This window comes from Lutjanus erythropterus, chromosome 10, assembly GCF_056507025.1.
Source record: "Lutjanus erythropterus isolate fLutEry1 chromosome 10, fLutEry1.hap2, whole genome shotgun sequence".
NCBI classification, from domain to species: domain Eukaryota; kingdom Metazoa; phylum Chordata; class Actinopteri; order Lutjaniformes; family Lutjanidae; genus Lutjanus; species Lutjanus erythropterus.
The window spans coordinates 26,449,589-26,571,484 of record NC_139326.1 but is presented as its reverse complement, the minus strand read 5'-3'; the positions used below and the strand labels follow the sequence as shown (position 1 = coordinate 26,571,484).

The 121,896-nt window shown below is 38.7% G+C and overlaps 1 protein-coding gene across 3 annotated transcripts; it reads left to right on the top strand.

Moving 5' to 3' along the window:
* The first annotated feature begins 737 nt into the window (after window positions 1-737).
* On the top strand, window positions 738-69,098 carry stpg2 (sperm-tail PG-rich repeat containing 2). 3 transcript variants are annotated; one of them, XM_084729573.1, is made up of 15 exons: window positions 738-843; window positions 1,610-1,713; window positions 2,396-2,563; window positions 6,123-6,281; window positions 10,287-10,402; window positions 11,547-11,658; window positions 16,372-16,391; window positions 16,723-16,729; window positions 17,204-17,311; window positions 23,331-23,490; window positions 26,420-26,583; window positions 27,602-27,694; window positions 52,917-53,082; window positions 56,297-56,412; window positions 68,922-69,098. In XM_084729573.1, exons 1-15 carry the CDS (start codon window positions 738-740, stop codon window positions 69,087-69,089), a joined length of 1,767 nt encoding a protein of 588 aa, XP_084585699.1. In that variant the 3' UTR covers window positions 69,090-69,098. The 3 variants fall into 3 exon arrangements, with proteins under 3 accessions (XP_084585699.1, XP_084585697.1, XP_084585696.1); XM_084729571.1 differs by lacking the exons at window positions 16,372-16,391; window positions 16,723-16,729 and having other exon boundaries at window positions 6,114-6,281; XM_084729570.1 differs by lacking the exons at window positions 16,372-16,391; window positions 16,723-16,729 and having other exon boundaries at window positions 2,396-2,575; window positions 6,114-6,281.
* The last annotated feature ends 52,798 nt before the right edge of the window (window positions 69,099-121,896 follow it).

The window sequence follows — 121,896 nt, the reverse complement described above, 5'->3', positions numbered from 1 at the left end:
AAATCATTGTCCAGATAATTACATTATTTACATTACATTTACACTGCTATTTACATTATTTATTTCATTATTTTTTCTTATTGCTCTTTTCTGTAATACATACAAAGTTGTATACCACTATTTGTGATTTAAAGAGCAGATAGGCCTTCATATAAGAACATAGGACGGAAACAAACAAACAAACAAACAAACAAAACAAATAAATAAATAGATAAGGTGTACATTAAGCAAATGCATTAAGATAAAGGTATCAGGGTAGAACATTTAATACGATTCCACAAGCTTATTAGTCTTTTTTTGTTGTTTACTAATATGATTATAATAGAAAATGTGTTTCTATAAGAATTAAATGATCTGGAAAATTTCTATATGAATGAAAAACTTTACATATAGAATAACAAACTCTCCACATAAAACGTTAATCGCGTATTCAATCTCATCTGGATATTATAGTAACAAATATCTTCACATGTGGTTGAAAATATATATGGTTTTCTGACAGTTTTCGGTCGCGGTGCAGTGAGATATGGTATCCTAGCAACGACGCACGCAAAAATAACGCAGATCACTGACAGCAGCACCGTACGGAGAGCAGCGTAGGAATGTTTTGACCTTTGGGCTTAACAAATGTAATAAAATGACACACACTTAGATTTTGGACCGACTCTAGTAGGTGTTTCTACTGTGCACGTGAAGTTTAGTTAAGCTAACGTTGACTGAAAGGGTGAATTCTGAAAATGTACGCTCGAGCTCCAAGAGTGACCTTCACGTCAACAAGCGGTACTTCATCTACCGTTGGTCCTGGATCCTACGACGTTCCCCTGTCCACTTCTACAATATCAGGTGGGAACAAGTTTTCTAGTTAATTTGCTACATGAGTGAGTGATATGAGTGAACACCTTAGGCTGCTTGAGAAGTGCTTTACTTGAGTATTTTCATTTTCTGACACGTTCTGCTTACACTCCCTACATCTCAGAGGGAAAACTTTGCATTTATCTGTAGTTACTAGTTATTTGCAAAGTAAGATTTTTACATACAGAACAGTGAAGAGTTTATTTTGTTATATATTAAATTACTCAACAGATTATACAAGCACAATAGCCAATTAATTATTCTATACAGAATAGTAATTGGCAAATATTTTGATAAAAAAATTTAAGTCACTTTTCATGTAAAAACTTTTTTTAAGATTTGCTGCTTTTACTTTTCCTTCTTCTACGAGGAACCTTCATGTTTTGTTCATTATTGAGGCCCTTCCTTGAAGACAAAAAGGGCGTTTCCACCATAATAAAAATCTCACACACGGTCTTGTAAACAAATGTAGGTCATATAGAGGCATCAGCAACGATTTGAGCGTGTTTATAACCAGATGACACAACATTCAAACTTCATAATGTTAGCCTAAGTATGTATAGGTGGATGAAGGTTACGTAGCCTACAGATGAAGTACAAAATAATTCATCTGGCAGTGTAACTCACTACACTAGCCATTATATTATATAGGCTAAGTGTAGGTTTTTCTGTGTTCCTGCTATTTTATCTATATAGAATTTTAAAACACAATTGAAACGTGTTTATTCTACCTTTGTATTTTTTTTCCATATTGCAGATGGCTATGCTCCATTCCTGTCCTCGACCAGAAGACAGGCATTAGTCAATGAGTCCAGTGAGGGGATACCAGGACCTGGACAGTATGACTCCTCACCTGTCAAGGTACTGTGGGTCAGAGAGTTAAGTCAAGACCTGGGTGTACCTGAGAGCCATATACTGGGCTAGGTGAGGTCGAATTTCCAGACCAGGAGACTACAAAAAAGCATCATAGTTCTTATATTTATATCAAAATATTTGATGATGAAGTTGTTGCTAGTTCTTCCCTGCTTCACTCATGCTCATCAGCCTACCATAATAATATATTAAAAGTTGCCAAAAACATTGTTTCTATTCCCAGCCATGTCCTGAACAATGAATACAGATTATTACCATCCAACTAGAGATACAGGGTCCCATGATTCAGTAAGGTCAGACTGAAAAACTCTTTTATGAAGCTCAATCCCAGACCAAATGTATGCTAAAGGGCCTATGATGCAAGACAAATTGTAGACTTGTTCAACCAATCAATCAATATACTGTCACAAAAGATACTATTAAAGGAGAGGCAGAGTCAGTATCATGGTAAAATTGTTTACATAACTTCTAATTTGTCTGCGCAGCTGCTCTTGTATTGATTGTTTCCTGCTAAAACTTTTAAAACTATTAATTTAGGAAGGCAGAAGATGCAGCTTATAATATACCAGATGAGAGCGAGGGGGAAAATTTACTGAGGAAAATATACTGTAGAGGAAATCTCATTCTCTGTGTGTCTGCTTGTCTCTCTGTTGAACTCGTGTCGCTTCAGCTAAACATCCACGGCGGTCACAGCCTCCAGAACCGCTCCAAGCGTTTTGAAGAGCTTGTTTCGGACGTTCCAGGCCCAGGGGCTTACAATGTGCTGCCTGCTTCAGGAAACACACTGAGGGCCACGGTGGCTGATGCAGGACAGGCTGACAAGCTTGGCAGGAAAAGGGTAGGCATATGGGTGAAGTTATAAGGACAAACTGAATGAGCAGTCAAGCTATAGCAAAGTATTTATTGTTGATTTTCTCCTTCCAGCCTGTTATGTAGTGTAAAAGCCACAGTATGTCCTCTATCCTCCACCTGTCCTGGTTAGAGGTCACTCTTTTCCCTCTGGTCCCTACCTAACCAGTTTATTGGTTTGGGTTTTGCTAATTACACATAAACACACAGTTAATACTTTTATTTTCACATAACAATAAAAATACAAAAATCATGTAAAACTTTCCTCAGCACTGTGAACTGTGATGTGCTGGTTTTGTGCCACTAGTCAAACAAAAGAAATGAATAGCAGCACCTCTTCCAAAAGTGGAGACTGCCAATACTTACAGACAGTACCTTGCCAGTACCTTAGCTCTTAACACCAATTTATTATTATTTTTTTTTTCCAATTTATGGGAATTCAAAGTTGCTATTTTAAAACATTTGAGGGAAACAGTTTTTCCAGACTTTTGTCAAAACAGTCAGATATCTACTGTTCTTATAAAAATAACACCATCTGGTGTATTTGCTGTAATATTTAAAGGCTTATCACATCCAGTAAGGCATACTTTGAACATGGAAGATGAAACAATGGCAAGATTTGACATCTTTTGTCCTTGATAAGTCAGGTATTCCTTTCATATGCACAACAGTCATTTATAATATGCTACAGAGACTCAGTAAAAAGATCAAGATAATAATGCAGATAATGAGGATCAAAACTGTAAAGACACTGAAGGAGTCATGTGACCTGTAACCGATGTGTTTCCTACTAGCCACTAGTTGTAAATCACAGTATAAGTCGGATGAGAGCGAGAAAGGAAGTCGGCAAATGTGACTAAATGTAACATGAATAAGCCTTGAATACATGACCTTGTGCGTGAACATGATTTCTGCTGGAGCCATGCCCAGCTAGATTTTCATCCACAGAATGACAGCAACAACTCCCATGATCCCATGCTGCTTCACAATGTCATTTTGTTATTGTTTTAAGCATTAAGTGTGTAACATTTGGGAGGATCTGTCGGCAGAAATGGAATATAACATTAATATAAATATTTTCATTATTGTATAATCACCTGAAAATAAGAATTGTTGTGTTTTCATCACCTTAGAATGAGATGTTTTTATCTACATAGACTGAGAGTCCTCTTTCACAGAGTCATGATGATGTTGAACTGACATGTAGCCCAGAACGGGATACAATAAGATGCAGCCATTCACGTTTGTCACAAGTGTCGTGGCCACTGCAGTTTCTCCCACACACTTGGCAGGCGAGTAGGTTGCAATCTGCTATTTCACCACTAATGACATTTCCTACACACTGGTCCACCCGCGGCAGGACTTACATATTATACATTAAACTGTGACAGTTATCATTGTCAATATGGAAACATGAAATAGGATGATAAGCACAGGGAACATGAGTTGTTTTCTGATAGGTATTATTTTTATGCTATTGTATAATATCTTCAGTAGCTGTAACAGTGACAGAGTCCTGAGGCCTGAGGACAAGTGTGTCTACTTTACCTCTGTTCTCTGTAAAGCCCCTGAAACTTTGCTCACCGCTTTGTGTTTGGTGTCCAGAAACAATGATGAATAGCAATGATAAACCGCTGACAGCTTTATCATTGCTGTTCATCAAATTGAACAAATGGAAAAGCCTTGTAGCTTTGTAAATCCACACATGGCACAGTGAAACCTCCCTCCTGTTTACTTTGAAAGATAATGTCTCATGTGGTTTCAGAATTTAAGACAAAGCACTTACGAGGCACGCAAACAATTTTATCATTTAGCTCACTAAATACCTTGCATGATATATGAATGTTGGCCTCCAGCTTCATCTGCAGTGATACTATAATCGTGAATCATACTAAATTCAGCCTTACGGTGAACTGAGATTATATTAAGTTGCTCTCTACATTCGCCTGCTGTGTTAAATTTATGCTCAAACTATACACACACAGCTAAGCTTTAAGTTAACACTGAGCTCAGGGCTTTTATCAGATCTAGACTGATACCAATGATTAGCTCACTTTGTACAATGTATGGAGCGTTTGAAACGTTCACCTCCAGACCTGACCAATCATGAAAGAGAGAGATTATGCACACTCTCTTCTTTTTTGTATTCTAGCTGTAACTATGTGAAGAGCACACAAATATACCTTACTTTCAGAAAGACAGTAGAAAGCTTTCATGCTTTCATGCATGATGGAGATGGCCTTCATTGCCTGTTCCCTCAGCAGATAATGGGCCTCATGCACAAAAATTTTCAAATTCTTATTTTTCCTTTGTCTTACTTTTTCATTGGGCGGATTTGTGTGAATTTACATCAAATTCAGCAAATGCTCCTAATTTCAGATGTGTGTAAATCAGCCATTCCCAAACTAATCTAACTTTAATCACAATTCTAACCAACACACGGGACTAACTGTACAAATAAGATATAAGATACACTCCAGTGTTAATATGACAGCTCACCAGATACAGTGCTAACCTGTTAAACTAGGTCAGATAAATTGAGAATAACATGTAGTTTAAATTCCATGGCTATGTTTTATTAGTTTTGATTACTTTAAAAAAATATATTTTATGGTAATTTCAACCTTATAAAACTGAAACTTAATCAACTTCCCAATAATACCATTTAAGGCTATGCTTTCTGCCCCATATATGTTTGTTCATGACAATGGCATCAAAGAGTAAAAAGAAGAACTTTGGAGATTGATAAAAAAAGAAGTCTATAAATTTTACAGTGTCAGAAGTGGAAATAAGGGACCCGCTAAAGGCAAGGAATGGTACAAATAATGAGTATTATTAATGCTGAGTCACCTGAAGATCGCACTGAATCGTCACTGAAATAAAAGGAAAAGGTTCGATCCAAACAGGAAAAGAAAAAAATAATTTGTCTCTTGCCATTAACTACAGTTAATATTTTTTCCAAAGTTAAGTCCCATGGTGGTCCAATGGAAGGGATGTGACTCCGCCTTTCTATTAAGGGAACTGCTAAAGCCAAGGAATAGGAAAAATAACAAGTGCTGTTAATGCCTTGTCATCAGAGAGTCTTAAAACTAATGTCATATAAAATCCATTAGTGAAATGCTGAGGCTACAACAGGCTATAACAGCAGAGTAATTGCACATGACTCCTCTGACTGGTCTGGACCACTTGAAAATTGTGTTTGTAAAGGAAAATCAAAGTATGAAAAACTTGGTGAATTCGGCAAGTTCTCCCAAATAACTCATACAAACCACTTAGAACAAATCTGTTCATACGAGTAGTTCTTGTATGAGACCCATTGTTCCTATTCCTACACTTCAATGTCTGTCTTTCCTTCTTTCCTCCTCTTTTTTCTCTTTTGTTTCTTATCTTCTACCTCCCCTCGCTCTTTCTTGCACTCTGTCACTCTCTCAGTCTCACACAGCCCCAGGCAGTGCTCAGCTACTTTGTAAGTCAGGGCATCCTTTCCATCTCAAACCCTGACTTCTCTCCCCACTCTCCCCGTCTTTCTGTCCGCGCAGTCGCTGCAGGCTAAAAGTCTCCGGTTGGTTCGTCAGTCAGATATCCCATCCATTCCTTCCCCGGGCCAGGCCTATGGCTACGAGGAGGATGCCCTCGGTGTACTCAGCAAACAGCAGCCCCCTCCCAGGGATGCAACCCTGGGGCCAGCCTACTACAATCCATTGCTGGTGAGGACACATACACACACATACACGCAGGCACATGTTGAAGTTTGAATGTACATCCATCAGTGGGTATGAAGTGTTCATTTGTGCATGCATGTGTGCTTTCATTAGTCTGTACGAGTGTGTGTCTGAGTGTACTTACTCTGCCCGCGAGGCGAGGTCCATTAGTGTTAGGCAGATCTAATGCACCACTGAACCCCCACTCCACCCCATTCAGTTGGCCCAAAACCCATTTCCATATCTAATGAATGCAGTTCCACTTTAAAAAAGCCACAGCGCACCAATGCTCATCCATTTTACATGCCAACAAAGAGAGCCATTAGTAATTATTCTTCAAGCTATATTACAATATTCACTTAAAATAATGCACACGCCTGCTGGTCTGGCTCTCAATTAAGTCATTTTTCATCTGTTAATGACCAGAGGAAGTCAACAGCGTCCTTGAGTGTTGGCCGAGGTTGTGTCAACACACCGGAGCAGGCACAGAGGCGCGCTGTGATTTAGGGCTATCAGCAGTGCATCCATCCATGGCTCTTTTTTTCCGTCTCAACTTCTGTTGCTCTCCCTTTGAAAGTTCAACCTCCGCTTCTGTGTGTCTTCCTCCCTCTGTCTCTCCATCTGACACACTCATTTCTTTAAACTCAAACACTTCCACCCCCCCGCCTTGTGCTCCGACTGAGTTCAAAAGTGTCGAGAGGCGGAATTAAGTGGTTGTCTGAGGACATAACTTCAAAGTGGCCGGGGCAGCCTTTGAATGATAAGACATTAGAAAGGAATCAAAAGAGCATGTTATTGAGAAAAACAGAAAACATCTTAACCGGTATTATCCACTAACCCTAAACGTATGGTTCATGTCTGTATTGGTAGAACAATTACTTTACTACATTGATTGATACTAACAATTAAGTACACAAAATTATGTGCTGGGAAGGTAAGTAGCACCATGAGATATGTTGTTAGTTCAGATTGTGTGATGCCAGATTGCCAGATGGTGATGTAGAGCCCAGATTGTGTTAGTATAAAAGAGGCAGAGCACCTGAATCAGAATTAGAAAAGGAAAATTTGGAAGATTAAGATTGCAGCACTTTCTAACTGGACAATCACTGAATGTTGCATTCATGAAATTGGGGACATACAAGCAGAGCCACATCAAAATATATTGTTGATTCACCTGTTGGTCACAAAAGATGATATGTAAGTGATTTAGATAATTGCAATATAAATATCCTGGCAGTATAGATAGGTGTCAGATTTAAGAAAAAAAACCCAAAAACATATTGTGCCCAAGTCAGATGTTCGGCCATGATAAGCCACCAGTTTTATTCTACGTATAGATTCTTCAAGTCTCTGAATGCTACCGGAGGGATGAACACAGCTCTTCCTAAACATACTCTCTCATTAATGGGAATGTAATTATACCAAAAACTCAAGATACAATAAGACAAATAACCTTTGATTTACCAGCCATCTGTCAGTCACAAGGTTATACTTACTAATACATTTTGTTGCAGACTCTTTATGAATAATACTTTCATTGATCATTTCTAAATACCCTGCCCCAGAAGTCAAGTATTGGTCAGGCTCTACACAGAAAGAATATTAGGCATGAAGACTAGAATGGAAATGGGGACAATGAGCAAAATTGTCTTGTCAGTAGAGCCTGAAACCCAAACTGTACTGTCTATATGTTAGTAGAAACATTCAGTCTGCAGCATGCTGCCCACAAACGACCCTACTGCCAAAAACTTTTATTTCTGCTCGACTTTATTCTCATTTAAATAATAAATAGCCTGCCATTCCATTTTATCAAAGCTGCATGAATATGTTTATACCCACTAGCTGTGTTTTTGTTTTGCTTTTAAAAGCTCTCCTTGACATAAATAGGCAATTTGTGCCTCTGAAGTCAAAGCCAGCTGCGATACCATCGCAGGGCTTGTATGTGTCTGCATGCAATGCGGAACAGTTATGTTTTTCTTTTTAACTTTTAGCATCTGAACATCCTTGTTTCCTATCTCCTCTCCTCAAAACTAGATTGGTAGATCACAGGGGACAGAACCTCAGATCTTGTCCTTCAGTCACTGTTGAAGTTGAGATAAGGAGACAGGCACCACTTGGAGTTAGAAACTTTTTCAGACTCCCTGCCAGTCCTAACACAACCTGCCCCACTGAATAGACCCAGACAGATTGGTCAAGAAAAAGTTAGAAATGAAAGGGAAGCAGCAGATGTCTTTCATTGTCAGGATTGTGAATTGAAGTAAACTGGGACCAAACTGGTAAATGAAAACCGCTTAAGAAAAGAACATTTACTTAAACTCATTTTTTTTCAATGAAAATGATGGAATAACATTACATTTTGTTGCTCATAAACTGACAGCAAATAGTTCTGAGGCTTTTCCATTGGCATTACCTGTGCTGAGCTGCCTGGTAGGGTCAGAGATGGTCCATCTTCAGAGTGGGGCCAAAGCACGCCTGACCCACCTCTGAACAGGTTGTGGTGGGGTCTTGCAGACTGTGGCCAACCCATGATGGCCACCCTTCTTCCCCTCCAACAAGTGCATGCTGTGACAGTGAAATTATGTGTGTGTGTGCGGGAGAGCAGAGAGAAAGAAATTTTCTCTCTGTGTGTTCAGCTCACAGTACTTTTGTGGCTTCTAACTGAATCTTTGTGGTTTGATGTTTAGTTTTTTTTTCTAGTTTCCATCCCTGTTTGTACTTTCAGGTATCTTCTTTATTTTACCTTTTCATGTTTGCTTGCAGCTTTCTAGGAAACTTGTTAAGCTACTGCTGGTGAGATCCCAACATTTTCAGAACGGGGGACTTTTGGGTGTTGGTGAAGTTTAGTTTCTCTCCTGCAGCCGTGTTTATATTTTCAGGTATCTGCTTTATTGTACTGTTTCATGTTTTGCTTACAAGTTACTGCTGGTGAGAACCCAGTATTTCTGGATTTTGCTGCTTCATAATAACAACTTTAATAACAAAATAATGGGGGACTTGTTTATTTGTGGTTTTACACCTGTTCGACTTGGGCTAAGCTTGTCTTCAGTTAAAAGATGCACCCTCATGTCGGTAGACCTGTTGTAATGGAGATACAAAACTCTGCCATACTAGATGATGTGCCTAATCAAACCAACTTAAGCCAAGCCAACAAATTTGTATGGAAAAGGGGCTCTGGTCCTTTATATATCATAAATACATTAATTCATATTTCATTTTACCTCCCCCTGCTGTTTTTTGCCACACTAGTGGCATGACTCTAAAAAGGACAGTTGGTCCACTCATGATCCCCACAGGCTGATGCCTAAAGACTTAGGTGATCCCCTGACTTTTCCTCTAGTGCCACAACAAGTATCATATTCGTGGTTTGGAGAAGATATCTAAACTATTTCCATTATATTTGGCTCAGACATTCTTGCCCACCTCAGAATGGATTGTAGTAAGTCACTATATGGCTAAAAACTCTTAATCTTGTTGATTAATCACTGACATGTTTCTAAGAAGGATTTAAAACCTAGTTATTTTTTTTAAATTGCAAGCGCCCTTGCAATAAATTCTTGAGTAAATCTCGCAAAAAGTATCTTTAAAATGTGTTTGGCGACAGCTGGTCAGCTCATTTCCAGACGTAGCCTCTCTCAGTTGTTAAGCTGCAGAGTGAAGTGGTCCTATCTGAAAGGCCGGAGGCAGAGGAAGCAAGCTGTAAAACTCAGAGAGATAAGAAAGGACTGAGGGTCTCCCCTAGATCTCTGACATACTCTGGCATTTGGCTGAACTTCACATTTCATTCAGGCCCAACTTCATGAGCCCTGGCTGCAAGAGAAACCCGATAAGTGTGAATGAGTCAATTCTATTTTCTCCTTCTTTGTTCATCCATTTATCTTTGTGTTATCTCGATGTCTCTCTACCTCCTATCATCTGCTTTTTCTCACTCTCTCTCCCTGGTCAATCCTCTCTTTCATCCTCTCCTCACTCCTCTCTCTGTCTGTTTGTTCTTTCCCTCCTTTCTTTCTGCAGTCAGAGATGAGTTCTGCACAGAAGTATAAAGGAGTCCACTTTGGCAACATGACAGGGAGGAGGGATAAGGTGACATTGGAGGAGGGACCGGGCCCAGGACATTATTACCCTGAGATGTGAGTACCACATGTTTCAAATTTTGAGTTCTGTATTGTAATATGAACAACAATTACAGTAAACACTGGAAATTAAATTCTTAATTCTTAGGCCCCCTCCAACAATGCTCAAACAAAATGAATAAAAAGAAAATCATGCAAGTAAAAATGACAAGTAATATGGGAGGATAGGAATATGATATAATATATATATAAAACAAAACAAAATAAAACATAATAAAATAAAACAGATCTGAGACACACAGTTGCAATTCACAACCTCACTGTTAGATGCCACTAATTCCTACACACTGGTTCATTAAATGCTGATATTGCAGTATTATTTTATTAGCAAACAAACAGAAAACTGAATTAAATTTGATAGATAACCATCATCGTATGTATTTGGAATAAAAAAAAACTTCATGACTTTACATTTTGAAGATTGGGTAAACAGACAAAGGGGTTGTTGGCTTAGATACTCCAGGGCATCTACTTTCAGAAGTTCACTGCTCTTAAGCTCTTACAGAGATGTGTGCTGAGCAGAGAAGCTGCTTCACCAAAATAAAATATTACTTTGATCTTAGAGTACAGCCAGGGCATTATGTTTGACATTTCTCACGTAGCATTTCTATTGATGGCCACAGAGGATGGGCCTTACTAAGCACTTCTACATCAGTGGGCACACATCCAGCTCAGCTTTTCATAAAGGAATTGACTGAGTTATAGAGGGAAAGGTGTGCATGTGAGCAATCAGACTGTAAACACATTTACATGCCCACACAAATATATCTTTGATACACGTGTGATTATTGGAATCATTTAAAATTGAATAAAATGTCTTTAGTCCTGTTATAGGTGCTGACAGAGCACTTGTTTTAGTCTTTTTTTTCTTTTCTACCTTTCACTCCTCATCTAGTTTATTTCTTATATCTCTTGTCCTCTATTCCCAGTTGTTTTTACTTTGTTTATCTATTCCTGTTTACTTTTCCATTTCAAATCTCTCTTCCCCTCTCATTCAATATATTCTATGTCCCCATTCTTCTTACTTTGTTCGTTTCTATTTTGTTTTTAAACACCTCTCTCTCTCTTTATTCTTATCTCCTCTATGTGTACGTCTGTGTCTACTATTCTCAAAGACGTTGTTGTTGTCTGTGTGTCTCAGAATCCTTGAAACGCGCTATGAGAATGTGAATCTTAAAAAGGAGCAGAAAGGCAGAGCTGAGCTTATCGTCCCTCGTTACCATGAACTGGTGCCCCAGCTAGAGGAAAAGAAGGTGAGCGTGTGCTTGTGTTGGTGGGTGTTTGTGTACATGTGGTGCCATACATGTTAAGCTTAGATGAATGAGAAGTGTAAGACATAAAATCTTTAGCAGACTGGGATCAATGTCTAGTTCTGCCACTGTGGGAGCCAGTGCTTTATGTAAAATGAGCCTATACTTGCTCAGCAGTGGCCACCGTGACAGCATGGGCCAATTAAACCTGCATGATTGGATGTTTTGGGGGATTTTAGGACAGTGCAACAAGCTGTAAGGACAACATTGACATACAGGTGTTATCACCCTATTAAAGGTGATCCAGCGAACGTTTTAGCAAACTGTTTCTTATTTAAAAAGCCACAACAGGATTCATTCAAAGTCATTCTGGCCACCTGATGAATGTGCATCCAGTATTCACTCTCCTAGTTCTTTTTCACTCTCCATCAACTCCTGGCGCCTCTTTTATTAAAAAAACAAACAAACATATTATCAAGTTTTGATCTTTAGTGTGACCCATGCAGAAAAAATGCATGCATGCATTTATAAAACATTTATAAAACATTACTTTGACATGGAAATGACATTATTATGTGTTTGTCTTAGTTTGTCATTTCACTTTTAGTCCAGCGAATAATAAGTGTTGCCTGGCTTTAGTCTTTAGCTGTGATCTCATGCTCCAAAAAGTTTGCTTTTCTTTTTTGGTCCATGGCTATTTCTGACTGAACCCTAATTTGTGTGAGCATTATGTAAGGCGGGAAATTGCTGAATGTAAGTAAGATGCTGTCAGTTTTAAGTTAATTTAAATTTAAGTCTACTTGCCCAAAGTAAATCTGCACTTGCCCCTATGCAAATAATTTTAGTTATTAGTGGTTATCAAATAACGAAAAAGATTAAAGTTAATTGTTACATTTAATCCAGAGCTGAAACATCTATAAATGTCAGAAAATAGTGAAAAATGTATGTCCCAGTCCATGGTGATGTTTTGTTTTTTCAGTTTAAAACCTAAAGATATTCAGCTGAATATGATAATAAATGGAGAAAAGCAGGAAATCTCTATATTTGAGAGGTTGAAAACAGCATTTCTGCCATTTTTGCATGACACATTTCTTTAAAAATTAATTGATTATCAAAACAGTTGAATAATTTCTCTAATTCTTTCTTACCATTTGTCTGGTCAGGCAAGGAAGTTGCTAGATTTACTAGCCCGACGTGGCATTTTACATGCCCCGGGCAAGTTCATGTATAAGTTCACTACTAACTACTATGACTATGTTTCCGACTAAGTTCATGGATAAATTCTTATAAATATCTGTCTCTGTAGCTGCTACATTCATTAGTTAGTTGCTAACTTTGATTGTCTGGTGCTGAGAGGGCAGTGAACAGTAACAGTAACAGTAACTGCAGCCTGCTGCAGCTAGAAATGAAAAAGCCCTGAGGGCAAAATATTTAGCAAAAATTAATTATTAATTATGAATTACACTTTTCTTTCTAATGTTAAAAGTCTTGCTTTAATACATGTCAGTAAACATGGCAGCCATCAATGTAATTTCATGTCCATGTAATTAATTTGGATTTTTTTTTTTTTAATTTTTGCTCATAAAAATAATTTTGCTCTATTTCAGATCTTTATTTAATCAGAGTTTATATGAATATATTTTATTTTTTTAATCCAGGGGTCTTGCATTGTGAGAAAAAGAGATGTAACTCACTTACAGTAGGTCTACACCATCCCCAAACTGCAGATTTTGTTTAAGAAAAAAAAGTTCAGAGCTTTTCATGATGTTTTTTTTACCTTTCTTTTTTAATAACAATGGATTTACACTACATTTAGAGCTATCCTAACCACATTATGAATCAGCAATACTGCAGCTTGTCTGCATTCCCCGCAGTTAGTGAATCCTCAAACCCTCAGGTATCAACAATTTCTGCTAATTTTAGCATATTATATAAAGTTGCTGTGATTACACTGAAAAACTCATAATTAAATTTGGATCCTTTGACATGTTTCAGGAGTATTTTAATACTTGAGCAGACATCCTTTTTCTTTGTCAGCTAAACCGCTTGTCCTCTTTCTTTGCTGCACTTTGACTCAGATAAATTCTTAACACAATAGGATTTGAAAAGTGCAGATTCTGAATGAGTCATAATAGAGCGCCGTCATTTACAGTGAGAACAGAGTCAAGGTAAGTGCTTTGGATTTATTCTGGATTTATTCAAGTACGGTCGATTAAGGATGAAATGATTCCACCCCTCCTCCCTCTCTTTTTGTAATTCATCAGGTCACCTGTTCACCCATAGAGGGCAGTACAACATAAGCTTTAATCACAGCCTGGCAACAACATACACAGACACACACATTCACAAACACACACTGATACACTGGAGCCGGTTGAGTGGAGGGGAGTTACTCACCTGCATATGAACTTGAGTGTGCTGGCAGAGTAATGCTTTGTGATGCCTTATTTCTCCGGTCGGCGGGTTAGAGTGGGTGAGGCAGAGTCTGAAAAATGTGGGACTGGATTTGTGGAGAGAGAGGTGAACGTATCCCTTTTGTCAAGGACTCGTACCTACGCCTTTCCCTCCTCTCGTCCTCTCTTTCCTTGAACATTTTGCTCTGCTGCCTCCCTTTTAGGTTTCAGTTGATTTAATGTTGCATAGTTCATTATACTTGACATTTTATTGCATTAGTTCTCCCTTTATTTATTAATGTATGGCTGCAAAAATGACACACTATAATTTATCCCGTGACTTTGAATCAACAACTTTAGCTTCTCTGTATGCTTGCATGTGTGCACCATGCTGTATATCAGACCCCCTACCATGATGGCTGCACCTCCATCCATCATCATTAGTACCTGACACCTCAACTCACATGTACACCCACACACACATACACTGACCAGATGGGTCATTACCCACAGTGGGGACACTCAGGACAAACACCTTTACTTCCCAGAGATCAGCAGAATGTCTGCCTCTAATGGCTCGGGGCTGCTGGTGTCCCATAGAGTTTAAGTCTGTGTGTAGGATTTTCCCATTAAGTAGACATCTTGACATGGCAAGGGCAACAACTGAGCAAACCACTTTAACAAACCATTATCATGTGTATCCCTGCAATCAAAAGCTGAACAGATGGAGATGTACCAATGTAATGCCTAATCTTAGTCTGTAAATATGAAGTTCACTGTCAGTTCATCTTTAAAAATGCTGTGAATTTGATGTTAACATTATCATGGAGGATGTTGTGATGTTTGCAGCATTTGTTATTTTTAGAAAAGGGGGACGCAGTGCTGCTCCCACGGGGGGAAAAGAAAGGGGAAAAAAAGACAACTCTACACAACTGTCAAATTCTGGATCTAGGATTATCTACCTTAAAAATAAACAAATAACTGAGACATATTAGTTGTATGATGTATTCAGTTGAACGTATTATAATTAATACTGTGTTTGCATTACAATAATAAATCTATTAATGTGTTTGAAATTTATTAAATAATTCAATAAATAAATGTAATGGATTTAAATTAGGCTACCTGATTAATCGATTAGTTGACCAACAGAAAATCAATCACTTTTTTGCCAAGCAAAACTGCCAAACACTTGTTGGTTTCAGCTTTTCAAATGTGAAGATTTGAATAATTATCTTCACATACTTGTTACTTAATTCAGTAAATCACACAGTTTGAATAGATCGCTACTGTGAGCTTTTTCACTATTATCTGGTATTTCATTTGAAAAACAATAAATGAATCCAGGAAATAATCTTAAAATGAAAATCTAGGTTAAAAATTAAGTTATAGCTAAATTAAAATTACAGCTCTTTCCTTTGAAGATCCAGTGTGTAACATGTACAGGTATTTAGGCAGAATATGGCAAAAATCCAATATAATATTCATAAGCATGTTTTCATCACTGTATAAATACCTGAAAATAAGAATCGTGTTTTCGTACCTTTGAAAAAGCTGATTATATCTACAGAGGGGAGCCTGTCTTCTTCCATGGAGTCTGCCATGTTACACTGCCATGTTTCTACAGTAGCCCAGAGCAAACAAACCAAACACAGACTGTGGATACAGTCTTTTTTCACCATGTGTGGGTTTCATGGCCACCGTAGGTTCACATGCCTGAAAGGGAAGGGGGACTGGAGCTGCTTCCAATCTGCTGCAAGCTCACCACCAGATGCCACTAAATCCTACACACTGGTCCAGTAAAATTACAGTATGATAATGCTGTAATTCTACTGCATTTGTGTGGGCTTCAATAAGAGTCGTTACATTTTTGAGCAGGTAAAATTTGTGTTTAGTACAAATCGAAATCCAAACCCAGCAGTTACACATGAATACAGCCACAAAAAGTAAGTGCATATTTTGACCCTTTTTTTTTCAGTTCAATTCAGTATGCTTTTTTGGCATGAATATCTTGTGATGAATATTGCCAAAGCTTTTTTATAGCCAAAAGCAAAACTTTGAGTTTCTCCTGCAAATTTCTTATGCAGAGTACAAAGGGTGATGTATAACTTTAGGCTCTGACATTATTTGTGACATAATTTCGCTAGCTCAAAATCTTATTAACCTTTATTTGACTTCGAGCAGGTCTGGCACAGAGCTCAACATACTCACTACGATCAAATACGTGGTCTTGCTCTCTTTGTTCCAGAAACATATAACATTTAATCTTAAGAAAAGTCAGTGACAGCTTTACTATACTGTTTGTCTGTATGTGGCATTTAAGATTCTGAGGACAAGAAACTTGTCTCTGCCAAGACCACATTGTAGTGTCAGTGTTCATGAATAAAGATTGAGCTGTCCGCAGGCATGGGGAAGACATATTGTGCAGAAATTCACCACTGCTCCTTCTCAAGATTTAGTGTAACTGCTAACGATCTCCACAGAAATCCTTGCTGTTTTACTGCAGACCTAGTTAAACCACCTCTGGCCCAGCAACCTTGTGGGGTTACCACAAATACTAAAATGTACTGGCTCTGCACTGTGGACGAAATGTGGGAATGGGGAAATGTGTGTATGTCTCCTTACCTCTCCCTGACAGCGTCTCTGTGACTCTGAGATGTGGGGTTGTTGTTAGTTTGCTAGTTACAGTAATTACTGCATCGAAATGGTGCAGCAGTCTTGAGTTTGCACCTGACATGATTGTTTCCTGTGACCCTGAAAAGACCAACATGCACACGTGTCTCTCTTCCACTTTCTGTCTGGAATGAATAACACAAATTACTTAATTGCAGAGCAGAGAAAGAAAGTGTTTTTTTTCGTATGCTTATTCTGCGTATTTCACAAGCTGTGTCTTTCATGAAGCTCATATTCATGATCAGCTTTACCGCCTTGCTTCACCTGTTTTTTTTTTCAATTGACCTCAGACACAGAAAGAAATCAGAGAAACTCTTTGTCCTTTTCTTCTCTTTCCTCTCACTATCTCTTCTTCACTTCTTCCAGCCCTCTACTTGTCTTCTAATTCACACAGCTACATGAAAAGCGATATTACCAATGCATCTGACCACAGATATTACCTTGTACTTACTGTTCATTTCTTGCATTCTGCTTCCCATCAGGGAGTTCCTGGTCCGGGCCAGTACCACATCAGAAGTCAGTTTGAGAAGCCTGTGAGGTCCAGTGGTAACCTGCCGAAGTTCACTTGCCCCTTCCTTTCTCAGTCTGAGGTACAACGCAAACTGAACTTGACATAGTTCACAGTGCAGTCATTCAGTGCTTTGTGTGCAGGCCTGTGGGGGCATTTTCAGGTGAATCAGGTTGTACTGGACAGAGCAGATTCTTTCTCTTGCAACTATAGCACTGCTTTTGTCCACCAGGGTCTGTTTCAGTTTTTGTGTTTTTTTTGTTTTGTTTTTTTTTTGCACTCACCATCCTATTGTATTGATTTAGTGTCTGCATGCGTTCAGCAGGAGACTCCAGAACTACAGTGATCTCTTTCTAGGAAGTATGAGACCTGTTAATTTTTTATCTGTTATTATTTTGGTCATTCCACCTGAGATTCCACCAGATTGTGTGATATTCAGAGTTATTTGACAGAAAAAAAGATGTGAGCCAAACATGACAGTATAAGTTATATAACTGTGTAATTCCTAAAACTCTATTTAGTTCTGTGGGCACTTTAATTAATGATGTCCAGCTGATATTAACAAGCAGGAAGTGCACAGTGGTTTTGTTAGATACCAGTCATTTTGCACATCAAATAGTGACCCACTGTTGATAGCAATATTGATTACACACAGTGAATGTTTGTATTTTATTTCATTAGTTTATCATGTTTTAGTATCATTTATCATGAGACTGTATCATGCCTGAAAGGCTATGTCCCCCCCCGGTTGCAGTCATCTATAATTTACCTGTGTGAGTGAATGCTGTCCAAGGCTTTGTGTTCTATTATTAATTATGCTAAGGATTCAGCACCCAGTCTTTAAGATTTAACAGTGATTGAATGTGTTGTGTCTTATTTTTCATGAGTATAAGGTGGTCATTACTGTAAAGGGGGGACTTTTGGTACCCATAAAACTAATTTTCATTCAGACATCTTTAGTTGAGAGGTCAAGGGACCACTTTATAAATAGCCATGCCAGTTTTTCCCTCATCAAGATTTGGAGTTAGCAAGACATGGTTTGTACTCTTGTAGTTTCACATGATACTGAGCTCAGTACAGCCTCTGAAAGAGAGTAATCTCTGTCTGTGTCCCCGCGGAGTTCAAGAAAAAGCAGCAACTTGTGGTGGCTTTATAACCTCATGAAGTTATGTACGCGTAAAACTAATTCAACATCTTTAGCTTGTGCATTTGCTGTAATAACACAGATTAGACTTGATTCAGGGATGGAGATCATCATGCACAAATATTGATTTAACCCACAGAGATAAACACATTCAGATCCATAAATTTAGTGGTATTACTCTGCATAATGCACCACACAGAGAAAACAATCAGACTGTATTGAAGAGACTTTTCAGACATAATCTACGGGAGGCAAATATCTTCAATTTACAATTTCTCAAAGGAGACTGGATTTTAATATGGAATATTTAAGATTAAGTTACAGATCCAAGACACTGAGCCGAGCTTTGCTTGTTTAATTGATGTGCTGGGAGTGGAGGTTTTCTTCAGATGGGGGTGAAGACGAATTTATTAAGAGGCTCAGAGGAGCAGAGATGAAGGATGTGAAAATGTGTAGTTTTACATCTCAGGAATAGCTGAACTCCTCTGTGGCACTGCCCCCCAGATTCACTCCTGTGAAACTCTCTGACTGATGTTTTAATTATCACTCTGACACACAGGCACAATGTGGCGGTGTGTGCACTCTCTCTCTCACACACAGCGAAAAGCCAGACGTATACGTGTGCGAATTTCATCCACAGACAGATATAGACACAGACACAAGACAGGCAAGTTCGCAAGTATAGCTGACATGCATGCAAATTCACATGGTTTGCCTGAAATTACCTTAATAACATCCGAAACATTTTGCTAGTTTCCTGGTGAGAACAACTGATGCAAGATTCCGGAGTTCATTTGATATCATTGTGTGTGCGTGTGTGTATCTTAGTTAGCTCTGACCTAATTTCCCTGGCCACATGCTGAGTTGGTGCGTCGACCCTGTGATGTCGTCACCGACACCCACAGAGGAACTCAGTCTGCGAGTGTGTTTGTGTGGGTGTGTGTGTGTGTGCGCACGTGTCACAAGTCATCTCTGATGGAGAACTGAGAGCGACAGTTTTCTTAGATCTTCCTCTCCATGTGAGTCCGGTTCCATCTGACACTGTTACCCTGCGGAGGGATGGAGAGGAAACGAGGGAGCGAAAGGAAGGAGGGAGGGAGGGGAAGATAAGAGGAACAGCTGGAATCTTCCAGTCCTTGCCTCTTCTCCTCCCTTTGACTTCCCAATTTCCCAGTATCAAAGCATCAATCCAACACTTTGTGAAAACAGGCATTTTTCTCGATTCACCTTGCCCTCGCTTCCCCACTCATGCCCCCGTTTCCCTTTTTGTTCCCTCATTTCCATTTCTCCATTAGCCCCCATTCTTATACTTCTTTTATTTTTGATGCAAGACTCCTCTGTTTCCCTCATTTGTCATTCTGTTTCTCTTCCCTTTACTCGTGTTTCCATTTCTTTCTTCTTCCTTCCTCATTTGCAGATATTTTTTATCTCTACTCCACACTTTCCATTCACATGTGGTTTTATCCTTGAGTCTCTTGTGTCCCTGGAGACCATCTTTTCTCCTGGTACTTCAGTACCTTTTATATGTAACAAAAAAGAAAACAAAAAAACAAAACAAAAACAAAGTTGACTTTAATTTGTAATTTTGGAGTAAAAAAAACATTAAAAGCAATAATAAAAAAAAACATGCTGTGTTGTTTTTTTTAGTTTTTATTAAGAAATGAAACAAATTAGGGATATCATGATTCTTCAAATCCATAATTTTTTTTTAAACTTAATTCTCTGGTCATGATTCAATACAATATTTGATTTAAACATTTCAGGACTGACAGCTATGCCACTGACCAGTTTTGACTTGTAAAGTTCAATAGATTATTGGTTTTTATGCCCTGACAACTGTCATTTACATGTTCAAATTCTTCTTTTAAATTCCCAGCGTCAGCACATGGCGGCAGTCACAGAAAAGCACCTTAGGCTATAAGGTGTAATTAAGTTACTTCAGCCAGCTGTAATGTGGCAAGATAAGCATGTAATAGTAGTTACTGGAAGGCCATGTACTTTTTTTTTGCTGTCACAGAAGAGAATAAAAAAGTTCCTGTTCATGCAACGTTGCTACAACATTCTCCTGTATTCTTCACAGCAGAGTTGTGTGAAATGCTACCCACCACAGGTAAATGTTGCCAGCCGAAACACTGAGATAGCTGCTGGGTAACCGCAGCAACAATGAACGGCGAGGGTCTGACTCAGGCAGTGAAAAGTGCCACTGCAGGCTGCTGGTAGCCTACACTATGTTGTCTTTGAAGTGTTGATTTTGTTTTGTTTTTTTGTCCTTTTTTTTTTTTTTTTCAGGCACATGCAAGTCAGAGGTGGAGAGAAAAAATACTAGGAGAATCACTGAACCTGCTTTTAATTTCAATTTTTACAATTGCAAGTTAAGTTAATATTGAAATTGTGACACCCTTATTCAAAATCATAAGACACTCAATCCTTAACAACTTCTCTGTGCTCTGACCTTTTGAGAATGTGATGATGTTACCCAAGACTGTATTTAGCAAATTAACTTTTTTTGATTTGAGACTTGTCCCAGTATTACATGATCTGTTATCTCTCATGAGCTATAATGCATGTTCAAACTGAATGTTAAGTGCATTTTTGCTTCTCATTATTCACACCAGTTTGACAGCTGTATTGTTTTGTTAGTCTAGTTTATTCAGCACGGTGCACTGACTGTACAAAAGTTAAATTTATCAAGAACTCATTTTCTTTTAGTTATTTTCTGCCTGTTTTCCTCACAAGGACAGAGAAAGAATTTTGAGTCAGACTTTTTTTTTTTTCTTTGCTCGAGTTAAAACTTTTTCAGCCCGTGAGGATGCATTTTTCCCTTTTTGTACAGCCCAGGATGGAACCATGTCTTTGCATTGACTTACTTGACTGTGGAATTCTCTCCACACTTAGCCTGAACTCAGCCTGAACAGTGAAACTGAGTTTTGTTTGATTCCAGAGGGGCATGAGGGCCCTTACACTACTTCTATTGTTCCCTGTGGCCTCATTAATCCACATTAACAGACGTGTAAGATGTTCAGTCACTGAGGTGCCCACAGAGGCCTCTTGCATGGATAACTTGTCTGCTTTGGGCATGATTTTTTTTAGGCATGAAGTATTCCTTTCTATCATGTGTTTGAAAATGGAACAATAGGAATATAACAAAAAACACCTTTAAAATATAAGAGGCATCAATGGGAAGTGTCAACAAAGCGTTTTCAGTCAGTTCGAGGAAGAAAAAAATGTGCCCATGAATAAGACTTCACCAAAGCCAATCGGGCAGTGTTGGATTGACAGATGGCCACAAAGACCAGCTCTACAACTGACTTTGAATGAACACAGTTTGTTTTGGCCTTGACACAGCATGTTGTGTATCTCCCGCCCCTCTTCTTTATTCTCCTCAAATACTCATTCCATCTCTAACTCAAACACTTTCTTCTCTCAGTCCATTTTACTCTCCTCTCCCCATTTCCCCCTCCAGCTACACCTCTTAACTTGTTCTTCTTTTCCTCTCATTTTGACTAAAAGCTCAATAATTCAACTGTGCATTACTAACACAATTTTCATTACCCCGCAACTTATTTTCCATAGGCTGGATCCTGCTTAAACGGAAAGTGCAAATCAATGCTTGGCAAGTTTCCAACAAATGGGTAGTATTTATGATGATTGTTATAGTTTGAATGTCATCTGGAGAACTGACTCAGGGTGTGTGTGTGTGTGCGTGTGTGTCTGTGTGTGTGTGGGCATGCCGTTGTTAAATTGGACATGCTAGTATTTGAAGGAATCAAGCTCTTTTTATTCCTCTGTTGTGTTCGATAACAACCAGCTGAATGGTTCAGTCGTGAGAGGCTGAAGAGAAATCTAGAGTTACATTGAAATGCAGTTCACCCTCAGTTATTTTGACTGAAAAGGCAACTTATCTGCTGCGGTCCCCTGATTGCCTGTGTTGTTATAATAGCCTATCAGATAAACACATTTATACCCTGGAAGTGAAGTTGCCAAGCAGTAGTGGCGCTGAATCAGCTCTGATATCAGCGAAACAGTCCAAGAACATTATGTACCTGATTGTGTGCATCATTATTTTTGAGTTGGAGATGCTGTTTATGCCATCTCATTCTCTCTCTCCTCGTCTCACCACTTTGTTCTGTTTGTATGTGTTTTACTCTCTTTTATTCTTTCTCACATGCATTTCATACTTTTTCTATTTTTGTGATTTCTCTCAGTGTGGTGTGTTTTGATTCTCAGGTTGTCTGCATGAAATTGAAATTGTGAGGTGGCAGACTGGTGGTATGGATGGCAAAGTCAGTCTCCCTGTCTGTGGGACGGTCAGTCCATCACTTTGGTTCAGACTGAAATATGTCTTATATGTATTATCATGGTAATTTTTTTTATTGCTGCCGATCAGCCCACATGACTTGAATGGCAGTGATATAACTGAGGTTTGAAAAGTTTAGAACGATCAAACTTGAGCTAGATCTGATGTTGTCAAGCTGATCCTGATGTTGTCAAGCTGATCCCGAGAGGTCCTAAATGAATAGTTTTGATTCAGGTAAAGAAAAAACAAAAGCATTTTCACCTTTGGTTTGATCAAACCAAAATCAAATCAGATCTGTGGCTCCACTTTTCATTTGTTCACCAATTTTTCTTTGTACTGTGTAATGATCAGTAATCTCCCACAAGGCTGCTTGTGTGGTTACAGACCTTTAGTCTTGTCTACATGATGTAGGCTGTGGGTAGTTCGTGTGCATTAGGTCAGTTTCTGTTTCTGTTTGGTATCTCTGACTGTGAAGAGATACACTGCTCTGAGCAGCGCTGATCTCAGTTTCATCAATAGAAAGTGATATTAATCGCTGAATTGTCTGCAGGGGACTTAACTTCAGGTGCTTTTTTCCAATTTTCTCTCCTGACTTCATGCTCTCTTTTACTCATATTCTAACCTTCATCTTTCGCATTCCTTTTTATCTCCCTTTATTAGAGGTTTAGCGATGTGAAAGATGTGTCGCCCCCTGTTGGTGCATATAATGACCCGCGCTGTGCCCTTGAGCTGCTGAAGAAGACCACAGGAGTGAAGAAAAACCCATTTGGCATCACTGCAGTGCGCTTCAATACTAACCACGAAAACTGCTCCACACCAGGTTAGTATATGTGTGGTTTTATGTTTACCAGCACACTTTGTGTTCAGCTTGGATGCTGTTCAAAGGAACATTCCTCTTTAATATATGTAATTATATCTCACAGATGAAACCCAGTTTTCTCCTCTAAAGAGATCTAGCATTGTTCTGTTTGTGCAAAAGAAAAAAGATGTTTCATGCGTTAATAGATTTCTTACATGTAACATGAATCTAACTGTTAGAGTTAATAACAGGGACTTGTCTCTTAAAGGGTAGGTCCGTGATTATCCTCTTTTTGTTGTTTAGGTTGTAATATCATTCTGTAGCTTCTGTATTCAAATCTGAACAATCAAAATTTGGTCAAAGTATGCACTGTGTGTTTTAGCATTTAAAATAATTTCGCAAGTCCTTTCAAAAACATTTTCCCACCTGACGTGACGTAGGTTTCTGCATGATGTTGTCACTGCATATAAACCCCTGAAGGCTGAGGGAGGGGAAAGCATCAGCAATGTAACTTACGTCACTGCTTATTGATAATGACTGAATGTCATTTGAAAAAACCTGGAAAAGGATGCAGATTAAGCCACCCTTTAATATCCATATCCTGTCAGATATCATTGGCACTTGAGTGTTGCCATATAATGTTCAAGGACGCTTTTATTTGTGAGTATAAGTCTGTACCCTGTTCTCTTTCATTTCAAACAACCCACATTCTAACTTCAGAATTTTTGCTGGCATGACCATTATATTCAATTTAACAAGTATTAATTAAGAATAATTACTACTTTGCAGCTTGTATTAACATTTTGAAACGAACTGAAAGGGAATTGACTTCTTCTGTGGTTATTGTTCAGTGTGTGTGTGTGTGTGTGTGTGTGTGTGCGTGCTCATATTGTCCCAAGAGTGAACCATTATGTTGTACAGGTATGAGTCATTCCCACCGTCTGGTTTTGCATCTAGCCTCTCAAATTACAGTGTGAGAAATTATATATGGATTTTTTCATTATTATTACCTATTTTTCTTCACCTAATTTAATAGGAGCTCAGAATATTAATCAAAAATAATAAACAAATAATTGTATATGTAGCCTATTTTCTATTGGTGATTACACTGAACAGGACCCGTTTCCATCAAAAAACCCGTCAGACTTTACCAACACACACACCACACTTTAGACATGTTTTTGCGAACAGTTCATACAGATTAAATGTTAGTGTGGTGTTGTCTGTGAAGTGACCTCAGATGCAGGTCTGAAGGAGTTTTTGATGTACAGGTTGTGGAGCAGAATTGACAGGTGAGACACTATATTTCTAAAATGTCTTTGTTGTACCACATGGCTGATTTTAAAGGCCTTCCCTCATTTTTTATTTTATTAGTATCTCATTTGACATTGGACAGAAGGTTTACTTGTATTTAGGGCTGTGACAGGATGGACTTTTTTCTTACCGCCGTGACCAAGTGTGTTTCCTTGTGTTGTTGCATTTCTCTGTTCACTTGTTTTGGATTGTAGATTCTGTATACTGTATATGAATATATTTGTGTGTTGTCAAACAGATGAAAATGTTTTCTTCATTTGGTTGGGCTGTTAAATTTCTTGTGAGAGTGGGCTTTCTCAGCCATGGTATTATTAGAAATGGAGAACCATTCCTCTTTGTTTTTGAGCATTTTCTTCTCAAGCTGTTAAAGCAGGCGTTCACACATGCAGACATGGCATGGCACTGTTTAGGATATAACTAGCAGTAACACATGAGTGTCTCCATAGAACATTTAGTTTAGTGCAGGTGTAGCGCAAGTGTCATTTTCATAGTAAGCCAACACGACATGAATGCTACACACACACTTCTTAAGACTAAAGACACTAAGCCAAAGTTACACCTACGCTACATGTGTCTAATGTCTGTATCTTCACTGTAAGTCAGTATAAATTGCTCTGCATCTTTTTGGAGGTTTGGACAGAGCTAATATCTTTTAACCACTTACAGATGCTGTCTTGGACTATTGTATCTCAGGACAGTGTGAAGGCTATTTAGAAACATACTCTACACTGGGGGTCATCAAATACAGTTGTCTCAGGAGCTGGACTTTCAAATTATAAAAAATAATTATTTAGGCCTAACTAGTCATTTAGTGTTTAACATTTTCACTTTCTTACAATATTAATGTTATTTTTATTAATGTTGTCAGTGTGAGCAGACACCTAAAAACATGGGAAATACATAATTATAAATAGATACTTATAACTATTTTATTTTATAACAATTTTTTTCTGGTAGAAAATTGCTAGGAGGGTGCTTGGCAATGCTGGGATGAAGCATATGTGTGGTGAGAAAAAAAAATAATGCTGCGTGTATGTCTGACACTGTGATTGACATTAACTACGAAGCTAACTTAATAAGGTGACAAGCCCCCATCATATAATATGTGATTGGTTGCCTGCAAAAGGCAATGGTGATGACACCAGTGCCTTTCTGAAAAGTAGAACTAGACTAGAAACACTTAGGCCATACAACAAAGATAAAGTGCTCAGAAAAAACAAACAGCACCTTTTCTCAAGGTGGCTGCATGCTGCCAGAGATGTTGACACCTCATTGGGCATAATTTAAAAAAAGGCACTGAGGCTCATTTTAAAAAAAAACCAAAACATGTGGACACAGGCCCGTACTAGTAAATGCTCTCAGACTGTGACTATGTTTCCTGATTTAATGTGAGGTTACAACATTAGGAAACATTCAGTTTGCATTATCAGTTACTTATCCACAGCGTATTTTCCTGGGAATTTTGTCAGTTCATAATACTATGAATATATGAATACTGCAATATTTTCATCAGTGGCCTTTTTATGGGCTTGATGGGAAGCTTTGGTGGGCCCAATGTAGCCCACAAGACACCAGAGGATGATCATTGCTTTTGAGAAACGCACACAATGATCCCACCTTTCTGTTCTCTGTGCAGGTCCAGGGTCCTATAATATGTTTGAGCATGGATTAGCCCGAGACAGTTTTAAAAAGGCATTTTTAGAAAGAACCAGGAAGGGAGGCTTTGGCTCCACTGCTCAACGCAACTGCATATTCCACAACAAGGAATCAATAGAGGCCCCGAGTCCAGGACAGTATGAGGTAGGACAATCCATCACTATAGTCATTCATTTATCGTTCTTTATTTTTTCTGTCTGTTTTTAGAGCACTAGCATAGCCAGAAAATAGTATATGGGTGTGCATCAGAAACTGGGTATTCCACATATAATTTTGTGCATCACTCAGAGTTCTGTGTGGAGGAGGCCTTTTGTTAATAATGTCACCAGCCTCAACCCAGTGTACTTAGAAGATTTTACAAAACATTAGTAGGCATCACAGCTGTGGGAACGGTTTCAAGTGGGGGATGCTGTGGGGAAGACACAATACGTGAAAGTTTCACCCATATAAAATATCTGTATTTAATATCTGCTGCAGAATGTATAATGCATGTTTTCTTATGTGACTATGCCTCTTAAAAAGATGAACACATAATATTTGTCAAAGAAAGGGAACACACTCAAAATATAAGCTACACACACACGCAGGTACAATAGCGCAAGTAGGCACATGGCTCATATAAGAAAACCAGACTGACACAAACACTTCTGATAAAACAGCAGATGATAAAACAGACCACTGACACTTTCTTTACTTGCAACACAAGCAATGATCTGATAGCAGTAACACACAAAATATACACAAACATACAACAGTGGCATTGCCATTCTCTTGTACTGGTGAGAGTTTTGCAAATCAAGGGTTCCCATCTTGACACGAACAAGAGAGGTGCATGCAGCTCCAAATACAAAAAATCAATATGTGGCAGCAGATATTGATGTTGTGACAGGCAGCCACAAAAAAGGAATATATGGGAAACACTGAAATATGTAACAAAATGCATTAGTAATGCAATAAGTAAAAGTTTATGCTGCAGCTGACTTTTGGGTGCCAACAGCCCCTTTGGGTGGGACAGGCACACCCTGGTGCACCTGTGGCCACGTCATTGCTTTAGAAATACAGGACCTGATAATAATTGTTGTTACTTGACAGAAACCTTTCATATCATCTTTGCCATGTGTGTGTGTGTACATGTGTGTTAATGCTGTCTGTTTGTGTTCAGGCAGAAAAGACGACAGAGGAGCGCTACAAAAAGCAGCACACAGCAGTTTTCAAATCAGCCACAGAGCGTCTGGCATCATCACTACTGGCTAAAGTAAGTCTCTTTCCCACAAGTCCCTCTGGCTCTTTGGCTTCCAGTTTCCCCTGTAGTTTGCTTTGTCTCACTTCTTATCCTCACAACACGTTATTGTTGTAAAGCTGCTGAAACCTACTTAACAGAAGAGTCTAGGATGGAATAAAACAGCATTACATGCCAAGTTTTTACTTTCATAAATGGGCCATCGCAGCGGTAGTATCTGACCCACTATGCCAAGGGTCCTGTTTTCCAGCAGTTAATTTTCTTTGACTGCTTCTTTTCTTCTTTTCCTCTTCCTCCTAATGCTCATTTATGCTGAAGAAAACAGGTCACATTTTGTGATAATTAGTTTCTTGTTCCTCTCTCATGTTCTCTTCCCTTGTGTTGCGATCTTTCTCGTTCTGCTCTCACTCATTTTCCAGACTTCCTCTCAAACCGATGTTAATATAAACCTATATATATTTGCATACCTGCATAAAATCACTAATTTAAGGTTGCCCTTAAATTTTCATCTAAGGATGCCTTTGAAAAAAGCATCCGTAACTGAAAGTTACATAAAATCACCGTAAGGATTTCCCTAGGATGTTGTAAGGAAAACCCTTTGATCTCTAAGTGTTTGCCCTTAGCTATTTAAGTATTCCCTTATGTATTGTTAGAAGATAAGTAAGTAACATAAGTAACACTTTTCATCAGAAAATTGTACAAGACCGATAACAGTCCCTTAAAAGTGAAATAATTTGTGGAACATGAGACAGTGGCAGGAATTTGTGGTGATTGAACAGGAGGAGATGCATTTTTTGGGACAGGAAAAACCTACTTGATGCTATGAAGGATGTGCAACTTGTTAGAGAGTATAGATTGGACATTAACTCATGGGCTGCCCCCTGAACGTTGGAGATTTAAATCATGAGTTTGGCAACCCTCAGTATACTGAGATCCTTTATGTGGAACTGTCGTTTTTTTTTCCAGCATCAGTCAGTGTGCATTAAACAGTATGACACAGAAGATTACAAAAATGCACAGGGAGAACATTTCAATGAGGAATTATAAATAAAGGGGAATTAAAATATGTTTTTATATTAGCTTGTTCACTAATTTTAATTTTAAAAAATGACAACGTGCACCAGTGGTTGGTAAACAATTTTCAGCCTGTTTTTAGCTGTCATTGTTGCAACAGCATGGCAGGTTGTAAACTTTACGAACAAAGTCTCAAAAAAACAACAAACCACTAAAACAAAGTGCTTACTTGTGCTCGACAGGCTCAGATTGTAATTGTTAGTGTCTGATGACATTATTAAAAGGATCGCCACAGAGAAAGACCTTTTTTTTTATAGAGTAAGATATGTTTTGTTAAACCAGAAACAGCTGTTTTGTTGCTCTCTCCAAACTCACCAGACTGCCTTTGAAAAATTATTTTAACATCATCATCGTTAGCTTAATTTAAACTCGACAGAAAACAAATGAAACTCACCGAAAATCACTTACCGTGAGGGAGCGTGGAGCGTGCAGAAAAGGTGATGCTGGACCGTGGCTGCAGCGGTGCTGGGGAGAGAAACTCCACATGCCCACTGATTTATACCAGATAGATTGAAGCACACGTTTATTTTCTCTGACTGTGTGAAAATCTGATGTTTCCTCACCACAGATGATGAAGGAATGTGAAAACTTGAGTCTTACTGGGAAAATATAATCATGTAGGTTGATATAGGAATTTAATGTGGCGCACCGAACTGCAAAAAAAAAAAAAACTGAACTAATCATTGAATATTTGGACTGAAAGGTCAAATCTGATTCGACTGAAAAAAGTCTTAGAGCGGGACATGTATGCTGCTGAGATTTTTAGTTTCAGTTTTGATACAGTTGATGGAGGAAAGCATTGACCACTGACCTGTTACTGCAAAAGTTTTTGGCCAATAGGGACTAAACCCTGTAATACCCATCTACCTGTGAGCTTTGTGTGTTAACTGAAATCAAACATTTCGGCAGCGTAGTGGCAAAAATAAAAAAAGAAATGACTGGAAAGAACAAATGTCAGTGAGTAAAAAACACATCTAAATTTAGTGTGACCCATTCTTTCTTGTTGTCTTGCTATATTTTATATGATTGCATCAATTTGTAAATGGAAACTTGTTGGAAATATTGCTAAAACCCTTCCTGTCTTCATACTCTGACATTAATTAACACTCTAGCATTATGTACAGAGTTCTGAATGTTCATGTCAACAAATGAATAAGGACAATAATGGTGCTAAATTTGAAAAAGTGACAATGTTTGGATTGTGAAACTACTTGCATATAAATAATGTGCTAATGAAGAAACAGAGAAGCAGCTGGATGTGAGGGTTAGCGATTGAATCTTAGTGATTCTAGTATTGAAAAAATTTTCTTGGGGACAATTATGTAAATTTGCTTGCTAAAGTGTATGTTACAGCATTTTAATATCCAAGATACACAATTTGTATTTTCAAGTACCCTTCTGGGTACCAGCTGGTGTTTACTCTGATTAACTCCAAAGGTTAGAAGTGTTATCTAAATCTTGAGGCAAAGGTCTCCTCAACTGATCTTAATACTGCAAACTATGCTGTTCTCTAAAAAGACAGAGTTAAAAGGGTAATTCGACACTTATCACAGAGGGCAGGAAACTGTAGGTGCAGTATATTCTCATCTTGCAGCTTTCATACATATCTCTCACTCAGCTGATTTAACTAACTTCCTCACAATAACATCACAGCAAGTGTTTTCATTCACATACACTCAAGAAACTAGGATGGGTAAGAATGAAACACATTCACCGAAACCTTAGTTTAGAAACATGGCTTGACTTTGTGAATTAGTTAGTTAGTGATGGCACTGTGAGTAGACAGACAGACGGACTGGAAGACAGCACAGCTTTTCCAACCACAATATTTATAGCTCCACAGGCTAGACTTTGTACAGATGCAGGCAAACCAGATTTGTTTCTCAAATAAGATCTTTAAGACAGACTGTCCACACTGTTATTTGCAAGTTATTTGATCAGATTTGTGTGTCCAGACTCACTAACCTGTCTGCATGGGTTGCTGTGGTAATGCTGAAGGCCTCAGTGACTGCGTACACAGGTGACGCATCTTTCCAAAGTGGAAGCATGACAAATGGAGATCCATCATCTTCCCCTCCAAACAATCTCAGTGTAAGGTCGCATTGCAGAACTTCTCTGTTGCGTCAGACAAGCTCCATGACAGAGGAGGTTGGTATTATTGTAATGATCAGATTTGACTTTGTCCAGGTGTATGCAATTTACTCACAGTTTCCCCACCTCTGTATTTACCAGTACAACCAGGATTTGGGCTGGCAGTCTGAATAAGGCCTTAAAACCAGGTTACATGTTTGCATAAATAGGAAATCAGCTTTCTACAGGAAAATTTAACTGCAATAATAAGATTTCTCCTGTCCTCTAGCACAATAATGGAAGTTTCTCGTTAGTTAGTTTCTTGCTTACAAGATGATTAACACAACACAGAGTTGTGCAGGAGATTTTCTTCTCTTTGTAATTCAGTATCAAATGACCCTTTAACTGTTACATCCATGAAAAAAAAATAGTCCCTAATAAAAAATACATATCTGAAAATGATGTTTCACAAGTTAGAACACAGCTGAGCTTTGGTCTCACCAGGCCCAGTATTTATCAGACCTCACCATCAGGACACCTGGACTCCTGCTGGGTTTCATTCCTGCTGTCTAATCAGGGAGTGATTTACACCTCAGACACCAAGTGAATGCAATTAACTACCTGGTAGGACATAAAACCAGCAGGACTCTGGGTACAGAGCAGCAGGATTGAGAACTACATACTGCCCCAGCAATGAAGTGTGGAGTCTGAGAATTGTACAGGTGTTACACATTAAAATATGACCAAGTACACCTGCATGACTGGGTGAGCATACTAATTTTATATATCAGCAGTCTCTTAAATTCTCTTGTCTTCTTTTGATGTGAGGTCAGAGGTCAGGGTCACCTTAATCTGAGGAAAGGCTGGTCACTTTATTACTTGTTCCACCCTGCATCAGCATAGTCAAAATAAGTATGTCATTAAATTATCTTGATTAGGGATGCACAATTAGTCAAACATCAATATTGATCATGATTTTGGCCTCCCACGATTGAATGGACGTGATTGATAGTGATATTGACATTCAAAATGCATGCTCAGCTTGGCAGTCACTAGGAGCACATTTGTGGTGTCTCGATTAGCGTACATTTTCACAGACTCCTGTTCAGAGGCTGGTGGGGTTGGGCTGCTCAACTCTGATTAGAGAAGGATAAATAAATACAAAATCTAATGAAAGTGTTTCCCATTGTATCTTATCTTATTTTTGTTACATCAAATGCATTTTAGAACAAAGGGTAAACTCATATACATAAATATGCAAATATGTCCATGCATTTAAATACACATATCTCAATCCACCCATTCATAAATAATATATTCACATACAGACATATTTTTGCAAACAAACATACTATCATATCTGCATGTAAACACACAAGCAAAGGACGCTCTCTTTACAACCCTTTAACTGACTTGTATCAGCTATATTAAAATTAGTTTTTACTCCAGCCTTCACCCTGATCGATATATATATATGTACATGTTTAGCCATTATTGTGCCATCATAATCTTGATCATTTGCTGGGCTGAGCATGGTGTTTTTGGTTTTTGTTTTCACTCAGTTTTCTGTATGGCAGTTTGGACAAACTTTGTCAGCAATGTTTGTCTATTTGTACATCCATATTATTGTTAGTGTTACACTTTTTGTGTGTTGAGATAACGTGGATCGCTCACATTTTCTGCATATTACAAATGAACTCAGACAGTGTGATGAGAATCATTAGAAAACTGAGAATTCTGATCACCTCTGTAATAGTCTCTACCTCATATATCTGTCTGCACCATTTGCTGTTTGTCATGACAATGGCTGTGTGTAGTTTTCTGTCAGGATGCAGTATACTGTGCTGATGAATGATCTGGCTCAGATGTAGATGGCAGAAAACCTGACCGTGTTACTATACATAGTCCACGTAATGTTTGTGTTTCACATTGTCATGCACTGATACGGCGTAGCTACAATATAGATCTGGATGTCGGAGGTCTGTGAGTTCAAATGATCAGTGGTAGACTTTCATTATATGCGAGACACACAGGGTGATTAAATATTTAACAATGGCTTTAACCTGGCTCTGTTCCCAGTAGCAGCACCTCCAGCTTGGTTTTGTGTTCCCACAAACATAATTGGCCGCAATCGCAGGTGGAGAGCTGGCGAGGTCGAGGCGAAAAGAAGCGGCGGGTGGCACCATGTGTCACGGAGGTAGCACAAGTCTGTCTGCAGCCCTCCTTGGGGCAAACAGCAGGGTTAGCAATGACAAGGACTGACACAGAGTTTGGACTAGCTAAAGTGGAAGAAAATGGAAGAGAAAAAAACAAAAAATGGAAAGACAACAATAGCTTATGAAACTGTTCTTCAGAGACTCAATATTACCTCCATATTTCCCTCCCTGTCTGGCTCTTTTTTCTTTCTGGGTGGTATCTCTGAGTACTCTGTGGAGAAGATCTGAGGCCACTTGTAATGGCTCCACACAGAGTCTCCTTTATGACCAGTTAATGAAAAATCACCCGGGGACGTCTTAGCTGTAACAGTTAGCCACATGCCGCGCTGCAGCCTCGGCTGTATCCGTGGTAACGGTACCCCCACTGCGACGGATATTAAAAGTGTCTAATCAGGAAGCAATCATGATCATGAGAGGGGAGTAAGACAAGAAAGAAAAGAAAAAAGAATAAAGGCAAAAAGTATGTCTTTATTATCCGTTTCAGTCTTGGAAGTTTATGTCCTTTGTACTTTGACTTAAAAGCTTCATCTAGCAGAAGAGGTCGACATTTTGTTGGGAGAATTATTCACACTGCACGGCTTTTGAAATCAGAAATATAAAAGATGTAGTGTGTCAGTTGTCAAATGATAGAAGCTGTCTTGTTTTAAACACAGCACAGAGACCTGATATCTGACTTGCACAAGATATTTTTTACATTAATTCCTCTGTCTTTGCTATTAGCTGGTTTGATTTTTATTTCTCAGATCTTTTTTCTCTGAGTGTTTGTTTTGTTTTGTTTTGAGGCAAAGTCCAGCTTGTTTATTTATTGTATTGACACTGAATTTCAAATCCACTCTATAACAATTGGACAATTAGATTGCCAGTATATATACTGAATAACAGGCAATGACAAGGATTTGTTTAGGCTGATTTTTCCTATCTTGTGGCACTCTTTAAAGGATGCTTAAATTTCTGACAGTCTAAATCAAACACACATCAACTAGTTCAAATATTTGAAGCTATGTCAGATCTGTATTTTACAGCCACAGGTCTGGATCTGATAGGAGTTGATTACCTGTCTGTGGAGAAGAAAGACTCAGACACGTTGTTGAGAAATGACAGACCTGAAAGAACAGATGATCTTAAATGAGAGTTCTCTAATCCAACGCTCTTTTCTGGTGTTATTCCTCCTGATCCTTATCTGTCTCTCTCTTGTTCTGCTCTCTCCTCCTCCCTCCTCTCCTTCATCCTTTTTTCCTTCCTCCTTCTCTTACCCTACTTTCTGCAGTCTGTCATCTCCCTCTCCTTTCCTTCTCCTCCCTCCTCCTGGCCAAGCCTCCCTCATAATGACCTTTCTGTTGCAGAGGTCGTGGGATACCCTTAGGCAGCGCTGGGAGAGAATAAGTGTGGAATTTAATTTGGACCTATGTTTTACCCAGAGGCAATGGAATTCCGCTTTCTTCTACAGATCAGTGAAATATTGCCCTGTCCCTTGAAGCGACAGGAGAGAGGTTTGACAGGACGTTTTGTCCGTCTGTCATTCAGTTTTTGCTAATACGTTTCTGCGTCTCGTCATCTCAGTCAATTTTATTTTGTTGTCAGTGATGTTGAGATTAATAGAGGTCCTGATGGATGGTTATTGTTACAGTCAGTGAGACTGAGAGATTGTCGATGGCAGGGGTGTTGGTTCAATAATGAGGTGTTACTGATAAGTTTAATAACTTTTACCAGTAAGTGCACCATCACTGAAATGTGACTTTACAGTTTTACAGTTTAATCCAGTGAGATGCTACAGTGAAATGAGTTTATCTTGGATCATTTGGTGCACAAGATTATCCAGTTAGTTATATATAGAAATAATAAATACAAACTGTGTGCACAGAATATTAATAGATTCAACTGATACCTCAGACTCACCATGTTGCACCACAGACAGGTAAAAAAAATCCAGAGATGCGGGTTACTCCATCTATAATAGCTTCAAATTGCTATAACTGTACTTTAGGACAGTGAGAGGTTCCTGTGGTTATTACCAACACACCCATGACTGGAGCCGTGATGCTGAAGTGGGAAACAGCAGGAAGGAGAGACAGTGGGGCTGCCACTCTTGTTTGCACTGTGCCACCTTAAGAGTTGATTATGGTGGAACTTCTTTTTAAACTCGCTGCTGCAGCTCGCTGTGTGACCATGGCAACCACAAAACCCACACAGTGGTGGCGCCCTGGTGGCTCACCTGGTAGAGCGTGCGGCTCATTAACTAAGACGGACACTAACTGATAAAAATATATGTATAATAAAAATTAAAGTCCCATTATATGATTTGCTATAATAATTTATAATAATACATAGCTCAGTTGGTAGAGCTTGAGCCCTATATACTGTGGCTACCTGTCCTCTGCAGTGGCCACTGGTTCGACTCTCACTTGTGGCCCATTTGCAAAACATAATCTAAAAAAAAACACACACACAAAACATATCAAAATTTTATTTGCTGTGCCCATCTTTCTAATTCCCTGCTGGAGAAAACATAAGTTGTCACTGTTGACTTAGACTGCTGCCTGCCCTCTTCCATGATGCTGCTCTGCTCCTGAAATTCAGAGCCGACTCACAAAAATTGGCACGTTTATGAAAAGGAATAAACAAAAAATATAAAATATGGATTTACCACCACAATCTAAAAACGACTACCCCAAATGCGGCCTGCTTCGAGACCTTTCCAAATGAATGTTTTAAACCATCTAAACTTAAGCATCACTTGAAACAAAAACACACTACAGAAGCAGAAAAAAATGGTGTCTTTGTTTTTTTTATTTAAGATGTCTTGCAAAAGGGGATGTAAAGTGGATGCACTAAATCAACACTATGTCACAATACACAACATAATGGTTGAAGAGTATCCAAAGGGAAATTAGCTTAGTGGTTTACTTATACAGGGTTGCTTTCATACTTTCATACCGTATTTCCAACTGAAATTAGCTTCAAATGTTTCCATTACATGTTCTCAGTATTTTTTAAAAGACAAACATATGAGCTTAATAAGTAATACTTGTTTAAAATATCTCATATAACCCTCAGTAACATCAGAAAAAAAAAAAATTTCTGCTCTATTCTGATACAAAAGCCAAATATATGACAATATAAAGATATTTTTTCAGACAGGTCTTTTGGCTCCATGTGAGTCATTTCAAACTGATGTAACCGAGTAATAATGTCTCTGCCAGTCAAACAGATTTCAGTTTATCTGCACTAATATCTGTCGCGCTGTCACAATGAACAACACTTCATAATTCTCCTTCCTCAGAGTGTAACTGGCTTGATGGAATCAGACAGACAATATTAAAACATGGCTTTTATTACATTTACCACTGACAGTGATTGGAGGCAGGATTCATAATACACCAACGGTGTGAAAATAATAATGAAAACAAATAGAAAAAGGAGGCACCTCACTACTGTAGACATTTCCATCCTTCACTTGGCAACTCTTGCTGTTGCTCATGGAGCACTGACTTCCAGTGCCATGGCAACAAATATGAAATACTTTTTTTTTTTTTTTTACAGATAATAATTGTACACTTACTTGTACTTAGTAATTTTGAACAATTGGTACCAGGATTGACAGGTCAACCATACACCTGCTGGAATTACAGTAATTAAGTGGTAAAAATGGTGAATCTGAATTATGCATCTGTGTCAGGTGTTGGTGTATGTGAGGTAGTGCTGTAGGTACACAGAGAGTCCAGTTATTGTTATTGTGCACCTCCACAAAATGTGACTTCCGTAGGAACTATGTGGGCTATGTGGAGGCTGGACTTTTGTGTTTACCCTCCTACCTGTTTCTAGTGTCAGTTGTCTTCATAAAAGTCATATGCACCATAAAAATCACATTCAGTTGCTACTGTATTGTATTTCTGGTCCAGACAGACATCACTCCTGAGGCCTGACGCAGTCGAGGAAAACCTCATTAATGTCAATTACAAGTGGAAAAACACCACATTGCTTTCAGAAACAGATACCGTATACAATGGGCTTGAGTAAGACGGAGAAAGAGAGAAGAAATGAAACTGAATGGAAGAAACAGTGGGAGGGAATGAAGGAAAGACAAAGAGAATGAGAATGAGAGAGACTCTGTGTATAATGTGTAATTATCTATCCTATTAGCTCTGGTTGAGATAATTAGAGTGTTTGCTAAACATACATTTATCAAACTGAAGAGCAGCATCACCCCCCTGCTCTGCTGAATGAACCAAATGACAAAAATCCAGGAGGGGATATTATACTGAGGATAAACGGGGCTAAGAGAGAGGGAGGAAATAATGAGAGACAGATAGACAGAAAGACATCATGTAAACAAGGCAACACATTATAATAATCAGCAATAACAAAAGGTTAAATTGATTGTTAATAAACTTGAATTAAATTAAACTACTATTTAGAAACATTAAAATTTTTTTTCAGATTTTCAAAAAGCAATTTTCAGGTTTTATAAACAGCACTTGCAACTTTATAATAACATCCAGGTAATTTTTATGGACAACACATGGTCTCACCTAACTTGTCTAATGAAGCAGCTTGTTCAGTGACCCTACATTTCAGACTATGATGCTGTAGGTAGCCCTCTTTACAACAGCCACAATAGTGTTTACAGACAATTTACAAACTAATTTTACAAATCATTTGATTATCATTAACAAATACTTAAAAATATAATATTAATTTTCCTAAAAAACAATGTATAGATTAATATAAAGATAATCTCAATCATAAATCATCAATTGTGATCGACTGGAAGTGTGTGGTGGTGGCTGTATCTGCAGACACTCTGCCCTTTGCCTGTATTTCCTTGTTTTCTCATTATTTTGCTGTGCTCGGGATGCTTTACCAACACAAAACATCAGTATTTCCTATCTTGGTGTCTTTCTGGTGCATTTGCGAACAGCTCAGACAAATCCTACAGATTCTACCTTTAATACTGTATTCAGTATAGTATATACAATGTTTTAATGTGTGCAAGAATAAACTGTTAACTAAATTAATCAGTGAGTGTGATTATCACTTATTAGCTATGAGACAATATTTTGTTTTTAAACCAATTATTTTACATTGCACAAAAAATGATAAAATAACATAAATTATAGAATTACTAAAATTAGTAAATTTTATTGTTTGTTAACAGTGAAATTAAAGTTTAATTAATTAACAATTTAACATTGATAATGATAATAATAATGAATGATGGTTATTATAATGTTTAACCAACAATGAAAGAAAGACGGAAAGATGGAGGGACATAAGCAATGAGGAATGAGACATTTCTGAGAAAAAGATGATAAATAAATAAAAGCCTTTCGAGTCTGACAAAGGATGTGACAGCTGCATGTAAGGTAATGCCATGGGCAAGATAGTTTTGAAGTATCTGGAATAGGAAAATATGCAGTGACCCAGGGTTTGCCACTTATTGACTTTTTGTCTCTGTGTTTCATTGCATTTTTATGATATATCCATGGACAGCTAATGACATGTCATGGTGCAGCCTCTATTTATGGGAGACAAGGGAGTCGGGTGATGAAAGAAAGGAACAAAAACAGGAAAATGGAGTTATAGATTTGATATGGATTTTACTGTCAGCTGTCAGGGTAATGATGATGATGTCAGTCCCAGTGAGAATTCGAGCACAGTCACGCGCGAACACTAGTGCACATAAAGACAAAACAATTCACTCAAAATGTGCCACACACTTAGATACACATACATTGATGCAACAATACCCAGAAATGTACATACAGTATACATATATGCACGTGTCCATTTGTAATCTGCTTCTGAGTGCATACAGATAGATTGCAGTGCCACATATACAGGAGACACACACATACACAATTAAGTGACCAACTGAGGAGAACTGCTTAGTGACACTTCATCCCTGAGGCATGCATGCTCTGCTCAATATTCGCCTGAACAATTCATAAACCTGATGGATAGAGAGATTTGAAGAAGAGAGGAGGGGGAGCAGAAGACTGGTGCTGTCACATCCAGTAGCTATATTGACTAGTCTTTCTGACAAGAGCTTTATACTCCCATTTTCTTTCTTTTTGTCCTCCCTTCACTCTGCCCACTCTCTTTCATTTGCTCTCAGCTATAAACGGAATAAAAAAGGAAATGACAAGCAATGCTATTGATTTTGTGCACACAAGGCAGTCAGTTTGCTAATGTGTACATGTGATCGCGTGCCTCTCTGTCAGCTGATTTACCCATCTATCTGTCCTTGCTACCTATCTGCTTCTGTCTCACCACTTGCCTCTAAACATTAAGTTAGCAACAACATTGATACAGGCTCACTAAAGATAGACTGACCTTCAAGGTGGACCAGGTCAGCTGTTGTCATTTTAGTGACAAGCTGCTTCTCATTTGCTCAGGAGATGACCTCAGTCCCCATTACCAGTTACCCAAGGAGAGAATATTGCATCTTTTTACAGTTTTGTATGTCATGTCTTTGTTTTTTGCATCAAATTATGGAAAGTAGAACCAAAAGTATCAGTATCGAAATGCAGTATTGGTATCGATATTGGTATCAATAAAATCTCATTGTCAATAACGGAATATGTTCTGCCTGAACAGACAGAAAGTCACTTAGGGCTCCGCCCTTCATCACTGAGCCAGAGTTACAATTGGCAACTCTGTTGAATCACTATAATCTCTGGCCCCAGGGGATAAAACTCTGTGACATTGACACCATTAACATAATCAGAAGCCTCCTCACAAATGATCTGCTCTTCTCCTTCATAACTTGTGAAGCAGAAGGCGAGGCAATCAAATAAAATGTACCTTATGTTAAACGCAATGAGTGCTTGCTGACTTGTAATTAAGCCAGTACGTTCACTCCATGAGGCTTGATTTGAGAGTTAAAAAAAAGACTCATAAAAGTCAAAAAGTGATGTACAGAGAAGCCTTGCTGCAACCAGGTGTTTTCTTTGAAAAATGTCGTTCATAGAGTACATTAAATTTAAACCACTTAAGAACATTGTTCTGTACATTTGGCCCTATGTGTCTCCAGCTGGCGTCTGAGAATGAATTATGAGTACAGAAATGTTAGAAGTAAAAGCTGCAGGTCCGCTGCTTTAGCCTGATTTACTTTATGTCTCACTTTTACTTGTAGACATATTATTTACGGACTATTTTAAGCCATTGTCTGGCCTCTTAAGTGCCTCGGTCTGGGCTTCTATCTGCTTTACTTTTCAGCTAGATTGTTGTTAAATTGCTGTCCATTAAAAACATGTTTGAGTCCCTGACTGCTCAAAAAAGACTCTAATTCAAACAGTTTGCTGGATCTAAGTAAAGTCTGATTCTCAGATCATATAATGGCCTGATCAGCTAACGGAGATAGAGAAAAAGGCTGTGTGATAGATAATGATCGACAGAGAGATAAAAGGACAAGTTCTGCCAGTGACTTCCAGAGGCTGCAATGTTCATGACCCCTGCGCGATATTAAAGAATCGCACACAACAAATAACACACAAGTGATGTTTCTTCTCTGAGCTAATCTTTGTCCTGAGGGTGCACAGGAAAGGCCACTGGGTCATCAAAATCAAAGCATAGTATCCTGGGGACCCTTAGGACCATGAATATAAGCAAAAAATTATACAGCAATTTGGAAACCATCATTCCAAGAGAAATGACAGCAGTGGTTGTTGCTTATGTCCAAGTAATAAAGCCTTATGGCAGGTGTAGCAATTTCTCTTTTCCGTGGAGAGCAAAAAATGCAGTCTGCAGGGATGGATGGGTCAACAAAACATTGGACTTTAACACAGTTATGAGTATTAATCTTTCACAAGATTTTTAATTTGCCACTTGTTAATGACTGATGTTACTTCACCTGTCCTCTAATTAAGTTGTGGTGAGCTTAATTTCCTGCCTCAAGTGAGATAGATACACACTAATTGAGTTATAATCTAAGGAAAATATGATACAGACATCTTTTGATAGCACTAATACATTGTTTTAAATCTGCCTTGATTTCCAGACGCCATGGGAAGGGGGCGTAAAGTAAAAGATAAGTGATAGTAGAGACATGTAGACAGTAAAAGGAAAGCTTCAGCGACTGGAATAAATGAGGATGCACGCATGAGCAGCAGAGGAAAAGACAGAGAAAAGAGAAAGCAGAACAAGCGAGTCTTAAAATGTGTGATAGGGCACAGATGGAGAACTTGTCTGTGTAGCACTTTCAGATTTTATGATGTGTGGATGCTCTCTAAGTTATTGCTTGGAGGAAGAGATCACATACGCTCAGTGAAATTCTTTTTCTCTTTTTCCTTCTCTTCCTCTCTTGCTGTGAAGTCCTGGTTATTGTTACCTCCCTGCTGTCTTGCTGTTATAAAACAAGTCAGCTGAAAAACAGCCCTTCCTCAGAAACAGCCTGTGACTCAAAATAAGACTTTTTACAAGTGAAGGTGGATAAACACTACATGATTTCTCACACATTTGCGCTACTCCTTTGTAAGAACAATATCCACTCTATGCTTCATTAATTTGCTGTGTGCAGTGTTGCCTTTTAAAAGGTAAATGGCTGCATTTATATAGTGCTTTCAGCTATAGCATGTACAATTTGTTTCTCATTCACCAATTCACACACAGTCCATCGGGAGCGATTTGAAGTTCAGTGTTTTGCCCAAGGATGTTTCGGCATATGGACAGGAGGACCTGGGGATTGAACCCCCGCTGTGATCAGTGGAGAGTCTGCTCTAAATTCAGAGCCACAGTCACCTCCGCTAAGTCCTCATACTGTACCTGTATGTAAACAAAAAAAAAATGTTAGAAAGTTATTAGTTACTATGGAAAGGAACTGTGTTACCTTTAAGTATTTTCTTATTTCTTTTATTAATGGCCTTACCATAGCTGTATGACTGTAGCTATACTATTTTAGTGTCAGACGCCATTTTTTATCTATCATTGTAGCCATTATCAGTGATAGGAGTTATTAATATGCATGACCACCAGAGGGCAGCAGAGTTCCTACCTGTAAGCTACCTTTAAGTTTAGGCAATAAAAATACTTCAATAAGGTTAGAGAACAATCAGTGTTCTGGTTGAAATAACTATTCGGTTAAGCTTAAAAGGATAGTTCACCAAAAAAAAAAACACTCAGTCATTATCTACTCACCCTCATGCAGACTGAGGGTTGGGTCTATTTTGTTAGGCCGCAAAACACTGCTGAAGTTTCACAGGACAACAGTGTTGCAGAATCTCCCAAACACCAAAATAACATAAAATGCCTCTATTCTGCTTGTGTAGCATAATCCAAGTCTCAAAGTCCCAACAAGCTGTTTGCACACTGTCACAACACATACACCCAGTTCAGACGGTGTGCATGTACTCATGAATGTGACTCCAAGCTAAGATCTGCAGTGAATGTTGAGGCTAAAAACATGGTGTAAATAATGGTTTTTCAGTCAATTTGGCATGTTGGAGCTTTATGTGGTCACCGTTCACTTCAACTGTTTGGGAGATTTTATGACACTGTTTTCCTGTGTAGGTCCAGCAGTGTTTTGTGGACTGAAAAACCAAACCTTAATGACTGAATTTCCATTTCTGGATGAACTATCCCTTTATGGACACGGTCATTGTTCATGCTGGCTGTTGCTAGGAGACATGATGCTTATACGATGAATGTAAGAACAACCTAAGCATACACTGTTTAACCATAATATCTCTATTCAAGGCCCATTTACTAGCTTTCATTTGCTCTTGATGTAGATGAATGGTAATTGGATGTAATCGAACGTTCAGTAAAAATAGCTTTAATTTTAAGTTTTTTTCTTTTTTTGTCAAACTATGATTTCCAAAGTCAAGAAGAAACTTAAGCTTTAAACATTTTTATTAACAAAGAACTACCAATTGCTGTGCTGTTTCAGCACCACATAGAGAAAAAAAACACATCTGGGTCAGTGTGTACTGTATTTTTGTTTTGAATAAGCTACACTGATTTGCCAGGTCTTTTTTTCTCCGTCTTGGAACAAGCTTGCATATACACACAGCAGATAATGTCTCCTTTCATGTGTTGTCTGTCTGTCTGCTTTAAAACAAGTGTTGTGTTCAAGAAAACAGAGGAGCACAAACAAACTCAGATTAAGAAATATAGTCAGGTAGCAGCTTTTATACAGGCCTTGATGTAAAAAACACAATGTGGATACATTTTAGATGCACCTTTTCTGTCTAGTGTCAGAATCAGCCACATGCTCCGTCTGTTAAATTTCATTTGTATCGATCTGCTTTTGAAAATCTTCAGCAGTGTGTGAGAGATTGGATCCCATTTGTATTTATTTATCTGAGAATAATGTAATCGTCAGCAGATACCTGTGGACCTGCAGCCCTGCCGAGAATAGAGATCAGTATTTAAACAAATTAAAAACTTATTTTCCACTTTCAGATTGGATTAGTGGAAGTGAAATGTGACCAGGCCTGTTTTTTTAATTTGATACTGTCTATGTTTATTATCAGGCTTGAGGTTTATTTCTGCTGCCAAGTCTTTTATTTTATTTTTTTTTATCTTGGCAGTTTCTCTCTTCATCCGATTGTACTTATGATTTTCTGTCTTTCCTGTCATCTTGCTCCATATCTTTTTTCTCTCACTCTCTCTCTCAGATAATTAGGCTCTCTGTCTCTCTTTGTCTTTCTCTTCACCCCACTCCTCTTGTAGATAAACCAGGCACATGTGGTAAGCAGCTGTGTCCGGTGTGTGCATGTGCATGCCTACATGTACATTTCTCTGTCCAAAGTATGGGCACCAGCTGTGGCCGGCAGCTGTGTGTATAGTGCAGTGTGTGTGTGTGTGTGTGTGTGTGCACCCACCCTTATCCAGGTGTGGGCACGTACCCATTTTATGCAGCAGCTGTGTGCTTTGTGTGTGTTTGGTTACGGACAGCTGTTTTGCAGCAGGTGATGATTTTAAGAGCCAAGCAGACACTCAGCCAGGCAGACGGCCTAGGGGACAACAGGGAGAGCTAAGCCCAATAAGATATAAGGAGGGTCTGAGCTGGGCGTTAACTCAACCAGGCCTAGTGGACTTCTGCTGGGTGTCCGGTAGTTCAAGAGGGGCCCAGCTGTGGATGTCAGTGTTTAACAGGACTCTAAACCTGCCTGACTCCACAGATCACTTGCTGATGAATACTGTATATAAATCATAGGGAGACAGTTACAGTGAATCAATGCTTAACGGGGTCCTGATTTAAAGTCACTTGGGTTCAGATCCAAATTGGAATCTTATTCTTCCACACTGATGCCCCTCAAAATCCGATTAGCTGTTTAGGTCTGCACACAAATGCCACATGTTGTGAAATTATGCAAATGAGACTATTAGATTAAAGTAGATAAATAGAATGCCTGTAAGATTAAAGGTGCTGTGACGTCACCCACTGTTACAACCCATTTGAAGCCTCGAGTCTGGCGTTATGGAGGATGCCATCTTGTTTTTTTGCAAACAGAACAGTTGTAGTACTGAAAAGAGTGTGGAGTTGCTGGAGCTACTTTAAAATCTTTTTCTGAAGCGATTTTAAGTGAGAAAGAGGCAATGTGTTGAGAGAGTTTTAATTCACAGCTGATCAACACTGCCCAGTTTGATAAGAGTTTTGTGAGCCCTGTGTGTCGCACTGGACAGACTCACAGAGAATGACTTCTTAATCACACGATAGCCAGTCCCACAGCATACCCTGCTTTATCATCCATTTTACTCTTAATGGGGACCATATTTTACATGCATTTTAAATGAACATCATGCTGTATTGAAGAAGACTTGGAACTAACGATTGAGACCATAAGCTTATTAGGGGACTGTTTATGACTGAGGTTATAAAGGAAGTGAGAAGAAGCTTAATTTTTTCATGAGACTTCATACAATCTGACTTTTTTTGCGATCAGCAGAGTCGCCCTCTGCTGGCAAAATAATGCAGGTTTAAGGCATTTTATCCATTAGTGTCACTTTTCAGACCTGGAAGCTCTGACTACTTATCCTACTGTCTATGACTGTTTAGCTGTAATACAAGAAACATTGTGACCAGGCAGCAGCCACTTTGGATCTGTTTTCCATAGGAGGCTCCCTAAATTCAGATCAAACTGTCAAATGAGGTACAGCCCGGATTAACAGGAAATCTCGAATAACAACACACACACAGAGAGTGTGACTTCATTCTCTGTTCAAGATGCCACTACTCTTTTATATCTTTTCATAGGAAACAGTTGTTTTCTGACGTCTAGTGAGGCTTAATGTTGTATATTGAACCTTTAAGCAAAAACAGTGAGACAGCAAAGATACAGTTAATATGATAGATGTGAGGGAGGATGGGGTTTTTGAACTGTCGGATGAAGTGAGAAGTGAAAGAAGAGGAGAGACAGAGGAGCAGTGGGCATCAAAAGATGATGGACAGAGTAAGAAGATAGGGAGCAAGAGAAACAAAAAGAGAAGACAAGGCGATAATGAACAAATTTGGCAAGGGTGAAATGAAATAAAGGAGAAAGCAAGATATACAAGACCGCAAAACACAGCAGAAAACTGTAGCTGTCAGCAAATAGTTCAACTAACTGCTGCCTATAAAGTGCGAATAGGAAGGGAATGGGACCCATATGGTTTCCTTCTGTCATTCCATCTATATTGAAGACCTGTCTAAAACCTCATTAAGGCCTTATGACACCAGCCATACCTCCACTACTAAAATCAGACAGATGGTTATCAAGCTCTATGATGAGACACCAGCTGTGCTTATGACACAGAATGACATAGTCTAATCTGGGAGGAAAACAAGCAAACAAATGTTGTCTTCACTTTTCATTTAAATACCAGCGATATATTTCATTACATAAGATAAAATAACACGCAAACTGAAAATTAAGCATAAAAGGAGTTCAATAAAAAGAAGTGGTGCCAAAATGCAGACTTTTTTCAGTGTCATGCTTGTAATAGATTTGGTGACAATTGTCTGGTTAACTATAAAAACAATATCTGATCTTAAGAGCTTTTGTAAAGGAGGTAGTAAATGAATTCTTAAGAATTAATAAGGCAAATTAATTACAGTGATATTGGTATTGATAGAGTGCAAGGTACTCTGATTACAGCAAGCAACATTTACATGGACACCCTTTAAAAATAGCTGAAATTATAAACCAAAAATTAAATGATACTAATAAATAAAGATTTGAAAGTTTTGGAGTCAACTGATTGTGCAGTATTTGTTCACACTTTTTTATATGCTGCACCCCTGGCCTGCAGTAAGTTTTGCTGTTCAGAGAATTATTATTTATTAGACTGTAAATGGAGACACCTAACCAACCTTTTCATTATCTGTATTCCTGCAAGACTGAGGACTCTGTTTTGTGTTCAGACTGACTTTTTATAAATACACCAAGAGGAGGAAACATTAAGTTTTACAAACTCACGGGTAGCTAGTTGGTTGGACAGTTTTGGCGATTGTCATCCAGCATCATCAGGACCCATGAGAGGAAATCAAATTTCGGTGACTGACAGTACCTTTAATGCTTCTGATGTGTATATTTATTTGTATATTTATGTGTATATGTAAGGAGGTGTTTTGTACAGTAATGATTGAGGGCTTATTACTGCATGATCACTATCACACACTTTTTAATTGACTTAATGAACTGACAAAGTAAATGGGGTAGGATACAAACACAGCAGTTTTATCTAGTAATTAGGGAAAATACTAACCCTACATATATGTTACTAAATTAATTGTGTTGTCAAGCAAGGCAACTAAACTAGATGGTGGTGGGTAGGGTAGCAGTTTAAAGGAATTGAATAAAAAGAAAAAGAATATTCAACAGGCTCATGCTTCAGGCATGTTAAAACCAAAGATGAGTCCCATAAGACCAACAAAACCAAGAAGGGCAAACAAAGAACACAGGGTCAAATCCAAAGTCCAAAAATAAAACAGAAGTTCAAAACAGTGGGGACTGATACAAGAGAGCGAAGACAAATTGACACAAAAACAGAGAAACACGAGGACTAAATACACAGAAAACTAATCAGGCACAGGTGAACAAATGGTCATCAAAAAGGGCGTGAAAAGGACAAAGAAGCACAAGAAGTAAAGTCAAGTATAAGAAGTAAAGTCACATAGATAGACCAACAAAATAAAACAGGAATCAACAGGGGAAAAAACATAAACTATGATAGATTTGTATAAATATATTCATAACTTATCAATTACACAATTGCTTAATCAATAGCTTTCACGATCCTGTTATAAAATCATGTTGGTTTGTTTGCTTTCACACCACAAACAAACAACACAGAGAATGCTTGGAAGTGTACCAAGACCACTTTTTTCAAGTCTGGTTGTTTGGTCAGCAGCAGGCTTTGATTGACAGCCTTCACACCAGCCCAAAGGAACTGCAATAATTGTGCAAGGGTCACACCAGGGTCCATTTTAATGAACAAAACAGGTTAATTGTGAGAGTTTTTACATCCACTCTGTCTCAAGTGGATGTAAACACAGTTGGTTTAATTTTAAGTCATAAGTTTCGTATAGATGTGGAGCATCAAGTGCAAATGTGGTGTGTAAACCAAAATAGTGAGTTTTTTAATGATTATGTGAATATGTTGAGGATGTTTGTGAACCATACAAAGTGTAGAAATGTCACACATATACGAAAACATGCACACAGACAAGCACATGCATTGGCACACATACACACTAAGAATATATATATTATCTCTGGTACAATGATCTGAAATATGGAAATACTGTCTGAAAATAGCATTCTGCTCTGCGAGAAAGAATGAAAGGTTTTAAGAGTAATGAGAGGATGAAGAATGGTATGTGGTGATAGCACGCACACACACACACACGTACGCACACACACGTACGCACACATACACATGCGTCTCATGCGCTCTTCCTGGCCATTAGTCAAAGCTGTCACTGTACTAAGCCAAATCATTAGTATGGCGGTTGTCAGGTGCATTTGAGTGGCCATTAGTGCAAGAGAACATGGTTTGGAAGAAAGGCTATAAGAAGATAACAAGTAACATCTGACTGTGTTTGAATTTTGTTTAAACTCTTATGAGGCTGGTCTGTAACTAAGAATATGCTTTGCATTTTGTATGGGACATAGAGGGTTCTACAGCTTCTCATCCCTGCAAGATGTGCCAAAGTTCACTTTCCCAGGATTCTCCAAATGGATTGCGCTGGGGCTGTATCCAAGCTAGAATTTTGTCCATCAAATACAATTTGGCTGTTCAATATGATGATTCAACTATTTGTTTCTTTCTTTTTTCAGTTCAGCACCACACTAGTCTCCTATACCAGCCTTCAGTCTCATGTTTTAGCCAACCTCATATTTTAATGGCTTTCTTAGACATCTGTGAAGTGAAAACATCAGATTTCCAGACAGTCAGAGCAAGTAAAAGTGTGCATCCTGCTCAGTTATAAAATCCCGCCGCGCCACAGGTCATTTTTCCTGACGGGCCGCTGCTGCTGGATGGCAGTAGAGGAAATCGTACCACTTTCACCACTTTTGCACCAACTTCACTGACAGTCGTCACCAGAGCAAACAGCGCTGGAGCAGCCAGCGGACTGGAGTTGTGCAGTCCCGCGTCATGCTGTCCAGCATCATGCAGCCCTCTGTTTATATCACCCTTCTCCATTTCCATCAGTTAATTCTGTGGTTTGTGGTCATTTTAAGACTCTGCTTTTAAAGTTTACTGCCTGCATTGCTGTTGCTCCAGCATTGCTCTGTCAGCTCAAACACAAAAGTGCAGAGATTTGACTGAAAAAACGCAAGCCGACTCAAAATCTTCTCGACTCATGACTCAAATCATTGATTTTTTTTTTAGTTCAGTCCTATATACTCAACCTTTGATTTAACCACTTGAAGGTAGTGGCCAAGTTTTGTCAGAACTAGTACTTGATATTGCAAGCTGCCCAAAACACATCAGTTCCTGACAATACTAATAACCTTTGAACAATAAAAAGTACATAAATGATCTCAAAGAACTGACCAGCAATGCAGAGGCTGCTTTCCAGCAGCCAAGAAAACACTCAGTAAATATTAAAGATATAACTTTTTAAACAAACAGTTAAGCAGAATCCTTCCAGCAGAATCATTGTGCTTGGTGAAGGTAATGGCCTTGAGTTGTGTACACTCAGGTATAAACTCTTGAAGGAGAAATCTCTTACTCAGGGAAACCCACTATAATAACAGTGGGGATTGTGCAGCTGCATTGTTTTGTGTCAAGAGGGATTTTTTTTCAACCACCAACCATCAGTTTTTTATCAGTTTTAGTCCTTCAACAATGTCTTATGAAATCTGAACTGGAGAAATAAATCTATTCATCCAGTTATGCTTTTGTAAACCTTCAAGGAGAAGATCATTTTCATTTTGTTCATGAATCAGGGGTATCTTATAAGTTTTTTTTTTTTCTTTGGACAGATGAAATTTTACAGGACAAGCAATAGGCTATAAAGGTATCATAGTATAGCAGGATATCAAGAAATGTTTGAAGGTATGATTTTTTTCTTAATGTCAGAAACACAGACACACCTCTTACTTCTGAACTAACTCAGTAGATTACCATTGTTTTTTGGGCCAGCGAGTAAAGCACATCGACAAACCATTTACACATTTCAGCAGCATTTTGCTGGTGGATGGTGCTAATTTTAGTCCCTGGTCATATTGAGTATTCATAACAATGTTTTGTGCTTTGACTGGTGACTTAGATTTAAGGCTAAAGTCAACACTGTTGATGCACAGTGTGCCTCTTGACAGTATTTGTATGTAAGGCAGCGCTGCCTGTTGCAGTATCAAATTCAGCACATATTGTACACAGTCTGTGGATGGACCTCTGCTGCATTCCCTCTCATTGTACACTTTTACTTAATTCAGTATTTACCTGTTGGTTTATTTAGTATTTACCTTGACTTCATGATTGAATTCTTCCCACAGTATGCTTCATTGATTGTTCTGTTGTCTTTATTAACTAGACCTATGACTTTAAGTTTATATATAACATTTTGTGTGAATGGAAAATATTAAGTTATCAAAAAAAAAAAAAAACAATCTTGCTGCGCTTTCATTAAAAAATACTGTCAGGTCTGACAATCAGTCTTGGTGCTAGCATCACATCAATATTCAATTTCACCGCCTGCCTGCCACAAATGTGTATCTGGCATCTAGTATGCAATATGTACTCTGAGATAATTTTTCTAGACAGTCAAGGGCATTGTGATGGAATCGTTAAGAAAATGTGCATTTGTGTGTGTGTGTGTGTGTGTGTGTGTAGGAAGATAAGTATTGGGCTGTCTAAATGTTGAGGATGTGTAATTAAAGACAGCCTGAGTCCTGTCAATAGGTGATGACTGCTACTGAGAGCAGTGGTTTGGTCCGTATTCAGCTATAATTATGATCCATAGGGCCCCACCACAGGTATGTGTGTCACATTCTGTTGGACAGGTTGGAGGATGATTGCCTTGAACTGCTAGATAGATCTGTGACCGATGTGTACCTACAGATGCATGTGTTTCTCTGTGTGTGTGTGTGTTTCAAATCCTCCATGAGACACACTCCAAACCAAACCATGGGATACAGTAAAAAAGTGAAATTTTCCTCACACCATCATTCAATTCATCTTATTTTTCAGCCACAGTCGCTTTCAACATCACACAGAATCTTGTTTGTGCCCGTCTGTGTGTGTGTGTGTGTGTGTGTGTGTTCCTGTAAATTGACTGTCTCTGCGTGTGTGCAAGGTTGTATTGTCGTGCACATGTTGTGCTTGCCTCCCTTTCCTCCCACTGTGTCTATAATGAAAAGCTAAATGGCCTGGGTTAGCAATGATTAAAGATGGACGGCTACCTAGGAGGAGAAGGAGAAAACAGCGGTCGGGAAATGACAGTTTGAGGTAAATGACAGCTCTGCTATGTTTAGGATAAATGGATCGTGCAGCTATATTCAGCCTCCGCCATCAATTATTCAAAGACCCACCGACAAGACAAATCCCCCCAGTAACTCACACTCCTCTGCAGTAGTGGTAGTGCAAGTTTTCAACCAGGTGACATGATTCACCCAGTTCCCTTTTCAGATACTAAATTTTACAACTGGGATCCATTACATGTTCACATCAGCCAGGGTGCCTCAGTGAATTAGCTCCTAATTATTAGCAATTCATTAGTGACTAAGAATGTAATGGCCTTATTAGGGAGGCTATTTATCTGAAATTACCTATGATATGTTGGAAATGTCACCCGTGTTTCTATCATTGCTCCTCTTTCTATGGAGAAGCACCATAATGACAGGTGTGAGCCAACCACTCATTTCTGTGTGTGTGTGTGTGTGTGTGTGTGTGTGCCTGCATTTGCATGTAGATGATGTGACGTGCTGTATGTCCTTGTATGTCTGTACACTGATATTCATGCATGGATGTGTGTACGTGGGTAATATGGTAACAAGTCTGACAGTGTGCTCTGATAACAGATGGGTGAGAAGGTCATTTGTTGTTTGTAATGAGTGTATGTCCGTTATACAGTGGACCTGTCAGTTGTGTAATCTAATAAGGGGACACCAGAAACATGACGTGTGTGTGTAATGGCGTGTTACACGGACAGACATGTTAGAGGCAGAATAATGACTCAACCTTCTGTTTCCTTCATCATCATTAAGTTTTTGAGCTTACTTTTTTTTTTTTTTTTTTTACTGAAATGTCTCATCAGCTATTGAATTGATTGAAATGTGATACAGATATTCATGGGGTCCAGATCTCCTGACTTCTTATCTAGTGCCACCAGCAGGTCAAAGTTTGTGTTTATCTAGTAAAATTTCTGATATCAAAGCGAAAAAAGTCATGTATCATTCCATTATTCCATGCACATTACAGTCTAATATACATGGCTATCTTATCCAGGATCATGTTGTTTTAAACTGACTTTATCTAATGAACCAGAAACTTACATTGGGTTATGCTATAGATTTCAGAACACAATTTATAATTATTATGTATTTATAGCTAGCTGGTATGGGTTTAGATTAGATTTGCTGTCATTTAGGATGGAGAAACATGTTAACATTTAGAGAAGATGATAGTGACTGAGGATATTTAGGTAAACATCTGCAGCAGGAGTTATGGTACAGGGTTGGAATCAAAATTTTTTACCACCTTCCCAAAACCCACAAGGGGGAGTGCTAACAGTGCAGCCACACTGACAAGGCTGTCTGCTGACATGTCTGCAGACGTTATGATTATATGCTTAAGATCCTTTTGTGGTTCTGGTAATTCAATTATTTTGCATAACCTTGAAAACCTAATAAATATCAATAACCCATACCAACTGCTAACTCCTCACCCATCTTACTTGGCCCATAGAGGCTGCAATCAACAACTACTAGGCTAAGAAAAGGCTTGCCTAGTAGCGGTGTTGGGAAGTAACTAGTTATATGCAATTATATCACAAAATTAATGTAACTGTAATCTGTTACAGTTATAAAAAAAAAACGAAAAAAAAGTAATTTAATTACAGTTACTAATCAAAATGTTTGTGATTACAAAGGGGTTACAGCAGCAACCCTCTACAGAGTGCACTCTTCTAGTTTGTTTGCCGTGTGCAGGTATTGGCTGATGCTGATTATTTCAAATCAATCAAATCAATCTCTTTGGTCATCCTCTGAATTGTCAAAATGTTCATTGGGTCCAATACTTTGTCTGTAAGATTTATCTCAGTAGTTTCAGTTGTAGTTCTAATCAGCGAATGCTAATGCTAACTAGAATGAGGAATGTGGTGAACATTATACCTGCTAACCATGAGCGTGTCTCCTCTCCTCTCCTCTCCTCTCCTCTCCTCTCCTCTCCTCTCCTCTCCTCTCCTCTCCTCTCCTCTCCTCTCCTCTCCTCTCCTCCCTGTATAGGATTCCCCTCCACCCAACAGTTACAATGTGACTCAGACATTTGAGAAGGCTAATGGCTGTTCTTATTTACAACCCCGGAGTGAAGATGCCAAGAGACGTCAGAGCTGCTTCCTCTCTGCTGCACCGCGGGATAATTTCTTCTCACCATGTGACCCCAGTATTCCAGGTATCACAAAGACACACACACAAACTGAACAGTATCTATCTATCTATCTATCTATCTATCTATCTATCTATCTATCTATCTATCTATCTATCTATCTATCTATCTATCTATCTATCTATCTATCTATCTATCTACTTAAGTGCTGAGCACTGGGAAACTGTACAGCTCCACCCCTTCACCATCATGCAGTCAAATTAGCTCCATCTCTGTGGGCCTCTAACCTAATATTTACCTCAATTACACTCCCATTGAAAAATGTTGTTTCAAAATTGATAGATTCATGACTTACTTGGATAATTTATGACTAGCCCCATTTCACCAAGGGACTCAACCCATGTGGCACCCCAAACCGTTTAACCAAAATCCAATTTGCATATAAATAGATTTGGACTGTTTGCAATAGTGTTTCTTCTTCATACACACACACACACACACACACACACACACACGCACACACACACACACACACACTGAAGCAAATGCACAGACACAAGCGTGTGGACACTCGTGTGCATGTGCAGACTCACATTTGGACACACACGTTGATATATCGGCATAGTAACACACACATATAATCATTTTGCCCATTATTGAATTTGCATTTATGAATAGGCCTACAGTATATGGAACATTATGTTCCTCATCATGCTGGGTCCCCTGTGATCACATTTCTAATAATGGTGAGATCATTTAACTATTCAACATTTTTCAAACACACACATATGCATGCAAAGTCCCTGCTAAATGACAGTGTTTGTTGTTCATATAATACTCTGTGATATTAGCAATGGCTCAAGGTGTTTATGATGCACGCATGTTGTTTTCTTGGTATGTATTTATGTGTAACTTTGCAGTCTTACTCAATCGTCTTGGCTAGTTTTAAACAGTCTCACTGTAACATTCCCTAAACTGTGAGTGAATTGTCAAAACTGTTTCATGGGACATGACAACTCTATTGTAGCTCTGTAAAACGTAGCAACTCACCTAAAACATTTTATTCGCACTTCAAAACCCAGTTATTGTGTCAGTAAATTGGTCAATGCCACCAAAAGGAAAGGTTGTTTTGTCACTGTGTGAGCCATACTGGTCAAAATGATTAGCTGTTTTTTCACCATCACAGTCCAGCCTGGACATTTTTGTTATATACAAACCTGTTTTGTTCTTCTTTTTTGTTGACACTGACTGCTTACTATATTAGTGTACAAGTTTACAGTTTTGTCTGGTTGAGTGCTATTGTGTAGCTAATTGAGGTTTTTACATTGAGATTTTAACAGTAGGTAAACGTTTACTGAGAAACGTCAATACGGCATAACCCTGTAATCGACAGAAAGAGTATATGCACACCTGTATGTATAAAGTAAATTTTGTGTAGCAATGTGTTGCATGTATGGTAAACAGAAAGTTCACCTTTGGTCTTTCATGTAAAGTCATGTACAGTGAACAGAAAAATTGCCACAAATGACATCCACGTGATTTGTAGTTTATTGCTGTCACCTGGCAGGTCTTTTGCCAGTTTAGCATGTATGTCTGACAGATTTTGATAACTGAATGGACTAAATTGTAGACAGTTTGTTACTCTTTTGCACACGTGCCAAACAAGTGCAATTTGCTTAAATGAATGGGAAATTCAGATCTGTTGTGAACAACAAACTGATTGTAGAGGGATTTGATCTTATGGTTCTGAATAATTGTTGTTCAAGAACTGAGCCAAAGCAAGAAAAACTGTGAACATCACTCTGTGTTTGTAAGTCATAAGGTGTTTGCAGTTAGCTGTTGGGCCAAACAAGCACCTGCTGCTGTCTTAACCATAAAGCTGGTGTTCGACCAGTGATGGACTCTTTTTCTCATTTTCTTTATCATAGTTCTAAATGCACCAAATACGATCCTTTGCCCTGGGGTCCAATAAAACATTTCAAGAAAGATTGTAAAAGTTGTTTCTATATAATGTCTGAAAAGGCAGTTGGAAGTTGCAGTTTTGAATTAAAAAAGGTTTATGGAAACAATGTTGTGTAATGGATAAACCCTTGAGGCTGAACTGCTTCATTCTGAGTTTTCATTTTTCAGAACACAGAGTGAGTGTTTCTTCTTTAAACGAAAATGACTCTGTAAGAGGCTTGTTTTTATTTGCCATATGGTGACTATATGTGTGTGTCTGGCATTTTTTCAGTTTGGCAGTGCCTCTTTGTTTGTGTTTAATCATAGCAATATGTGTTTGACTGCGTACATGCATCTCAGTATACCTGCTTGTGTGTTTGTCTCATTGTATATTCAAATCATGGACACTTTTTTCTGAAGGAACTTCACAGTAAAAAAGAACTGTTAATCCCTGCAGAGTTTTGGTCTTATACAGGACCGTCTGTATTCCACGCCTTGGTGTCGGACAGCAGGGTGGTTCAGTACTCTGGTAGCCTGAGCTTTGATCATAGTGCAGACAGTTGCTAGAAAAAAAGCTAGCAGACCCTGGTGACTCAGAACAGATTCATACTATACAACACATACTGACTTTTGCTGTCCAGTATGTATGAAAAGGAGCAGAAAAGCCAGGGCAGCTTCATATAAGAGACAAAAACATAATTAAAACCTTCTGTTTACCTTGAGCAAAATGATTTATTAATGTTGATTTAAATAAACAGCACAGCCACATTATCTTTCACAGCAGCTTTGCTATAGACTTCTAAGCATTGCTGAGGGCAGAATGTGCAGAAAGTTACAGATTTCAGCTTAAACCAGAGTGATTTAACCTACCTTAACCCCCCAAAATGTAACAAATGAATAAATAGCTGTGGTGGAAATTCTATATTAGAGAAAATACAAATTTGTAGTATACATTCAGCCATTAGATATACCAGCTTATCCTTCAGCAGGTTACAGGAGGCTCGGGCCGCTGACACAAATACATGGACCTTTCACACTCACATTCACTCCTACAGGCAATTTTACCAGTTAACCTGCATTATCTGGATGCTGAGAGGATTTTAAGAAGTAATATTTTGAAAAATATACTTTGTAGGATGTGATGCTCAAACATCTGCACATACCAAATGTCATGCCAGAAAGTACATGGATTCTTAAAGTATCTTGCTGGCATCAATTTGCATGTTTGTGAGCAGAGAAAAGATGTATTTATGATGAATTATGTGTGTGTGTGTGTGTGTGTGTGTGTGTGTGTGTGTGTGTGTGTGTGTGTGTGTGTGTGTGTGTGTGTGTTCATCAGGCCCTGGCCAGTACAACATCAGCATGAAATACTCCCCTCAAATGGCTCTGATCTGCTCAAGAGAAGATCGATTCAAAGGTTCCATGAACACCAACCCTGGACCTGGTGCTTATCAGGTAAACATGCTGTTAAGTTTGTTTCTCGTGAAACATCCTTACTTCCTAACACACTCCCATTCTATATAACTCCTTGAGCAGCTCACATTGAGTAATAGTGCACTGACATTAGTGTACATACAGATGTGTGTGTCCTTGGATTCTGATCTCATACCAGCGGTTCTCAAACTGTGGGGCCACTGCTGTGGGGTATGGAGGTCCAGAGGAAAAATATGGAGGGAAACCAAACTAAATGAGTATGATTAATGTGGAAAATAAACAAGATGATGCTATCATGCTGACTTTTATCTCACTAAAATTCAGCTTGGATCCTTTTTTATTGGCTGCCTCCCCTATCACTGGTAATGACTGATAAAAAATTGTGGGGTGTGAATTTTGTTTGGCTTTTGAAGGGGGCATGCCAGAACAAGTTTGAGAACCACTGCTCTATTCCAAGATTATTACAGTAAACTAAACTGAACTAAAAACTAAACTAGGTTTGAAAAAACATTTTAAACAACTGAAACTAGACTACGGACAAAACTAACTGAAATTGTATTGTGTATTTACAAGAGATATGAGGAGGGTTTGGTGCATATGTTTTTTTGAGATTGTCAATTGCAATCACAAGGTTTTGTGTCTCTATTGTAATACCTACTCTCAACCTCTTAAATTTTGCCCCTGACAAATACCTCTAATATTCTGATAAAGAAAAACTAAAAGTAATACTACAACTATTAAAAACTAAGCTAAGAAAACCCACTCTGAAAACTAACTGAAAACTAAACAAATCAATATCGATATATCTGCTGATATCGAAATGATCCCTAAAATGTGCTTTACAAAAAATTAATATAGATACACAGCAGGTGCACGGGCTCTCGCCCAAGCGGCGCAGCTGCAGCAGAAAGAAATTATGTTCCTCTTCTATATCGAAGTCCTCGGACATTTTCTTCTTTGTTCAAAGTTTGCAAAGTCAGCTGTGGATGCGGATCAGGTCTGAAAGGCTACAGTTGACATTTAGGCTAAAAACATGATGTAAATGGCATCTTTTTGGGTCAAATTTTAATGTCACGGCTTATGGACACTTGGATTACACCACACGAGCAGTATGGAGACATTTTGTGTTTTGTTTTTTTTTTGTGTTTCATTTTTGGGTGAACTATTGCTTTAAGGATTGCTTTAATTTTTTTTATTTCTCAATTTGCTCTGTGCCAGAAAACACTCATCCCAGACAAGAATTCACAACTTGAAGCAATTCAAAAACATGTTAAAAGGCCCATTACAATGTTTATTAACCAAGAGTTTGATCCTTAAAATATATTTTTGCAGCATAATTGAACAGTAAAAATCAAACCCCCCTCAAATGTAAACTCCCTCACTGTAAATGATAAATAACTATATATTAAAAAAACACAAATACATACATATATGAATAAATGTTAATTAATTAAGAAAAAAGATCATTTATAGACCTGCAATAAAATACTGACTATAAAACTAAAAAAATAACATGAAAAAATAATCAACAATGTGTTCTGTCAAAAACAACTTTTCATATCAGACGATATAGCTGTGATAGACCGATATCGGCTGTATCGGACATATTGGTTGACCGATATCTTGGTCTGGCTCTGGACACTTTGTGCGCCTGGTGTATGCAGAGAGGCCACAAATATCTGTCTCACAATATCTGATGTTGTGATCCACAGCGAATCTATCAGATTTCTGTCTGTGACCTTGAGCTGTGCCGGAGAAATTGATTTTTTTATTGCAGTAAAAAAGTCCAAGTTTCAGTAAGTTTCTGTGGTTTTGAATTATCTCCATTGATGCAACACAAGGCTGAATGAGGCGGTTTCCTGCTCAAGGCAGCTTTTCACTTTGTGAGAGAATTACTTTTAATTGACCTGCCTGGTTAAATTAAAGTGGGAAAAGTGAGTGCATTTTCATGAAGTGTAATGTTGTTTAATGCAGCCACCTCAGACTACTGACAGAGACAAATGCACTTTATGGCTGAAGCATAATACAGTTGTAATGAAACCTAACCAGAACCTAATCTCTCTCTGCTCCATTTCAGTGTGTTTTAGTAGGAATGACATCTTTGGGTTACAGCTGCTGGTGAACGTACATACATGTGTGTGAGCGTGTTTTTGCGTGTGTGTGTGTGTGTGTGTGTGTGTGTGGGAGAGAGAGAGAGAGAGAGAAAGAGAGAGAGAGAGATGATTGAAAGAGCTAATGTTGCTTCCAGTCCCCGCTGACTTTGAGTGGTGAACATCAAAGACAAAACCACTGGGTTTGATTTAAACCTCGCTACACAGTTCATCATCATGTTCATGTCCATGGGTGTAATGTTATCACAGGGCTCTTTCTTCTCTTTCTCTCTGTCTGCCTGTCTCCTCTCCCAGTCTGTCTGCTGTCTCTGTGTGGATTTATCTCCTCGCGTCTTTCCCTCTCTTCTCCTCTGCAGTTCACTCTCTCTGTCTCCTCTCTCACTGCTTTGCCTGTTTCTGCCGTTATGTTCCTGTCATCCTGTTCTGCCACATTTCTTTTGGACATTTGGCAAAAGGTTGAATTTAGATTACAAATGGTTTGAGCATCACAACTGTGGTCAGTTGTTGTTGACAGTCAACAGATAAAATCATACCATCATACCATGATGAAGGATTTTCTTCTGATCTATTTCATTTCTATTAAGATTGTTTCAAACAATCAACATTTTTTTACTTTTACAAGTGGATGTGAGACTGCTAAAATGATGTAGTGGAAGAAACAGTAGTAAAATGTGGCAAGAAAGAGGTAGTAACATTGTACAAGACATGTTGAGGAATTGACCTTGTACAGAAAATGGTTTCACAGTCAGATTTGTCCAAAAAAGGATCAGCTGTTTTTAAGGGAGTTCACAAAGAATCCGAGCAACAAGGATTCTACTTGGTGAACAAAACTAGACTTAAAAAGCTGGGCATGTGCATAACTGGTCGACTGAATGATTAAATGTTGCTGCCCTACTGTAGCTAGTTGGAACCAAAAATACTTAAAACTAATTGTTAATATTTTATTAATTCACAACAGCTGTTAACTGTTGCATCTAAGATGTTACACATCTGCCTGCCACTAACCAGGGCAGAAGTTCACGTAAAACCAACATAGTTTGGCAGTTTTTTGATCTAGAAAATGAAAATGAGGTGGTATGAAGAAAATCTGAAAAGATAACAGATTATCACAGGAATGACTTCACAAGATATGTTTCTACTCAACTTTGTTGAAGACAAAAGTCAAAAAATGATGGTTTCAGATGGCTCTTAAATACCAACAAAATATTTTTGGACATTGTTTTAAATATTGATTAATAAATTGTGATCAGTTTTTACTGTCTTCTTATTTTTAAACTAGTCAACTAGTCTAAATTAAATTTTATGTTTAATCAGCAGAGAAATTAGTCACTAGGAAAATCCCTATAATAATGACACAAATATTACTTTTGTCAAATCGGTATTTAAAAAGATGTCAAAAATCTTACCACATAAGGAAGATGATGGGGTGGCAGAGGGCAGTTAGGGCATGAGTGTATCAGCACAGTAATGTTGAGAGATGTCAGGCTATAATGGCTATACTGTACACCTGCTTGAATTCTAATCAGATGATGTAAACACATCTTAAGTGCTGCCTGAACACTGTGCTCCATTCCACCTCATGAGGTTGCAGTACAGAGCCACAGCACACTGGACCTTTACCTTTACCACATACAAAGTTGATCTGGTTCCAGCTCTCTCTGCAAAATCCACAGTCTGTGTTGTCATTGTCTCTCGTCTAAATTTAGCACTTTTCCTCCTATTCTATGCAAATTGCATTATAAATTAGGAAGGCAAACTGTTTGATGGATGACCATGTTGGTACAGGTTTTTCTTGCTTGAATCGCTGGACATTACTTGTCAGCTGAATAAGGCAGTGACTGTGAAGCGTGAACAAAGCAGCTGATGCTAACACCATTTCACTGCTCAGCCTGACTGAATGCTATCCTCTGTTCAACTTCATCAAGTTTCAGTATGGAGCCACAGCTCACCTGATATTCACCTCAGTTTTTCTTATGACATTCGGTCTTCTCTTGCTTTCTCTTTTGCACAGCTTACAATCCTTAATGCCTACATTTTTCCATCCAGCATCTCAGCTGAATTCAGCATTTTTCCTTCTTCTTTTCTATGCAGATATAATCATTTAACTGTTTTTGGACGTCCATCTCTGTTACGGGATATGAACGTGAGAGAAATTGTGTTCTCACTGGATTTTGGAGGTTACCAATCAGTGCTGCTATAATCACAGTCTACCTGTCATCCAGTGTGTTGTCTTCATTCATTAAGATTGTGCTGTCAAGACTAAGAATTATGTGTTTGAGTGCAAAATGCTATGTGTGGGATACATGTTTAGTCTTTCTATGTCCCGGTGTGTGAGTTTGCCAGTGTGTACATACTAAACCTCAGTAACTAACGTAGGCAGAATACAGTGCATAATTTTTTCTATCTTCCTATGCAGATACATGCTTGTGGATGTTCTCTCATCACCATATGCTGTGTTTTTCCTCTCTTTATCTGCTCTTCCCTTCCCTCCCTACCTCTCACTACATCTCTCTGCTCCATTTCTCTCTGTTATACGGGGAAACTGTAGCTGCAGGAATTTTTCCACTGAAAGGAGCTCGTAAAACTGTTAAAGTATCCCATGTGATCCTCCTGTCCTGTCCTCTCCTCTTCTCTCCACTCCTCTCCTCTCTAACAGTAAAAATAAATAAATAAATACATTACTCAACTAAGGTATTAAATTAAAAGTTAAATCAAAATCCTCCATTTTGGCTCGTCAAGTGTTTGTGTGCAGCCACTTTAATGAAACCAGAGAGGAGAGTTAATGTAGGAGATAATTGGCTCAGAGTAAAAATGGTTAGCTTTGGTTTACTATGTAGCAGTATAGTAACATGATTAGATTTTCAGTACCAGCAATAATCAGACGAGCAGAGCCTGACATTATGCTTTTTCAGCCACTTGTCCTTCGGGCAAGTAACAGAAAAATATGTTGGCCTTTAGAAAAATGATAAAAATTGACAGGATTTGGGCAATTATATTAAATACTTTGACTTTGGTAAGGTTTACTTACTACGGCATATTCTTGTAGTCTTCACAGCAGCCTAAATGAAGTAGCCTAAAACCGGAGGTCTCCCAAATACATTTTGGAGCTGCCAATGAGTGATTGTGTTTTCTCTTGAGATTTAAGCAGATGTGGCCAAAAAATCACAATGACTCACAGCTGCTGACGAGCTAGCTTTGAGTTCGGCCGAACAAACAGCTCGTGTAATTGTGTAATTTCATAAAATTCTGAAGCAGTGGCAGCAATAAATGTTATAGAACAGGAACACTAGCTATTCTCAGGTGGCTGGAGGAACATTGTTGTCAGAAACAAAAGAATCGCTTGTTATTCCACTGTGCAGTGTCTTTGAGATTATAGCTTGACTAGTCAGGAAGACATCTGAACAGACACAACCCACAGATTCATGGGCAGTGGGACAATGAAAATGAAACTGTTTTCAACGTGAAAAAATTGATAAAGACACACTAAATTTTCTCATCTAATCAGACAACAAGAGTTAATTTTCTCCTGAGGCCTAGAACCATGAATATGTCCTGCTTGGCCAGGTTCACTTTGTGTGTCCTTGGTCTTTGGTCAGGCTTTATCTCCAGTTTTCTCCTGTAGTCCAGACGCATGCAAGCTAGGTGAATTGTTCATAGGTGTGAGTGGTGGTTGTATTTTTCAACGTGTCAACCCTTTGATAGACATGCTACCTGTCCAGTGTTACCAGTTTACTGTGGTAATCACTATCATGAGTAACCTGAACTTGATGGGTAAAATTGGTAGCGTGCTCCTCTAAACACAAATGCACATACACTTCACACAAACACTGCACATTTTAATGTTATGCTGTGACATTTTCAGTCTTTTTTAAGGATGTCAACAACCTACAACATTTAAACATGCTCACTGGTGTTTCAACTCATCTCACTCTCAAGTGTATTGCGCACTAAGGTGACACCTGCCACTAGAAGCACTACAGACGGTTTTGCTGTTTTTTTTTTCCCGACCTTTCTGTGACTTAATTTGGACTTTTTACATATTTATGAAGACCCTATACACACTAACAAAGAAACATATTGTGATTCATGTGTTATAGAGATTGACGCCATGCATTTTGTGAGTGAGACATCTCATGGCTCAATTTAGCTTCAGGAGGTAAAGTTCTTTTTTCTGTCAGCCGAATGCATGTCTAAGCTCGCGTCTCAGTAATTAGCTGTGTGACTGTGAATCCATACGACACCACAGGCCATACAGAGTTAAAGATGGTGTGAAGTGGTGCAGAGAGGGAGAGAGATAAGAGAGCGCTGAAGACAAGCAGGCAGAGAGAGTGGGATGATAGCGATGAGAGAGAGTTCGAGCGGGAGGGGTTAGAGAGGAAGGAGAGACGGGGACGGAGGTGAGACAGCAGCGAAAAGGTGGTGGAGGAAGAGAAGCGGAGAGATAGACAGGAGCAAATGGAGCAGCTGAAGAGGGTAGTTAAATTCAACAGCTGAAAATGTGTTCTGAGGGCCTGCAGTCTGAAGCAGACGGCCGCGTAATGGAATTATAGCCATTTAAGCATCAGTGTGTGCGTATGTGCGTCCATCCATACATGTGCCAGTAATGTCACAAAGTTATCTACTTGAGCGACATTAGGTCACAGTGAGGGCTCATTAAGTGTTTCCATTAAATGCACCATGTTCTGTACCTACTTCTGGAGAGTAGGCTTGATTACCTTCCTCACGCACGACACTGCTCTGATTGGTTGAGCTTAATTTAACAGAGAGTGGAGTGTGGCTGGAACACTGGAATATAAAATGATACAGGGAGCAGATGTCAAGCAGAAACAAATACTGTGATCTTTGCTGATATATATGCCAAAGCACATAGAGAGCCCACCCAAAACGAAGAAGCTCGGGTTTATTTGATATTCATTATGAGTCAGAACAGGAGGTGTCCTAAACACAGCTGACATTTCACCAAACCTTCCTCGGGATGTGCTTTTTATGTCTCTATGTGTGCTCCCTCCATGCGAGAGTTTTTAAACTTCTACTTTTAAAGCTTCTACGTGGGAAGCACTGCCACCTGATACCATCTCATCATATTCTCTTTTTTTTCTGATGGCGGCAGTGAGGTAATATTCCTTATGATTTAAAATGCAAAAATGTCCCCCCATTGCTGCGTTTCAACTTGTCACACCCACTCTGCACAAACTTTCTGTGTTTGTTTGCAAAAGTTATTTAATGTTGTATATTTCCTAATATTTTCATATTTTAAAGTTTTCCTCAATAATCTTTGTGCTGAGAAGATGACTTTCAGACATTGTTTACTGTAATCAGCTACCTAATAACATTGGCAATATATTTTGATGTCAATTTATGCATTCAGAACAGGTTTTACTATTTAATAGTATGTATCATTTTCATATAGTTTTACTTATATACAGGCAAATATACTTTATGTTGCCTTTTACTTGATGAGACTCAGTTTACATCCCATCTTCCACCTACAAGCAACACTTGTCTTTTAATGTTTTAATACATTTTACATTTGAATTCAACATTCAAATGTTGCACAGCTTTTTTGTATATCAATGGCTTCAGTTTAAAATGGTATTTTTGCACATTTGCAGATATTTGGCAGCAACTAATTGAAAAGAAAAAAAAAACTATCCTAAGAGTTCTCTACCAAGATTTGCTGGCATATAAACTTTATCACTTAACCCTTTTGCCAGTTGTGTGGTCAATGTCAAATGTACAGTTATATAATCATATTACTTTTTATGTTCTATGATGCTTCATACAATGAATGTTTATTCAATCACAACATTATAACTGCATTTAATTACATTTGTCTTCACTAAGTAACAAAATGCTGTTGTGTGTGCCACCGAGGCAGTTGCGCTGTCCATGGTTCTGACATGGAGTAGAGAAGATTGATAGACAGACAGACAGACAGACAACATGTCACCTAGTTTGGTTCCTGCTTTCTTTTCTTGGTTGTAAATAAAACCCATTTCCACCACATTATAACAATCCTCAGACAGAAGGTAAGTGACAGGGAAATAAAGGGACAGTCATTGAGGAGAGAGTGTACGTGAGAGAGAGATGCAAACAACAAAACAGCTGTTTCTACAAGCCTGTGATACTTTATGTAAAGTCCTCCCATGTAAAAGCAAATGTTGCCTGTGTCCCCCCTGCTGATTTTGTGATTTTGAAACTGTCTGTAGTAGTCAAATGTTTTTTGCAGTAACCCTGAAATTGGTCACGCTGCCATGCACCTCCATCTATGTGCATGCACGTAACATGTTTTAGTAGTGGTGTGCACCAGAAAATAGCTGTCTGCTGTCTTGTAATGTGTTGACCACTTCTGTGATGTGTTTTATGTGAAGCAGTGGCTGTAGCACTGCGCCCAAGACAAACTTCCCCTTAGGGACAATAAAGTTTATTCTATTCTATTCTATTATGGTAGCACTTGTTTTTCTTCCTTTCCTTGGTGTGCTTGACTGAGGGCAGGGCTTAGCTCCTACACGAACACACACACACACACACACACACACACACACACACACACAAAGTGGACAGCAGAGCAAAGAGGCCGTGGTGAAGACAGTGAATTAGATGAAGTGAAGGTAATATTTTACTCAAGTTGACCACAACTTGAGTAAAAATAAGTAGAAAACAGATTTCTCCACCTACTTTGCCTGCAGTTGTTGTTTTACACAACCACAATGCACTTGTTAAGCTAATGTTGGTTCATCCCAAAATAAGATGCAGAACATCTTCTATTTCTAATCATGAGCACAATCTTTTCCCAGCCAAGGAGCCAAGTAGCCTAAACTAAACGAAACCTTACCATATAGGTGGCAGATAAGATAACACTCTTATGAATCATTCTAATGTAATAGGTATGAGATATGAGCAGTGATATGTGCATGTGTAGCAACATAAAGGCATCTCTTTGTGAGTGGTAAATGCTCACTTTTCAGCACATACACAGAGGATTAGCCTTCTTGATTCTGCTGGCATATGCATATGAATTAATAGGATGAATATTCTGTTGTATCTGTCATGTACTGTGTGTGTGTTGTGGGAAACACTTTGCATCCAGCACTCTTCCCCTGTGCTTGTGTGCACATTTGAACGCATCTGCATACGTACTGAACAACGCCATCACCTACTCCCTGCATACATCCCCTTTACCTTCTCCCCTTCTTTGACCTAGTGAAACATCCCATAATCTCCCCGATCATTGCCATGCTGGTGATGCCGTCACTTCCAAGGGCTCTTCCCAATCTCCCCGACCTCCCGGGCAACCCTGAGGGTGACCTGGAGTTGAACCCACAACCCTTTTCCCATTAGGATCAATACTGAGATCTGAGCAGCCCCGCCGATGTGCCTAAATCCTACTGAGGCACCTTTGGCATACTGATGTGTGTGTGTGTGTGTGTGTGTGTGTGTGTGTTTGAGATGCGTGATGATAGGGGGAGGAGGGGGAAGAGCGGGAGAGAGAGAGCTTTGATAACATAAGAGGGTGGGGGGTCAAGTTGCTGTACATACAACATACGTATGCATGTTTGTCTGCATCTTTGGCTCTGTGTGTGTGTGTGTGAGAGAGAAAGAGATTGTCTTTTGTTTTTGACACTTTTTGTGAGGTGATTTTAAGGTCAGACTTTGAAGTGCATGTAGGATTTTTTTTGGTCCTGTTGGCTTTTTCTCATGTTCCCCTCAGACAGTAGACAGTTACAGCTGGTGGTGTGAAGCCAACCACAATCATCTCTTTGTCTTGACGCAGCGCGCAAAGAATTGAGCCCCATTGTTCACGTGTTGTGCTGTGGGTGATTATTGTAGTTTAATTCTCTACACGTACGTGTTGATTTTTGGGTGTGAATTATATTTCAAGTTAAAGTGCAAATGAAATAGTATCTAGCTTCTGTATCGTGATGCATTTCTGAGTGAAACAGTATAGGCGGGCAGCATAATGTTGGGTGGAATTTGATTTGAACATTGACGGATTAGGACTTGGCGATATATTGATTATATTTGTTATATTCGAGAATTAATTAATGTGTGATATAGCAGATGACCATATTGTCATATTCAAATTTTCATTGTTTCCACTGGCCGCTGCTGAGGTGTTGTTATCTAATTTCAATCAGCCATAAAGTGTGTAGATCAGCTCAGATTGCAGTGTATTAGTTACTAAAAGGCTTTGTGATGTGTTTACTGCCGCAAAAATGAAATAAAAAGTCTGTTTATGTAACATTAATACAGCATCTTCTTGTACTCTTCACATCAGTGCTGGTCCATGAAAAGCTAACTGAACTAGTTAGCAGCTGTAAGTAATTGTGAGAAAATGCGATCAATCATCTGCTTGGATTTGTAACTGTACTCACAGCTTTCAGCCCTAAAAAAAAATCTCTGGTTTTAGGCTATTTCAGTTGTCTTTAGCCAGACTTGTAACAACTAACTAGCCATATTTTCACCTCAAACCCTTCTAGACATCCATCACATAGGTTACCCACAAGCCCTCAGTGCAGTGCAGTGGGTGTGTGACATAGACCCATACAATAATACATCTATGATCTATAATTCAAGTCCATTACTTAAGCAAAAGTACTAATACCCCACATTGAAAATACTCTACTACAACTAAAAGTTCTGCATTCTAATCTTAATAAAGGTAGTACTAGGTAGTAATAGCAAAAAAAAGTAAATGTAGCTTCACTCATTCTGCAGTAAAGATTCAAGATTCAATCATTTCTGATCATCTCAGTGAAACATTGATTGGAATTTGTCTTGGTGTGCACTCAAAACAAACATACGGTGACACAATACAACAATACAAAAACACAAAGATGGTCAGTCAGTGCTTTACTTTTACTTGGTCTTGAGAAGCTACAGTGTTTATTAACAGACACACTGTAACTGTACATTTACTGCCACATTGATGACTTACTGTTAAGTTCAAGTTTTTGCTCTATTATGAGCGTCACTCACTCATTGCTTGTTGTCACTCAGTGGCTTACTCTCCCTTGCTTGCACACCGCACACAATTAAGTATTGCCCTAACCATTTCATCTCAATTTTAAGGTTGTCATGAATAAACAGTAAACAATAATTATCATTTTCTCTCTGAGTTGGCACAGTTCAGTGCCCTCTGCTTTCACTACAAATGTCCAGCAGAACCAAAAGTTGAACAGGATAGAGAAAGGAGAAGACTGACAGTAATATATCTTAGTAAAAAATGGTATGGTTCACACTACACTTAGATAACTCCTCAGTTCAGTGAGGGCACTCAGGTCAAGCTTTTCAAAAAGTTTTTGCAAGGATGCTTATTTTGGTAACTCTTCTGAGTAACCACCAGCAGCTTGACACACAAGAGATTAGGTGGAGGAAGGTGGAGGAAGTTAAATATCTGAAACAAGCCTGCAGTGTATCAGCATGGATCCACAGCTCAGAAACACTGAAAGAGGACCAGATGTTTCTATGGACCACCTATTGTGAGAGAGACGGCTGTACCTGACACAGAATCTTGTCAGTCGAAGCGGCTGTTTGATACCGTTCAATAAGATTTGACCATTAGTTCCCTTTTTTCCCAGAGGATGTTTTACCTGTAAAACTGCCAGTGTCTGTCGTCATGATGTCCTCTGTCTCTACCACCCTTCTCAGCCTCCATCACAGTTACTGTGCCTTGTGGTGGTTTTGAGACCTGGTGTGTAAAGTTTACAACCTGTCTCGCTGTTGCATTACTCTGTATAATGATGCAAAAAACGATTATTTGACTTGCCCTAGTGAGAGATCAGGACAAAAAGATTGGAGGGTGTGTGGGACATGTGACTCTGTTTTTGTTGCTTGTCCCCTTCTTGGAAGACGCTGTAAAGCTGTTTCACATGAGGCTGTTGGTTTTAGTAAGCAGGCTCATACACTGTCAAAGGATACAGTTTATGTGAAGTTATATTAGACTGTTAAATGCAGTAAAAAACAGGTGATTGGTGGCAAACGCAAAGAACTGTTGATCACTTCTGTTTTAAAGTCAAAGTACAACCATCAATCACTTCTCACGTTATCATATTGGCTTCCATTCATCTATTTATGTAGCAGTTCATTTGTTTGTTTGTTTAATTCTATATTTGTATGTCTTCCTCGTCATAGAATATGTCTAGTTCAACAACAAAGTCTGCGTACACATTTTTGCAATTGTAAATGTCTATTTTTCTTTTCATATGTACATATTTTAATCAGCCACTTACATATCTGCATGTAATAAATACTAAAAGACAACTTTATTTTGTGTCAATTGTAAGACAATCTGTGTTTGTATGTATATTTACCCCCATTGGTGTTTCTACTCATATATTTCATGCAAACACACTGTATTGCTTTTATTTTACCTCCCTCATCATCCGTCGTCTCTGTTCTGTTTCTGTGTCTCTGCAGTTGAGTCCAGGTATCATGAACACAGTAATGAAGGGCACCTTCAATGTGACGCTCGACAACCCTCTTGGTCCCTGCTGTTCCCCCTGTGTGGCCCGTGGCCCTTTAACGGCCCGCAGGACCATTAACACTGTCGCACCCAACCCCGTCATCGCCAGCAGCACTTCTTAGAGCTCTCTGTGGGTCAGAGTTTAGAGGTGAAAGGTGAGTGGCATGAAAGGTCAGTCATAAGGTCGTCACATTTCAATTCATATTCTGGGGAAAGCTGATTTTTCATGAATATTTATGGTTATATCCATTTCTGTTGAATGTATAATAGATAATGAGTGAGGTTATTTTCCGTTATTGAATTATAACTTTACAAAGTGTATTAATTAAATGAAGAGAAATGTGATGAGCTCTAGATGTTGCGATAATAATTTGAAATAAAGCTTGTGGACTAAACAAGCTGTTTTTAAACAAATTGTGATGATAACATTTATCACTGACGCACTTTTTAGCTTGTTTGATTGCTGGCATTATTTCTACTCCCTGCCACATCCTGAAAGCTTACTTAAGCAGCCTGTCCAATCTCTGTTTGTTTTGCTGTGTGTGTGTGTGTGTGTGTGCGCGTGTGTGTGTGCGCGTTTAAGCCCAAAAATCAAATATCAACACACAGTAAATCCCCAGAGCTGTTGTTTTGGTAATAGTCCTCAGTTTTTCGAGTGTTAGAAATTGCCCCCACAGTTCATTTCACACCTAATTTAAAAATTAGAGCAGCAAATAACCTGCGATTTTTCAAACCTAATATTTGTCCTTTTTTATTGTTTTAGGCAGCAGTTTGGAGGAAGAAACATTCTCTGCATTCAGTGTTGCAAAGTGAAAAAATATCTACAGTGGAGTCTGTATCTGCAGCTGATGTTTTCCTTATCCTTCACTCTCAGTAACGACAAGCTTGACACACTGATTCAGCTCTTTTGTGGATTAGTTCTCTTTGAATGAACCACTTTGTTAATCAATAACAATTAAAAAGCTATTAATATGAATATTGCCTGAGGCCTTTCAAAAGCATGTTACTCTTAAAAAAGACAACTCGTCCAAGGGGCACTTTGTAGTCAAAGAGCAGCGATCAAAAGATCCAATCTGACATAAATAAGACAAAGATTATATATAATGAGAAGGTTTTGACATATAATTTTACTGTACTGCTGATTAATGAATGAGAGGAAAGTTGGGTAAGTGGTAGCGTGGGATCACATGCTTTAAGCTTGATTTGAACTCACACTGCTTTTCTCTTGTGTCTTAACTCTCAGGACTGTCAGAAATCATGTTTTATTTAATGACAGTGAACTAGTGCATGAGACAATTAGAAAACATGCTCTTTGAATTCCTAAAGATTGGTAGCCATACATTATTGCTTAGCATGCATAAATGATGAAGCCATTCATTATGTATATTTGTGCTGACTACCAGAGAAACAGGTGTGAAAGTCATATAGAAGACTCATAACTTATGATTGACTTTTGTTGTACAATAATGTGCTTTGCTCATTAACCAAATAAGCTTCACTGTTTTGTTTCATGTACCTGCACACACACGCTGCACAACTTTCTGTACAGGAACACACAACATGTCCAAACCAGAAGAGGCAACTGCATGTGAAAGTACAACACATGCAAACACGATTTCAATGTGCGACAGCCTTGGGCACAGATCTCAGGAGGGGCAGAAGGTTCATGTCCAAACAAACTTCTAAAAACCATGAAGTTGTTATCACCGATATATTATTTTTAAATAAATTTTCTAATGGAAAATATATATTTAATAGAAACTGACTCCACTTTTGAATAATTCACACATAAATACATATAAAATATATAAATAAATAAAACTTTAATCCTTTTGTCTAATCCCTCCCATCTATTGTGATAAGTGGGCTGAACTGCATACGTTATTTTCGTCTGTCAAAAACAAGCGCTGTAGTGACGGGCTAGTGCTGTATTTTATCTCTTATATAGGCCTTTTTTTTCTACAAAAAATGTCTGCGCTGGTCACGAGGGTATATTGTTGAAAAAAATTTGAGAGCGCCTGTGATACGATATCTACAGCGGCATTATTTGGTGCGTTTGACTTGGTTTTAACTCAGCATGCAGAGGAGAGTGCGGCTGTGCGACTACAGCATGAAATATTGAGTGAACAGTGCTCTGTTGCTTTGAAACGCCTTGTATGAGAAGAGAGGCTGGAGAGTCAAGAAGAAGGGTGAGAGAAAAGGTGTGTGGAGCAGTGATGGAAGAAACTATGCCTTAAAGGAATACTACAACATTTTGGCAACGCTTATTTGCTTTCTAGCTGATAGTTAGTAGAGAAGTTCGATACAACTCATTCGTCTTTTTAAGTAAGAGTCAGCAGCCAGTTTTTAGCCTGACGACTTAGCTTAATGACTGAAAACTGGGTCTGAGTCTCTGCTGATCTCCTGGCAACCTCACAGTGACTGTTGGCGGCCAAGAAATCCGGCACATAACCCCATGTAAAACAATGACTTGTTGTTTATACACTTACATTTTTTGCATGGATTAAGTTAATTAGTGAGCTTTAGAGCTACTAGAACAGGGATTTTGTTACCTTCAGACAGAGCCAGCTAGCTTCTTCTCCCTGTTTTCAGATTTTAGGCTTAGCTAAACTAACTGGCTGCTGAATATAGCTTAATTTTATACATATCACACAGACAAATGTTAAAGTCTTGCTTTGAAATGATGAAACATTGGCCTCGCTTTATGTCTTTTTGAAATCCAACTGAGGGGGCTCACATAAAACGGCTAGGATGAAACCTAGGCCTCTACCAATATGTATTGATTATTTGTAGACGTTATTTGGAATTTATATACATTTGCAGTAAAAGTGAATGAAAATTATTTTAAAAAAATTTGAATCATACAAACTCCGAGACAAAACTTAAAATGTAGGCATGGAGCAATACCAAAAACTCACATTACAATAACGGTATGATGAAAAGTCCATGATATGCTGGTTATTACAGCACAAAAAAGAAAGAAAAATGACAACTTGAAAAAACATCCTTTTATAAATAATATATAATTAAATTTGTTTTTTCCATTTAACTTGAATTTCTTTCCTTCTTTAATAAAATAAATTAAAGTAGGCCTGAGAATGTGCAGATAATGTTTGAATTATGTAAGTACAGTTGCAAAACAAAAACAGTACAGAAGTCAGTAGCAGTCCTTTCATAAAAAAACAAAAACAAACAAATCATGGTATATGTTACTTTTTTTAAAACCATATTGCTACATTCAATATATTGTTGCATCCATATTTAAGCAAATATTTAGATAAAATAGGCCATTTTAAAATGAAAAGTGTGGGATACTGCAAACAGCAGTTCTTAATGGAACGAGACCATCCCTGAGAAGATTGGCTATTTCAATTTTGTTATTCTTAATGCCTACCACCAGTCAACTTGTCCTTGAAATCACATGAAACGAGTCTATGTTTACATTTTCCCTAAATTTATAGTGAGTAGTTGGTTTGCCTTTTTTTCCTTATATTTTGTGATTATGGTGTAAACACTATAACTTTTGTCCACAGGGGCCTTCAAAATCAACAAAAAATGAAAGTCAAAGCATGCAAACTTTAAAATAACTCAAACAGGAAGGGAAGGAGATGTTGCTCCAAGAGAGTATATATGAAAACTTGACCTTGTACATGTGGTACCAGAGAGGCAGAGATTCCCGGCCAGTAGAAGGGGATGCAGGCGGTTCAAAGTGTCAGATAAACCAGTTTTACTGGCCGTTACCACTGGAGAGTGTAAGATTTATGCTCCTCTTCTCTGCTGATCACTCACCATAAATCAGCCATTCGTGGCTGTGTGTGAATGTGTGTGTTCTCAGTGCTTTACAGGCAGAGAGAAAGAAAGCAACAAGAAGATGCACAGATGAGACCACATAGGTAGAGATCTTGTTGTTAAGGATGCAGTTTGGTCATATCTGATTTGAAATAACCTTCCACCACCTCCTGCGCAGGACGCTTCCTTGTCCCGCTGTGTTCAAAATATCTCTGCGAGCGTTCAGAGTAACAGGTTCGACGGAGTACAATGTCTCTGATTGCTCCTGTGGGCCTTTTAACCTAATGAGGTGTTTACCCCCTATCATTATTCAGCTGGGAGCGGAGCAGAGGGAGACGAAGAGGGAAGGGGAGGGGGAGGAAGAGGATGGTAAGATAAAGAGCAAAATGGAGACAAGAAAAAAGGGAGTAAAGAAAAAAAAGGCTAGTGGAAGATGGAGAAAAAATGAGAGATTATATACGGGCAGAGGAAAGATCAGAGAGTTGAAAGAAAACTAGAGGCAGAGGAGGAGAGAAAGGCAGCGAGGAAGGCGGAAAGAGCCTGGTGTTATTTATGCCTCCCTCGGCACTCGTCTTTACCTTTTTTTCCCTGCGAGCTGTTTTACATCGGCGATCTAATTAAATCAAATAAATCAAAGTGCACACACACACACACACACACACACACACACACACACACACACTCACACAGCCACAACAGCCCCTCCTGATTCTGGGATTGTGAACATCTCCTCCCTTCCTACACCCCCCCTACCCCAGATTGAATAAATCTCGATTATGGTGCATTACACGGCACATCATTCATGTTGTTTATAGGTCTAAAATATGCAAACAGACTGGGGGCATAAAAGTGATCGATGCTCAAATGGGCCCTTTTTCCTGTTCTGTTCTCATCTCTCACGGAGCACTGAGCACCGTCACTTACAGATGTCTTGTGTGGGATGAAGACGTATTGCGTTGTGTCCTTACACTGTCCCCTCATGATGGCTATTTTCATTGTCTTTGTGCCCAGGCATCAGAAAGGCATTTTTATTACCTCATTCAATAAAGCGCTCTGTCTCTGCTGTTGAGCCCATTATCAAATCTAATTAGCTCTGCCAAACCTTGAAGGCACTCCCTGAGAGATCTCATGATAATTGTAAAATGGAGGTAAGTTGATCAGTGTTTTTATTGGTTACAGTGGGAATCTAACACACGAAACACATGCAAACAACTAACAGCTCCTAGTTGTTTCCAGGAAATAGCTGCTCCTGGAAGATAATTGTTCAGGAATATATTATCCAAATATGTTATGAGCAAATGTACTTTTTGGCCAAACCATGCATGAAATTAGTATTTATAGTTAATGATAAACATAATTTTGTAAAGACATTTTAACATTTCAACTGCTTAAAAAGACAAAACTACACTGAGTAATGTATATGTCCATAATTGTGGATGAGTTTACAACATCTACTGTATTTCCTTTTCATAGTTTAAAATAATATTTTATTCCCAGCAAAGAGATTTCAGTGGATTGTTGTATATGAATTGATGTTTTTTTTCAAATCCAGTGCTTTTTAAATGGAGTCTCATGCTCAGTAGATGATTTGAGGGGGGAACGCCATCTCTGTTGTTAGCTAAATGACAAAAACGCAGCTTTCTTGCTAGTTGCCATCACCTCTCAATTCACAGAGGAGGGAAAAGTACACACATTCTGTACTCATGTAGAAATACTCAAAGTATAAGTTGACATTTAAAGGAGTTTCTGTTTCTGTGAAAAGTTAAATGAACCTCATCTTTTCTCTGGTTGAGCCTCTCTCACTTGTCTGTATCATCTTGTTACATTTTTACATTGTTTTCATTGCCTATTTTCTCTGTTTTCTCATGTTGTGTCTTTTATTTTGTTTTTCATCTTGTTTAGTCTTTTTCATCTTGTTATGTCTTGTTCTTGATATGTACTGATGAATACACCAAGAAATTGACTTTTCTTTGTGTTATTGTTCCATCCACTTTGGCTGAAACCAGTCTTGATGTTGGGAAGGCAGCATACAATGACTCAAAATACAAAATCAGTAATTCCCCTCAAATGCATTGAAACTAAAGTAACAAGCCTGTTTGGAGAAGAAAAGAGAGTACAGATATTTGTGTTAAAATGTCAGGAGTAAAAGTAAAAAGTTGTCAGAAAAATAAATACTCAGGTACAGGTACATGAAAATTAAAAAGTATTTGTATTTGGTCACTTACCACCTCTGTCCCTTAGTAGCAGAGAGAGAGTGCAGGTGCAGAAAGGCTGTTTGGTTGAATATATGTTAGTCTGCCTGGCTCTTGATTCTTTATCCAACTGCAGTGTGTGCAATCTATGGCTGTGACCATGGCTCTGAAATATCAGTAGCTTATGCCTGGGACCCCCCGTGTCTTTAAAAACCCAGAGATGACCATTTTTTCAGCCTCTCTAGAGTTTCGAAGCAGAGAATGCATTTGGGGCACACATAGCCATTTTTACTGTGTGGTAGTAATCCCATACTTAATTAGTGCTGCATCATACTTGCTGGTTTTACTTGGCCAGGAGTTGTTTGTTTTTTTTGCAGCTGAACGTTTCTTAGCTAGGATGTCTGCTCATTAGGTGTTTTCATTTTCAAAAACGTGTTCATTTTTGTGAGCCTGCACAGATTTCGTGGTGCTGTCTTTGGTGCTGAAGTAGCAGGCAAACTTGTTTGTTTCTCCCACCATTCTGAGTCCTAGTCTTCTGTCAGCTTAGTCTTGGGTCTGCGTCCAACCCCATGTTAAAATTAAACAAACTGTCTACTGCCCAAAATAACACTTAAATGCTACAACAAAGACAGCTGGTGAAGTCTGTATTTCAACTTGTTTTTGGGATATGTTTTCTGGTGCTCTTTTGCATTTTAGAACAAAATCACATTAAATTTAGTTTTTGTTTTGGTCGGGGTTGTGATTTATTCCAGTAAATTGTAGCCTAGTTTCAAAATCAAAAATACTGTCATGCATATCTGTGGATTTTTTAAATATTTGAAAGTATGATATGACATTTTGTCTATATCGTTTGAATTTTCCACTGATTCCAGCAGACTTGGCTTACATGCTTAATTTGGGAGCAGGAGGCATTCATATTTTTGGTGCATTTGTGCTTATTTGGAACATACCAAGCATGTAGATGAACAGTGGAAACACGGATTATGCTCCAGGAGTGGTTTGGCAAGTTTCTCTGGATAATTTTGTACTTTTGTTCTATTGTAAATGAGCCTAGGTCAGTGTAACCTGCAATATTTCTCTGGTGTATGGATGGGAAAGTAGAGAAAACCATTGGTGAAACTCAACAGAGGTCAAACTAGTTTTATCAATCCTCTTCCAGCCATAAAATTCATTTTGTCAATACATGCAAATGTAAAGCACTATATTTAGCCACAATCATCTTGAGATGACAGCTTCATGCTCGCAAATACAGCTCGGTGAGAGCCAGATTAGCTGGTGTCTTTAATTAAAGGAGATGTACAGTAGTGCAGGAGAATCAATGCAAAGGTTAACAAGTGCTGACAAGGGCAGAACAGACAGCAAGGCTTCATTTAGATACAGTGAGGAGAACGAGACAGGGTTACAATCAGTGGCAGTCACTGCTGAACTCCTCCTCGCGTCTATCCACCTTTAGGCCAAGAGCTGCTGTGGATAATTCTTTCCTTAACGTGGTTGCACAGGGGCATTATGGATAAGTCATGTTTGGGAACTTGTCAGGCAGCTGTTTGAGGCTTATGCAGAAATTAGATTTACTGAACAATTTATGAGCTTCATGAGAGTAAAGGTTAAAGGTTTTACCTGTTTGCTGTATATTACTTGGAAAATCATTTAAAGGGATATTTTGGATTATCTGAAGTGGGACTGTATGAGGTACTTACGATAGTCAGTGTATTATCTGCAGTAGATGGCTGTTTGCACGCCTACAGTTTGGATAAGCAGCTAGAAACTGTCAGAGGCTAAACCAGTGGTTTTCAAACCTGCTGTGCCCAAGGTACACTAAAGGGCAAGCCAAAATGTCCATGCACACCCGTATTCATGAAAAATGGCCTTTATAACCAACCTGACTTAGACAACAAGTACTAGTCAGTTGGAGGCAGTTCCCTGAGCAGGTTGGAGACAACTACACAAACAGTGAAAACTGGGGTACATCCGTATAGAATTAGTCTCTGTTTTGGGGAATGAGTGTGCACAAAATACTGATATAGTAAATTAAGAATTCATTCATAACTTTTGTCACGTTGTCCCAAAGTCTCATGGCACACCTTTACGTACGGTACACCAGTGTGCCTGAGCACAGCGTTTGGAAACTACTGTGCTAAGCAATGTTCTGCTGTGGGCAGGATCAGATGCAAAACATTATGTGGCCACCTGAAAAAATTATGTTTTTAATATTTTCAGGACTTTAATTTATCCTCACACAGCCTTTTGGAAACCACCATCATAAAAGCCACGTATATAATGTGGTATTCTGAAATATCTGCTGCTCCTCCTAACTTATGGACAGGTATCTCATATAATACTACTCTACTTTTTTTGCTTCTTGTGTTTGCTGTCATTCTGTACCATCATCTTTGTAAGAGAAAATGTTGCTATGCTTTCTCAAAGTGTTGTTTTTGCATGTGGATGGATGGAGCAGTCTTCTGATTAATTACAAAGTTAAAAATGCAGACACATTTCACACACTATCAAACACTAGCTGGGCAAAAAACCTCAAAATTAAATATATTTTATACACTTGGCTGCACTACTTCAACTTTCTTCTCCTTCTCTTTCACAAACATAAATATGCACACACATCATCTCTGGATTATTTCATCAACCTTTTTTTTCTGTTTTTCTTTCACACATACTCTCTTCCCTCTTCTTCACTTTCCACCATAGCTGCAAGTTACTGATAAATTATTAAACTCTTGTCTGAGACCAACTGTCTCCCTCATTACGAATTTTTTAGCTCTTGTCCAGTAAATTTTGTCTGCTGACCTCAGGATTAGAGAGCAGTAATTGCAAAAGACGGGAACAGAATATTTCCACTATTGGCTGCTCATATTTTTTCTTTTTACCCAATCAATACTTCCCATGGCATACTTTAACTACTACTCTGATAAGGGGCAGTAAGGGTTTAAAGTTGTCAGTTTCTTTTGCCAATATGTCTGGTGTGTGTTTTTTCTTCTATTTTGTCCAGAAAAAGTGTGGCTACTTCCTCCCCAGATGCATTTCAGTAGTGCTGCTCAGCTAGAACAACTAACATCTTCTGACCTCAGATGGCCTCTGTGCAGCTTCACTGGACTGCTTGAGAACTGTACCAGTCTAGACACAGCAGCCACTCAAGGAGGGGAGATGATTAATTCATTCATTTTACCCGCTCACTTTTACAACTCATCCTGGAAATCAAACCAACGAATAAAAGACAGTAGATTTTTATAAGAAAGCCTGCAATAAAAGCCACTTTCTTCAGGTGATGGTCCTGGAGGTACCTTTCACTACTTTTTTTTTCTGGCAGCTTCAAAGTGTGAGCTGTTCCTATTTGCAGTATGTCAACAGATGTCTCAAGTTAGCTCATTACCTCCACTGTGTTAATTATCCAAGTTATTATAAACAGTTTCACAGTGTTTTCTAACTCTGCAACTGTTCATTTTGCCACGACACACACAGTCCAAATCCTTATGTGTATGGAACAACAATAAACAAATGTTATATGTAAAAGATGTGGATGCTCTGAGACAATGTTGTATCTTAAGATTACTGTCATGTGTTCTACATATGATCAGAATATCTGACATTTGATGCTTAGTCCAAGCCAGCTCTTAAATTACAGCCTTGTCAAGGGGTCTATCTGAAATCACTCACTCATTCACTGCTACATACTTACTGTCTGGACTCTGGATTCTAGTGTAGAAAACTATAAAGTGAGCTCAGTATATGAAGAAGAAAACACTTTTGCACACTGCACTCTGCACCATTAATTGCTGTTGTTGTTCCTTCAGGACAAAACATGATGCTAATGTAGTGTTTGGCTAGTGACCACCACTGCTCTGTGTACAGTATAATAATTCTCACTATACAATTGGACAGCACTACAACATGGCAAATTTACTATATAGTGGACTGTATAGTGAGTGCTGAGTGATTTTGGACACAGGCAAACTTGTTGTCAGTGCTTAATTCATGAAGCACAAACAATTTCAGTGGACAGAATAATAAAAAACATTAAGGCTCAAGTTTGAAATCGCAGCTGTCTCCTCTGTCCTCCGTTCAGTTTGGGGTTGTGTTTAATTCCTGTAAATTGTAGCTTAGCCTCAAAATAAAAAATGTTGTCATGCATTCTGCGGATTTTTAAAAAATATTTTGAAAATTATGCTATGACTTTTTGCACTTATCATTCCACATTTCCACTGATTCCACCAGACTTTTAAAAATGGCTTAGCTTACATACTTAATTTGGGAGCAGGAGGCATGAATATATTGTGCATCTGTGCTTATTTGAAACATACCAAGCATTTGTGCATGCCAAGCTATGTAAACGTATTTATTCACATATTTATGTAATGAATATTCATATACTTATTTAGATATTTTTGTTTTATGATAAAATGATCAATAAATGAACCTCGTCAGAAACTGGACTTGACTGTAGACATCTCGCGAGAGCTTTGAAAATTTCGCACTGCCAGTCTTGAAGAAACGGGAGACCGCGCGAGACAGACAACAGGTGAAGGTGGGCTCCTTAATAAAAAAAAAAAAGTGTCTTAAATAACGTTAGTAATAGTTGACGTTAAAACTAGCTTGCTTTGCAGTGTTGCCAATGATAACAGCTAATGTTAGCGTTTGTAAGAATTTATGGCAAGCAACAAAAACAGAAGAAATGAGAAGTTTTGTCAGCAAACAAACTCAACAACACGTGCAATGGGACGCTATGGATTTGGACCACTTCATTTTCAAATGGACCTCCAACTCCATCAACCAAGCAGAGAGGACTTCGACGTTAAATAACGTGAGTCTGATAAGTTAACATCCTCTTTCTGTCTGTTTTTCTCTAGTTACTGGTTTCAGGCGCCACTGCTTTCTTGTTCCTTGTTTCTTGATATTGTGTACTGTGTGATGCTGCTGACCTGTTGTTGTCTGCGCAGGTATTTGTAATATTTTTGCCTGTGTTGGTTGTGCAGTCACCTGTTGGCTGTGTGAGCTGTCAACGACTCGTGCAGGTCTGCTTGTTGCTTGTGAGAATTTCGTCACTCTTATTTTTAAGCTGTGCTTTGAATAAAAAACAGTATACGAGCCTTGCAGGTTTTCGTTTACATGATAATCATATAGATGCAGGAAGGAAGGTTGTAAGTCATTAATTTGATACATGGACTGCATTATGTTGAGATGTTTGTAATGTTTTGTCCACTCCATTTATAAACATGAGGATAATATACATTAATTTACTATGCAGTTCAGTTCAGTTCCACTGCAAACTACAGCCACAATAATAAACATGGGCTACAGATAAATGAATACCTCTCTCTAACAATATGAATCAAATCTGACCATTACTATCTTTGTAAAGATAGAATTTGTGAATGAGCTCTGGAATAAATTTGTTTTGCCTGATTCCTTTAGGTCATAACAAAGACAGGAGGTCTATACAGGAACGATTTAATTATGTAAGTAATTTATAAAGCATGATGTGTAAAGTCAGTGGAGAAGTGTAGTGTGGGTGTTGGGTGCTATGAAACTAACAAAAATCTGCATGTGGGATAAGCAAAGAGTAAATTAAACATGGTCAAACTAAACAATACCAAGCTGCCTTCCAATGGGGAGACACACACGCACACACACACACACACACACACACACACACACAGAGCCGTCTTTGAAGCAAGCAGCTTATAGATTCCCAAGCGGGTGAGGCCACCCCGTCAAAGCCAGTCAGTCAGGGAGGACAGAAGAAGGGAAGCAGAGGCAGGCAAAACAACAGGTGCTGTTGTACGGCCCAGGTCGTCACAAATGTTACAGGTGTACCTAATAATGTCACCAGTCTAAATGTTTATTTAGTTAACATTATTGGTTTGCCATGTTAAACCTCACTCTGTCCTAGCCGCCTGCATTAAAGGCTCCTCGCGGCTCTGATTGGTTGTTTTTGGATTTGGATTCTTGTAAATGCCATTAGGAATACGAGGAGGAGACAGAGGATACAATTTTTTTTTCTCATATTATCTGTCTCATGTACAGCTGTAAGTAGGGATGCCACAATTTTAATATTAAATCGAAAATTGATTTCAAATAAGCAAAATCTAGTCAAAATCAAAAGCAGAACCACACATCTTCCAGTATTCTTTTTTTTTTCTGCGAGATGAGAAAAAAATCATCAGGCCTCAGGCTGTCAGAGGAAAAAAAACAACACTAAAACAAAGACAACTCAGCATAGTTAAGTATGCCATTATATCGCAATGTTTTTGAAGAAGAAATTGAAAATGTAAATTACAGTTGTCAGAGCATTACACCAATACTGATAATAATAATCATAATTATACATTTCATTTAGAAGTGCCTTTCAAGACACTCAATGACACTTTACAATAGACAATAGAGTCAATACTTTAAAAAGAAAACAACAGCAACATAATCTGTTGATCTTCACAAATCAAGACTATATAAATATCGGCCCAAAATGAACATTTCTGCCGCTATAGTGGGTCAGTAAGATGCTTTAATTATGTGCGTGTGATGCGAGTATGTCTGTAGTGCAGAGGTTTTTTTAAATGTCTGAAATGGAAATCAAAGTTGCTTTTTGCAGTGATTGCTCAGCGTAGGTCACGTGAGGAGAAGCCACATTTCGTTCATTCTGTAATACTATAAATTTAATTGCCCATTGTAAGGGCTGTTGTCCCAGTCAATATACCACATTTGTGAAGAGCAAACAAGAAAACAGGCACCTGAAAAAAAAAACACCTGACAGCAGTAGTTTTCTCATGTTATCCAGTGAATGTATTCATCTTGGAAAGCAGTGGGCCATCACGATGAGAGCAGGCATAGTAATATGTTCATTTTATTGCAGGTTCTCAGCAATTGGGTGAAAAGAATATGTCCAAAAATCGGCTCTGGCAATCAGCCAAAATAAGGTAGAATATATTGGCAAAAATCCAATATCATCCGTCCCTACTTTATTTCTCTGGTGAACTGTCTGACTTGGCTTCTGAACCTCTCCAGTCAATTTGAGTTCATTTAATAGGGCTTTCTACAGGAACAGCTTGCCCTACAGACACTATGTATTTTATGTAAAACTTCTTGTGTGTTTGTGCAACTTTTTGTGACAATTCGTATTCATGAGTGCTTGTGACTTTCCCATGTTGTGCATATGTGAGAGAAAAGATGAGAAAGAATGGTGGCCTGCATGTTGGCAGACACTGCGAGGGTGTCTTCTTGTGTTTCCAACCTCACACACACACACACACCGGGATTTTTCCATGTGTGTGTGGGAGTGTCAGTGCATGCGTATGTTATTGTGACATATTGAATCCATCCCTAAGCTCTGTTCGCTCCAGTGCAGCGGGGGCCTCGGGGCCACTCATCTATCTTCCTGGTCTTTGCTGTTGGGCACAGCTACGGTGATCCTGATTGGCAGTCATTACCGAACCCCGGTGGGAGGACACGCCTCATTGGTTCAGAGCAGATTTGAGGGCGGGTTGAAATGAAGGATAAAGAAGTGTGTGCGTTTGTGCGTGTGTGTGAGTGTGTGTGTATTTTATTGATGAGCCCAAGGTGTACTTCGGCTACTGTGTCGCTTTTGTGTGATTCATGGACATACAAAAGGGGATGTTTAAAGAAATGACGCATGCACACATGTTCAGTCTGCTTTCAGATATTGAGTGTGTGTGGTTTTGTGTTGTTTGCTTATATGTGCATTGTGTGCGCCAGTGCATCTGTGGACTGTGTGACTATATGTTTCAGCCTACATATGTGTGTGTATGTGTGTGTGTGCGGTCTGGGTGTGCCTCTCTTCATGCCTTTTTAAGCAGCAAGGCACTTTAAATGGAAATGTACTTGACATTTAGGAGGAGATGTAATCAGCGCCCATTAGAAAGCAGCTGATTTCCTCTTCAGAGCTCCCTCACCGCCCTCCCCCTCCCACTGCCTCCCCTTGCTTCGCTTTCTTTTTTTCCATCTTACCACAGTATATCATTTCTTTTTCACACTTTTGATTTATTTCTGTTTCTTTCACATTCTGCTGCCAGGCCTCCTCTCTCCCTTTCAATCTAATTTACCTGTGCACTCTCTTCCTCCCCCCCGTCCTCCTCCCCTGTCTTTCCCCATCAGGGCATTGTAGTTCAAGAATAGATGTCTGATTTCATTTCCACATTTTGCTGTGTTCATCTCGGTGCCATTATCAGGGCTCATTCTCAAACAGATAGCGGGAGCGTTGTATAATGGCAAATCATGCAAAGTAGTGATTCATTGGAGAGACATTCTGTTTGTAGGTGTAAGGTTGAGATAGCAGCATAACAACATACAAACAAATCTCCGTGATTAGAAAACTGCTGTGCTCTCTCTCGTCATTATGAGTCAGGGCTCAGGACATTACTGTAAAATGTAAGATATTAAAAGTTGCTGATGACTAGATTAGTACTCATCCCCACGAGAGTTGTTTTCACGTTGTTTTGCAGAGTATGTGAAAGAAAAAGCTGTTTATTTCAGTTCCTTTAAATACCTCTGGCAATTCATCAGCTCAGTAAATTGTACAGAAGAGTTTGTTCTGGACTGATTTAATATATTTTCAGGGAATTATGCTTCACCTTCTAAGATGGATCTTCTAAATGCACAGCCTCCCTAAGGAGAAACAATTTATAAGGTAATTATGAAGTGAGAATACATAATGTCAAACAACCTGGTTAAAAGTAAGTTAGCAAGTAGTTTTAGCAGAAGCTGAGTAAAAACTGCACACTGGTCTGTGCACAACAAAAGTGACTAGGGCTGCTACTAATTATTTTCATTATTGACAGCTATCTGGCAATTATTATTATTTTCTTGATTAATTGTTTGGTCTATGAAATGTCAGAAGACAGAAGAAGTTAAAATACCATTTTTCAACTTGACATTTTTGCCTGAAAAATCACTATTATCAGAATTGTTACCAAGTAAAACTTCTAGTGTAGTTTACTTGCTCATATTTTGCTTTATTTTCAGTCCAGAATTTATGTTGAAAGTCAAACGATATTTTCTCATATACTATTCTCAATATTCATTCATTAAATGGTTGCAGCTAACATCAATTTTCATTCAATTTTTTGATTAACTGACAAAAAAATAAACATATAAAAATTACATTTGATCACAGTGTCCCAGAGCTTGTATCTTTAAATTCCTTGTTTTGTCTGTCCAAAACCTGAAGTCCTTCAATTTAAAAACGTATAAAAAAGTGGAAACAAATAAATCCTCACAATTGAGAAGCAGCAACCTGGGAATCAAAAATTATTCTCCATTTATTTTCTCTCAACCACTTCAGCACTATTTTTTTTTCCAACTTGCAAGAAGTGAAAAAAGAAATGAATGTTTTTCAGGTATTACTAATACTAAGGCTTTGACGGTATTGATTTTGTCCTTACTGTGGTGAAAAAGCAAAGTATCCCCTTGGTTTGGTGGTTTACTGTTAAAAAATGTACAAACTACAACATGTTCACTTTATTGCCAGCAACTATGAATACAGACTCAGAGGGACTTCTTGTATTGCATATGGCCATATTTTTTCCAGCAACCTTTGACAGAACAGGGAATCAAGCCTGGTTGTCCTGCTGACACAAACAGATTTGAGAGTTCAGTGTCTGCACCAGTTCTCTCCAAATAAATCTGCAAGATCGTTTTTTTAGAAGCAGAAGATCTTCAGTTAGTAGCTGTAGGTCAAGTGTCACAGAGATGGCTGTAACAATCAAGAAATGACTTCTGTAAACTTTGTGAATTTAGTAGGGCTGTCAAAGTTAAAGCATTAATAATTCCTTTTAACACCACTGATTTTTTGACACGCGATCAACACACCTTCTGTTAAATTGGCCTGACCCATAATTTAAATCAGAGGCGAGCTTCCCCGTCACCGCACAGTGTAAACAGGCTTGTCTGTTTAGTCAACTGGCTCAGTGCAAAGAAACAGATATAGGAGGAGGAAGATGAGAGCTTACTGATCGAGCTGCATCTCCACCTAAAACCAGGTGAAAGTAAAAATAAGTCTGACCCACAGCAGCGAGAGAGGGAGAGAGCGTGTGAATATGGACAGATGTGTCGACTTAATATAAAAACTTTTTTAAATCATGAATCATAATGTTACCGTACACTTCTGTGGTGCGTGATTTCTTTACTCCAATTCTGATTTGTTTACTTTTAAATACTTAATTATTTCATCCTGATTGATCACAACAGTGAGGGAGGAGAGACGAGCTGCAGAGAGGAGGGAGGAAGGGCAGTGAGTGTGTGAAGTGCTGACCGATATAAAAACTTTATTGATGGTGAATCCTGATGTTACTGTACAGATCTGTGGTTTGAACACTGCAGATTAAAATATCTGTCTCTGTAAAGTCCAAACTGACAGACGCTGGACTCCTCCACAAAACGTTTGTCACTGCGCTGCATTATTGTAAGTCATGATGAAGAGTCCAGACTCTGTTTCTCCTCTTCATCTCCTCTGTGTGTGTCGGTGTGCAGTTTGCTGTCTGCTGTGGTCTAAAACATCCTCACTGATGTAAACTGTCAGTGACACTGATGTAAATGATCCTGCTGCATCAATACAAAAACATGAATATTGTGCACTGTTTCATCATTATATAGACTGAGCTGAATAAAGGTGAGAATTTTCTCCTCAGAGGACAATATTTTATTAAAGAAATGAACTATTATTAACACAAATATTACTAAATAAATAAAGAAATGCATACAAATAGTAAACTTTTCCTAAAATGCTGCTGGTTCTGTGGTGTTTGAATTTTAAATCTGAAGCCTGCAGTGCACCACAGGAGCTTCAACTGACTTTTCTATTGAAGTTTTTAGTGTGTTTTGGCCTTAATGTTAAATTGAGCAGGTCAATATGCTCATCTGTGCCTGATGGACTGCAGTTTTTCATGTTATTATTTGAGCATATTTTCATATCTAGTTATGACATCTGCTCAGTTATTTACAAGATGAAGTAATAGGCTTTAATTTCATATTTGCTTTGAAATAATGATAATAATAATAATGATGATAGTGATAATAATAATAATAATAATATTGGGTTTCTCTTTTCTCTTTCCTGTGTTGTCTGCTCCTCTCTGTCTGCAGTCACATTTGGTTACAACTCACAGAAACCATGTAACAATCTTGCTAAGGCACTTGTTATTTTACTGTTAGAAGAGCGACTTGCTTACCTCTAGGCACATTTAGATTTACTCAGCCTAGCCTTCATAGTTACTCCACTCCTATAAAAATGGAAAAACTATGTCTAAAGAAATGGGAATTAAAGTTTAGCACAATTCAAGAGAACTAATTAATGTTGGGGCAAGTTTAATTCAACTTGTTCTTTCTGCGGAGCTCAAAAACATTCTGCACGAACCAATGGCATGGGTTGTGTGTATTGTCCGTGGTCATATAGGCCAGTTTTCTCTTGTCCAGGGAGCATTCTCCGAAGGTGGACTTGAGGTCTTCCACCTGGTTGCCCCCTGCGCGGCTTTCTGCCACGGCCTACAGGCAGATAGATAATGTATGGTCAGGCTCATGAAGGGCATCATACCCACACTTGACCACGTACCTGTTGTTACTGAGAAATGGTCAACCTCTTTCAAGTCCCGTATTATGCCATCCTTCACTGCTTCATACTTTCCAATGATTGCTGTTTGAGGAAAGTCCTTTTGTTTGAGAAGTAAATTGTTTATCAGAAGCCTGTAGTGTGGCTTTGAATTGTAGCTTCAGTCACACTTGTAATGGAAGTGCAGACTGATAGGATAGTTAGACACACACTGGTTAGTGAGTAAAAATGGCAGGGGAGGGATTCATATTTAAACCTTACTTCAGGCAATCAGATTGCAGTGTCAGAAAGTGTCCAGGTTACAGCATGAGATGCAGAATCTGTTATATTCACTCTGTCCACTAAATGTGCCTTTTCTAATTCACTGAATCAACTTAAATGAATATGTCTGCACAGGTCTACAAGAAAAAAGTAAATAAACTTACTGTTAAAAGTTATAAAGTGTGAACTATAATAAATTAAATTAGTGAATTTGGTATCATTAAAAGCTCTCAAGAAACTTTGCACACCAAACAGCTCTTACTTAAAAGGCTCACACTGTCTCTGTGTGGAGCCCTGTGCTGTCTGAGGGAGGTGTAGGCTTCAATTAAGCTCAGTTAAACAGGTCTGTCCATCCGCTGCTGTCAGGCAACGAGGCCACACACCGGCCCCGCCTTCCCAACACGGCTGCAGTGAGCACTCGCCACTGATTGCTGTCATGTCATTTCACTCCTCGCACAAATGCCACATAGACTGCCAGCTGTTGCTGCTGGCCTGGGGTTGTACCTCTTGAGGCAGGTGTGTTGCTGGCAAATGCAGCAGGATGGTTAATTCTAAGAAGTGATCTTAGATTAGAAATATTTCCATGTGAGATGGCTGCTAATTTGGCATATTACTTAGTCCACTTTCACCAGCTCTCCCTTGTTATTTTGCTCGAAGCCATATTTTGCCTGAATAGTGTGGCTGGAAGATTAATCAAATTTCAATTTCAATTATGATTTTGGCTTCCCACAGTCATTAAAACAAAATAATCGAAATAAAATGATAGTTGTGCCGCTTGTCTTGGTGACGTGTGGTGTTGAGTCTCAGGTTGTAAATGCAAGGCACCCTTCATTTCCAGCCTGTTGATTTAATAGCATGTATGTATGTATGAAAAAGTTACTGTACTATTACTTACTATAAAATTGTGCATTGTATGTAAGTTTTATCTTGTCTTGTGTCTTATCTCGTGTTTCACTCTTTCTGGCTGTATGCTGCACATACTGAGCAGTGGTCTGTTTTCATCAATTCCCATCTCTTGGTCCATCTTTCCTCATCAGGAGACTGTTGTTAAAGAATAGAGGTCTGATTTCATTTGCACAGCCTTCCGTGTTCATCTGATTGTCAAAGCATCTTGTCAGATTGTACTAGGGTTGTGTTGCAACAAAGAATAACAAAAACAGTATTAGCATATACTGATTAGTGTTTGAATATTCTGAAAACATTTCAGCTGATTCTCCACAGAAAGAAGAGCGACTTAGTGCACTCCTTACTGACACAAAAATGTCCTTTATTTTAGGAAGGGCTGGGAAAGTCAGATGTCTAATTTTTGAACATGACTTTGTGCATGTGTGTTTTGAAGTTTAGGGTATGTGGATTCTCTTTTCAACATGACTTTCATCTGCCATTCAGATAAAAAAGCTCTTTTTAGACTCTTTCAAGTCAGATAGGTGACAGATGGAACTCTCCAGTGAGAAACCAAGTTCATTTTAGTTCACACGCAGAGTCAAAACAACAAACAGCAGTCGTGCTATTTGCTGGGAAATGCTCAGAAGAATATTTGAATAATAGAAATGATGAAAACAGGTGGGAAAACAAATCATATTAATTAATGATAAACAGCGGAGAGGTGAACGTGTGTCAGCGAAGTGCAGATGCCTCATTGAGAGTGTGGCACATCATTTGATTTTGGATCACAGGGTGAGAGAGGTTTATGGAAAGGAATACAAAATATGAGTAGGAGGATCAGCGAGGGCAGGTGCACATGGGTAAAGGACAATAAAAAAAAAAACATCAAATATCTGCAAAATCTGGTCAGCCAAATCTGTAGTGAGAGAGGAGAAAAGCATCTCTTTTAGCCTCTGTAATAATGGGACTGTATATTGAGAAAACCTATTTGTCATCAATTGAACTTGCATGATACCTTTATAAAGATTGATTTGATTTCCAATTCTGTGTCCATCGCAATGTGAAATTGTGTCCAAATGTGACTATAATGTCTTTTTCTGAAGCTTGAGGCAGATTTCCAGAAAATAATGTTTCTGTGGCAACACAAACCAGCATGTACTTGAAAAGAAATATGAAGTTAATCCATTTCTCTCTCTCTCCATGTGAGATTGATGGACAGAGATGGCATGGCGGGCTTAAAGGCATCAAACAGATTGAAGGTCAAGTGGATTTCATTATTTCATATCCAAGCAATGTGGAAGATGTAATTCTCTTTTCTTCCTTTCTGATTATTTAATTTTGCTGTCAGCAATCAGATTTTTTTTTTCCTTCCAGCTGCACTTGGATTTTATTTGTGAATGTGTTTGTATGTGTATGTGCAATCATGTGTAAGGACGATTTCAGGATTAACAGTAAATGAACACTGCCTTTGTGACCGTAATCATGAAGCCAGAAGTACTGACATGAGCTGCTACATAATTTACATCAGTGTCACAACAATGCACCCTCTAAATCTTGATTTTTGGCAGATGGCGTCTTCTTTTTGAAATGTTTTTCATTTCCCTCACTCTGTATCCAAAATTGATGTGCCGCCACCCAGTGATTTTTGGCTGCTCTTGTGTTGGAGATGAGATGAATGCTGATCAAGTTTTGGCTTTCATCTTAGAAAAATAAATAAATGAGTAAAACTTAATAAAACAATGAAGGCATTGAATTGTAACAACTAGGACAAACTTTCAAGTTTCATGCAGATTTTGTGATACTTCGTTCTATTTAATTCCTGTATTTTTTTTTCCAGTAATAAAATGCTCTCAGCCCAGTTGAAATGCTCTTATTTTTGGTCATGCTTGATTACGTATTGTCCCATGAAATGAAAGCCTTTGCATGCATGTTTATTATATTAACTCTGTTTTTCCTGCCTGTCTGTCACCAGTACAAAGTTTCACCACTGATCAGGTGGAGAACCGCTAGATAACCACAGTTATGAATAAATGTGCCAGATTATTTGTCAGTGATCCTTTATACCAGCTTCATTAGTAATGGAAAATCATGTCGCATATGTTGAAATCGAGAAGGATATGTTATTACTGGTGTTGAATCTGCCTTGACTGACTTTTTTTTCCCACTCGGGGGCAGCAGAAACAAGCTGTAAACACAAGTTTGACATATCCTCACCTTTAAGGTGGTATTGTGAACTTATTAACAAACAGCTACCTATTTTTACATCCAGCACATATAGAATAACATCAGCATTCATTTGGAGTCCTATCTTTGGTCACCTAGAAAATAAAAAAAAACAATATTTGTTCTCCCTTTTAGCTCTGTTTTTGTCTCCACCAACTCCTGAGGGAGATGTCTGGCTAAAAGGTGTTGTGATTTTTAAAAAAAATTTGTTTGTGTTTTGTTTATTTGCTAGGGGTGTTCCACTATGCCTCCGATACTGCCTAAAATATGGGACTGGGTATTGGTGAGTACGCAAGTCTATGCACTGATCTGCTGTATTAGCTCCGAAATATGACCCTGGTACTTCCCTGCAGCATTTTCAAATATCAAACTTTATGAACAGCACAGGAGCAAAATGCCTGCTTTACTTTGGCAGTGGATCACATTGCAAAGTCTGCTTTGTAGCCAGTTTGTGGTAAGCAGAAGCCTGGAGTCTGAAGTCTGTGTCAGGAGGAGGAACAAACTGGTGGATTGTGTGTTTACAAACTGGAGTTTGTTCAGGAGTTGCCGATCTTGGTGGATCGGAGCTAAGGCAGACGCCATAAACTGACTGACTGACCGATCAGCAGTACCATGAGTACCCATATATTGTACATAATCGGTATTATTGACTTTGTATATTGTTATTTCAACTTCTATTTCTTGATTTGGCTTAGTTCTGTGGGGACCCTCGAGTGGAAACTGGCAAAAAGTCAAAGTGGACTGACTGTGGGACACACACACACACTCATATAGACATTCATATTGCCCTGTTTGCTTTATGTAATTTATGCATTTATTATTTCCAGGTATTAGAGTTGGTATTGAGAACAAAAAATGGTATTGGAGCATCTCTACTATTTGCATGTGATTTGTTAAGTTACAGGGCTATCCATATAGCATGTCTGTGTTGGAGACAGGAAACAGAGGACTAGTTCTGAAAACATTATCCTCACAGCAGAATTTTGCATTTGGCTCATACAAAACCCCCCAGATTTATTTATTGAAAGGTGTAACATAAATGTAATTACTAACATGACAGATTTGTCAGAGGAATGAAAGAAAAAATAAAGTAAAGCTAATCAGCAGTTCAACAGACACCCAAGAAGCAGCTTAATTAAACTAAACGTCACTCTTAAAATCAGCTGAAAATGAGGATAATGATGTCTCAAAAGTGGAAGAAGTTTGTTTCTGGTGTGAATGTTTGATCTCATGTTGTAATCAGTCAATCCAGCAAACTAACAACAGTTGCAAGAATTGAGACAGAATGAAGGAAAATGAGGCATCAAAACCGGAAAAAGAGAAACAAACAACACATGTCAATCAAGTTGTTGGCATAACTTGCTCTTGTGCATTTCTGCTTAGGTAAACACTGAGGCAATGTTTTTTGAATGAAGACGAATATGTTTTAATTAAAAGACAACTTTGTTCTAGACTTTAAGAATGTAAAAATATCAAGTTGTATCACAACTGGCTGACTGAAACATTTATTTAGCTAACAAGACAAGGTATTGACTGAGTATTGACAGGTCATATATCATCCCTAAGACTAAGAGTCATGGACAGGTGGTGTGTGTGTGTGTGTGTGTGTGTGTGTGTGTGTGTGTGTGTGTGTGTGTGTGTGTATGCGTGTGTGTGTGTGTGTGTGTGTATGCATGTGTGTGTGTGTGTGTGTGTATGCATGTGTGTGTGTGTGTGTGTATGCATGTGTGTGCACTCTTCTGTTTGTTTCAGAGATAAAACAGTTACATCAACATGCAGTATGGGCAGTGTACTGTGCTATTATGTTTTATGTTTTTTGTGTCTAGATGTTATAGCCCCATCTAAGCAGCATGTTTCTTTATTGAGATTTTAGGGGAAACTTCCCAATATTTTCTAGAAGCTACATTTACTTTAATTAGTCATGACTAACAATTCTTTAAAGCTCTACTGACAAGTGAAGCTGTGAATTTATTTGGCGCATTCTGACATAAATGTGGATGTTTGGAACATACTGAGTATAAGGTTGAACAGCAGAGATGAGAGGCATGCTGCGTTTTGCTAGACTTTTTTTTGACGGCCAATATGGCCATTAATATTCCAGAATTCTTGCTGTATACAAGACAGGTGTTTTTAAATAGCCATAACAGTTATGTACAGTAATGTTATTTGTGTGTGTACTGGAGTGTACCTATAATCTGCATGCACATGCACTACTGTTCCTGCGGTGGCAAGTTTACGTACATTAGTTAGATATATCTGATGACATGATCAAATGTTAGACTGACTTTATGTATAGTTTCATCACGTTGAGAATATTATGTGGCAGTCAGTCCACCGCTCACTCTCTTTCTCTCTCTGCTGTGACAGCAAGTCTGCATCACACTTTTCTTGTCCATTGGAAAAAGACGCCTGTCACTACAAAAACTGCACTCTGTCTGACAAGGGCCATGCGCTTTAGTGATTCAATCTTCAAGCGCTTAAAAACAGATTGTGTGAACTGTGAATATTCCATTTCTTCACTTGGGGAAAAAAAAATGAAGTGGTGGAGCGTCATTCTCATGTGTTCCAACAACACAAAGTACTCAAAATACAAATTGGTGTGCACACTAATGTTTTTGATACAGAAATACATGAAAGAGATTATGATAGAAGGGTGTCATACACAAGTAGTTTAAAGCTTGCAATGTGAACCCAAACCCCATGTGAACACTTAGAAATGTTAATGACATCCAGCATGATGTAAAAACTGACTGAAATAATAGTCTACAAAGCAATCAGATATGGTGTGGAGAGACTCTTTTCCACATGATGGGATAAGTCTTTTAATGCTGGGAACACACCAGGCTCAGATGTGTCCAATTGCAGCTAATGAAATGTCTGCATTTGTGTGTGCTCTGCTGCAAAACAGTAACAAAAAAAAAGTCTAAAGCAGCAAAGAGAGCAGTACGGATGTGATCTTACTGAAGAGCTGCATATGGTTTAAAGTGGAGAATGATACTCTGTTAAAAGCTTTTATTCAGGGAATAGATACTTTTGGTGTCTTGCCAAAGAACCCTGGTAAAAGCATAATCTATCAAATAACATCACTACTGCGTGAGTACATGGGCAGAGATGGGCCTGTTTCTTATGGTTGTGTCAAACCATTCAGTGCTCATTGGAATAACAGCCCTGCAGCCCCAGGTTGGTTGAGACTGATATTTTGGATGAATGCTGGTTACTGGCCACAGTGGTTGGCTGCTAAATGATTGCTGCAGGAACAGACTGTGTAATATCACTGTTGACAAGAGACATTAACCATATACATGATAAATATTTATTCTAATGGTCCATGATGTGAATAGTAAGGCAGTAAGTTTTAAGGCAGTAGATGAGGCCAGATTTGCTTCTGGCCTCTGACTCAGAATTTAATTACTTCAATGCATTGCAGTAGAATAAAGAGAGCTGCAGTACATAACAACTTACTCATACAAACTGTTGCCCTAAGTATTGTACATTCTGTCAATTTTTGTGTATTATATTATTTTTAAGGAAGTTGTAAAATGATTCATGGCTCAAAGATATTTAAAAATGTGTTGTAATTAATTTTGCAGCACACTCAACTGTTCCACATTAATTTAACATACAGTATTTAGTGGATGATCTTATCCAACGTGGGTTACAGTACCATGGGTGCAGTACATTAAAAATTTAAAGTACACTTTAGAATACATCTAAAGCATGGATGCTCAACATGGGAACAAAATCAACCAAACCTAGCAGTAAAAGTGCTAACTAAATGGTTTCGCCATATGCAACCGATACAGTGATGGAGTATGTATGTTTTCATATCATCTCTGCCATCTATCCAATTTTTCTGTGCAATCTATGGCAGTTGCCTTGGTACTACTGGCTTGTGAACCGACCAGTTTTATCTAGCATCCAAATTGCTGATACCCCAACTGCTCCCATTAGTAATGTTGCTGAGCAACACGCACTATTCAAGCCACTTCTCAGGGTTTTAGGCTGATTTTCATTCATTCCAAGAAGCAAAAGTTGGATCACTGGAGGCTTGAAGTCACAGATGCTCAAACTGCTTCAACTTTGCCTCAGAAAAGCACCACATTCATTCACTAGAGCATTCTACCATAAAACAGGAGGGTGGGTGGGGTAAAAGATGGTGTTTATCTTGATGATATGTTGGAGTTTTGAGGTCTGCCAAATCTGAATTGAGCACCTGTCACTTCCAGCTCTTTACATAACCTCTTAATTTGTATCTTCATCTCTTTTTACCATTCCTTCCTTTCGGCATTTAAAACTGAAACTTTAACCAATCTTATATCTCATCTAGGCTATATTATAGATGTTTTTTTTACATGGCAGTTAGCAGTCGGTTGTCAGCAACAGACACTAAGTTAGCAGTTCCATTTAATGTCAGAGCTTTGATATAACAGCAGTCATAAGTGGATCAGAAAACAATGATCCTACTGTCCTGCTGTGGCTGTACACAAGATCATGATGTTGCAGGTTAAAGATGACCTGCAGTCTCAATGTTTTTACATTTACATGAAAAAACATTAAGATAGCCAAGTGTGTTTTTAAAATCTCCCAAAGTTATCAGGGACTCAAGATGTAGAGTGTATTTTAAGTTATTCCATGAGTCAGGAACACAAAACCTTTAAAGCAGTCTTTCCAAGTACAGAATTGAGTGGGCTTGATAAGCTCCTCCTCACCTTAACTCTGAAATGTAAGTTGATAATTTGTTTAGAAGTGTTTTGTAGATAAATAAATACCCATGACGGCCAGCAAACTTTTCTATAGAAAATACGATGATGGGTAGTTTAGGTATAACCAGTGATGAATCAAAGAGCAGAGTGGTATATTGCATTCAGAGGCTTTAGGTTTCATCCGCAGTTGTTTGCTACGCTATGTAATTTCATTTTAATACTTTGAGCAGTTATTATGGTTTACTGACTTACATAGTTCTTTTAGCTTAGGTTGCACAGATTTTAGGAATATGACGCAAGACACGCCAAGAAAATGACAGTGGACTAGTTTTACAGCAGATATTTTGACATACCAGGAAACTCACAGGTCTAATAATGATTGTTGCATTCTACTGAGGGGAGGTTCTTCTATTGTGCATGCTGGTTCACTGTCACTGTTACTGGGACACTTCATGGAACTGAGCCATAATTACCTGTCCTTTTCCTGCTCTGGCAAGTCAAAATGTCTGCTGTGCAACCAGCCCATTACAATTACAAAATACCAAAGTAGGCCAAGGCAGACCTACAGTTAGGTCACTTTTTCTTTTGTTCACTGCATAAATGTCATCTCACTGTACCTACACAGTTTGGTTTGTCCCTAACACTGTATGAGGCATAGGTATGTATAATATCAAGGCTCAGCAGCGATATCTCACACTGCAATGCATAAATGCATATTATCATGGCAATTAATGTGCACAGTGACAAACCAGTTAAAAAGACACTTTTTTGGCCAGTTCTTTTTTGCTGAAGAGGTACTTGACAGTTGTAAGTAGTTTTCCTCCATTGTGGCACAAATTCACCAGGCGTCTTTGGAATAAAGGATTTGGTGGCTGTTTCTCTAAAAAGTGCTCGGTAATTATGGCATTATTCAGAGCACAATAGCATTCCTTTAAATACAGGCGGCTTGTGAGTAGCATTCACTGATGGAGGGGTTGTGATTAGAGAGACGAAGAATGTGATTTTCTTCATTAGAACGGACAGTTTTGTTGCTTTGCAAAGTTTTTCATTCCTAAAAGCCCATGCATCAGAAGATAGAGAGGAAGATAATGAGATAGAAGGGGGGTGGTGGTAGAAAGAGCTTTTACCAGAAGCCTGAGACACAGAATGGAAGAACAATCAAAAATGAGAAGAGAGTGAGAGACTGACAGTAAAAGAAGTGGTGGTGGTGGTGGAGGGGAGCAACTCTAATTTGTCAGGTCATTTGTAAAGATTTCTCAGTATGACAGAACAAAACAGAAAAACAAAGATCTGTTCTCCTTCTGCTGCTTGTTACTTTATTACAGCTAGCGGAACCGATTAATCAACATAATGCATTTAACCAATTATGCTAGATTTGATCTGGCTGCAGAGCTAATTCAATAGAGATCCTTGGTGATTTACGAGAGCCAGTTTATTGTTGTGCCGGGTTGGAAGGTCCGATGTTCCAGTGGGAGATGACTGAAGGCCTGTAAGGAGACCTCAGGAAACATTTAAACTGACATCCCTCAACAGAACACAACGCTACAAATATCTGACATTATGTCTTTTCTAAAATCTTTTGAACCTGAAACAAGCTTTTGTATTCACAGGTTATAGCTTTCTTTTATTGTTCTGTCAGCCCAGAGACTCACTGATTACAGTTTAAGTACACTGTATTAAAAGACAAAATTGTTGTCAAGAAAAGATTTTGAGCCAGGAAAAACATTATGATGTAATAAAATGCTATTCCCAGAACATACCAAGGAAAAAATAAAGGTACAAAATTAAATTAACTTCATCAGTTCGTCCCTGAATTCCAGCAACATATAGAACATGAAATATGTGAAATAAAATATGAATATTAGCCTACGTTATTTCCCATTACTGGTTTTAATAGAGAAGAAGTCCATCCTCTGACTGCTGGACTGAATATCTGCTGTAAAAATGGTGTGTAATAAGGATGTAATTTTGTGCTAACAGGTGCAACATAATTAACAGGTCTGGTCTATATATATATACACCCTCCTAAAAAGAGGTCTAATCAGAGTGAAGTGAAAACACCTGTGTGGCTGAACCATGTTTGTGTAAAATCAGATGGTACTTCAAACCATTTGTCACAAGTAATGTTATTTTGTGCACATTTTGTGTTTGATTATTTTTTAACTGATGTTGTCTTGCTTCTATCTCATCTAGAATCTACACAAACAGCCTTCTTCACCTGCAGGCAGAAAAATATGAATTACACATGATCAGATTATGGACACTCGACGACAACAGCTGTTCTAAAATGTGATATAACATTCCTGACCCCTCTGGATTAAAGCTGTATTTGTCATTAATCTCTGATCTTAGTGTTGCTCATGTATCTCTTCCAAGAGCTTAAGACTTGTCATGACAACTAAGGTCACTCAGAGGACGCAGCCAGTACCATTTTCAAGTCCCTTTAGAATTTGCTGGAAATTAAATAGATAGCATTTATCTGCAATAAACTAAAGCTGTGGCACATTATTTCTACAGCATAATAATTTTTTCTCATTCAAGCAAGCATATAATTGTGGTGGTAAGGTGAGGGAAATGGACAGTTAATTATAAATAGTTGAGTGTTTTTCAGCACTGCTATTATACAGTAGGTTAATGACATGAAGGCTTTTCAAAAAGATAGAAGTGGTGAAGTGATTGTATGTGAGAAAAACATGGCTAGACTCAGTTTTCTTTGGCCATACTACCTGTTCCTTCCCCTTCTCCTTTCCCTCTCTTTTAACATCTCTGTGTCATTTACTCTATCATTTTGTTAAATTCATTCTTCACTTTATGTACTGCCAAGTTTTTTTTTTTTCATCTCTTTTCCTTTACACACAGCCCTCACTTGCCTTTCTTTATTTCTCCTCCCTCCACACTCCATTATCTCTGTCTCTACTCATCCTTTGCCTGGCTAATGTGCCCCCTCCACTCCAATACACACTCAAACACTTAAGTACTCACACACACACACACACACACACACACACACACACACACACACACACACACACACACACACACACACACCATTCAGTTCCGCCAGCTTGTCGGAGTGTGACTGATTGATTACTACCCAGAAGGCTTGGCTTTGTTGATGTCAGAAACAGGACAGGTACCCCAGACCACAGGGGGCACACAGAAGATTGATGTCTCTCTCTTCCACATTCCTCCCCCCCTTTTCTTTCACTCACTTTTTCTCTCCATCTTTATCGCGAGTCACTCACATTTTCTCACATGCACACTCCTTGACCCTCACTAATCACTGTAAGGGCTTTTCTTGCATTTCTAACAAGAACGTTTTCTTTTTTTTTTTTTTTTCCAGTTGTAAATTCAGTTGGTTGTAAATTGTTGTCACTCATGGATACGTGTGTGTTACTTGGAAGTGCTTGACCAATCACAAGAAAGCAGGTTAATTATTTTGATACTTGTCCAATTGTGCAATTACATTCTTGCATGTAAATTTTAGTTACTCAGTTGAGGAAACCCGTGTATAGGTTATTTATGAAAATCAATTTCAAATGAAAGCATGATGAAAACATGAACATGAAATGACTCAGTCCATGTATAGGACCAGTATAAAGCTGCATTCAGACCAACTGTAACCCTGCCTGAAAAAAACCATCACGGTATATGTATATACTCTCTCTCTCACAAACACACACAAACACACACACAGACATCCCTCAACTGAACACAACACTACAAATATCTGACATGTCTAAAATGTTGTGAACTTGAAACTGTGTGTGTGTGTGTGTGTGTGTGTGTGAGTGAATATTTTTAATCGGTTAACTTCTTACCGGTGATGAATCAATAAACGCTCCACCTCTTTGTCCATATTTTTGGATTAGCTGGGAGTTAAGTGGAGTCAGGCACTGCCAAGATGACCATACTGGAGCCACCAGACTGAGCTTCACTATGGCTCTTCATAAACTTATGGATGACGTCACAGAGACTGTGTCCATGTTTTATACAGTCTATGACCTGTACATGTGCCCTTTCCCTTCTTCCGTTCTTCCTCCATTTTTTAATCAAAAGATTCAGTCTCAGCGACAAAAGCTGCAGCTACCTTTACATGGTGAGTGTATTATTGTGTAGAACCTTGTGCACCTTGGTCATCTCTCATCAGCCACTCATCCATTTGTCCACAATCCTGGGTTTTTGGTAGGGATGCTGATCACCAGCCAATACCGGAGGTTATAGAGGAGGAGAGGAGTGGAGAGAAAGTAGAGGTTTCAAGAGGCATCATCCTCTTGTCTATGTGCATCACTGGCTCTCTCCCTCTTTCTCCTCCTCACCTCCTTCCCCTCTGGTTCAGCTCTGCATGAGGCATTAATGATCTGATGTGGGATCTGCCCTTTACTACCCCAACCAGCTGTAACACAGCATTTGCAATAATAATAGCTGATGTGGGACCACCCATTGTTCACCCCCAGCCAGGTGTTCCTGAGCACCTGGAAATTTAATGATCTCACCAGGGAAGCGACCCTTTGACATATTGACCAGTTGTCTGTTTTAGCTGTACCTCTGCATAGAAGTCACATTCCAAAAGACTGGTAGAGGCAGATACACACTTGGAAACAGCTGAAACAGGCAGTGTTGGCCTTATTTCAAGGTTGGTAAATTCGATAAATCAGATGTGGTTTACTGTAGTAACTGGTCCTGTAGGGACGGCAGATTAAGATATTTTATTTCACAGATTGTCTGGTGCTGCTTGTGGTGCTGCTACAAATACCTCCACTATTTTAGTTCTTATACTGCTTCTTAAAATACTACTTCTTACCATAAGTTCTTGTATTTCTAATATTAACTATTACACATATGCCTGTCAGAGATAGATGTTAATACAAGCACTAGTCCCATGGGCCACCAACCCTTTAAATTTGGTGGCCATAGTACAGTTTTGGTGTTCAATGTCAACCTAGGTCAAAACAATAAAGAAAAGACAAACAACATCATTTACCTGGAGCTGACATTAGCTGCCAGCCTGCTATATAGCGTGGCTAATGTTAGCAGCAGCTTGCTCTGCTTGTCCATGTCTGTGCAGGATGTGGTCATGCATTGCTCCAGGTCTGACTTTGGTGAACATCTGGGGTTGTGTGGTCCATTAGGGCATAGGCGCTGGGCTGAACTTGTGGCAGTTACTGACAGTGTGCATGAATGACACAGTGATAAATAGTTTAACCGGCTAGTATTTCTGGTGCTGACTAGCGAGGGTGGCAATGTTTAATCGTGTTGCCGGCTAATTGCGCACATCCCTAGTTTGCAGTGTCATGAAGGTGGCTGTCTTTTAACCTGGCCAGAGTTTCAGTTTAATCTGGCTGTAAAAAGTGCCACTCTTTAGTGAATTCTTTTATGAGTGACATAGACTATAAACTGAGGGCGGATGTTAAAAATGCAAAAAGTTGCTCAGCAGTATGTTTGTAAATATCACCAGCTGTATAATGTAGAACTGTAACCTACTGTAATGTAGCAGCAGCACAAACTGTATGCATCATGCTGTCACAGGAACCTCTGTTTGGTGATACAGAGTCATTTCTTCCTGTTTGCTTCACGTCATATTAACACTTTAAATTACACAGTATATCATCCACCAGGTCATGGCGAGGCTTCGGTAGTGAATAAGTCTTGTGGTCCATGATTTCTTGGGGACGGGGATGATGGTGGAGGCCTCGAAGCAAGCTGACACGTGGCATGTCTCTGGTAAGGTGTTAAAAATGTCTGTGAACACTGACAGCTGATCGACACAGTGCTTCAATCAAGTGCACTGAAGACTTCTTTGCAGGACATTTCAAAAGAAAATGTTTCATTTCTGTCTTTTTGTTTTTTAAACCACCCTGTACAAACGTCAATATACAGCTATAGCTGTGCCCTTTAATTGCATCATTCTAATAGCAAATGCTCTTTCAGTTGCCATTTAAAGGTCCTGTGTATAAGATTTAGGCAGATTTCTTGTCAGAATATGTCAGAAGTGTAATATAATAATCATAAGTATGTTTTCATTATTGTATAGCCAGTAATTGTTTTTGTTACCTTAGAATGAGGCTTTAATTATCTACAGAGGGCATGTTGCCTCTTCCATGCAGTCTGTCATGTTTCACACCATACAGCAGCCCAGAACAGATAAATGAAACACTGGGTCTTGATAGGGCTGTTAGCATTTTTTGCCTTATGCTGCTTCTGTAGTTTCTCCTAAATGCTCGGAAGGACAGGGTGAGGTGAGCTGATTGCAATCTGTAAGCTCACTGCTAGATGCCACTAAATCCTACACACTGGTCCTTTAATGAATGCATTACTTAAGCAGCTGATCAATAGTCGAGTGTTGGTCGTGTATAGACTAATGTCTTATTCCCTGGTGATTCACTGAGACTAATTGTGAGACTAATTCATCCTTACCCACACTTCCACTCACTGTAACCAGAGTCAGGACAGATTGTTCAGTACATCAGAATGATGTGAACGACCACTTCTATTTAATGTAACACAGCCACCCAGAGGTGCACTTGTGATGAACGTAAGGTAACCCAAATGTCGTGTTATACAGTATTTGATAAATATGATGCACTGGAGTTTGGACCTGAGGAAGACTAAGTGGTGCCATTGGGATCTGTCAGAGGTGGATTTAGGGGGTGGCTCAAGCCTCGGATGTTTTCTCAAAAGCCCTGCATCTTTTATGTTTTGAAAATGACATTGTACAAGTAATTTCTCTGTGTCTCTCAGACTGCACTGCGTGTGTCAATGTGCAGTACTGGAGTCTAACAGAGAGGCAGTAATACGCTGCCAACGGGCACGTAGCCTCCGTAGCCTGCCATAAAGAAGAAGTATTTCATTCTCATGGGCATCCACAATTTTTATAAAAGCCACCAGCGCCACCGTCCACAGGAAGCTGTACATCAGCAGCAGCAGGAGCCGCCAGTAAACCACAGACAGGAGATACTTCAGGTGAAACTGCAGGTGTAAAACTTAATATAACACATAATCAGAGCCAGTCGGCCCTGTACGCACACTACGCAACTCGCATAGGGTCCTGTAAGGTACGCAAGAGCTCTGCCCCCCCCTCGTGTCAAAGCATGTGTCACAACTTTTTTTCTTTTATCAAAAAATGATTTGGATATTGCACTTGCCCATATTGTGATTTCGATTATTTTACGATTAATTGGTCAGCCCTAAAATGCAGTCAATGAGACTGACTCTAGTGAAGTTTCTGTCTGTAAGAGTCTGTAATGTGAAGTAAAGCCTCCAGACAATTAGCATGATAAAGTTGTTAGCTGAAACTGTGCTGGGAAATATTTCACAATATGTGGAGCTTTTTGTCGAGGAAGAATAAAGTTGTGCTGTGTAGACTACATAAGTGCAAGAGGTGATGGAGATATTTTTATTGCTACAAACATTTCTATAATATTTATAAATGTACACCTCTCTGTTCCTCTTTCATTTTTTTTCTCCCAACCACTATTAATGCATTTTTGGACAAAAATATTTGCACCTCTGTCCAGTTCCCTCATATTCTACTAGAAAGAAAAGACTAACTTCAAATTGCCTCCTTCATCATGACCAGTGGTGCTGCAGGGAGTGTGTCTGTAGGCCCCTCGAACCCCCTGCAGAGCTAAGCTCAGTGTGGAGTAAATCCCCAAACCTGTCTCTCAGATAGATTACACTGCACATGATCTCTCTCTCACCCTCTCTCTCAGACTCACACACACACACACACACACACACACACACACACACACACACACACACACACACCTTCCCTTGGCTTTGGACTACATGCTGAGTCCTGTTCCATATTCCTCTGACAACCTTGAAGCTTCCCTGTCACATAGTTTGATAAAATCATTTACACTTTATGCAGCTGAATGGTGATATGTGTTTTTGGCCCAAAAATCCATCACAATAGGCACAAACACTGCCTTGTATTAGTCATACGTGTCACTTCTTATTGCTACCCTGTGCATCTTATCTACTTGTTCATGCTTTGAAATTTGCTTTTTTCTTTTTAGTCAGAGGATTCAAATGTGGAAGCCGAATGACACGTTATTAAGTCTGTGACTAGTTCTGCATCCCACAGCTATTCCATTTCAGAATGACAATGATATTGGTAGTTTAATTCATGACAACAGCAAGACTTTGCCATCTGACAAAATTCATCTCCCAGAAATAAAACAAATGAAACCTCACTTGAAATGGAGACCTAGAACCTTATAAGTGAAAATTTAAATTAACTCAGAAGTTGAATGTGATTCGCAGATCAAATCACTTAATCTGGAGTTTCAACAGCTGCAGAAAGACTCAAAATAAAGCTCTGTCCCTGATTATTAGCATAACTCATTGTATTCTAAAAGTAATTTGCATTTACTGGATGAACACACATAAATAAAGTAGAGATACATTATCTATATATTGCACTTAGTCTTAGTAATAAAGTAGAAATAGAGAAACCTTTAATCCCAGGAACTCTAGATTTGTGAATTTGTACGCCTTGTTTCTTCATTGTGCACAAACAACAAACACAGAAACATTGTGTGCAGTAGTCCACCCTCTGTTTTCCTCTCTCTATCTGTCTGTCTCCCTCTCTCTCAAAACACACACACATGCTGGTGCACACGGTGGTGCGTCCAGTGCATGTCACCCTTTCAACTCAGCTGATCGGTGCTCGTAGCACAACAAAACAGGTTAAAGCCTAAAACTGTGAACTCCATTTTTTTCTACACATTGCAGCCAAGCACCAGGCGAAAAAAAAACAAAACAATGTGGACTACTACTCTGTTAAAGTTTACTGTTTTGATATGAAGGGAAACGGAGGGAAAGGAGGGAGAAAAAGTGTGACCCCACAGTGACCCCATGTGAGCATCTGACCATCGCATTGCAGTGCTTAACATTGTAAAACACTGGACACTCTGACCACATTTAATCCATTAAATATGCACTTCAGTCATGTAATCAACCCACATACTTATTTTGGGAAATAAGGACCAGCCACCAGCCAAATGCTGGTAATGGGTGATAGCGGCTGTTCGGTTTCAGACACGAATCAACTGTTCTGCAGAGCTTTTGACATAGGCGGCAGGAATAAATACAAACAGGACGTTCCACAAAGGTTCAGCTCAAGACAGCGTGCCACATCACGCTGTGCAGTGCTGCATCGCTCGGCCAGTTAAGAGGTTCACACAGAAAACAGTGCATTTGGTCACTGATGCTTCCTCTCATCAAGTGTTACTGGACTTTTTCCCTTCTCCATGCACTAGGGCTGAACGATTTTGTTGAAATATCTAATGGCAATTATTTTGACTGATATTGCAATTGTGATATGATTTGCAATATTATAGGAAAGAATAATTTTTACATAATCATCGTTTTACATCATTACTCATTTTCACTGAAAAGCACATTAAAATGATTATGATGCGTTTTTTTTCCAAGGATCTGTACTAAACAAATTTGTTTTCTGAAGTCTAGAGAATGAAATGTTGACCAGGACACCTCTGCAGCACCACAGTATTTAATTTAATTTCATATTTTGACACACATTTTGCCTTTAACAAATATTGTGCATCCTATGATTTGAAAACTGCAGTAGACTATATTGCGATTTCAATAAAATTTTGATTATTGGTTCAGCCCTACCATGCACCTTGGAAGTAGGTAAAGTTATGCCAGAAATCTGTACTCTGCATACAGCAGCTAAAACACCATTCATAATGAAAGGGCAAGAAGTGGTGACACTTGGCCACCAAAACATCCAATTTCGGCAGCTACTGTCCTCTAACTCTTCTTAAAAAGAAAAAAAAAAGTGATTTGTAAATTACATCTGAAGTAGAAGTTGAGCAGAATGTGTTAAGGCTCTAAGTCAGCAGGATCTGAGGCAATGTCGTATGGACTGACGACGTGAAATGTCATTGAATGACAGTTCAACTTAAAAGTCTTTTATACTTTTTCAATCACATTAAATCACATACTCCATCATTGTTTGATGAGTTCAGTCATCACTTGGAGAACTTTTCTGAAGTAATATTATGAAAGAAATAATGTCATCATCACCTGCAACAACCCCTAGCCCCTTTTCAAGATGTGACTTCTTTTTTTTTTTTTAGAAATTAATCTTCAATCTGATGACATTTGTAAGGCAATTGTAGCTCATTGGGCCTTTTTCTCCCCTTTATCAGACTGATGTATTTCCCATAAATGCATTCTTTTACTGTCTGGATAAATGGGATAAGACAGTTTTGTCTCAAAGGGTTGGTGAAGGCATCTGACACCATAATGGTGCATGGGTAATTTAAATGTCATTTCAAACCATATTGTGAATACAGTCTAGTACACCCATGAACATATTGCAAGAGAGTTGCCAAATTCCATTCAGCCATATGTGAAACAACAGAGGGATCAGCGGAGGGCTGTTGGCGTTGTGAAAGAAAGTGTTCGCAGTGTCAGAATGTTCCAAATAATTTAAAATTTCTTCAAAATTAAAAGCAAGATTTTCTTTCTCTTGCTCATAGAAGTGGAAGCGCTTCCTATACAGTCATCACACTTGCAAAAGCATTTAAAAGTAACCAAATCTTCCTTTAGCATATTGTAAGCGACGAGAAGCTGCAAACAACCATATGTGAATGACTGGAGGGATAAGACACAGAATTGGACTCAAGGTGTCATCCCCGAGGGCCGATGAAGGAGTATGCAAAACTCTTGCTAGGAAAACAACATATTGCTTCATGTTTTAATTGGAGCAAGTTAATGGTCCGTGAAGACTTGTGTATTAGTCACTAACGCAAGCTGTTCTGATCAAAAAAGTGTGTGTCTGTGTGTGTTTGTGTCTCCGTATAAAAAAGTTTGGTTTTCTGTATCTCTGCCTGTTTTCGCATCAAGCCTCCAGGGGAGAACACTATTAGGCTGTTCTCTTCTCCTGGCAAACTTTTTTCTCAGCTCAGACTTCTTAGAAACTTGTTCACAGATAGTCTGTCTACTCAAGTTATTATATCCTTGCTTTATTAAAAAGCCAAGCAATAATTACACCCCGTGTGAAATATAATGCACATTTAATGGTAGATAACAGAAAAGATTAGGAAAAAGTTGCCTCTGTTTCAGGGCCATTACAAGTAAGGTGAATGTGTGTGTGCGAGTGTGCATGTGTATGAAAGTGTGTTGCATGTGTGTCTGTCTAAAGGAGAAGGAGAAAGCCTAGTGTGGTATGAATAAAGCATGTCTATCCTCTCTATCCACTGTCACCACAGTTAATGGGATAGACAGCTCTCTAAACACACACACACACACACACACACACACACACTTGCACAAACACAACCATGAGCGGGAAATGGAGCAATTTGATTATGGTGACATATATCTTGTCTTTACGGAGCAGTTCATTTTACACCTCAGTCAATATATTACTGAATTATTAAATTTATCAGTGTTTTCTTCAGATTAAATGAAATTACCATTTTGTCTGTGTTTCATTGTTACAGGAAACCCTACCATTCAATCAGTTTTGTTCAGAGTTTTCATTTTTCTTACAAAATTACAGAATTTAATGAGTATTTTGGTAAGAAGGATGAATATTCTTTAATCTAGTATGCAGTAGAGAAGACTCAGAGTCAACTCTCATCTTGTTAGTTGAATCTCTGCACTTTGGGTTTTTAGCTGAGTTTTTCGTTTTTACAAAATGCTTCATAGTTCAACACACAATATTTTAATGTTTGAATCTGTAGTAGTTAATTGATAACATTTATTCTAACAATCTATAATTTTTAATGAGTATATATGTATGTAAACGTTTTCTTCCCACCAGTTGAATAAGCTGATTATGTAAGGAGTCCTTGGCTGACATTAAATTGCGACTCTGTTTTAGGAGGCCTGATGTTTTACCATGTTCTCAGTTTAACTGTTCACATGATAAAATTTGCCAAAAACAAACAAACAAACAAAATTTTTGACCTGATGAGGGCACTAGTTGCAAAGTTAGAGGAGCCTATTAGAATATTAGGAAGAAGAATGTCTCTACCAGACTTCATAGCAATCCATCTAACAGTTGTTGGGACGGTCCACCCAAAACTACTAATGTGAACCTTGTTTATTGTAGAGGAAAAATAATATCACAATATATTAGGGCTTTCTTCACGATAAAATACTAAAAGAAAGTTTGGTTCAGAACACAATAGCTGTTGATCTCCCCTCTCTGGGTTTTTGGCTCTCCTTGTACTCAACTGGGTGCTTCTGCATGAGGTAGTAAAATTAGTTTTGTAGTTTGCAGTTTTTGCAGTTGCAGCCCTCTTGGACTTCTTACTGAATATATTACCATGGTTTATTGTACAGTACATCTGAGCTTTTGTAGCCAAACCACTTTGGCACTGCTGAAGTTATATCCCTTTTTGGAACTAACTCTCCCACTGTTATAGTGGCATTACAATGATTTCTAATATTGTAATATTGCCATTATCATGTTATGACATATTCCTATTTGGATATTTCAGTCTGAACCCACAAATCAACTGACCCACATTACTGCTTGAATAGCTATAAAGTAGTGAAGTAAGTTTTTCTTAAGTATAAAAGAACAACAATTGGTAAAGAATGTAAATAGGTGAGTAACTGAGAGGTGAGTTAGGTCAGGATGATTTTTATGATGTTGAAACTTATATGATGCAGAGGTGATAACGTATACTTGGCAGGATATAGCCAGTGAGGGTGCTGGTGGTTGCGAGTTACTCATTGGCATAATTTTGCATAGCTCTCCTTTTAACTCCAAGGGAGTGAGTATTGCTGTATTAAGAGACAAAATAAAGAAAAATACCCTAAAACATGAGTTAGATAGAGAAGAGAAAAAGCAGCTTAGCTGTATTTTGAAGAGGACATTTGAAAAATGCCACGAGATTCAAGTGAGTATGAAAAGAGAGACGTGAAGAAAGAGGAGCCACAAAGCGATAAAGAGGACGGAGAGCAGAAAAAAGGTCTAAGGTTTGTATTTAATCCTCCTGCTGTTTGTGTCTGCAGCTCTCACAGGAGCACTAAAGCTTCCGAGGCGAGACGTCTTTATTATGGTGTATCCCCACGCCACATTTAACCTGCCCAGCACATCCTCTGCCTTATCCTGCTCTGTCCTCTCTGTGGTATTTTCATTTTTTTTTGTTCATTTTTTTTTGTTTTCCGTTTTTTCCCCTTCTCTTCCAGCAGCCCTTAACGTGTATTCACAAGTCTTTTCATTGTAACAGTACATCAGACTATGTAGTGTTGCAGGCACACTTACTTTGATCTATTCAATTCAAGCAAGGCATTTATGCCACTTACACCCCCTCTCATCAGTCATCCTTCTTTTTCCATAACCTTGGTGTGAGCCAAGCCTGGCAGTAGTACATATTCTGTTATCCCTTTGTGTGTGTGTGTGTGTGTGTGTGTATTCATCTCTTTTCCTTGCTCAGCAGCGCATTGTCTCCATATTTCCCATCCATATGTGTGAGTGTGCGTGTACCGGTGAATGTTATTGGCTGGTTAAAGCCTGAGTGGTTGTGTAGATCAGGTGGTGTTTATGTGGAGCTCGGGGATCAGTGTGTGTTGTGGCTCATGGTAAACTTGAAGTGTGTGCGGCAAAGAGATCTCTTTATTTGAAGGTGAATAAAACTGGTAAAGTGGTTCTATTTGTCCTCTGTGGTCAATGTCAGCTAACAGGCTCTTTAAATTCAGATCGGAAGTTTTTAACAGGTGGAATGAGGACGGGTAATATAATGTGGAGTGGGTTTTAGTGTGCTCCAAAAAGGGCAAACAAATGACTCCTGTTCAACTGAATCAGCTTAAACAAAGTTCAGCGCAAGTTTGACCTTACTGGGAATTTCTTTGAATTCAGTGAGTCACAATATATGAGATTTAACATTATAAAGGTTTTGAATTAGTTTGCAATGTTCTGTGTTGCCAGAAATCGAGAGGTTGAAGCATGTTCACTTATCTTGACTTTTGAAGTAAATTTTTGCTCACTTAGGATAAATACTATATAAAATGTTATTTATTTTCCACATTAAGTTTTTTATTTTTATCCATTTAGTTGTTTAAAGCCTATTTCTTCAAAGTGAATCAGAAAGAAATAGAAATATGGCTAATTAATCAAAAAGAATTAGCTGTTGTTTGAAAGTTTTATTCATAAAAAAAAAAAAATCAGACGCTAATGTCTCCAAAATTTTCAGTTGAACATGATGAATTTCAAAGGACTGAGTGGAGCAAAGACACAAACGTGAGACGACATGTTTGTTTGGTACAGATGCCAACAAATGTTAGATCGTTATGATTTCTTTGTTTTTTTTTAGTCAAAATGAAAATTGTGATGCTAAAATGATCATTCCCACTAATCATAATCATATTCCAATATCTATCAAAAAAATCTCAATCAGATTTTTTTCTACCATATCATGCACCTCTGTGCCCACAGCTCTGTACGACAGCAGATTTTGTGTGAATACAGTTGAAGTGATCCTTCATCTTGTCCCTGTGTCCTCTCTATGTGCTCTGTCTGTGTGGATGGGTGTGTGTGTGTGTGTGTGTGTGCGTAGCTCTTCCTGCAGCTCTCACAGATAGAGAGTGGAGAAGAGAGGTGGAGACGGCGTTTTCATAGTTCCGACCTCAAAAGCTGCGTGCTGTATTGGCTGAAGGCTCCACCCCACTGCCTGCACATCCTGCACACAGCAACATATGAGAGAATAAGAAAATATAGGCAGAGAGCGGGGTCTGTACAGATACCATCACCACCACACGCTCACAGTGCAGAAAAGATGCTGAGTGATCACTGTAACACAGTTAAAACAATGATTGACACAGATTTTATGTCATGTAGACACATACAGTACACACTCTAATACACACATACAGCTAAGTAATATAAACAAGAACACTCACACAAATGCACATTGTACATACACACACGCAAGCCTTTATGTAACCCTCAGATAGTGTCCTTGCCCTCAGCTGCCACTGGCTAATGTTTCGCGCTTGAAGGTGGTAAAATCTGGTCATAGATGCTGGCACTCGCCTTGGGTCACACATAAACACACACAGACACACACAAACGCACAAATGTGCTAACTTGTCCCTGAGGGTGCGACAAGAGGACAGTGAATCAAAGGACGCTGAGCAACAGTCATCTCTGACAAGGATTGACTCAGACATCCGTGCTCTTCCTCCTCTTCGTTCCTCCTCAATTTAACCTTTGTTACACTGCGTCAGATGCTTATGCTGTAAATAGTCAGTGTTGCAGTAGGGTGGAAACAAAGTTAATTGTTGTGAAAAAACTATTTCACGGTACACAAATACACCGTTTCCACATCTGTAACCTTTGCACCTCTGGATTCAGAATCCACCTGGGTTACCTCCAGTTTAAATGACTTGTTAGTGTGTCATTCTTTCCTTTATTTGGACCCACTATTCTCACTGGAATGTGTGTCAGAATGTGATGTTTAATTACTGTACCTCCACCAGTGACCTTCAGGTGTACAGCAGAGAATAATGCTGTTTAGTTACGGGTGTGTGGGTTGATAAAAATTGTCCCATTTTGTCCTGGAAACCAATTATTTGCATCAAACTCCCCTTTGAATAATTGTATAATGTTGGTTGAGGTCACAGCTAGACAACTTCAGTTCATCATGACTCTATTTTTACTTTGACTCTATACACGCAACATTATCATTACAAATAATAACTGAAGGTAAACAAGCATATAACTCACTATAGCTGTCCTTTTGAAGTCCTTGAGAGAATCCACATAGATTCGCTTGATGGAAGCAAAACCACAATTCACCAATTCACACACACACGCACACACAAATAGTAAACCAATTTTCAAGCTACAAATATATTTTCCCATCAATTTCTAGTGGAACAAACATGTGAATGGTGAAGAAAATGCTCCAGGGACTTCAGTTTGCTATTCATGTGTCCTATCTGTGTGAATTAAGAGCTGAAAGTACTGTTGTAGATATTGCCTACCCCCCCCAGTATCACCCCCTCCCCTTTATCCAAATGTGTAGAAAGAGGCAAGGTGGTGCAGACATCAGCAGTTTAGGGAATCTCTGCATGCACTGAGAAATGGGAAGACCCGAGGGAAAAGGTCAAAGCAATATAAATTTGACATGTAGATAGGAAGGGCTTTTTCACCTTCTGGGATTGTGGATGTTCTGTCCCACAGCTTTGCACATTACACAGGGCTGTGTGCAAATTGTTCTTTTCTTTATGAGCCTATGTTTTTTGTTTTATGTTTTGTGCATGTGTGCAAATTTTGCCTGCATTTTTATGACATTTCATTTAACGAGTTCAACATCTTGCCTTAATATAAATTACATACAAAGTAGTTATTGAATCATAAAGGGCTGGAGCACAGTGGGGTCAGTTTACAGCTCTAATAGTGCAAATAGAACAACGTTTCAGCGTTATTGTGCCTTCATCAGAGTCAGCTTCCCTGACTGAAGCTGTGACTTTAATGGGTTGATACCAAGTCAAGACCAAATGCTGCAACATCTAGCTCTCTCAAGCATTTGTGGCATGTAGCAATTATTGTCGGTGCTGGCATTAGTTAATGCTGATGTAATTTAACAGTAGCTTTATATGGCCTGTCTTTCATCAAGCAAAAAGACCATCTAGCTAGCTAGTATTGTGAGCATCACTTACACTTGGTTTATCTTTCTTTATGCTTCCTTTCTAAGTACAGATAAAGGTTTGACAGTTTTCTCAGTAAGCATTGCTTTGCAGAATTTACACACCGCTGTCTGTTTTCTTTTGGATGCTGTTTTGCAGATGAATACTTTATGGTTCATATAGACACATTTTATTATGTAGGATTTGACATCTATTCCCAGACAGCCACACGTTCTTCTTCCCACATTAACTGTATGCATGTGAAAGGGGGTGGGGAAATATTCAAATTTATAAATGTGAAGTTGTTTCATCCAATCACAGTAATGATGTTAATGAACAGAACAGACAATACACAGGATATTTAGTGATATCCCTGCAGTTGTGGCCTGGACCAGTCTTTTAAATCCCTGAGTCCTCTTTGTCTGAGACCAAGACGAGACAGAGTAAAAATGGTTTTGATTCTGAGAGAAGACCAGGACTGAGATATTCAAAAAGTGGTCTTGAGACCAGTCTCAAGACAAGGCTGACCACAAGTTGTACACCACAAATACGTAGTGCACACAGATTAATTATTAATGAGCATTTTGTATGCATGAATTAGTTGTTTGTCCCCCCTAATTATGGAGTAACTGACAAGCAGTGTGTTGCTGCTGTCTTGTAGTAGAAACCTTTAAGCCAGTTTCATGTGAGGCTCACTGTTTGGTGTGGTCAGAAGTGTGCTTTATTGTGATATCACAGAACCTGGAGAACACCTTTACATCACTGCAGCAAAGTGCTGGAGTGCAACAAGAACAAGGATTTCAGCTTATTAACTCTTTAAAAAAGAAAAAGTTAAACAAGGGCTGCTGAAACTACATCCAAAATGTGTGATAAAGAGTGTTGAGGGGAGAAGAACAAATGTAATGAATGAGATTATATTGTTTTACAGGAGTTATTCATAATATGAAGGCTCCACTCTGCTAAATGCAGCTGCTGCACTGCTACACTGGGAAGACAAATTACTCATACATAAGGAAAAGTTATTTATTAATACCTACTGGGCTCCAAATAATTTTTGGTGTCAAAGGTGTAATGAATTTATGATTGTATGAGTTTACTGAAAATCCTTTTAGTGCTTGGCAGTTTTTTTGTTTATAAATAAAGTAGAGTAAAAAGGTACCACGTTGAACTCGGGCCAGAAATCTACTTTAGTGGATGATAATTTATCTGGATGGTTTCGCGATTGATTATGATTTTATGTTTGAAAGTTCATTCTTGACCTTGGAAACAACAGTTACCAAAACAACCTCCCCACAAAGTCCATTTAGGCTGGCTGCCAGAACACAGGCTCTAAAAACCATTGATGTGCTCAGAAAAATAAAATTTGAAAATGTACAGTAGAGTGACAACTAGCCGAAGTCCGTCTGCTGAGGAGGATTGTGTCGTAGGATTGAAACCGACATAATGATTTGCTAACTGAGCTAATTTTAGACATTTTGATATGTTGGATAAATTCATTCCTACATACATACTGCCATCTACCCCTTAAAGGAAGGATTCATATTTTTTGTTTTGGGGTACATGAGGTATTTATCCACAGTCAGTGTATCACCTGCAGTAGGTGACGTTTGGCATTACAGCAGTACAGTATATTTAATATAATTTATTAGACTAATTATTGCTGAGATAAATGTGACAATCAGTCTTGATCGTAGGTGATGTTGCCCAGTCCTAAAAATATCCTCATGGGGAAATTTTTTGATTCTGATTGTTTAAATTTTGTTTTTAGTTTTCTTGTTTCTGGGAAGTTGTCATGAGATTTTTTTCACACACACAGAGATACACCCCTCATTTGTATATGCTCATACAGAGCCACACTGCTGGTGGTGGAATATCTATTCACACATTTCCTCTGACAGGGAGATGTTAATGGGAAGGGACAGACTCCCCCAGGCGACAATCAATCAGGATGTCCTCACAATCTAAGACAGCCTTCATGTGGGACAGACTTGGTGTTTGTGTCAGTCTGTGAAGTCCAGTTTTTGCGACTGATGTTTGTGTGCGTATGCGAGTACGGTCTTTGTGTGCAAATAGCCACGTCAGTAATTATTTTGATCAAACCATCACAAACAAGATGAAACTGGATAAAAGGCAAACTCATGCTGAACACAGGAGGGGATTTCTCTCCGTCAGTCTGTCTCTAACCTTCCAACTCATCCTCGTCTTGATGACGCACGGAACAGTCATGTAGAAGTGATTTCTGAGAGCTGCACTGAAAAGTGCATCATAAAATGACCAGAGAGCGAAAAAAGAGAGAGCGACAGAGTATGAGCAAAGGGCTGAATGGGTGAAGTGTGCATCTGTGTTGTACTGATGGAACCAGAATGAGAGAAAACTGGTTTTGGCCTCCTGTGTCTCTCAGGACATCTGAGGAGGAAATGATGATTCTAGGTTTCTTACAGTAATTGTGGGTTGAGTTGTGAGAGTGTGTTAGTGTTGAGCACTTTCTTGTAAGAGCAGCCTAATTTGAACACAAACCAAAGTGTAAAAATTATATGTTTTTGTATGGAGGGTTATGTAATGGACTATTTCTAGGCCAGGCATAGCGTCTACTTTTTCACCTGCCCAAGAGACTTCATGAAGGGAAGAAATCACCCAGCATGTAACCCCCCACAACCATGATCTATCATTTTTACACTTCTGTACTTTTTTGTATTTATTACACTAACCAGATGTAATGTTAATTAGTCACATCTAGTGGTGCTGGTAGGTACATTTTGTTACCTCTGGACAAAAACTGTCTAGCTGTTTCCCCTCCAGTGTTTATGCTAAACTAACTAACAGCCTGCTAGATGTTGCTTTATATTCATATTCATATTATGCATACATATAAGAGTGGTGTAAAATCTGAAATGAAAGTCACCTAGGTAGAGTAAAGGATTAAAGATTATGTTCATGGTTAAATGAAAAGTTTGCCCTTTTTGAGGAATATATTAAAATATTCTGACGGAGTGTTGTAACTGAGTGGTAAATATGCAGCTACAGCGAGCAGCTGGTTAGCTTAATTTAACAAAGGGGAAACGGCTGGCCTCAAAATAACAAAATCCACCAGCAGCTCTAGAGCTCACTAATTAATACATATGCTAAAATGACAAATTATACGTAAGAAGTAGTCCAGCATATAATCCCTCATAAAACCACTCCTCGTCAATTCAAGTGTGAGGTGAGGTGCAGTCTCTGGTCTCTGATGCAGTTGTCACACACTTTGCATTGCTGCTCCCAGACATATACTCTTTTTGCTTCCCTGCAATATATGAGCATCCCACTACTTCCTCCATCAGCAGAAAATGTTGCTAATGAATGTAGATATCTATTATTAGGTGCCCATAAACATTATTCATAGGAGACGAGGGTGAAACCTGAACTGCTGTAGGACCCAAGTGTGTGTGTGTGTGTGTGTGTGTGTGTGTGTGTGTGTGTGTGTGTGTGTGTGTGTGTGTGTGTGTGTGTGTGTGTGTGTGTGTCTCTGTGTGTTTGTGGTTGGAAGCAGAAACGGATAAATGGAACAAAATATAGCTGAGGAAAGTGAGCAAGGAGAAAAGATAAGCAATAAAGGACGAAGGTAAAAAAGCTAAAGGTTGCAATAATTTATATATTATGCTTAAAAGATGCCAGAAAGTGATGAGAGAGAGAACGAACAGCAGAATATCTTGACATTTTGTATATGTTTATGTTCCATTATCTGGCCTTACAACCACATTTCCCCATCCTTTCTTTCATCATTCCTTTGCCTTTATCCTCAACTCATTACTTATCCATCTACATCTGAGTGAATTCTCTTTAACTCTCTTCCCTTCTCCTTTGCCTCTCTGTCCTACCTTTTAAGTGACCAAGTCCCTTTTCAATATATGCCCTTTGTTTCATCTCCCCACCCCTCAATCTTTGTACAGTTTCACCTTCTTTGCTCTCCAAAACTTCATCCGCCATCTCCCACCTGCCTCTCTACCCTCGCTCCTGTCCTCCTATAGAGGAAATATGAGTAGCAGCTCGAACTTTCTCTTCCCTCCAACCCCTGCTTTCATCTCTTTTGGTCACCTTGCATCCCGCTGGCTCTCACCTCAACTTCTAACCCGCTCACCATGCCTCCATCCGTCCCTTTACCGCAGCCAGCTTCCGTTCTCTCTCTGTCCTCTCTTCCGATCTCGTTCTCCTTCACTGCCAGCTTCCGTCCACCTCTTCCTCCAACCTTTATTTTTTTTTCACTTTATTCCTTCTATGTTCTGTAGCTTTCCCAACGCTTTCTGTTCATGTTCAGTCCCTCCCATTATTCACCTATCTCGCCATCTCTGCCTCCTTCCCTCTGTGCAACAGCTCTCTCTCTGCAGGTACTTGTACACCTGAGAGCACACTACCATCTGCTCAATTCATCTCTTCCTTTGCCTTACATCTCTTAGTATCATATCCTGTTCCTCTCCTCTTTCATTCGGCTCCTCTCTTCCCTTCACTCCAGAGTTTTCTCTGAATACATTAAATGCATCAGTTTCCCCCGTAGGAAACACTCTTTAGACAAGGTGAAAGATATAGTTTGAGTTTATTTTTTTACTTTTCTATCTATAGGTTTTCAGTAAATTGATTATATGTCTTAATTTTTTATGAATTTACAGAAAAATACACACAAAAGTGACCTGTAGTTTCTGGTTTGATTTGATAAAAAAAAAAATTTAGGTTCTAAGGTTCTAATGCCTCTCATAGAGGTCAGATCTCTTTGTTACTTGTTAGAGACAAAGTAACATTTTTTATGTTATATTTTGGTTGACAGTAATAATTGTGATGCTAATTTCTGCTAGCGCATTAATAGTAATTCCCATTTTGTGTTAGCATTGAGCTAAAAGACTAAGCGCTAGTTATTTAGGCCTACATATTTATATTTGTAAAGTTGATTCAGCAATTTAAAAAATGATTCAGGAATCATTAAAAAAGAGTCACCTTTTTTTGTCCATCTCAACAATTCTCATAGTGTCGCATAATATTACAAAATGTTTAAACTGGAAATCAAATTGAAACAAAAAGTCTAATCAAATTGTGGATTTTGAGGATCGACAACTTTAATTCATTGATATTGAACTCACCTCAGCTCCTCCTAATTTACTTGAAGAAAATTATTTTTTGTGTGTGTGAGCGGATGCTCCTTACCTCATTTAAACTTCGCTCAAGACCCCGGAAGATATGACGATAATAAAAGAAGTCTTGGCCATGTTCTAGCAACGTGCTGTGTAAGTGGCAGAGCAGAGATTTAGAGCCTTGTTACTGTGAATGTTTTCTCTCTTTTCCTTTCCTTACATGTTTTTGTTCTTGCTCTCTTGCTTCATGTCGCTCAAGCTCCCTTTGTTCTTAATATGTGAAGGCCATTTGTGTTATGAGTCACTTCTCCTCTCCTGGTGAGGTGCAGTTGTTTTCTGTGAAAGAGATTAGGGGCTACATAAGAACATTCACGTCAGGTACTTGCGGCGTCTTGGCTCTCACTCCACTGAGAAAATTGTGTGTGGGTGCATGTGTGTGTGTGACTTCATATGTGAAGGTGCATACGGTGTAACCAGACGGTTTCTGTGTGGGAGAGCAACACTATATGGCTGAAAAGGGATGTTGTCACTTTGAATGATGTAAAGGAGCTGAAGAAAGGTTGTCACCTGTGTGTGTTTGTGTGTGTTTGTGTGTTTGAGAGCTAAGTGGGAGTTTGGCACCTGTGTGCTTACTGCAGGGACAGAAACACCAACGCATGTGAAGTTGTACAAGGACGACACAAGGACTAGGATCAGAAGAGGTGCCGTCCTGTGTGTATATATGTATGTGTGTATGTGTGCACTTGTTTGTCTGGCTATGTGGAGCAGGACATTTTGACTCCTTCTTATATGGGCTTGCATGTTTTAATTCTTACTTCACATGGAAACATCTCAACTTTGCTACCTGTAGACATGCATGTAATTCAAGGTAAATGAAACTGACCTCCACTTCACAGTCTGGCAGTGTCTACCAAATGTAAAAGGCTCCTAAATGTCCCTGGATTTCATATGATTTCACATATTAACATATGGGGAATGTTGTGGTGTGAAAGTAATCAGTGCACCTGGAAAAGGAGGAGAAGGTCATTGGCCAGTCTCAACAATGTAGATTTCAAAACTTTGTTAAAAAAGAAAAATGTCTTTTCAAATATTTATGAGGTAGGAAATTAATCCAACAAATTTGTTGGATGATAAACCTATAGCAACTACTTTTTTGACTACTGCAGAGTAGCAGAAACAAGTTGTGAACACAACAATGGTATATCATTTTCTAAGATAGTATGGAAAACTTGTTAGCTAATAGATGATTAATTATACTTTCAAAATAAATATTTAAAATGTCTGTCTTATAAAGACCTAAATCTTTTATATGTAAATGTATACTATATGCTTTTTTATTTGTATGTGTCATACATGTGACATCTCACTATATGTCTTGTAAGGTTTTTATTCAGTACTTGCAAGAGTTTGGTTTCACCAGGCTATGGTTGCCCAACTCATATAAATTTGATATTTCACATCTAAGGATTATATCGTATTTTGATTTACTGTTACATATAGTTTCCAAACTTTCATGTCACACAAATTTACCAAGGATATTGTATTTGGTTTGCCCTGGAAAATCTAAGTCCAATATTCACTCTTAAAATCTAAGTCCAATATTCACTCTTGTTTTATCCCTGTTTGTAGTCTCTACAAACTGCTGTGCAAAATATGTAGTTGTTAATCTGCCAAATGCTCCATTATGTTCACCAGCTAATTTGCTAACTGCGTCTGTCAGCTGTTTGGTGCTGGGCAGTATTGTACAGTGGGTTTTTTAGAGCTTGTTCACTGAAAACAACTGCCTGCTGTGGCCAAAAATGACTCTATGAGAGTGAATCAAAACAGTAAAGTTGCAGGCTGGAGTTGAGACTTGCTATAAAGCTCTGTGAAGCCGAGGGGAGCTGCAGATTTGAGTTATAAGTCTGTGTAGATTCATCACTATGAGAGTCCCCTTTCACACTGTCATTTGATACATGGTTATAAAAAAATAAAGTAAATTAAAGACACTTTAAAGATATGCACAATATTGGCTCAGAAACACTAACTGTAAAAAAGAGTATTTGGCCTTCAAGTTGATTCTATACTGCAATTTTAATGAGAGGTGTCTGGAGCAAAATAAAAGAGTGTGGACATACAAAATGAGAGACAAGTGGAAACAGGACGAAAGAAAAAGGTACTAAGGAAACACAGAGAGTGAGCAAGATGAAAACTTAAAAGACGTAAGGACATTAGAGGATTCAAAAGTAAAAAAAAAAAAAAAAAGTGGAGTTGTGGGGTGAGAAGTTGAAATGAAAAAAAGAAACTGACTGAGTTTACCGTGCCAATTTCATTTGTGAGTTTGCAGAAGGCTTTGATTTTGGAAAACTCTGTGTGTATATATGTGTGTCCATATTAAGATTCTCTTAGAAACTGATTTTCTTTTTAATCATTCTCTCCACATGAATATTCCTTTTATAAGCCTTCACATTTGATTTCAAAAGCGAAACATGCATCTTTATTAGTCAATACACAAAAGCTCAGCTCAGAAAGAATTGATTTACTCAGCCCTTCACCCTCTGGACTTCACCACTTTGCTTTCAGCACAGTGTTCCTCAAAAGATTAAAAAAAGGAAAGGATCTTCCTCTGCGTGGGGTGCTCACTGAAATATTCCTGTCTTGACACTCAGGGTGCAGGAGTACACACCCATTTTTGTGGAATTTGGACTCTTAGACTGAATTTCAAGATTAGATGGATTTGGAGCTCGGAATGAGAGTGCACACACCCACGCACACTGATTTATAAACACACATACACAAGGAATGAGGGATTAATGTCATACTTTTTGGCACAGTGCTGCTTTTTCAGTAGTTTATTTACTTCATACATAAGGAAAACCCTGAAAAGGTAGCTTCATTAAAACTTATGGCAGCTTCTTATTGAATTTAATTTACAATATGTACCATATTATAAAATGAACAAACAAAATGTGCTTTTTTAAGTCGGCAACCTGGCAATATCCTAAATTTTGTGTGTGTGTGCCTTCTTTTTTTCATATTTAATACATGTTTTTAACCTTAATCCTACAGACTGGGGTATCCACACACCCCAGACAGGTTAAAGAGAGGACACAATCCACAAACTCTGACATCAACTGTAGATATGTAACTTTCCACGGGGCTACACTGTTTACTGTATTCCTCTAATCTTTGTGTTGGATGTGAATTGTGTGCTGCAGAATCGCCCAATGAATGACTGTAATTACCAGTACAAGGAGACTGGGGTTTGTGTTTCCCCTTGTGTCCATTCACAATGTTGCCACAGGGCAGGCACCTGTGTGCACAGTTGGACCATATGACAGTCGTGTACCACGATCTTTAATAAAAAGGCCTCACCTTGGCTTGCTGGCACGTTATACTAGTACTTTCAAAGCCTGCGGTGGGCAGGCAGGTTCTGACATTAAAGAGGCTGCAGTCATGCACCTCTCTCTTTCTCTGTCTGTTGCAGAGAAAGTCCCCCTCCCTTAATTCAGTCTCTCTTTTGTCCTCTCCATTTTTTTGCACTGGTCAAGTTAATGGGTCTTTAACCTTGTGTCAATGAGAGAGGGGCTTTGGTGTGATCGCCCACACCACTACTGTTCCCTTCCCAATTAGGCAGAGATGCAGGCCGGAAGACAGCTTCAACGTGTGTGTGCGTGTGTGCGTGCGTGTGTGTGCGTGTGTGTGTGTGAGATCCTCAAAACATAGCCTGAGGTGCCCGCAATGAGTGCCATTATTGTCGTTAATGACAGAGATAATGGGATACAGAGGCAAGCACACACAAGCACACACACACACAGAAACACACTGACACACTCAAAAAATCAGCTCACCCTTCACCCTCCCAACCACAGATATAAACATAATAATGACTGTTATAATACACACAGATTCCCACTGGGAGCCTGTGAAGATAATACAATCAGGAGATTATTAGCATCACCAGACTTGAAGCGATTAATTTTATCAAGAGATTGCCTGATTTGATACCGTACAATTCCATTGTGTGCAGCTGATGTCTGAGAGATTGTAATAAGCCTGATATTAGTCTGATGTTTTATTAAAAGCCTTTTTGTCATTTAGTATGTAAGAATCACAGCAACCTTACATGAACTACAAACTAGTCTCCATTATCTCTTATGGATTTTTTTTTTTGACCAAATAACCTCAGGAACTAATCTCAGGAAGAATTAGTGCTGTGAAATCCCTTTTTTACCTCTTTGTATGTTTGTTTGCATTTTCCCCAAGATCTCAAAGACCATGAAGATAAGCCAAATTAGACCAATAAAGGATTTAACAAACATGACTCTGCCTGAGAAGCAAATTTTGAATGAGATATTGTGTTCAGTAGCTCAGTGCATTATGTCATGCTTCGTCAAAGTTGCTAAAATCTTTGATGTAAACAGAAGTTCAGTTTTCAGTGTTACTGGCTCTCTTGTAAAAGCACTACACACTGTTCTCCTGTTGTACTTGTGAGTATCTGCAGCCTTCCAGCAGGAGAAACGGCATACAAGACTATTATTTACTGTATGTCAGTTGTTGGGCTCACTGTATTTAATGTCGCTAATGTTGACTTTTTAAAAAATATTTGTGGGGGCTTTCATGCCATAATTTGGATGATGACATGCAGCAAAGGGGCGCAGGCAGGAGTCAAACTCATTCCCGCTGCAGAGGACTCATGGCCTTAGTATATGTGGCACACACTCTTACCAGCTGAGCTACTGGTTCACCATATCACTGTCCTCTAAAGTCTCATTTGCATTTATGTAAATTGTGCATGGGGTTAGGGTTTCTAGGTAAGTTGATCAGCTGTTTATAACTGTCAGTTGTCTGCCAATGTAAAGTTAAGCTTGTCATCCTGAAAAGTCCACTGCTCTAAAATAACACACTGGAAGATTAGTTAAGTGGCTGTCTCGCTGCCTGCCAGACTCCAATATCGCTGTCTTCAAAGCTGCCAGACTTGACAAAAAAGTTAGTTTGTTTGTGTCATTGTTTATTGTTTGATTTTGGTGTTTTAAAAGGCACACGATAACACAAACGGATTGAGGCAGTGGTAGACCAACACTTCTTGTACTCTGCAAGGTACAATTATTATTTTTGCTAGTCTGGTTGAGCAAGAGGGAGTGATATTTGTCTTACATAACATGCAGATGGCAAGATAATGGTGAAAATATTCTGAATATAGCGTACACTTAAACTGATTTTTTCGTGAGCTTTTTTTCAGTTGGCTAAAATCCATCTTGTGCCTGACCCTGTCCACAGCAGTACATTGCCTGGCTTCCGTGCTGATACTCAACTCTGCTTCTCCAAATGGGGGGCATGTCATATGCCATCTACTGTTGATGATACACTTACTATTGATAAGTACTTCAAATGCACTTCAAATAATCTGAACTATCCCTTTAGGAAGTTTTTTGCTAGGCTAATTATTGTAAATGCACATTTTACACTTAATTGAGTTTCCTGCTTAAATAAAGCATAAAAAGTTCCTATGGGCACTTATGCCACAAGTGAAAAAGAAAGATACAGTGTGTGTGCATGTGTGTCTACTTGAGTTTGTTTGTTTTTTGTGCAGATTGACTGAA

Bases quoted from the DNA above. Each gene is read 5' to 3' on its own strand.
- stpg2 (XM_084729573.1), top strand. From the start codon at position 738: ATGTACGCTCGAGCTCCAAGAGTGACCTTCACGTCAACAAGCGGTACT. The intron at 10,403-11,546 runs GTGAGTACCACA...TGTGTGTCTCAG, and splicing joins GGACATTATTACCCTGAGAT to AATCCTTGAAACGCGCTATG. The intron at 26,584-27,601 runs GTAGGACAATCC...GTTTGTGTTCAG, and splicing joins CGAGTCCAGGACAGTATGAG to GCAGAAAAGACGACAGAGGA.